At 43.7% G+C, this 109,505-nt stretch overlaps 3 protein-coding genes across 6 annotated transcripts; 1 reads left to right on the forward strand and 2 right to left on the reverse strand.

Annotated features, from left to right (window-relative positions):
* Positions 1–3,977: 3,977 nt before the first annotated feature.
* Positions 3,978–53,394, reverse strand: CASR (calcium sensing receptor). Of its 4 annotated transcripts, none has more exons than XM_080987100.1 (7): positions 53,298–53,394; positions 38,040–38,495; positions 35,758–36,064; positions 26,577–27,458; positions 11,679–11,909; positions 8,231–8,354; positions 3,979–6,719 (listed from the first exon to the last, which is right to left on the reverse strand). In XM_080987100.1, exons 2-7 carry the CDS (start codon positions 38,228–38,230, stop codon positions 5,278–5,280), a joined length of 3,177 nt encoding a protein of 1,058 aa, XP_080843226.1. In that variant the 5' UTR covers positions 38,231–38,495; positions 53,298–53,394; the 3' UTR covers positions 3,979–5,277. The 4 variants fall into 4 exon arrangements, with proteins under 4 accessions (XP_080843229.1, XP_080843228.1, XP_080843226.1 ...); XM_080987101.1 differs by lacking the exon at positions 53,298–53,394 and adding an exon at positions 51,724–51,804; XM_080987103.1 differs by lacking the exon at positions 53,298–53,394 and having other exon boundaries at positions 3,978–6,719; positions 38,040–38,236.
* Positions 53,395–65,298: 11,904 nt separating this feature from the next.
* Positions 65,299–102,366, forward strand: MAN1A2 (mannosidase alpha class 1A member 2). The gene is made up of 13 exons (XM_080987138.1): positions 65,299–65,828; positions 74,241–74,496; positions 76,356–76,452; positions 84,812–84,930; positions 88,905–88,985; positions 90,002–90,096; positions 90,482–90,605; positions 90,926–91,019; positions 93,745–93,860; positions 95,883–96,102; positions 97,622–97,794; positions 98,775–98,890; positions 101,597–102,366. The coding sequence occupies exons 1-13, from the start codon at positions 65,509–65,511 to the stop codon at positions 101,727–101,729; spliced, it is 1,944 nt and encodes a 647-aa protein (XP_080843264.1). The 5' UTR covers positions 65,299–65,508; the 3' UTR covers positions 101,730–102,366.
* LOC308466417 (signal peptide peptidase-like 2B) lies at positions 77,937–81,130 on the reverse strand. The gene is made up of 2 exons (XM_080987164.1): positions 80,974–81,130; positions 77,937–79,707 (listed from the first exon to the last, which is right to left on the reverse strand). Exons 1-2 carry the CDS (start codon positions 80,986–80,988, stop codon positions 78,094–78,096), a joined length of 1,629 nt encoding a protein of 542 aa, XP_080843290.1. The 5' UTR covers positions 80,989–81,130; the 3' UTR covers positions 77,937–78,093.
* Positions 102,367–109,505: the final 7,139 nt, after the last annotated feature.

A 109,505-nucleotide genomic window follows, 5' to 3' on the forward strand; every position in this document is an offset into this window, starting at 1 on the left:
AGTGTCACTATTGATACCCACTCTCCATGTTCAGGAGGACTTTGAAAATGGAGGCTTTGAACTTTTGGAGCAAAGATTATTAGGGGAATTGGGTGGTCATCGTGCCCCCCCCCCAATACTGAATTTTATAAAATAATAGTGTGTGGTAAGGTAAAGGTAAAGGGACCCCTGACCATTAGTTAGGTCCAGTTGTGGCCGACTCTGGGGTTGCGGCGCTCATCTTGCTTTATTGGCCGAGGGAGCCGGCGTACAGCTTCCGGGTCATGTGGCTAGCATGAGTAAGCCGCTTCTGGCGAACCAGAGCAGCGCACGGAAACGCCGTTTACCTTCCCGCTGGAGCGGTACCTATTTATCTACTTGCAGTTTGACGTGCTTTCGAACTGCTAGGTTGGCAGGAGCAGGGACCGAGTAACAGGAGCTCACCCCATCGCGGGGATTCAAACCGCCGACCTGATCGGGAAGTCCTAGGCTCTGTGGTTTAACCCACAGTGCCATCTGCGTCCCTTAATAGTGTGTGGGGAACTGGCTAAAGATGGTTTTTTGTCCCTCTCCCATAACACTGGCACTCAAGAGGCACACAAAGAAGTTGAGTGGCAGCTGAGACAAGGATAGGCAAAATAAAAGTACCGGTACTTCTTACTCAGGGTCATATTGACATAGGGGATTTGCTATCAAGATGGGGTGGTGACCATGCCAGAGATGGCTCTAAAAGGGTATTGGATGCATTCAGGGGAAGACTGATGGGTCTGTGATGTCTGCATGGACCATCATGGTCCAGAGACAAGTCTGTCCCTGAATACCAATTGTTGGGTGGATGTTGCCTTCTTGCACAGCTCATACGCGCTTCATAGAAGCATTTGAGCTGGCAAGTGTTAGGAACAGGATTGCACCTTAGTGGATCTCTGGTCTGCTCTAGCAGGGCTCTTTTCATCTTTTTAATCACTTAATGGTAGTCCAATGGTATGTAAGCTCCATTGGAAAGACAGACCTCCTTCTGAGCAGACATGCATCAGATTGCACTGTAAGGCAACAACTGGTTTTTCAACTTTCTTTTTTATTATTGTTTGAATGGAAAATTATATTGGCCCTAGTCGTGATTTATTAAGACATAACATCGTTAAAATATGCTGGCTAGCTAGTCCTTAATGCCTGTTAAAAAGAAAATCTCACTAGTATGGTAAGGAGTTGTTGTGAAAGTGCAGCGAACAAGGATGCCGAGACAGAAGCTTCTCACGCTTTTGGTTCAATGCTTGTAGAGTGAAGGCAAGTGTAGGACGCAAAAAGAACAAGTATTTTGCCAAAGAAGAGGCCCTTTTTGTTGAACTCAGAGCTCAGCTCTTGTTCGACACACTTCAACCTGAAATGTGGACTAGCAAGGACAGAGGGTGCACCCTTAGGCTACTTCCATGTGTACAAGGCAAACAGCATGTGATATGCCATTAGGAAGACATGCCTTTAATCTGCCTTTTCCACAAAGTAAGGGAGTACATCCCCCATTCGTATATGTGTTAAGCCTTGCATGGGATGAAAGTCATGCAACTCAGCCTATATTCACTGCAGGGTGTCAGAAGCAAAATGATTAAGCTTCATGCTGGGTGCATGATGGAGAGACATGTCGTATGACCACCTCACCATGAGCTGAACTCCGGCTGCACTCATACAACCTACTTCAAAACCACATCAACAGTGTTGAGCTGGCTTTGACCTACTGCTGTCTCCTTTATTGCTACTGTACCAAGGCAGGGTGATTCCACAATCCACACTCTCTGGGGATTAAAGGCAAGGAAGTTGTCTAAGCCATGCAGGGGAGAGTGCTGCGGACTTGCACTTCTCTTGCATCAGAAGAAAGCCATGCTCAGAGTTCAGTACTAGCACTTGTGGGTAGATATCCTGCAAACTCTGGTTGCTGGATCTGAATGCAAATGGTTTTTTTGTTTTTCTTACAAAAGCCAGAAGATTTTTCTGCCCAGCTTGTGTGTGTATGTGTGTGTGTGTGTATATATATGTATACACACACACACACACACACACACACACACACACAGTGGTACCTCAGGATGCGAACGGGATCCGTTCCAGAGCCACGTTCGCATCCCGAACAGAACGCAAGATGCGACAGCGCGTCTGCACGTGCGTGGGTTGAGTTTTGCCACTTCTGCGCATGGCCATGACATCATTTTGACCATCTGCGCATGCACGAGCGGCGAAACCCGGAAGTAATGCGCTCCGTTACTTCCGGGTCGCCGCGGAGCACAACCCAAAAATACTTAACCTGAAGCGTATTTATCCCGAGGTATGACTGTATACAAACAAGTGAAGCAACCTCAGAAATGATAGTCCACTGAGGTTCCTGAAACATAAAGTATAAACTCCTTTCTAGTGTATGTGTAATGGTGCTCACTCTCAGGGCCCTTCTAGCCCAACACTATCCTATCACTAAACCCTTAAAACGCCAGTGAAGAATTATTAGGATTAAATATAAGAGGCCAGGCTCAACGCCATGACTCTTTAACCTCAATATGAGGAGTAAGATCTACGGCTAAAATACAAGAGACTCTTGCTGAGCAGGAAAGTCTACTTTTTTTAAGGATTTTTAACAAAACAAGGGGGAAAGAAAACCTTGGACAATGCTGCCATTACATGTCACATTCTTGAGTATGACTACTTGGTGCTGACATTTTCACAATGCGCTGGGTGTTGTGTTCTCTGGACTCACAAATAGTAGAGCACAAAATATAGATAGGCAGAGCTACGCACTTTCCTTTGTATCACTCAATGGACATTCAACACCTGCCCTTTTATTTCACTTCTTACATATGCTACACTTTCTAAGTTGGTGATGACATGATGCATTTCTAAGTTTTGTGCTCGCTGTGCAGGATTATATGATGTGGTTCAACTGCAAGTACTTGGGGGAGAAGAAGCTGCAAACATTTGGAAAGTATTCAGTCATAGATTCCTTAGTTTTCTCTCTTAGGGGCAGGCCCAATATTACTTATGGATGCATTCTCTACTTACAGGAGTCAGCTGTTAGGTCTTGACTGTCACAACAACCTCTGCTATCTGTAAGATACATTTTGGAACTCCAGCAGTTGCAGAAGTCAGGGTGACAGAGATCATGGCATTTCATTCTACCCTTAGCAAAAGCATTAGCCACACCTACCACTGGCTAGCTGCTTTAATTCTTCCTAAAGAACAAAACAGGGGACATGCCTATTTTGTGCTAGTTTGCCATTATTTAAGGCTCCCATTCATACATTTCCTTGGAGAAGCTTTTTGAAGGACCCTGGACTGTCAGCTGCTTTCTGCAATAGAGCCTAGCTTTCCAGGTATTTAATCTCCAAAATGATCCTCAGTGCCCTGGGGCCTGGTTATTATTCCCTGAACTGTTTGCTATAAATATTGTTTTAACTTGCTAGACACATAACTTGGGAAACCTCAGGTAATTAATGACCGTATGCTTCTGCAGCCATGAAAAGTTCAATGAGGCCTCCTTGGGGATGCGACTCCTCACTTTTCAGAGCCTTTTCTTTTAGACTGTCTCCTTCCTTTCATGCTTAGTTGTTAGCCCAATTATGCCTGCAAATACTCCCCAAAAGAGCCATGGGTTTGACAGAAGTTAACACAGAACAGTACAAATGGCAGAGCAGAGCTGACCAATGAGGCAGTTACGGGTGCACAAGCACCCAAAAAGGATCCTGGACACCTGTTCAAATTAGACTTGAAAGAAGCGTTCTGTTGTAGCCAACTGAAAAGGCTGCTCTGTGTGTGGCTGTGGGGGGGCATCCACAATGATGTACCGTATTTTTCGCTCCATAAGACACATTTTTTTCCTCCTAACAAGTAAGGGAAAATGTCTGTGCATCTTATGGAGTAAATGCCTATGGACGGCGGTTGGATCCTGCTGCAGTCGCGAGCAAAGGATCCATGGCTCCCCTTCCTTCCCTCCTCCGTGGCTCGCTTTGAAGCAGCAAAGCGGGATAGGAGCCGCTTACACGGGTGTAAGTGGCTGCTGTCCCGCTTTGCTGCTTTAAAGCGAGCTGCAGATCAGGGAGGGAGGGACAGGCTCTCCTTCCTTCCCTTCTCCCCAGCTCAGCTCGCTTTAAAGCAGGAAAGCGGGAGAGGAGCCGCTTACACGAGAGGAGGCTGCTGGGGTTCCTATGTTGGGTCCGTCTGGGGGCGTGCTGCCTCCCCGCTCGTCGCTCCTTGAGCACGCACGCTAAAGAAACATACAGCTCCTGTCCCTCTCACTCTGATATACCGGTAGTTTATTAAATAGTTTAGTACAACATTTGATTCAGAATATCCCCCCCCCCCCCCCGTTTTCCTCCTTTAAAAACTAGGTGCGTCTTATGGAGCGAAAAATACGGTATCTGGTTTGCAAATGTGCCCAAGAGGATGGGTGACCCCTGCTGTAATAAAATGCCAGCCATTTGCAGCACAGAAGCCATAACAACAGTAGCCTAAATTAAGTTATGGGCACATGTTACTGAGATCTCTGTAAATTCCCCAGGAGCACAGGCTGCCCTTCCTTTTTGCCTACCAAGTGAGTCAACCCTGGGCACGCATCTCTGGGAGGACAGCAGCTCTGCATAAAGCAGCGATGTTTCTCAGGACGTTATTCCTCTTTTATGAGACATTGGGAACAGCATAAAGCGGCTAATCTTTTGATTGTAAATACAATGAGCGATGTCTTCTTATTTTTAAATACTTTACACGTGGAGGGCAACAGCTGAAATTCATTTAGCATGTTTGCCTAGGGCCTGGAGGATGACGTTCCCCTAAGTCAAACCACATGTCCTGTTTTGTGTAAAGCAGAAAGGTTTTCCTCGTTGCAATATGGCTAAGCAGATTTACATATAAAGAGGGGCTATTACACACCACGAAGAAAAGGGATAATATACATCAATGTAAAAGCAGAGCACGTTACTAGAACTGTTCAGAGATGTTCACTAACCAGCAAGTTGGTGGCCTTGGACCACTAGGGTAGAACGATGATAAACTCCACACAAAAATCTGCTAAAACCCAGTGGGGGGGGGGGGGGTACTAGTCCTTCCAACGGGTTTCTTCTCCTCATATCTTCCACAACCAGCACAGGTGTTCACTAAAATTATCACTAGGCATTTTCTTCCCCCTCCCACCCTCAACAGCCCTTTGGAGGTGAGTTTATCCTGCTGATTCTAACCCTAAGAAGTGGCTGGCTGTGTTGCAGATGTATCCAGTCCTTTCCCCCCGTTTTAGAGAAGAGCGGGGAAAACAGACTCCTTTTTCTTTGATTATGAATGAATGGCGTTCTCTAGGATGGAGTCATTGCCTACAAAATCCCGCAAGTATGCATCTGACAAAGAAGGTTGCTCTTCTTCCGAGTTTTGCACTTCTTGCTTGGCTTCTGCCATTACTGGTTCCTGTGTGTTGGAGTCTTGAATTGAGGGCATCTGGAAGTTGGGCTCGTTGCCTCGTGGTTCGCTGGGTTGCAGAGGAAGCAGGGCCTTGTGGCGCATGAGGCTGTCGTCACTGTTTTGGGCTTCCAGTGAGTTCCTGTGCTTTGCATTCCGGTTGGCTACTGCATTTGTCTGGTGCTCCTCAAAGCTCAGCGAGAAAGTAACAGTCCCACCGCCAAAACTCACCTTTTGCTTGCACCCATGTGGCTGCTGCTGGTCCACTGGACTTGGCAGTGAAAAGGGATTTTCATGGTTGCTTTTACTGCTGATGGACGAGGATGGGGTCGAGGCTGTGGAGCCTCCAAGACTGTTGGACCTCTTGCGGGACACATTGCTGCGCCGCAGTGTAGCCTTGGCAGCCACCTTGAAGGCGTGGGCAGCGGTGCTAGAGCGCACCTCCTCAATGGTGTTGCGCGAGGGCTTGAAGAGGATGATGTAGACCTTGTTGAAGAAGATGCAAGCCAGCTGCCCAAAGCTGGCAGCCAGTATAGCGATCACCTCCACCGCCGAGACAAATTTGCCGTAGGTGCTGGCGTAAGCTGGGATAAAAGAGATCCAAACAATGAAGAAGATCAGCATGCTGAAGGTGATGAATTTGGCCTCGTTGAAGTTCTCGGGCAGCTTGCGGGACTTGAAAGCGAAGAAGAAGCAGATAGCGGCCAGGAGGCATGTGTAGCCGATCAAGAAGCCCAGTGCCATCAAGGAGCCCTCGTTGCAGGTGATGAAGATGATCTCGTCCTCCAGTTCATGATTCCGATAGCTGGAAGGGGGAGCCGTATAGAGCCAGATGACACAGATGACTATCTGCACAAAAGTGCACAGGAAGACCAGGAGGAACTGGAGGTTAAGGCCCCACCACTTGCGATGGAGGCTTGTGGGTATCTTGGCCTCAAAGACCAGGAGGACGCGGTTGGTCTTTACCAGGATGCAGGAGATGCAGAGGACAAAGCTGATGCCAAAGGCCGGCTGCCGTAAGCGGCAGTTCCAGTCCTGGGGCTCCCCGATGAAGAAAAGGGAGCTGGAGAAGCAGCAAAGCAAGGAGAAGAGGAGGAGGTAAGAGAGTTCGCGGTTTGTGGCCTTGACGATGGGTGTGTTGCGAAATCTGGTAAAGACCCCTAGGACAAATGATGTGAGGAAGATGCCTAGTATAGCGAAGAGGGTGAGCGCGATCCCAAACGGCTCTGTCCAAGACAAAAATTCTATTTGCTTGGGAATGCAGAACGTGTGGTTTTCGTTGGACCAGAAGTCTTCATCACACCTCTCACAGGCACTAGCATCTGGAAAAGACAAGACACTCTTGAGAAAGAAAGAAAGAAAGAAAGAAAGAAAGAAAGAAAGAAAGAAAGAAAGAAAAGAAAAATTTCTGAACCTGAACAGCATGTATGTTGCGTATTGTCTTATCCGCTGCCTGAGAGTTGACCAACTCTGGCTCATTTTATTTAATTATTAAAGTGATCTAGGACCCCAGGGCAGGTTACATCAACAAATTACATGAAGCAATGAATAAATATTAAAACACACATGCAATTTTACAAGCTTAAGAACATTAAACATCTGTCAAAATTACAATATAGGGCCTGGCTAAGTCATTGCATTAGGCTGAGGTGACCTGCAAGGTCTCATTCGTCTTTTTTCTTTGTTTGTGTAATGTTGAGAGGTAGATGGGGTCTGGTGCAAGACCCCTAGAACATGAGCCCTTGGGGGGGGCAGGGTTGTAGTTGCCCCTGCAGGCTCTATGCACAGAGGGCCACAACACCTGTATCAGCTAACCTTATCATCATCATGACCATCAGCATCATTTTATTAAATTTGTTAGATACTTTATCTTGCCCAATGCAACCTGAAGTGACTTGTGACCAAACAAGCAACCAATCAAAAATAAACAAAAGCCCACATTAAAACAGGGGGGGGGGGCAATAAAGATTATGACCCAATACATTACAAACATTCCATCCACTTCTAAAAGGCCACAGATATACAGAAAAAGGCCAAAGGGACAGGCAGTAGATGATAAGAGGAAAGCTCATTCTTTTACAAATTATTCCCCTTCCTTAAAAATATGAAGGCAGTTCCAGGCCTAGATGGTACTATAGTGGTAAATCAGCATTTTCATATAAATTTCCTCCATACAGAAAACTAGTGTGCCAGGGATTGTAATTAGGCTTCTCTCTGACACACTAGTTTTCTGTCATGTGCTTCCATCATGATGCCCCAGAATGCAGGCTTGCCACCTTGGAACTAGGCCGGAAATGGTACCTGGCTGAGATACGGACAGTTCCAGGGAGCGCCCAATTTAGCGCAATGTGGGCAGTTTCTCCACACAGGTTGACAAGCAGAGGAGGGGAAGAAGAAGAAGAAGAAGAAGAAGAAGAAGAAGAAGAAGAAGAAGAAGAAGAAGAAGCAGCAGCAGCAGCAGCAGCAGCAGCAGCAGCGGCGGAAGAAGGCTACCTACTGAGAAGATCAATAAAAAAGCCAAATTTTGTCCTCGCTCAGGACATATTAGCAAAGGGTGAAGGCACTGCAAACAAAGTTTCTAAGAGCTGTGATCTACTACTGATTCTACCACTCAAAACAAACACCTTCCTATTTTGTTGCTGTGACAACTGACTTCCCTCAACGAGGCCATGAAATTCTTCCAGAGGTTCTGCGACAACACTGCTACATCCTCAATTTGCCCAAACCTTTTGACTGTGGGCTCCAGTTTCGAAATACGTTTTCCAACTCCATCTTGGGAAATGCCTCCAAGCAGAAAAGAGCAAAGCATCGATTTCTCCGCCTCAGACCATACCTGTCTCATCACTGATCTCCCCGTCAGTGCATTCCACACATTCAAAACAACAAGTAGCTGTCCCCTCGAGAATGCCTTTTCTTCTGCCTGGCGGGCAGTCTTTGCTGCAGTTGGAGAACGGCACCTGGAGGAATTAAAAACAAACCAACCATGAGCAGAAAGAGGCACAGTCATCAGGAAGAGTGTGAAAACCTAGATAAAGTTGCTGTGCTCCAGTTCATTCCAGGGACTGAGGTGAGAAAATGAACTTCACCAAACAGGAACAGGTATGAGGCAAAGCCCTCCTGGTGGAGGCTGCTACTCACAGAGGGTTGATAGCAGGTCTGCCAACTACTAGATGCCACTGTCTGTGGTGGCAGCGCCTCCCCTTTTCCACTGAGGGAGAGGACAGTTGGGGGCTGTACAGCCACTTCTCTTCCACTGCCAACCATTCACCTGAGCAAATTGGCAAGGGAGTAGCAGCGCTGGCCACGAGCAGCAGCAGAAAGGGGAGAGACAGGAGACAGCGAAATTGGTGTCAGAAATAAGAGAGCAAAAAGAAGAAACGCTTGAATGGAGACCCTTTCCTGATTATCTGAGAAAATATTATAGGCAAATGAAATGGAAGGCAGGACTTGAAGCAAAGGAATGAGAATGATAAAGGAATGTAATGTAGGACAGATGTTTTACAGAAATATTACCTTTAGGGCAGTAGATTAATTATCTGAATAGAAACATCATGGGAGGAAGGGTGGGAAGCCAAAATCTTAAGGGAACACTGCATTGAAATTGGATTGAATTTGTTAAACTGTTTGAAAACCAATAAAAATTTATGTTCAGAAAAAAGGAGAATCAGTGGTTGCTGCATTTATTGCCCCTTGCTTCACCAGGCAAGCAAGTAGCTACCGCTCTTTTATTTATATTCTTTTATTCCATTCTATTAAAGCAATTTATGTACTGCTTAACTGCAATCATCTCTAAGCGGTGTGCAAGAAATACAATATAGAATATTGGTTAAGTGGCAAAGGCTTTAAGAAAGGAGTGGCAGCTGCCCATGTCACCAGCTCCGTCCCTCCGTGCAGACGATGTGAGGTCGATGCTGCTGCTTTTGCGGGTGGCAGCTCCAAGGAGGGGGCCCTCCACCCAAGGGGCCCCGTCCTTACCACTAGCTGGAGAGAGGAGGCAGGAGACAGTGTCTGCTGCTGCTTCTCCCGGGACACTGTGGTCCTTGCAGCTGCTTCAAAGGATGGGTTGGTGACAGAAAGATTGTCATAGGGGACTCTAGAGAGGTATAACCATATTGTGGGCTGGGGTGTGGGTAGGGAATGGTGTGCCTGTTCCTCCAAAATGTGAGCCCCAAATTGACTTGAAAAATGATAAAACACAAGGGTGATCTTTGTGCCGCTGAGGGCTTAGAATCTGCATGGTCTGTCAGTATCTAACACGGTAATGGGTTGTTTCTCATTGCCAGCGGCAAGAAATTTCCATGGTGGTGTAGCTCTCAAAGGCGGCATCGTGCTGATATGCACAACAGCTGTTGCCCCAACTTAGCTTTGCGTCAGAGAGCAAACAAGCTCAGAATCCATGCTGTGCATCACCCCAGCAATCCTTGCTGCCTGGCATTGCAGGGAACTGCCACACACGATCTAATGGCAGATTTCTGCACGTATACCAAAGAGCCACAAGGTGGAAGCAGAAATCAAAACTGTGACTTTCGAAACAGTGGTCTGGTGCTGAACGTTGCTTAGCATTTGAACAATTTCATGGAGTGGCCTTTCCCCCCCCAGGAACCACAACAATTTGCCAGCTGTGGTCTCATCCAGACCTGCACTTGTCTTGCGCCCAGAAATCACGAGTCCAAGCAGTTTCCTGCTTGTCCCGCACTTTCTAGGGACAGGTCTGTCCTTGTCCTTATGTCCTTGTCCTCTTCTTCTCCTTCTTCTTCTTCTTCTTCTTCTTCTTCTTCTTCTTCGTCTTCTTCGTCTTCTTCTTCTTCTTCTTCTTCGTCTTCTTCGTCTTCTTCAGCTGCCCTATACCCGCAGGTCTCAGGGCGGTTTGCAGAATAAAATCAAAATATAAAACCACAAAATCCAAAATAAAAATAAAAATAACAACCCAATGACCTGCTTTCTCCTGGAAAACCTGCTCTTTAGCGATCAATCGGAACAAACTTCAATCCACTTGATAGACATTTGCTCCAACTCAGTGGTAAAAATCGGGTTTCGCCTAGGCAAAGCAACAGAGCAAGGGCAAGTCTGGATGAGCCCTATGTATAACAACATAGGAGCAATTTAATTAACTACTAAATAGCAAGGCAACAGCAGCTTGAGGCTGTGTGTAAATCTGTATGCCTTCCTTTGAAAGCATTGCTGGCGCTCAGAGGTGGGAAGGACCCCAAAAAAAGCTCAATGCACTTGTGATTCTAGCACCAGGCACAGGGCTGGGAGATCAATGGAAAGGAGCGGGACAAAAAGGGCTTATAGCAACAGGAGGGATCTCAGGGAGGCAAGTGCAGGGCACACCCATCTCCGTCCTCTAACTCCTCACTGCCGCCCCTCAGCAGCTGCCACCTGAGGCAGATGCCTCGTGTTGTTCTTTAGCAGAAATGTTATAAAGAATTAAGTAAAAATAGACTGCTAATGGGCCAAAGGGGAAAAAATAAGGTTAGATTGTGTTAAGATAAATTATAGGACAAAAACTGGGAAAGATGGAAAGGATTTGCTGAAATAGCTAACTCAACTAGAATACAAAAAAGGGAGGTGTGAGGAGGTTGTTGAAACAAGTAAATGAAAGACAAGATATGAAAATATTGGATGTGTTTTTAATTGTTTCTGTCTTTGTTTTTGTTTTTGTTTTGTTAAGATAAGCAGTGTGGGGTTTTTTGGTTTTTTATGTATTGTATTGTGTTGCTTTGTTTAACTCTTTTTCTTCTTTTTGTAATTATTAAATTTCTAATAAATATTATTATTTTTTTTAAAAAAAAAGATGCCTCATGTTGTTTAATGGCAGTGTTCCCCAATAATCACATACCCCTTTTGAGAATTCAGTCTTACAAGCGCAGTTTTAATAATGCTATTTTATCTTTGGATTGTTTTCTGCAGCTAGAAAGACTATGATAAAGTAAAATAAAGAGTTCTGCCATCTACCTATGGAACCCTCAAGGGTACATATACCACACTTTGGGAAACGCTGCTATACAGCATTCAAAATGGCAACTCCAGCACTATGACTTGGAGGACAGGAACTGATACTACACACATAGGCACACTTCGCCTGCTGCTCACCCACATAAAACCAGGCAGCGGCAACAAAAACGATGCATTTTTCCCCCCTTCTGTGCAGCAGGACCCAAGAAAACAGAACCTTGCCATTGGCTATGGGAAAGAATTTCAGCCCAAAAAGATCTGTGGACCTTGTGGGAAAGGTTGATAAATATTAATGTTAGTTTGGGGTGGCTGGTGTCTCTTACCTCCTTTGAGAAACCACTCCATAGAATCTTGTTCTCATTGATAAACAGCCTCTCTCCTTTCTTGGCATAAACATTATAGTGTCCAACTTCCTCAAAGACAATGGAGCCGTCCTCTGGTGACAGGTGCCAATTGATGATTGAGTAATTCCCTATCAGGCCCCCAGATTCGTCAAAATCCACTTGCTCTCCCATGTTGTTTGTGAAGTTCAAGTGCCGCAGGTGCTTCAGTACCTACGGAGAAGGATACAGATATAGGCTGAATCAGGCCATCACTGATACTGGCATCTTTTGACGGACCAACCCTGCTGTGCCAAAATCAAAAGCCATTAAAATGCCTGAAGTTAGGTAGAAACAGAAATGGCAGCTGGTGCTGCTGAAACGTTTACTTGTCAAATGCTTGGGTTGCTTTATACATCCTTTTGCAAATGGGTGTGAGATGATATTCCTGCATTGCAAAGGGGTTGGACTAAACTGGGGTTTCCCAAACTTGAGTCTCCAGCTGTTTTGGACTACAACTCCCATCATCCCTAGCTAGCAGAACCAGTGGTCATGGATGATGGGAACTGTAGTCAAAAACAGCTGGAGACTCATGTTTTAGAAACTCTTGACTAGATGACCCTTGTGACCCCTTCCAATTCTATGACCCCCCCCCCCCAATTAAAATAAACCTCTTATTTTTGAGAAGGGAGAGGGGGCTATAGATGCTGGGGGAAGACTTATTAGAGACACTTGACTAGCCTCTCTTCAACTGGAAATGGCACCACTGTCAGGGAGTTTTCAGGGACCAGGGATGTTCAGTTCTGCCAGGAAGCATAGGATTTGTAGTTTTCTCTGCCTCCCAATTTTTTTTCTTTTCACTTTAATCTTCTCAGAGGTATTTGGGGTGGGGAAAGGGCTGGTAGTGGAAGGGTGTGAGATAAAAGAATGTGTTTGGTTGAGAGAGTTCAGTTGGTAGCACATGAGACTCTTAATCCCAGAGATGTGAGTCTGAGTCTCAGGTTGGGCAAAAGATTCCTGCATTGCAGAGGGTTGGACTAGATGACTCTTGTAGTCCCTTCCCTTCCAACTCTATGATTCCAAATGCCTTAAAAAAAACACCTCTCAAGTCTTTTCAAGTATTTCCATGGAATGCTTGAAAATGAACGCAAACACATACTTTTTTTTTAAGTGAGCTAAGTTGTGTGCTGTTTTTTTTTAATTAAAAAAACCCAAAATGTGCTTATGCCAGCTTTCAGTTTTAAGAACTTCCAAGATTTCTCACACCATTAAAATGCAGTATCAAGATAAAAACAGTAGCAGAACAGTAAAACCTGAGCAGAACAAAACAAAACAACAGTACTTGTCAAAAACTAGTAGATTAAAACCAGCTTAAAATGGCAAATTGGTGAGCCTGGTTAAATGAAAAAGTCTTTGTCTGGTGTTAAAAGAACGTTGAGAAGAAAAATAGTACACATAGGGTACCACAATTGAAAAAGCACCACAACAAATTTGTTTCAGGTGGTCTGAGGGCTGACTTCACACACACACACACACACACACACACACACTTATAAAAACAAGGACCAGCTGCTCAAAGTGGCTTAAAATGCTACTCTTATCATTCACGTTGAAAATTCAGTTGCAAAAGAGTTATATGATGTGTTGATGTGCTGTCCCAAGTAGAAATATTGTAGTGGCTATTGACATGGGCAAAAAGGGACGACTATCTGTTCCTGCAAACAATGTCCCTGAGAGCCTTCTAGAAACATGGCAGGTGTGGGATGGGGGCAGCCATGATTTTTCCAGTACAAGGTTCCTGGTTGGGGCGGAACACCTTCATGTGCCGTTATTCTCCAGTCACATTTTCAACACAAATGTGACATGACCGGAGTTGCACTTTTTAGCTGCTCCATGTGGTAAAGTTAGTGCCTGTGGTTTTTGTTTTGTTTCAGATCTCAGACCAGCTTGTATTCTTAGTAGTTAAAAATAAGCACGCCATATGTGTGCAGGTTTTGGGTCTGTGTGTGGGTAAATCCGCATGGAAATTGAACAGGACATATGAACACATGTAAAAGGGACACAGTCTGCCTCAGGACTGACCCATCTAACCTTAATGATTACTGTATCCAGACAGACTTGTGCGAAAAGGCAGTCCTTTAGATCGGTTGCTTAATTTCTGTGAAACAGGGTAATATTAGATACAAGGCCTGTAATAACTTAGTCCAAAAAAAGTTAAGAATTTAACAAACAAAAATACCGTTTTCTTAAACGTCATGGTAGCTATTCAGAGAAGAGTTTTCAAAGAGAAAGGTGAAAAACTAACCATACTATAGTGACTTGAAACACAGCGGTGCTGGTTTTCCCTGATGTACTCCAAGCCACAGAGGGGACACGGAAGTCTTCACCCAATGTGCTTTACCTGACTTGCTTCTCTGCACTTGCAACCCTCCACCCCAAATCGTATTCAGTGATCCTGCCATCCACACGTGTGCAGGGGATGCCTCAAATGTCCACCCACTCAGCTTAATTGCGGCTTACATTTTTCAAACTGGATGGAAGCTGGTTTGAGAGAAAAGGCATCAAACAGCAGTATTTCTCAAGAAACTATAGGATATACCGTATTTTTCACTCTATAACACGCACCCGACCATAACACGCACGTAGTTTTTAGAGGAGGAAAATCTGTAGGCATGCCACCCGTAGGCATTCCCTCCATAACACGCACAGACATTTCTCCTTACTTTCTAGGAGGAAAAAAGTGAGTGTTATGGTGCAAAAAATACGGTAGATGGATTGTGGCTAACGTTCATGTGCACTTGAGATCTAAATTGCCCTGCTTCTTAGACGGTCATCCAAAAGCTTTACTTTTCTGGTTTATCACCACAACAGTTATTAACGCTGGGCTTCAGCAAATGATTTAATTAGATAGAGCCTATATGATATTGAGTGTCAGAATAATTTGGCCACAATAAGGAAATTTTGTCCATGGTATGATTATTTTCCACCTAGTCATTTTGATACGTCGGCACCCTATTTGCAAAATTTAACAATTCCAGTACACAGATGTGCTTTCACTTATGCAAGATTACATATACTGCCTTCAGCTGTACTTGGGGGTCGATTTCAAAAAATTCCACTTATGTCCACGTGGAGAAGGCAGTATTGAATCAACAGCTCATGTGCTTCTGGCCTGCACTCTTTATAAAGATTTGAGGTGATTACCCCTCTATTATTGTCCATTCCTGGTTGCTCAACCATTGCTACTGTGCTCTTCACTCTAGCAGATCAAGATAACCAGGTGACAGCAAAAACTGCAAAAAAATTAGCAGGGGCAATTAGAGTAAGATCTATTCTTTGATTATTGATGTAAACCTCCAGTTTTTACCTCTATCTTCAGTACATTGTGTTTTGTTTTATTGCTATGGCTAGTGGCTGATGCAAATAAAGATTCTTCTTCTTTTTCTTCTTCATGTGCACTTGGCTTCAAATAGCAAGGTGGGAACGCACTGGAACCTGAGTAAGGGCTAATGTGTTCACAGCCTGAAACTATAACTAGCATGATGAGCGTTCTAGAAATTGCTGTGGTTTACTGATGAGATTACCATGAAAGTTTTTAAAAAGTGTTTTGTGGAACTGGTCTCTTATGCAGTATATTGGATATGTTCATGTAGGTAAGCGCAGGTAATTTTTATCTGTAAGCCACCTTGAATCCTTGTCAGTGAAAAAGGCAGGGTATAAATAAATAATATAAATATAAATATAAATATAAATATAAATATAAATATAAAAATTAATAATAGGTGCTCAACTTTGTCTCTCAAAGCAGACAGGTGCCAACAAATGTGATGGGACAAGATGACAAGACATTTGCTCGGCCTTTTGGGTATAGCAAACCTAACTATTATCAGCTGTTACAGTTCTAATTCAACTTCTACTTGCACCCAGTGCACACAAAGCAAATAAACTGAAAAAGCAACAGAGATATGGCTCTGAACCCCAAAACCTGATGAAGAGCTGCGTGAGAGCCGAAAACCTTGTGACTTTTTTTAAAAAGGATTCTCTTATTAAAGATACTAGTTTCTATTATTCTATTACCCTCATTCTTGTTTCGCTAGTGCTGCAATGGCATTTGTCTAATATTAACATGTCATGAAAATGGAAGTGCGGCAGGAGCAAGATGGGGAAGGGGGAAATGGCAAATGTTATCAGAATCAGGAGAAGCAGCAAAACCTGGACCATCTGCTCAGTCCACCAGCTCACGCTCAGCTAATGACCAACCTGAAACACACCTGACGCCTTTGTTTCCAAACAAATATTCTCACATCAGTGTAGCTGGAGACAGCTTGACTTGTCCTCTTCTCTGAAAGGCTTCTGGGCATCCTTTGAACTGGGGATGCCAATGACTGAGCCAGGATATTCCATGTGCAAAAATATGTTGCCTCCCACTGAATAGAGCCCTGCTTTCTCTTCCATGTGCAAAACTGTCAGACTGGTTTATGTATTTGAGTGATTTAAGTATTATAATTTGAGTAATGCTATACCAGTGTGGCATAGTGGTTAGAGTGTCAGGCCTGGGAGACCGGGGTTCAAATCCCCACTCAACTGCCTCTCAGCCTAACCTACCTCACAGGGTTGCTGTGAGGATTAGAGGAGACCGTATGCACTGCTTTGAGCTCCTTAAGAGAAAAAGGTATGATATAAATGCAACATATACATATGTATGTATCAAAGGGTGGTATTCAACGCTAGTCCTACTCAGAGCAGACCTATTAAAGTACCGGTAAATATACGTGATTAAGGTTCATTAGTTTCTATGGGTCTACGCTGAGTAGGGCTTAGCTGAATAAATGTGTACCTAATGCAAATAACGAAACTGACATTAGATAGCATCTGTAATGAACATTACACTTTTCCTCAATGTGAAGTGGCAATAAGCCAAAACTAATTTTCCAGTTTACTATTTCTGCATATTTGTCTGCCTTAATGATCTCTGTGAGAGGCCAGCAAATTACCAAAATAATGTCGTTGATCTCCTGAAAGGTGGCACCCTCTCTTCTGCTTTTGGAATCTAAAATCATCAAGAGTTTGAGAAGTTTACACCCCACATAACTAGACCGGACGGGATAGAGAAACCATCTGAAGCCAAATCTGACATTTTGAATTTAGGGTGAAAATTTGTAGCTGTGAGATGACGGATGATGCACCTTGAGACATAAAGTCTCTCTCTGTAAATTTGCTACAGGGTTAGGTGATCTACTGCCAACTCTAGTAAGAGTTATGGTTTGCTTCCTATATCCTCTGCTTATATATCTGTAAGCAAACTATGACTAAGACAACATAATTCTCTTGTGCTTTCCCAACCAAATGAATCTCCAAGGGCACTTCTATTTTTCTAGAAAAAGAGGTGCCAGAACTCACCATGAACACCTCCCTTGTTCTCTTATAATGGCAATGGGTCCCACCTCCTGCGTTGTGGGTGGGAATACTGGACAAGCCACAACACCCGATTGGTAGGTCCCTCGTTGCTGGGTTTAATTTGGCCAATGGGGTGCAGTCTAGATGGATCGAGGGACCTATATATGCCTATGCACATGACCCAGAGCTTCCTCTTTTGGCTCGTGCATCGGAACACCCGCCCACCTCTCCCTATATGTAGGGTATTTTGCAACTGACCTTGCTAAGCCGTTGTGTGTCATCTGTCGTTGGGACAGGGGCACGGCAGGAATTTTCCCCACTTGACTGATTGGCTGGTGCCATTTGGGTTTCGCCTGCCGCATAGCAAATCGTCACAACTTGTAAGATAGGCGGATAGGCACTGGTTCAGGTGATAGGGATGGGAGAACGGTCTCGCCATCCCTATGTGAAGGGTATTCCGTTAAAGGAATCCAGGGACTCAACTTGGTTTGGTCAACCCCTGAGAGGGGGTTGTGCCTGTGCCAGAGTCCAGGGGAGCATCTGGGGAGTGGACATAATCCATTCTTGGGCTTTCCACCTACCTCAGGTGTTCACCCTTGGCTGACCTATGATAGAGCTCTGGGTCAGCGCTACCTGGAAGGGTGCAGGGAGCTAGTCGAACCAGAGCCTATGCAACCACTCATTTTCTGTAATCAATAAAGTTGTGGCCTGAATTCTGCCAAAAAACAAAACTAAAATTTGAGTCAAATGTGTCTTTATTTAGGGGGGAGGTCTCTGGGTCTGAACACGCAAAAGGAAATGTAAGTAATCGCTCCCACACACCAGGGATGCTTCTAGACATGGGTGTTCTTAGTGCACCTATTCATTGCTGTTTTGCTTCAAACAAGAAGTGGTATAGGAGGATTGCTTCCAGATGACTGGAATTCAAATGATATTCGGCAGCTAAGAAAGCAGTCCCTAGCCCAAATATTGGGCAGAGTGATTTGCATCTGAAGCATGGTATGGGGGAAAGGGTTAAATGCACACACACACCAGCTTCAATCCTCACTGTGATCAGCTTGTGGCTGCAACTGGGGTGACACTGATGTAAAGACAATGCTATCTGGAAAGGTTAAAGTGACAGAGTTGACTCCAAGAGAGGAGAGACAGACCACAGAGAACAAAATGGTAAGAGGGATCCATACAGACCATAACCAGCAACATCCCTGCCCTCCGCAAAGTACTGGAACAGCTGCACAATGGGTCATCTTTACCTATGGAGGCTGTGCACTTGTTCCTTTGTGCTTTGTGTCAGAAGATTGAGGGGGAAAGCTCAAGAGCAGGACGTTTTACTCACAATATCATGCAGATGCCTCAGAAACAGTGAGTGAATGAAGTGTGGCTATTCCATAATACTTGACCATTGTGGAAGCAGCTCAGGAATGATATGCTGTGGGAGAGCGCACTGATAGCACCACTGCTGCAAACCAGCACAGAAATCTCTCACGTGGGAAGTTACAGACTTCGACTCATTGTACAGAGGGTGTGGCACGGCTGTGCAAAAAGAGCGTGAACAGCGCACCTTAGCTGTGCACTGAGTGCATCCGCCACTGCTATATTCTTTGCAAAATAACTTTCCATCTTTACTTCTTAAAATACTGTCCTTTATGAACCCAATCACAGTCCTCTAATCCAAGCCCACGCCTGCAATCACTTACAATTCTACGCATGTCTATGCAGATGTAAGTCCCACTGTTTTCACTTAAAAAGGTAAAGGACCCCTGGCAGTTAAGTCCAGTTGCAAACGACTCTGGGGTTGCGGCGCTCATCTCGCTTTACTGGCCGAGGGAGCCGGTGTTTGTCCGCAGACAGTTTTTCTGGGTCATGTTGCCAGCATGACTAAGCTGCTTCTGGCGAAACCAGAGCAGTGCACGGAAACGCTGTTTACCTTCCCGCCGGAGTGGTACCTATTTATCTACTTGCACTTTTGGCATGGTTTTGAACTGCTAGGTTGGCAGGAGCTGGGACAGAGCAACAAGAGCTCACCCCGGCACGGGGATTCAAACCGCTGACCTTCTGATCAGCAAGCCCAAGAGGCTCAGTGGTTTAAACCACAGTGCCACTTGTTCACTTCCAAGTTAAGAGTGCTTATTTCAAAATAAATCCCAGTGAAATGGGTGGGACTTTTTTCTGAGGAAAGAGGGCTAGGATTGTACCTCTATCTCTGTCCTTAGCTGAACCCACCCATTGAGGGCTACCAACCCTCCCCTCTCTTCCTTTTTCATTGAAGAGAGGAAAACCAATGGGGGGGAAGCAATGAAATAGAATGTCCTTCATTATTTAATGTATTAGTAAACAGCACCCTCTTTCCTTCGCATTAACACCCTCATAAACCCTTTCCTCTGTGTGTGATAAATGATAATGACCCTTCCCGCTATCATGGTTTTAAAAGCAGGTGCTAAACAGAGGAGAGGCGAAGAAGAGTTTCTGTTCTTGTCAGTCGGAAGCAGATGCATCAACAGGAGAGCTGAAAGATTAGGTGTCCTTTTCCACAAGCATCATTTCAAACCAGCAGCCCCCAGTCATTTGCCCCATGGTCTTCTTAAAACAAGACCTTTTGTTTCATATTACTAGGCTAATATACTAATTTTACCCCTTTAGCCCTTGCACAGAGTTGCCCTGAATGAACTGGGCTTCTTTTTAAACGCCGCTGAATTGATTCTTTGGCATTTATGTTTCTATCTTTAGTTACAAAACATACATGACAAGTCCTTAACAGTGAATTGTTTTGGCTAATCATTGACAGTCTGTAACCTATAAAAAGCTGCAAAAGTCACACAGTGATGAGGGCAGAGGATGTGGATTTTTAAAAAATGCTTTGGGGGGAAATAAAGCATTCGTTCAAGAGGAAGGCAATGCTGATATATTATTATGAAAAATGCCCCATCCATTGGGAAATGCAAAGCGTGCAGGAAGGAGAATCTATACATTCCACTGGTTGAGACCTAGAGTACACCTTGGTGCAAACATTGCATTTTATTTTTCCTCATAAAAATGAATAATGGGGGGAGAGGGGAATAAAGAGACGTAAATGGGGTACCACTAGAGTGGGGGTACCACTGACTCTCTTGTGGAGGAGGCATGTATGTATGCTAGGGTTGCCATATTTCAGAAAATGTAAATCCAGACAAAAACATTGTTGCCTTTTTTTGGGGGGGGGGTGTCAAAGTTGTTGAGCTTTTTTTCCAGCTAGTTTTAATAAAATCAGCCAAAAAAACAACAACAAAAAACCCACTTACAACATGGGATGCCATACATTTAAATGTTCGCCCGGACACCATTTTCGGAATCAAAATCCCAGCGATGTCCAGGATTTTCTGGATGTACGGCAGCCCTTTGTAGCCTGCAGAATGTTTGAAGATGACTTTGCAGGACAATGACTAGGGCAGTGGTTGGAACAGGAGGGCAGGGGAACAAAGGGTGCTTCTTTGTGGCAGTTCATTGAGGACTCACAAGCTGCTCATTCACGCTTTTTGGGTTTTTTTGCAGAATCCACGCAACGTAACTCCAATCAAATTGCCTTTCACTCTCTCTCTCTCTCTCCCCTGCCCCACATTAATCCAGATTTACCATTTCTGCAGAAAATCTGTCAACTAAAAAGGCCCCACAGAAACAGTAAATCTGGATTAAATGGGAAAATCTGAGGATGGCATCATGTAGATGCTACACAAAACTAGCATGAACGAGCAGCACAAGTCCATAATAAACTGCTATGTGGAAGCACCAATACGTCTGGGTATGTGTGGGTTTCCTGGAGAGCATCATCTCAGTCCTTCTGTTCCAGCCATCCATACCACACAGTTGTCATTCCGCACTGAAAAACCATCTTCAAACATTCTGTAGGTTGCATATATACATGCTATACAGTGGTACCTCGGGTTAAGTGCTTAATTCGTTCGGGAGGTCCGTTCTTAACCTGAAACCTGAAGCACCACTTTAGCTAATGGAGCCTCCTGCTGCTGCTGCTGCCGCCGCCGCCGCACGATTTCTGTTCCCATCCTGAAGCAAAGTTCCTAACCCGAGGTACTATTTCTGGGCTAGCGGAGTCTGTAACCTGAAGCGTATGTAACCTGAAGCGTATGTAACCCAAGGTACCACTGTACCATTAAAGCACACTGATGCAGGGTCCCACTTGGATACAATTCTACGACAATATATGCAATATTAATCCTATTCAGAGTAGACCTGCTCTGTTAAAATTAGTAGACATGACTAACTTGGGTACATAAACTGTACTGGGTCTACTGTGGGGAAGACTAATTGTTGGATACAACCCATAGCATTTTTAAAAAACACATTTATATATAATCTTCCACACTAATCTCAAGATGGTTTACAGCATTAGAAGACGTTCTAGTAAGCTTTATTTTATTTTTTTAATGTACTGTAGTTCATAAGGTGCTAAGAAGGCAAGTCTATGCACATTTATTTGGGAGTACACTCCATTTAGCTCAGTGAGACTTACTGCTGGGCAAACATGTGTGAAGGACATTACTAAGCTATCAGTCATGATAATGGACAAACTGCAGTCCAGCATGCCACCAAAAAACAACCATCAAATAGGCAACTTGACTGAATGATGAATGGCAGCTTCTTTTGTGAATGAATGCTCACTGTGGCTATAGGCAAGCTGCTATTCTCTCAACCTAAGTCTCCCATCTGTGGCATTGTCATAGTCTGGGTCCTGTCCTGACTCAGACACAACAGAGAAACAGCTGTGTTTCATCAACACGCCAGTGAAGCCTCTCTCCAAATTTTCCAGTGACCATTCCCCACGACTTCATGTAGATGTTAAAATTGGGGACCAAATAATACCCTTTGGGACCTCACAGCAAAAATGTCAGGGGGCTGATGCTACTCTCTGAAACTATAGTCATTTATGAATTAACCCATATCTTAAGATCCATATCCTGTTCTGTTATTTCCAGTCAATAAAAAGGTAAAGGGACCCCTGACCATTAGGTCCAGTCGTGCCCGACTCTGGGGTTGCAGCGCTCATCTCGCTTTAGTGGCCGAGGGAGCCGGCGTGCAGCTTCCGGGTCATGTGGCCAGCATGACTAAGCCGCTTCTGGTGAACCAGAGCAGCGCACGAAAACGCCGTTTACCTTCCCACTGAAGTGGTACATATTTATCTACTTGCACTTTGATGTGCTTTCGAACTGCTAGGTTGGCAGGAGCAGGGACCGAGCAACGGGAGCTCACCCCGTCGCGGGGATTCGAACCGCCGACCTTCTGATCGGCAAGTCCTAGGCTCTGTGGTTTAACCCACAGCGCCACCCGCATCCCTATTTCCAGTCAATACATCACCTTAAATTGTGAACTCCTAACTCCCTTTCCATTTCTGTTATGGCGGTTCCTGTCACGGCATTCACGGTGTGCTTTTTCCCAAATCATCTCCTATATTAACAGTATTTCCTATCTTGCTGTCAACCATAATTTCAACCATACACTCCTACTTCCCTCCTTCAAGTACAAAATAGTATATATTGTGCTAGTGACAATAAAACCATGACACATCATGATGTTCAGTGGTGCCATCTTTATCCAATTTTAAGCACCAGGCAAAAGCTTTCCCTTTTCTTCAGCTTTCAGCTCTTAATTTGAAGTGAGGCAGCAACTGTAAGACCTGCCTTTTAATTGTACAGGGGTGTGTGGGTGTGTTTTAGGTTTTTAATTAGTTGCGTTTTTTGTAATTTTGTTTTACTGTTTGTAAAGTCGCTTTGAGATGCTTTTTTGAGGAAAGCAACTGATAAATAATAATAATAATAATAATAATAATAAAACTGATCACACATGCAAACCACGCGCTCTACAACTAATCTATCAGATCCACCTACTGTTTTCCTAAGACTGAAAACAATATGGACTTTGAATTATTTTATATCTATATAAAAAAATCCCTGGTAAAGTCCATCTATTGATTAATGGAAAGGCAAATGTCACTACGTGAAGCGCACCAGTGTTTTACAGAGATTAATCTGCTGAAATAAGTGTTTCGTTGACGCTCAGGAGTTTCCCATTAGATGAACCCAGTGACACAGAGTCAAACTACCAGCCTCCCTCTGCAAATATTTTATGGATGACTTGCTAAGTCATCTGCTACAACTCCTCACAATTTAAACAACACCAGGACAAAACAGCCAGTTCCCAGCAACAAGAGTGCCACTTGCTTTCTGAACACGGCCATCTACTCTGGTACAAGCGCAGAGGGAGAACTTCAGGGTGATATGGGGATAGCTACAAACACTGGACTTGCTGCACACATCTTGCTAGGTAAAGGGACCCCTGACCATTAGGTCCAGTGGTGACCGACTCTGGGGTTGCGGCGCTCATCTCGATTTATTGGCTGAGGGAGCCGGCGTTCAGCTTCCGGGTCATGTGGCCAGCATGACTAAGCCGCTTCTGGCGAACCAGAGCAGCGCACGGAAACGCCGTTCACCTTCCCGCCGGAGCGGTACCTATTTATCTACTTGCACTTTGACATGCTTTCGAACTGCTAGGTTGGCAGAAGCAGGGACCGAGCAATGGGAGCTCACCCCATCACGGGGATTCAAACTGCCAACCTTCTGATTGGCAAGTCCTAGGCTCTGTGCTTTAACCCACAGCGCCACCCGCATCCCATGTGAAAAAAGTCCTCTCCTTTATAGTACAATGTACTCTGGGGGTTACCAACCCAGTGCTCATGAATACCCTCATTAGCAACCCCAGGAAGGAGAGACCCAGACCCTACGCATTCATCACCAATCCCACAGCAGTGAGAGACTTCAGGGATTCCGTTTCCTTTGAATGAAAGTCTCTGGAGACTGTGGTGTCTTGTGACATATGGTTTTATTGACACATCTATACAAGCTGAGCATAAGATGGGGTGTTAATGCTGTCGGCCCCTCCAACAGATCTTGTTCCACCGTGAGTTTCAGAACAGGGAGCAAGTCAAGCCTCTGTGTCTTCCCAGCTTTAGATAAGACTAGTAAAAAACTGGGCTCTGGTCTGTTATTATCCAGCACCTTGTATGACATGGCCTTAAGCCAGGAGAGGTTGGGGGGACGCCTGCACTCTACTTCTGAAAGCAGTCACTGCTCACGACCTCAATATATTAAGGACCCCCTCTCCCCATATGAACCGACCCGAACCCAGGGCTTGTCATCTGAGGCCTTTCTCTGTGTCCCTGGTCCCTGAGAGGTTTAGAGGTTGACAACATGAAAACGGGGCCTTTTGGTGGTGGCTCCCTGGTTGCAGAATGCTCTCCCCAGAGAGGCTTGCCTGGTGCCATCTTTAGGTGCCAGGTGAAAACACTCCTCTTTATCCAGACCTTTGGCCATTAAACAATATATGGCTTTTTAAAAGCGGGGCGGGGAACTGTTATTATTATTTCTTTTTCTGTGATTGTTTTATTTATTAATTATTATTATTGTGCTATGTAAATGATGCTTTTAATGTTGTGCTGTGCCTTGGAATCTTCAGATAAAAGGCGGTATAAAATTTGAATATGAGTAAGAAAGGAATCACAAGCTGCTTAATAGCCAACAGGCCAACTCTTTAGTCATGTAAATAAGATGCTTAACAGCCTTGAAAACAGCCATTAACTTACCGTATTTTTTGCTCTATAAGACTCACTTTTTCCCTCCTAAAAAGTAAGGGGAAATGTGTGTGCGTCTTATGGGGCGAATGCAGGCTGTGCAGCTATCCCAGAAGCCAGAACAGCAAGAGGGATCGCTGCTTTCACTGCACAGCGATCCCTCTTGCTGTTCTGGCTTCTGAGATTCAGAATATATTTTTTCTTCTTTTCCTCCTCCAAAAACTAGGTGCGTCTTATGGTCTGGTGCGTCTTATAGAGCAAAAAATATGGTAACTAAGAGACTGGTTTGACCACTTCAGCAGTTCCTTCTACTACAGGATCCCACCCTACAGATATAATACCACAGGCCTGGAGGGGACCAAACCGGCATCCAAACCAACCCCCTCAATCCTATAATAACACAATGCCTCTAAAATTCAGGTGCAGCTCACCCTATCAAGGGGGTGGGATGCAGTACTCATTATGATGCACAGACATAAAAACCTTCCCTTAGAGACAGCAGAGAGGAAGAACAAAAATGAAAGTGTATGTGTCCCACACACATGGGGAATTTTAAAAGAAATATACAGTGGTACCTTGGTTTACAACCATAATCTGTTCTGGAGGTCCGTTTGTAAACCAAAACAGACTGTAACCCAAGGCGTGCTTTCGCCAATGGGGCCTCCCCAAAAAATTTGTTCGTAATCCAAAAAAAGGTTGCAAACCGGGACATGCACTTCCGGGTTTGACATGTTTGTAATTCAAAACGTATGCAAACCAAGACGTATGCAAACCAAGGTACCACTGTATATGATTCTTGAGCTCATCTGATATCTACAAGCCCTAGAGCACCCCCACATTCAAATTGCTGAGCTACCACCCCACCTCCTTTTTCAGTGGGTGGGAGAGAGCAGAAGAGATGGAGGCATGGCAGAATGAATAATCCACATGGCAACGCTGGAGAGGCAGCGCTCATCTGCCACACTATACCAGATCTTCTTCTTGGGTGAATCCTTCCTGCGAAGGTTTAGCCCTAACGTGCTGAACCAGAGATTTAGGGAGCTTCTGAGACACTGAAGAAACAGAGAGAAGAGAAGAGAAGGAATAGGAAAGCTTTTTGAAGGACATAAAAAGGAGCAGTGCATGAAACCTGAAAGAGTAAGTGGAGAAGAATAACAGAATGAAGAAGTTGGGTGGGTGAAAGTGGATGGATGGATGGATCACTAAACAAACCAATGTAGCAGAGAGGGAGAAAGATAGTAGAACTGACTCAAAATGTGAGCTAGAGCAAGCATCTTCAGCCTTTCCAGACCCAGGACCCACTTTTAACCCAAACATGCATTTTGGGACCCATTTCTTTATCTTTTACCAAATATTTGCATGGTGGTGGTGCTCCTGTTGCAACCTACCTTGGTTCAAGCTGTGACTCAACAGCTGAAGACCAGTGAGCTAAACGATTTGGCTCCCTGCCATGTCCTCCTCTGCCCTAACCCCTGAAGAGAGTCTCCTCTTCCTGCATGCCGATATATTCCATGATGGCTCCTATGTGTCCTCTGACAACAAAAACAGGGGAGGGTATTGCCAAGCATAGCCTATTAGTGTTTCTCAAACTTGGGTGTCCAGCTGTTATTTGACTACAACTCCAATCATCCCTAGCTAGCAGAACCAGTGCCACGGATGATGGGGGTTGTAGCCCAACAACCTGGAGACCCAGGTTTGAGATACACTGGCTTATTGGTAGGGTCTGTGAAACCAGAGGGGAATGTATCACCCAACACGCCACACCTCCCATGGTTAGGCTCTTGCTAAAAGCACTGAAGAAGACCTCTAACAATGCATATATGGTGTTCAATTTTGTGTCTTGTAAACACAGCGTACAGCAATTCTGTAACTGCGGCGAAAAAATTTACCTGCCATGCTTCCACTTTCTTGATGTCAGCACATGACCCATTGGTGAACAGTCCTTTCCCAGGGGTGCAAGTGTATATATCCTGCAAAGCATGGGCAATGGAGTATACGGCCAAGTATACATTGTAAGATATCCGCAGGTGAGTATAATCCATGTAGGGAGTCTCCACACTGGTGATATTTTCGTGCCCAGTACAGGGGGCGCGGAAGGCACTTGTGCCATTCCCAACTCCAGTGCCTTCTTCACGGCTCTTCTGGAAAGAAGCAGAACCTGGATAATTTTTGTTGCCATCTGCCAGGTAGCAGTTAAAAGTCTCCTCCCAAAACTCTTTGATAAATCCATTGTTCACAGATTTCCTCGGATTCACCTTCCGCAGAAAGTTGCGGAAGCCAGGGATCTGCCCTGCCTTCAGAGCAAATCCGATGGTGCCACCCATGACATGGAAGAACTCTGGCATAGCTATCAGCGAACTGCTGGCCCAGGCTTCACTGGCCAGCCAAATCCTGCCAGTGATGTTACGCGTGACAATCTCTTTGATCAGCGGTTCCAGATCTGGCCCACTTGAGAAAACGACTATCACCTTCGCTGTGGAATTCTCAATGACTTTCACCACCTGCTGGATCTGGTCCTCAGGCAAGTACTGTGCGATGAGCTCACTGAAGTCAATGCAGATGTTTCTCTCCTCGGTCTCTTCCCTGAACTTTTCGATTCCTGGCCGTCCGTAATTGTCATCTGCCGCAATGGTGCCCACCCAGTTCCAGCGGAAGTATTCGACAATGTCTGCCATGGCGGTGGCCTGGTGTTCGTCGTTGGGTATGGTACGCAGGAAAGATTTGTACTCATTCCTGTTGCTCAGCAGACGGCTGGATGAAGCATAGCTAACCTGCGAGAGGGGACAGCGAAAAAGCAGTTAAGCAAGCCGAGTAAAAGCAGCAAGTCAGCAAAGGTTTCCTTTGCTCTTGTCATCTTGGAATTCTTATGGTGTATGAGGAAAGCGATGTCCCAAACACAAACATTTAAAACGTTCTGAAGGTGTTATAGCCTGTCTTTCCACCTGGTTACCTCAAACTTTGTCTCATGCTCCATCTACTAAGGTGCAAAATACCCAGAATTACATAGACAAAAAGGTTGGGCGTAACTATTTATTCCCCCCAACGTATGCTTGAAATTGAATTCTCAGTGGGAAGCTGGAATTAGAGTTTATAGGCAGCTGAGACTGTATAATTAAGAAGTCTGACAATAAGATGGAAAAATGGACAGAAATGAATCACATAGAATCCTTCTCCTTTCCTCATGGGGGAAAAAGTTACACTTTGCCTCCTCTCCTCCTTTACTCTTGACAGAAACGAAAGGGAGGAAACCAAGGACTGATCAGGATACCACCCTGAGATCTCCAGTTTTAGGGTGGTCTATAAATTCATTAAATAAATAAAATAAAATAATCTAGGCTACTAGGCAGGTCCTCACCATATGTTTGAAGTGCATCCAACAGAAATTTAAAGCTCATGCTTTCCCCCAGATAATCATGGGAACTGTAGTTTTCCCCCAGACTCACAACCCCCAATACCCTCAACAAACTACAGTTCCCAGGATTCTCTTTGGGAAAGTCATGTGCTGTAAATTGTGCATTGCATAGGCTCTAAATGTATTATCAATGTAGTTGCACATGCAGAGGTGCTGCAATGGACAGAAATGAATGTGGTCACTGGTTATAGGTGGAAGAGAGCATAAAAATTGGGGTGCGCAACGACTTTGAAGTGGAGCACATACAACCAGCAGATGTGAAGTTGACAGGGGCAGGTTTTAATTAGGGTGCTAAACAAGATTGTGTAGCACACAGGGACCACAAATGGGTCATTTCTGAGTGTAGTTTAATTCTTAATTCCTGTTCTCAGAGAACTCCAGGAATTGCAGCTCTGTGAGGGGAATAGGAGTCTCCTAGCAACTCTCAGCACCCTTAACAAACTGCATTTCCCAGAATTCTTTGACGTAAGCCATGACTATTTAAAGTGGTATGATACTGCTTTAAATGAATGGTGCAGATGGGGCCTAGTTCTGTACTCTATCTCATCCTACTCTGATTAACCCCTCTTCCCTCACTCAGTCTGGCTCCCCTCCCCTCATTAACCCCGTTCATATGTTAATTGTGTGAAAGTTGTCCTACATAATTACACCCAGGACTATAAAGGGAATTAAAGGTGCACAAAAGCAGGACAACAAAAGGGAAAGGGGGAAAAAACCCTGAAGAAATTATTTGTGCGTGTCTTCACTGTGAAAATGCAAAGCACACCATGCCTGAATTGACTTTTTGCATGGAGTCCAAAGACAAATAGTAATGACAGGAAACAACATTCTAGGGTGGCCTTAAAAGTAAAGGTAAAGGCACCCCTGACCATTAGGTCCAGTCATGACCGACTCTGGGGTTGCGGCGCTCATCTCGCTTTATTGGCCGAAGGAGCCGGCGTACAGCTTCCAGGTCATGTGGCCAGCATGACTAAGCCACTTCTGGCGAACCAGAGCAGCATACGGAAATGTCGTTTACCTTCCCGCTGGAGTGGTACCTATTTATCTACTTGCACTTTGACGTGCTTTCAAACTGCTAGGTTGGCAGGAGCAGGGACCGAGCAACGGGAGCTCACCCCGTTGCGGGGATTCGAAAGGGTGGATGTCGTCGTGGGGATTCGTCACGGGGATGTCAGTACGGGTGGCCTTACTGACAGTCAAATACAGTGGTACCTCGGGTTAAGTACTTAATTTGTTCCGGAGGTCCGTACTTAACCTGAAGTTGTTCTTAACCTGAAGCACCACTTTAGCTAATGGGGCCTCCTGCTGCTGCCGTGCCACTGGAGCACAATTTCTGTTCTCATCCTGAAGCAAAGTTCTTAACCTGAAGCACTATTTCTGGGTTAGCGGAGTCTGTAACCTGAAGCGTATGTAACCTGAGGTGCCACTGTAGTAACAAATTACCATGTCCAGGCGGCATCTACCTGAGAGTTTTAAATAACACAGATATTAAACTGCTGATCTTCTGATGTCTCATATCATTGGCATTTATGTGTGAAACTCACTCAGCTCCCTCAACACACACTTTAGAAATATGGCTATAGTTCTCAATAACTGCAACAACAATGAATCCACAAACAAAATGTAGTAATCTGACCATTCTGGGTTTGAATTTATAGCATCCTATTATTATGGCTTGGAAGCAAGAATACACCCTTGGATTTATTTATTTTTTCTGATAGAATACACTGAGAAGAAGCTATCAGCAAACAGCAATTTTCTTTCTTTCAAAATATAGACACTTACGTTAGAATTTTGGGAAAAAATCTGAAAACTGGGAAATACAAGCTAGCTGTTCCTTAAAAGACAACTCCAGCCATGAGGTTCTAAAATGCAAGAGCACACCTTGCTAATGCAGCTGAACAGCTCATCAACTGGTTAATGTAGGATGCCTTACCATTTGATGCAGCTACCAGTCTTTTGCATGGGACGCAGGTAGTGCTGTGGTCTAAACCACTGAGCCTTGCCGATCAGAAGGTTGGCGGTTCGAATCCCCGCAATGGGGTGAGCTCCCGTTGCTCGGTCCCTGCTCCTGCCAACCTAGCAGTTCAAAAGCACGTCAAAGTGCAAGTAGATAAATAGGTGGGAAGGCATTTCTGTGCGCTGCTCTGGTTTGCCAGAAGTGGCTTAGTCATGCTGGCCACATGACCCGGAAGCTGTCTGCGGACAAACACCGGCTCCCTCAGCCTATAGAGCGAGATGAGCGCGCAACCACAGAGTCGTTCGCGACTGGACTGAACGGTCAGGGGTCTCTTTACCTTTACCAGCCTTTAGCACACATTAGAATTCACAGGGTGGGGGCAACGACTCCCTCCCGCTTTTTAATCAATATTGAGAATCACTTCTTGAGTCCACTGTCTGTACTGATCTGTTCATGAAACTTGCCTTCAACTTCTGGAACTGGGAACAAATGCTGCTGGTTCCCCTTTGGTGACTTAAACAATCTACTTGACCTAAAACCTGCTTGACACTGCCTCTCAAAGAACGAGAGATGCAAGTGTTCCTAGAAATCCAGTGCTGAAAGTTTCCTTCAAGACTTTCTCCAAAGGGCTGACATTTGGAGTACTAAACAACTTGCAACCCTCAAAATGGGGGGCGTGAGGGGGAAGAGAAAGAGAGAGAATGACCTTCCACACATGCCTTCTCTGTCTCGTTTGGTAGAAGTCATGCATGCTTTCTCAGAAAGGCAAACGAAGCAATATTCCCTCCCTGTGCAATCTGCTGGATGGCAAGCAGTATTCATTTGCTGCTTGGTCAGTCTAAATGCTTCCGTCTGCGGAACCTTATCCAACTGCTTCTCATCTGGGAGTGACATACGCTTCCATGAAAAAAGATGAGATATGCTTCCATAAAAACAACTGGTATCTTCCCATAATGGCTTGATAATTGGCAATTTGGAAAGCCAAAGCTGATGGAGAATAAACTTTCCTCCTAATCATGTCCAGTTCTCTGCCCTCCTTATCTATGCGAGCCAAGTAAATTATATGCCCTTCACGGCCTCCACTGCTAATGAGTTAGCTGGGGGATGAGTAAATAGAAAAGAACCCTATGCTGGGTCTTATACATATATTATTTTTAATCTTTCTCCTAGCAGCAGAAGCTGGCACTAGTATCTCCCACAGACAGGAAGCCACATCCAAGAGATCCAGCATTACAAACAAAGACAAAGCTGGAAGACCCATAAATTCCAAATTGAGCTTCTAAATACGGATCAAATGCTTTCAGTAAATGGGGAGGCATTCCTGATTGCAGGGGTTTCCCATCACGTGGAAGCTCACACTTAGGTTTCCTTCTTGCATATATCCCTGCATATTGCACACATATACCGGTGGGACAGGACCAGTGGGACAGAGTCCTTTTGTGAATGCACAAAAGAGGGCTTTGGGGTGCTGGTGTTCAAAGCAACCCTCTGATTCCAAATGAGACGTAGTTTCCACTGCTAAAGCATGTTCTCCTTCATGGAGAGCACGTGTTGCGGTGGGGGCGGGCTAATTGACCGTTGGCCACTGATGCGATTGGGGCTTCCCTTGTTGTTGGGAAGAAGTTAATGTTGCCATTTGTTGACTGACAGCCAGAAATGCTAAAACTCCTTGCACGAGGCTAGGGCTTCCTCTTTTCGCCCGTGCATCGGATTGCCTGTCCCCCCCCTTCCTAGAATTAGGGTTGTTCGCTTTGACCTTGCTATGCCTGTCATGGGGTCGTCTGCTCTTGGGGCAGGGGCCCGGTAGGAATTTTGTCCATCTGTCCAGCTGATTGGCTGGGGCCATTTGGTTTTTGCCTACTACGTAGCAAATCGTCACAACTTGTAAGGTTGCGGTTAGGCATTGGTTTATGGTTTGGTTGGTTGAGGGGCATGGATTGGCTGTGCCTGCCCCTCTAATGCTGCTGCTGCAAGGGATTCCGTTAAAGGAATCGGGGGCTAACTATTGCTTGTCCACTCTGTCAAGGGGGCTCGGGCCATAGCAATGAGCTCCTGGTTGCATTTGGGGAGGGCTGAGGGCAGGTTCCCTGCTCCGACGCTACCCCCAAGGATATTCCCCTATTCTGACTTTCGCATTGTGCGGAATGTCAGTCTGTCCCCCATGGTGGGGGCAGATAGTCGCAACCAATGCCTAAGCAACCACTCACAAATTTGTATTTTAATAAAGTTGTGGCCAAAATTATGCCAAAAACCTTAAACAAAATTTCTGTGTGATGTGTGAGTTATTGGGGTGGCCCTGGGGACCTCGACACGCAACTTCAACATCACAGACTCTCTATACTTCTAAATTACTAAACACCTGAATGCTATGTCTGCTCTGAACACTGTGTCTCGTCTTTGGAACAGAGAAACCTTGCAATAGTAATCCACGCTCTCATAACCTTCAGGCTTGATTACTGCAACAGGGTCTATGCGGGGCTGTCCTTGAACCAACTACGTTCATTTTATGCTACAATAAATTATAGCATATGTGACACTAGGACTGTAAACATTTTATAAACAGACCAATTAACTTTAAAGCTTTATATTTTTCTACTCCAGTGGAGCACCCAAGAGATTTGCAGCATACTGAAGAAAACACACAGAAAAAATATCATGAACCCGAATGAGACTAAAATGCAAGAGAAAGGTGAAGGCAGGGAATCAGGCAGAGGCTTGCCTAAGGACAAACAAAATTCTTCAAATAGGCCGGGGGCGGGAGATAAAAACTGCACGGCATGGAATGCTACAGCTTATGAGAGAAGACCTTGTTCCTTTTTTCTACCAACTGTGCCCAGATGGTGGGAGGATATATACAGAAGATACTCCTGCTGATCACAGTGGATGGAGCAGAATACGTGGTGGGAGATAATCCTCATATTTGTTGGTTGCCTCATACTGAAACTTCCATATAACGAAGCCGATTAAAACAAGCAAATACAAGCTATTAACAGATGCACCAGCTAATCACAACACCCCAGCTGCAACCCCAGCACAATATATATCTATATATATATGTATATGTGTTTATATATACAGTATATGTTTGTGTATGTACGTGTATGTGTGTGTGTATTAATATGTATATATGTATATATGCTTTAAGTAAGGGACGTGGGTGGCGCTGTGGGTTAAACCACAGAGCCTAGGACTTGCCGATCAGAAGGTCGGCGGTTCGAATCCCCATGACGCAGTGAGCTCCCGTTGCTTGGTCCCAGCTCCTGCCAACCTAGCAGTTCGAAAGCACGTCAAAGTGCAAGTAGATAAATAGGTACCGCTCTGGCAGGAAGGTAAACGGCGTTTCCGTGCACTGCTCTGGTTCGCCAGAAGCGGCTTAGTCCTGCTGGTCACATGACCCAGAAGCTGTCTGCGGACAAACGCCGACTTCCTCGGCCTATAGAGTGAGATGAGTGCACAACCCCAGAGTCGGCCACGACTGGACCTAATGGTCAGGGATCCCTTTACCTTTATATATGCTTTAAAGGAGGTGACTCAGCACAGCCCTGCTTTGCTGCGGTGGGGGTGGGATTGCTCTGGCAGTGTCGGTGGCAAGGGCTGGGCTGGCGGCCCCCCGCCCAGGGCATGTCTGCCCACCCCAAGCGCCGGCAGTTGACGCTACGCCACTGCTTTAAAGATGATGACCAGCCTCTTGAATTAGGCCCATAAATGAAACAAGCAGCCAGTGAGATTGGTATAAAGGAATTGGAAAGCTCGTTACAATTCTGATAGCTGCAGTTTGAACCAGATGTCCAAATACTCTTCGAAGGCAGCCCCCCTCAGAGTGCTTCACAGTAATCCAGTTTCTGAAGCCACGTGCAACCATGACTAGGAACAGACACTAGTTGGCACACCAGTTTAAGATACTTCTGGTCACCACTACCATCTGAAAGCAAATCTATACCATAGATTTAAAGCACATGGCTTTGCACAAAGAATCCTAGGAACTGTAGCTCACCCCTCAGAGCACTACAGTTTCCAGCACCCTTAACAAACTACAGCTCCCAGAATTCTCTGGGGGAATTCATGTCCTTTAAACGTCTGGTGTACACCCAGCCTGACATTATATAAGCAACCTCAGACCCCCCCAATCTACAAACCTGATTTTTTAAATGTAGAGTGCTACCTAACCCAAAACAAACTATCCCTATCACTAGGCCTGCACTTCCACTGACCAAAGCATTTTCTGCGTTCTCTGGATTAGTTTCTCCTTTTTTACATATAATTCTATTTATAGTTTTCATTTATATACATTACAATAATGATTCAACCATAATTTTAACATTTCTGACTTCGACTCCCTTCCCCCTTTCTGCAATTCTTTACATTTATTTTCGACCTTTCCTGCATACTCCAAATTATCTTAACTTATTCCTTTATTTATCTATTCTCATATATATTTTTGAAACTGCAAGTTTTTACAATAATCCTGCCAATATCTTGATCCGTTTACAGTTTGTTTGTAAATACTCAATAGACTATTTCCATTCCTTTCTAAAAAGTTTGTTATCTTGATTTCTTATTCTTCTGGTAAGTTTTGCCATTTCTGCATACTCTCTTAGTTTCTGTAACCATTCTTCTCTCGTCCTCTTCCTTTCATTTTGGGCAAATAACATTCTTGCAGCTGTGGTCGCATACATAAATAAATTTCTATACTGTTTAGGTAGTTCTGATCCCATAATTCCCAAGTGGTACCTCAGGTTAAGAACAGTTTCAGGTTAAGAACAGACCTCCGGAACGAATTAAGTTCTTAACCCGAGGTACCACTGTACAGTGGTACCTCTGGTTACGTACTTAATTTGTTCTAGAGGTCTGTTCTTAACCTGAAACTGTTCTTAACCTGAAGCACCACTTTAGCTAATGGGGCCTCCCGCTACCGCTGCGCCGCCATTGCGCAATTTCTGTTCTCATCCTGAAACAAAGTTCTTAACCCGAGGTACGATTTCTGGGTTAGCGGAGTCTGTAACCTGAAGCGTCTGTAACCTGAGGTACCACTGTATATATTCTGCCAATTATCCAGTCTCTCCAGTGCCAGATTAAATCCTTTTAGATGGAATTTTAGTCAGAATTGATTCTTCATTTCCCTTGTGTTTTAGACTTCCTTTTAATTTGTGACTCCTTTAGGGACGCACACACATACACATGCACACACACACACAGAGAGAGAGAGAGAGAGAGAGAGAGAGAGAGAGAGAGACTATATATATATTGTGCAAATTGTTTCCCTGGTTTGTTATACACCACCCTGGAAACTTCTGATGAAGGGTGGTTAAGAAATATCTTAAGTGAATAGATAAGATTGCTTCCCTGTCTTAAGATGGAAAGGAGAGGTACAACTTCTTGTCATCAGCATACTGTTGACAGCAGAATTCAGCCAATAGCCTCCAGCAGCTTCAAGTAGATGCTAACCAGCATGAAAAGACAGAACTCTGCAGAACCCAATTACAAATGGCCAACATGGAGACAGGACTTAGGTAGCCGACAAATTACGTTCAAGTTTTATTCTGCCAGTCTTTTGTGTACTTTAGTCTTGCTGGCTGTGATTTGTTTTATCTGCTTTTAGTTTGGATTTTGAATGCTCTTTGGTGTTAATGAGCTGAAAAGCCCCCATGCTACACACACACATTCCACATTCGGGAAAAGAGTAGCATATATTCAGTACCTGAGGTATGTAAAAGAGACCCAGAAGATTGGCCACGGCAGTAGAGATCCCAGAACCAGTTGCTCCCACCACTGCGATTGTGGAGGGAATGTGCTCTGAGCAATTGCAGAACTCATCCAGATTCAGAGAGTCTATCTTGTTTTGGGCCACAAAACTCAGCGTGGCTTCCAGGGCTTTGGAGACCGTGTTGCAGGTATCAAATATGCTGTATCCAAGAGTCATGTTGGGAAGAAGCGTTGGGCTGTTATTAATTTCCTCAATGGCAAAGATCATGGCCTGAAGCCAACGGAAACCACGAAAATTATACCTACGAAAAAGAGGGGGGAAATTAAAATAATGACAACTGGCTTGAAGGCGGGGAAAAGAGTGAAGAACAAGTGTCTGAGTAAACTAAGGAGCATGGCCAAAGTCTATCTTTCCATCAAAGAAGTAAACTCAAAACTGCAGAACAACTGGCCATTTCATACATGCTGAAACCGACCAAGATTAATTCTGATAGTGACAGGCGATATGTGTAACGTTGTTGATTCTTCTGGACCTCTCAATTTTTTAAAAATACCTATTGACCAAGGTATCCTTCTGGAACTGCTTCTTAGGCAGACATCCCCAAACTCGGCCCTCCAGCTGTTTTGGGACTACAATTCCCATCATCCTTGACCACTGGTCCTGTTAGCTAGGGATGATGGGAGTTGTAGTCCCGAAACAGCTGGAGGGCCGAGTTTGGGGATGCCTGTTCTTAGGGATAGCACATGCCGGGGGAGGGCAGGCACTGCACTGCCATGGTTCTAGTCATTTGGGGGAAGTAGGTTCCAAAAGGTAGGCTGGAAAACTATTATTATTCCCATTAGGAGTTATCCTAGCCACCTGGACCCCTAGTCAATCCGAACAATTATTTGCATTTAGAACTTTTGTGATGGTTCTAAAACCAATCGGCTTCAAGCACTCCAATTGCTGACCTCCACGAGTCACTAACAGAATGCAGGGCAATAGCACCCACATCTGTGGAGAGCTCTCGGAGTCAGGCCAGTAATAGCAAGGTAGTTTTAACCTCCTCCACCCTCCCTCAGTGCTCCCAATGCACTTTGCTCCAATTTTGCCTACTGTGGGAGCAAAGGAGGAGGTGGTTATGTATTTGTCTGATACGTTTGCATGCCCTGAAATGAAGTTTCACAGCTGATCTGTAGTTTCTTTGCCCACCACTGTGCTATATCAGTGCTGGGTAAAGAACATAGCTGTCAACTTACAGATTTGAAAATAAGGGACCAGCAGCCTCAAAAATAAGGGATCAGCAGCCAAAATAAGGGATTTTCCGAGCACAGGTATGTTCAACTTCTGAGCCCCTCCGAGCCAAAGGCAGAAAGCCCAGCCAGCAGCCAAACGAAGCCTCAAGGAAAACCACTGTCACCTCTCCGCTGGGAAGCGCTGAGCAAAGGCGAGTCCCCAGGCAACGCAGCCGATTTGATCAGCACAAGGCATGCAAGCTCCACCCCCCCAGTCGTTCTTAGACTCCTTATTGGGTAAGCAGCACAGCCAAGCAACACAGTTGGAGCCTCCCTCCTCCCTGGCCGGCAGGGAGGGAGGGAGAGGAGCTGCTTCCTTTGAAACCCGGGAAATTTAAGGGACATCATCAATAAGGGACAGCAGCAGGACACAGTGCTGGGATAAGGGACTGTCCCGCCAAATAAGGGACGCTTGACAGCTATGGTAAAGAAACTTTCACCTACACATTTGCAGGGACAAGAATTGCAACAGAGTTTGGGAGCCTGCTCTAGCTACTGAAATGTACATTCACTTTTTTCCCTAAGAGCTACAGATCAACTGTAAAACTTCATTTCAGGGCATGCAAACTTACCAGACACCGTTCTGGTTGTTCACAAAGCCTGGTAGGGATGGGAAGCAGGGAAATAATAATTCTATTTATAGTCTTATGTCCCCCATGCCTCTTTCGTAGGCTGCAATCTTTCCTTTTTTTCACATCAGTCTTGCTGGAGTCTTGCTGGAGAGCCTCAGCAGAAGCCAACACCCTAATCGTAGCCACTGGCTACCAAGTTGTTATTTTTATGGAGGCTCCCTCTAAGGGTCGATTCCAACAGTTCCTGGGCAGAAACTAAAAAGCATTCATTTATTAAATGTATATTAGGATTGCAGCCTTGGAAAGCTGGGCCACTTAAATAACAACAGAACAAGGCTTTACTACTTAGCAATACAGCACTTAGTTTGAACTTGGTGGGTAGCAGGCTTTGGGAGTGAGTGACTGTTAACACATTTTCGCTTGGGCTCACCTTATGCATTCAACGGATTCTGGTCTAGATTTCAGATCCTGGTGTTTAGCAGCCACTCCAAAATGAATGGGGAACAGCCCCCCAAGAATAATGTCTCCTTTCTTCTGTGCCCTTTGATTCGGTCCATAGGCATAGGCAGAGGTATTCCAAGTAAACGCAAAGAGAAGCAAACAGAAACTATAAAAAGTCATCGTTCCTCCTTTTCACGAGGGACAGAGGTTGCAAACTTCAAAATGGCTACACAAGAGGAGCAGGCCTAATAACCTTCAACAAGCCTTTTCACTTCTGAACACTGCGCACTGCGGATCTGGTGGGGATGCTTGGTGTACGGTAAGCCACAGGACAGCAGCCATAATTCCACCATCTCCTCAGTGGTCTTCTCCATCGCAATTGACCCAATCCAGCAGTTTCTTGCTTCCTCGTCGCTTGTTAGACGGAGCCCATCTTCAAGACTCCCTAAAAAGAAAATGGAGATGTAAAGAAGTTATCTCAGGGGCACTCTGAGCTGTCCATAGACTGTGCCTCTTCCCCAACACCATCGCCTTAAAAATAAGGGATGCACTATGCCAGGGCTTCCCAAATTGTGGTCCATGACCCACCAGTGGTTTGTGAGCATCAGTTGGGTGGTCTGTGGCATGTCAGCACTCAACATTCATATTGATTTTTACTGTATTTTTTCTTGCTTCGTTTACTTCTGTTGCATTTTATTGTATTGCAGTTTGAATTCAATACAGCGGTATCTCGGGTTACAAACACCTTGGGTTACAGACTCTGCTAACCCAGAAGTAGTACCTTGGGTTAAGAACTTTACCTCAGGATGAGAACATAAATCGTGCGGCGGCGCAGCAGCAGCGGGAGGCCCCATTAGCTAAAGTGGTACCTCAGGTTAAGAACAGTTTCAGGTGAAGAACGGACCTCCGGAACCAATTAAGTTCGTAACCTGAGGTACCACTGAATAAGACAAGAAGCAATGAAAACACAGTTAAAAATCACAGAGCACCGAGCACAGCATATTGCAACTTCTATAACAGGCAGAAAGATCAGCAAGTGATCTGTCAAGACCACCAGCAATTTTAAAGGGGTCCATGAGGGAGAAAAGGTTTGGGATTGGAAACCACTGCACTACGCAGCTTACAGATTCATTCAGTTTCCTTTCTCCTGAGTCTTTTGATAATATACAGTACATGGTTTTAAAGTTTGTTTCCATAAGTTGCTTTGGGGTGGGGGAAAGCAACTCATCAGTAACAATCACAGGGCCCCTTACGCCTGTCAACAGAATCACCCCCGAAGTCAGGTTACAAATCATGATGTCCACAGCTCACATCTCTGATCTCAAAGTCCTTCATTATTTTGCTGTTAAACATATTTGTAGGCTACCTACAGTGCAAAACACCTCAGGCAGCCCACATGTTAAAAGGGAAAAGGAGCAAATAAAAATGAATTTTTAAAAATCGAAAAGAGCAAGGCAAGACAAATAAACAGAATTCAACAGAACAACACAGCCACTAACACCTGCACACAACCCTATTGCAAAGCCTGGACAAAGAGGAGGGTCTCTGCCTGACGCAGAAAAGATGCAACATTTGGGGACAGGCTAGGAGGGGCATTTCGCATAAGTGGTGCCACAACCACCATAGCACTCTCCCCAGTCAGCCCTTGTCAAGTTTGGGAGAGTGGGGACGTTGATAGGAGCAGGGCGTTGTAGATAAATGTAGTGTTTGGACAGGTTTGTGTGATAAAAGGTGGCTTTTTCGGGTTCAGGGCTTTAAAACTTAGCCACCAGCTCCTTGAATAATTTATACATGACCCTTCAACCCTTGTTGTGTTTGGCCTCAAAATATCTCTATGATGTTGGTCATTGCTACTATGATTGTGGAACCGAGGTAGGGAGAAAGTGCCTTGCCAATGCCATGCAACCAGTTCGTGACAAACCCAAGTCCAGTCATGGCACATCACGTTTCCGAGCACAATTCAAAGTGTTGGTGCTGACCTTTAAAGCCCTAAACGGCCTCGGTCCAGTATATCTGAAGGAGCGTCTCCACCCCCATCATTCTACCTGGACACGGAGGTCCAGCGCCAAGGGCCTTCTGGCGGTTTCCTCACTGCGAGAAGCCAAGTTACAGGGAACCAGGCAGAGGGCCTTCTCTGTAGTGGCGCCCTCCCTGTGGAACGCCCTCCCACCAGATGTCAAAGAGAACAACAACTACCAGACTTTCAGAAGACATCTGAAGGCAGCCCTGTTTAGGGAAGCTTTTAATGTTTGATGTATTACAGTATTTTAATGTTTTTTTGGAAGCCGCCCAGAGTGGCTGGGGAAGCCCAGCCAGATGGGTGGGGTATAAATAATAAATTATCATCATCATCATCATCATCATCATCATCACCACATTCTCTGCCATTCCAACCCTAGCAAAATTATATACATCAATAAAAAGCATCAAACCATTGGGGAGAGGAAGAACCGCCTCTATCACCTGCACTTTCTTTCTCAGCTATCAAATCTCCTAATAACCTGCATTTTCCTTACAACAGGATTAATTGAGGGTGTGATGGACACAGTTAGATTCAATAGTTGTCTACTGAACTCAACTGCAAGCTGCCTTGAGAGCAGGCTGATCACATGACCACTTTCCATAAAATAGATGGTGGAGGCCTAGGGATGTTGCCCCTCCACTTCCTCAGAGGACATGGTTCCCAGACCCCTCACCACCCTGGCAACACCCTCCTAGGGACACACACTTCTAAAGTGTGGTCTGAAGACCAAGAAACCACCACCTTACTGAAGTTGAGCAGGTCAAGGTATGGTTGGTGCCTGGATAGATGATGGTCTGGGAACCACATGTCAGCTGCCTTGGGTCCCAAGGTGAGAGAAAGGCAGAATATAAACTAATTCCTGTGCACTTCCTCCTCAAGTAAGAATGTGGCCAATGGCCCATATAGTCCAGCATACTGTTCTCACGGGACGCGGGTGGCGCTGTGGGTTAAACCAAAGAGCCTAGGGCTTGCCAATCAGAAGGTCAGTGATTCGAATCCCCGCGACGGGGTGAGCTCCCGTTGCTCGGTCCCAGCTCCTGCCAGCCTAGCAGTTCGAAAGCACGTCAGAGTGCAAGTAGATAAATAGGTACCGCTCCGGCAGGAAGGTAAATGGTGTTTCTGTGCGCTGCTCTGGTTTGTGCGCTGCTCTGGACAGCTGTTTGGCCACTGTGAGAACAGTAAAAGGTAAAGGGACCCCTGACCATTAGGTCCAGTCGTGGCCGACTCTGGGGTTGCGCCACTCATCTCGCTTTATTGGCCGAGGGAGCCGGCGTACAGCTTCCGGGTCACATGGCCAGCATGACTAAGCCGCTTCTGGCGAACCAGAGCAGCGCACGGAAACGCCATTTACCTTCCCGCCGGAGTGGTACCTATTTATCTATTTGCACTTTGACGTGCTTTCGAACTGCTAGGTTGGCAGGAGCAGGGACCGAACAACGGGAGCTCACCCCATCATGGGATTCGAACCGCTGACCTTCTTATCGGCAAGTCCTAGGCTCTGTGGTTTAACCCACAGCGCCACCCGCGTCCCTTTATGTAAACTAACAAGTTCCAAATCCTGCAACCTTTCTTTAATAGGTCACCCGCTTGATCGTTTTGGTTGCCCTTTTCTGAACCTTTCTCAACTTTGCAATATCCTTCTTGAGGTGACCAGAACTGTATACAGTACTCCAAATGCATTCACAGAATCATAGGATTGTAGAGTTGGAAGGGACCATGAGGGTCATCTAGTCCAACCCCCTATAATACAGGAATCTTTCACCCAATATGGGTCTTGAACCCACAGCCTTGAGATGAAGAGTCTCATGCTCTACCAACTGAGCTATCTGTTCACACCATAGATTTGTATAATGGCATTATGATATTGGCAGTTACATTTTTCAATTCATTTCCCAAGGATCCCTAGTATGGAATCTGCCTTCTTCATGGCCAATGCACACTGGGTTGGCCTCTTCATTAAGCTATCTACTATGACCAGCGCTGGAAATTCGCCAGGCACATTGTGCACCTTGCAATTGGCCACTTGCAACCAAGGGAAGAAGCTCAGGTGCCAGGATGGTGCCTGATGTCTCCACCAACTGGTGGTGCATGCCAGCAGATCCTTGGATCTTGACTGTTTTCACACACTAGCAACACATCCTCTAGAATTCTAGTCATTATATTCTATCCGCACAGAATGAATTTCAGGAACCAAAAAGCTGTACTGAAAAATACAACTTTCAAGCCATCCGGCCCCAAAATGGCAACTAGGCATTCCGTTTTCACAACTGCAAACCTGGTTTAAGGAGCCATTTGGTGCCTAGCTTAAAAAGCAGAGACATCCCCATGCCAACAAAGGTCTGTATAGTTAAAGCCATGGTTTTCCCAGTAGTGATGTATGGAAGTGAGAGCTGGACCATCAAGAAGGCTGATCGCCGAAGAATGGATGCTTTGGAATTCTGGTGCTGGAGGAGACTCTTGAGAGTCCCATGGACTGCAAGAAGATCAAACCTCTCCATTCTGAAGGAAATCAGCCCTGAGTGCTCACTGGAAGGACAGATCCTGAAGCTGAGGCTCCAAGACTTTGGCCACCTCATGAGAAGAGAAGACTCCCTGGAAAAGACCCTGATGTTGGGAAAGATGGAGGGCACAAGGAGAAGGGGACGACAGAGGACGAGATGGTTGGACATGTTCTCGAAGCTACCAGCATGAGTTTGACCAAACTGTGGGAGGCAGTGGAAGACAGGAGTGCCTGGCGTGCTCTGGTCCAGGGGGTCACGAAGAGGCGGACACGACTAAACAACAACAAATTATACGTCCGAGTTTCAAACACTGACTATGACCCTAAGTTCTTACTCCTGGTCTGTCACTGCAAGTTCAGACCCCATGAGCATATATGTGAAATTGAATATATGTGAAATTCTGTAGCCAGACAGTCCTACAAAGAAAGGACTAAGAATGTTGTTGAATAGGTGGGGCAGGTCAAAGGATCCTAGACTCACATGCCCCGCCCCCCAGCAGACAAATCCACAAGAGCTCTGAGTAGCAGAGCATAGGTCTGAAAGCAGAAACGGTACAGCATAGAAACTTTAATTCTTCTAATTGCAGCCCGTACCAATAATTTGTTAATACCCGACTCTACCTGGGATCCTAACTAATGGACACTAATGAGGGCAGCCCTGCTTAAGCGCACAATGTCCCTTAAAATAATTTTTGGAAGTGTATTTTTTTTTATCAAAAACCGAAATATATTGGTTACACTTTCTCTCTGTGAAGGTGATCTTTCTGCACAGGCTGGAATGCGCAAACACCTCGGGTCACCCTTCAGTGAGCATCAGCCAGCTCACCTCCCTGCCAAGTCCACGGCAACACACGTTCCATCTCCGGGACGACGGTGTGACTTTTGGAGGCTCTATGCCTCATTTAGCCCTGGTAATGGCCTAATTGGGTTGGAAAAATGCAGGGGCAGGAGTGCGATTAAAAAACCAGCTTTGTGGTGCCTATTTCAGCCGTTGGAAAGGAAGGGAAGGAAGCAAAGAAGAACAAGCTTCGACAAAAGGCTTTCTACTCTCAGCACTTAATAGTAGATCTTTGCTTTTAATGAAGGCCGATGCTACCTGTAACACCGGGCATTATCCCTGAAAGTATGAAGAGGGTCAGTAGAAAACACGCACATCCTCTCTGTAAAGGTCTGGGCATGATTCACTCTCTACAGTTCCGTAAAAACACAAACACAAAAAACCTACTCCACCCCCTTTCGAACCCAAAGGCTTTGCCTTCAGCTCACTGAGTAGACTGTAGTTATTGCAGAGTTAATAGATGATTTTACTTGGCAGGAATGAAAGTGACACAGGGAAATTGGAGTGACGAACCCTGCCATTCATTCAAAACACATCAGTTCGGGCAGTTCCACTATGCACTTTTTACACGAATCCATTAGAATATGTGATCCTTGATAACATTTCGCTGGTTAACTGCACAAATAGTGCCTATCCCTGCTATAATTTTTCCCATATTTCACAAATGCTTTAAAACATCACATTTTCTCAGTGCTCCAAGGCTTCTAAAATTACTGCTAAAAGGAAGTTTTCGTTTTTTAAAAAAGCACAAACAGATATCCTAACGTACACATTGGAACATGCAAGGGTTACAAAGGACGAGGGTTGACATCTTAAAAACATAACATTTCAGGGTTTATTTCTGAGTAAGCATCCACAAGTGTGCTGTTTGGTCCGATTATTTGGAAGTAGCAATAAAACAAAACAAAACAAAACAAAACAAATAAGAGTTGTGTATGCTTTCTTCCCATGCCTAGTTTGGCAGTTGCTACTTTAGACCAACAATAAAGCTCTAGTATGTAACATTTCTAAACTTACATTAGACAACATTTTAAGCCACTTTAGCCTCAGCCCCCAACTCATCCAGGTATAGGATTGCACCATAAATATTCCAGCAGGGGGAGAGATGGGAATGAAGGCCCACTCCATCAGACAGACTGACAGACCAGTTGCCTTTTGACTCCTCCCCAAGCTGAGCTGTTTCCATTCAAGCTGGTGTTTAAGGAACTATGTAACTTTAAGTAAAGGTAAAGGGACTCCTGACCGTTAGGTCCAGTTGTGGCCGACTCTGGGGTTGCAGCACTCATCTCGCTTTATTGGCCGAGGGAGCCGACATACAGCTTCTGGGTCATGTGGCCAGCATGACTAAGCCGCTTCTGGCGAACCAGAGCAGCGCATGGAAATGCCGTTTACCTTCCCGCCAGAGCGGTACCTATTTATCTACTTGCACTTTGACGTGCTTTTGAACTGCTAGGTGGGCAGGAGCTGAGACCGGGCAACGGGAGCTCACCCCGTCGCAGGGATTCGAACCACCGACCTTCTGATCGGCAAGTCCTAGGCTCTTGGTTTAACCCACAGCGCCACCCGTGTCTGTAACTTTAAGTACTGGTGCCTAAATTTGCTTGTTTTGATTTTCATTCCCCATTCCTTTTTCTCTCACCGCCCCCCCCCCCGTCCATTATATTGTAAGTGTGGAAGGGCTGCCTTTTGTTGCAGTTGTTGCTTTTATTGTTGTTGTTGCTGCTGCACTGAGAGACTTTTGGGCTGAAAACCAGGGTGATAGACGGATAAATGCGTTAAGGATAATGTTGCACAATCAGTATTTTCAAAACCACTGCTGGCATTTCTCAATTAAATGAACCACCATATATTAATTCTACTATTAATCTAGGATTCTAGGGAGGCATTTACATAATTTATTAGTGTTACATTTTGGAAACAGCTAAGCTTAAGGAAGCGTGAACAAACTGGTTTTTGCAAGGTTATCAAAACTGTTACCAGCTATGAAAATGTTTGTAGGGGAGAAAGTGACTTAAAAGACATAGTAATTTCAGTACAGAGATCAATAATACAGAATGAATAAGTTACAGATAGGTAGCCGTGTTGGTCTGCCATAGTCAAAATAAAAAAAATCCTTCCAGTAGCACCTTTAAGACCAACTAAGTTAGTTCTTGGTATGAGCTTTCGTGTGTATCTGAAGAAGTGTGCTTGCACACGAAAGCTCATACCAAGAACTAACTTAGTTGGTCTTAAAGGTGCTACTGGAAGGATTTTTTTTATTTTGACAGAATGAATAAGGAATTGAACCCAGTGTGTTTTGACTATACACAATTTTGGCTTTAGGGATGATCCCCAGAACGTAACAACTGTGTAAATTGCAGGCTTACTATACAAATTCTATGATTCTATGTATGGTATGGAACTTTAAAAATATTCTATGACACAGATGCCTTCCCCCCCCCCCAAAAAAAAAGGTAAAAAGTTTTTTAAAAATTACTGAAAATAGTAGGATTAAAGTAGATAACAGGTGCTCAATGTAATAATAATGAGCAACTGATGTATACCACTCTGATATTTAATGAGAAGGGGGTATAAATACTTTTATTTGTAAATTAATTAAATTGTGTCAAAATTAATTATTTCTCTTTATTGTACTCATAAAGCTTTACTTAATAAGTTTTGGCATTAAGTTAAAATATTTTTGCACACCATCAACATGCAGTTCATCTTAGTAACTAGCTCTCCATTTGGCTTCTTCTGTAAGTTCCAATATAGCATTTGTTTTAAAATATAGATTCCTGCCCATATCTATTCCCCTGTGTGTTTTTTTAAACTTAATTTCACTACAGCAAGTTTTTCCCCTTATGTCAGCACTCTGAGAGTTGCACCTGTGTTTGTGGTCATGAGACCCAGATGAGTTCAAATGCTAACACTGTTATACTGTGGGAGATACTGCAGTGGAGCAGAACAAGCCCAGGTTGATTTTTGGATAATAGGCTTAAGGCTGCACTGTCAGCAAACAGAAAATCCTGCTTTGACTCAAAAGCTAAGTGAAATAAAGACAGAATGCACTGGAATACAATTAGGGCACAGAAATGAGCCTACTTTTCATATGGTTTGAAAATTACCAACAAGTACCGTATTTTTTGCTCTATAAGACGCACCAGACCATAAGATGCACCTAGTTTTTGGAGGAGGAAAACAAGAAAAAAAATATTCTGAATCTCAGAAGCCAGAACAGCAAGAGGGATCGCTGTGCAGTGAAATCAGCAATCCCTCCTGCTGTTCTGGCTTCTGGGATAGCTGTGCAGCCTGCATTCGCTCCATAAGACGCACACACATTTCCCCTTACTTTTTAGGAGGGAAAAAGTGAGTCTTATAGAGCAAAAAATATGATAGTTACTAGAGGTAAAGGAATTGGTGGTGAGGAAGAAAAGGTTTCCCTTTTCTGTCTGTTGCCCCCACTGCTGCCCCTCTGAGTCAGATAGCTTATTGCAAGTGTTGTTGCTTTATTCTCAACAGTTCTTAGTGCCACATTCTGTATTATACATTTGAAGCACAGTTAAAGCACGTGACTTCCCACAAAGAATCCTGTAATTTCCACCTGACAGACCTACCATTCCCAGAATCCTATACAAGCTATAGTTCCCAGAATTCTTTGTCAGGTGTTTTAACTGTGCATTTGTTGTGCTTCAAATGTAAGGTGTGAATCTGCCCATTGAGCTTGTCCTGCAGAAGGAAGCCAGGACAGCAAGGGGTCTAGGAACAAAGTCTTATGAGGAACGGCTGGAAGAGGAAAGGTAAAGGTAAAGGGACCCCTGACCGTTAGGTCCAGTCACAGACGACGCTGGGGTTGCGGCGCTCATCTCGCTTTACAGTGGTACCTTGGGATGCAAACGGGATCCGTTCACATCCTGAAGCGAACATAACAAGCGATGGCACGTCTGTGTGTGCGCAGGTCGCGTTTTGCCGATTCAGAACATGCGCATGACGTCATTTTGAGCGTCTGCACATGCGCAAGCAGCGAAACCCAGAAGTAACGCACTCTGTTACTTCCGGGTTGCCGCGGAGCGCAACTCGAACGCACTCAACCCAAAGCACATTCAACCTGAGGTATGACTGTACTGGCCGAGGGAGCTGGTGTACAGCTTCCGGGTCATGTGGCCAGCATGACTAAGCCACTTCTGGCGAACCAGAGCAGCGCACGGAAATGCCGTTTACCTTCCTGCTGGAGCGGTACCTATTTATCTACTTGCACTTTGACTTGCTTTCGAACTGCTAGGTTGGCAGGAGCAGGGACCGAGCAATGGGAGCTCACCCTGTTGTGGGGATTTGAACCGCCGACCTTCTGATCGGCAAGCCCTAGTATGTTTAATTTGGGAAGCTGGAGATTTAAGGGGAGGCATGATAGCAGTCTTCAAATATCTGAAGGGCTCCATCATGCGGAAGATGAAGCAGACCTGCCTCAGAGATTAGAAGGAGAACAATGTGTAGGAGTTGTAGGAGGAATAGATGAGGCTAAAGATTAGGAGACATTTCCTAACAGGAAAATCTGTTCACCAAGCTGCCTCAGGAGGTAGGTGGGCTCTCCTTCACTGGAGTTATTTAAGCCAAGGCTCAATGACCATCTGTTAGGGATGATGCAGCTGTGGATCCTGCACTGCGCTGAGCAGAGGGGTGGGCCATAATACCTCCAGGGTCCCTTCTAACTTTCTGGCTGTATTAGCTACAAAATGTGTCCACAGGAAATCCAGCAGGGGAGAATTCTGGCTGTTGTGTGCCTTCTTAAAGGTAAAGGTAAAGGGACCCCTGACCATTAGGTCCAGTCGTGGCCGACTCTGGGGTTGCGGCGCTCATCTCGCTTTATTGGCCGAGGGAACCGGAGCACAGTTTCTGGGTCATGTGGCCAGCATGACTAAGCCGCTTCTGGCAAACCAGAGCAGCGCACGGAAACGCCGTTTACCTTCCCACCGGAGCGGTACCTATTTATCTACTTGCACTTTGACGTGGTTTCGAACAGCTAGGTTGGCAGGAGCTGGGACTGAACAACGGGAGCTCACCCCGTCGCGGGGATTCGAATCGCCAACCTTCTGATCAGCAAGCCCTAGGCTCTGTGGTTTAACCCACAGTGCCACCAGTGTCCCTGTCTGCCTTCTTACCATCTCCTAAAAGACTTTTTTTTTTTTAATCAACAAACACATAACTTCTTGTCCCTCTCTCACACATATGTGAAATATTGAATTTAGAGGAAATGAAGCATTATTTGGATTTGGAAAGTACCAAAACCAGATTGCTCTAAACCAGATTGCTTCTAATACAGATTAATAGTTGTCTTCCTTTCCTGTCACTGTCAGCTGACCCCTTAATTATTTAATTATTTGATTAATTATCACCTTGCCTCATGGGTACCTGCTTCTGAACTTTCTTTATATATGACTGCCAGCAGTGCACACAGTATTCTGGAATCTCTTCCCACATCAAGCACCCTGTGTTACCGCAGTCCAAAATGACTTTTGTCAGGATGTAGCAGATGGTAATCTACTGTACGTATAAGCTTTTGGCCATCCTCATGTGATGCTTAAACTATTGTAAGGGCTGATGAAGATCTCTTGTCTATATGTCAGAAATCCTTTGCATGATTAGTAGTCACACTTGCCTAGCCCATTTGGAGAAAAACATATATTGACACAAATAGTTGGTTTATTTCTACTTATCCATTCTATCTGCTCATTCATTCTTCCCATGAAATTATTTCTTTAACTGCTTTAGCAGACCTACACAAATTCATCCATCAACTAAACTGGAACAAGTACCTCTGGGCTTTTGAGGAAGCAGGACACCAGGTTGCACACAGGTTCTCTCCACCAAACTGTCTATGAATTGCAGGGATGCCCAGATCTCAATTCACTAAGGATTACTCATCTGCTCCACTTAAATGAATAGGAATGTCATGTTCTTAAGCAGATCCCCTTTATTCAGCGCAGCTCATGCACAATAATTTCCAGGTGGATTGTGCTCACTAAATCCTCTCATTGTTTTTAAAATGACCAAAGCCATATTTTGCATATGTGAAGTTAAAATTTCAGTGCTGGAACACCTGATTACACCAATTGTGCCATTATAACCTTTGTTCCAAATTTAATTTCCCTGTTAAATACAATGTTTAAATCATTCTGATCTCAACACAAATAATAATAATAATAATAATAATATACCACCCTTCAAAGATCACAAGGCGGTTTACAGTATAAAAACACAACACTTCACATGACAACAAGTAATAACCCCAAATGATCTGCAATATAGATAAGGAAGAACAAGTCTTGTTGAAGAACCAGCAGCATGGCTTCCTCAACAGTAAGTCTTGTCTAGCAAATATTTTAGAGGTGGGTGGGGCTTTTTTAGAGTGTCAATGAACATATGAATGGAATGATCCAGAAGACACTTTATCCTTTGGCTTTCATAAAGCTTTTGACCAAGTCCCTCCCCAAAGGCTCCTGTGTAAGCTTAGTTATCATGAGAAGAGACCCCCTTATGGATTAGTAACTGGTAAAAGAACAGGAAGCAACAAATAGGAATAGATGGTAAGTTCTCTCAGTGGATGAATGTAAGAAGTGGGTTCACCCAAGGATGGGTTTTGGGACCTGTGCTTTTTAATTTCTTTGTAACTGATCTAGAATTAACGATGAGCTGCAAGGTGGCAGGGTTTGCTGGTGACTTCTCTTGCCCTCTTCCTGGCTCTGACTCTGCATCGGCTTCTGACCCCTCTGATCCTTATTTGATGTTCTGGATGGAATGTGACCTCTACGTACCTTGGATTACATATTCATTTCTGACCTACTTGAATGGACAGCCCACTTCCTAACACGTAGAACCTGACATCATAGAGTCTATCCCTACTGTGGCCCAGCAATGACTTCCGCTGGCCATGGGCCAAGCTAGTCAGGGGTGAGATCTCAAAGGAAGAATCCTTTTTAAATAAAAAATCCTGCAGAGGGTGAGACCACTTGTTCCCCAAAACTGCTTTGCAAAGCAGGTGTGGATGGTGAAGAGGGGCACATATGTTTGTGTGCACTTCAGAAAAAAACAATAATGTGGATGCCTCTATGCAGGGCCGGAAGGGGAGAGAAGGACACATGGACAGTAAGAGCACCTTGCATAAAATGAGAGGGGGAAAGAATCTGATTTGCGAGGAAATATTTTGTTTAAGGAGAGATTTATGCCTCTGTTGGGTGCACTTCTTGAGGCAATTTAGAAGGAACATTGTCTCACTACATACTTTGCGGGGCTGGATACCTATGATATTATCTCCCATTTAGTTATTTAAACATATTTACAAGCTAGCTAACGGACGTGGGTGGCGCTGTGGGCTAAACCACAGAGCCTAGGACTTGCCGATCAGAAGGTCGGCGATTCGAATCCCCGCGACGGGGTGAGCTCCCGTTGCTCGGTCCCTGCTCCTGCCAACCTAGCAGTTCGAAAGCATGTCAAAGTGCAAGTAGATAAATAGGTACCACTCCGGCGGGAAGGTAAACGGCGTTTCCGTGAGCTGCTCTGGTTCGCCAGAAGTGGCTTAGTCATGCTGGCCACATGAACCGGAAGCTGTACACCGCCTCCCTCGGCCAATAAAGCAAGATGAGCACCGCAACCCCAGAGTTGGTCATGACTGGACCTAATGGTCAATGGTCCCTTTACCTTTACCTTACAAGCTAGCTAAATCAACAACCCCATAAAAATCACTAGCCCCAAAGAATATTTACTGGCTTACCTCGGCCACACAGGCTTAATTGTGACTTAAGAGCAACTGCTGAGAAATTGACACATGTCATTTGCTCAGCCAAGGGGAGTTGTGGTGGGTAATTTAGATTTGCTACACTGTGTAGCATCACTTCATAGTCCTGCTTTTCCTTTATGTAGGGTCAGTGATTCTCAAACTTGGGTTCCCAGCTGTTATTGGACTACATCTCCCATCATCCCCGACCACTGGTCCTGCTAGCTAGGGATGATGGGAGCTGTAGTTCAACAGCAGCTGGGGACCCAAGTTTCTTCAATTGTGTGGGTGGGGGGGTGTCTCTAAATTACTGACAATCTTGGCCATCAGACTGAAAAAGGTAGCTACCCATCTGTGCTCTGCAGGCATGAACTGTGCAGAAGTGAAGCTGGGCAAATATCAATGCAAAAGTTAAGACTGTTGCTAGGCATTACTATGTAAGCCTCTGCTTAGTGACTTGTGCCTCTCTGTTCTTCTTTTTTAATGTTATGTTCATTATACAACAAAAAACCCAAAGAACCCACTTCTCTGCCTGAGTGTCTGAAAAACAATTCTTGCTCACTACAGGAAACCAAGTTCAATGGGACTTTCCCCCGCATGCGCACGTGATTGTAGCTGCGGAGCCCAATTCACAAAGAATTGCTCCCAAGCATGCTCCCTTGAAACGAACTCTGTCCTGAGCAGATCTTTTTTATTTCAATGCAGCTCCTGCAGGAGACCTTCCCACTGCATTGCGCCCACAAAACCCTCTAATTTGGTTTAAAACAAAAAAACGGCAGCAACCCGGAGCCTGAAATGTATTTCACATGCTCTCGCCAGAACACTTGATTTCACAAGTTGTGCCAATCTCATCTTTGCTGCAACCTCGCTGAAAACCGGCCCCGAGTTAATCATTCTAATCCACAGTTACCTTTTCTCACTTTGATCCACACGTGATTTACAGGACACAAAACACAACCAGGGAGGACAGCAAGGACCCACGTCACAGCTGTTAGGTCGGCAGCCCAATCCTCAACACGCTTGCAGTAAGAGCTGCTCAACAGTGGAACGGACTTCCTTGGAAGGTGATGGACTCTCCTTCCCTGCAGGTTTTGTAAGCAGAGGCTGAATCATAGAATTGGAAGGGGGCACGGGAGTCATCTAGTCCAACCCGCTGCAATGCAGGAATCGTTTGCCCAACATGGGGCTGGAACTCAAGTCTCATGCTTTACCAACTGAGTTGGGTGGCCATCTGTCATGTACAGTGGTACCTCAGGTTACATACGCTTCAGGTTACAGACTCCGCTAACCCAGAAATAGTACCCCGGGTTAAGAACTTTGCTTCAGGATGACAACAGAAATCGTGCGGTGGCAGGGAAGCAGGAAGAGGCCCCATTAGCTAAAGTGGTGCTTCAGGTTAAGAACAGTTTCAGGTTAAGAACGGACCTCCAGAACGAATTAAGTTCTTAACCTGAGGTACCACTGTATTACCGAGATTCCTGCATTGCAGTGGGTTGGACTAGATGACCCTCGCGGGTCCCTTTCCAACCCTACGATTCTATGATTCTGTGACCCATCGATTTTTAGGAACCTGAGGTTGCCACTGCTGGACCCAGAGGGCCTTGCTTCCCAGGGTGGGGCTGTCCTATGAATATGAAGGGGCCATAGGAACCAACTCCATAAAATATTTGAGGGGGGGCTGGGCCATTCAAACAGTGTCATGTGATCAATTATGCGAGGAGGGGCTTACTCCACCCCCCAATATTTTATTCAGTTTGGCACCCTTGGAAGGGGCCGCGCAACGAAATCCTAAGCTTGTTGACTCGGCAGCCAGACCCGCTTCGTTTCGACGCGGTTTGCTCTGAAGGAAACGCGCTACAGGCTCGCAACCCAAGTTCCCACTCTGGACCCTCATTTCTAAACTGAGACGTGTTCAGACAACGAGGGTTTTTTTGTTAAATAAATAAAAAAGCACACAAACCCGAAAGGCTCCTTCACGAGCGCAGCGCACAGCTGCCTCAAAACCGGGCGCAAACATGCCCACTTGCTGGGTCGGTCGGTGTGTGTGGTAAGAAGAAGCCCCCCAAATGCCCCCCTCCCAAGACACCCCCAGGTAAAAGCAGAGCCCCCCCCCCAAAGAAAGCGGCACACTCTCACCCTCGCTCCGTCCCTCGCGCGCCTGCCAGGACCAGAATTTCTCACGGGGAAGAAGAAGAAGACGCAGCAGCCGCGCGCTCCGGAGTGCGCAGCAGCGCCCGCAGGGAAACTTTTCCGCCGCTTCTCGAGCAGCAGCCGCAGCGACGACGCGCAACTCGGCCGTCCGTCCGTCCGTCCGTCTACTCGCCCCGCGAAGACGCGCAGGTCCAGCCCACCGGCAGCGCCGCGCGCCGCGCACCCAGGGCGAGCCCACCTGCCGGCCAGCCGCTTCCCCGCAGCCAAAGGCGCCCGGCCTCCTCCATGGCGAGCCCGCTATGACCTTGCCAGGTAGACGGGGCAGCCGCCGGGCTTCCCACAGCTGCAGTCCGTCCGTCCCGTCCGTCCGCCTCCGGAGAGAGAGAGGGGGCGTGAGGGGGCGACGGAGGGCTGCGCTGGAGAAACCCCGTCGGGGAAGCGCCAAGTCGGCGGAGTAGGGCGCGGAGGAGGCGGCGGCGGCGCTGCAGTGGCGTCCAGGGCGCGCCGAGGGCTCTGGCGCTCCACCCTCGAGGGGGCGGAAGGCGGCCCGGGGTCGGCGAGGGAAGAGCGGGCGGAGTGGGGTTGGTTGGCGGGGCCTCGTCTTGGTAGCAGAAGTCCTGCTCTCAATACCCCCCGATATGCCTTGCCGTATAGTTTTCCCAGTAGTGATGTACGGAAGTGAGAGCTGGACCATAAAGAAGGCTGATCGCCGAAGAATTGATGCTTTTGAATCATGGTGCTGGAGGAGACTCTTGATCAAACCTCTCCATTCTGAAGGATATCAGCCCTGAGTGCTCACTGGAAGGACAGATCGTGAAGCTGAGGCTCCAAGACTTTGGCCACCTCATGAGAAGTGAAGACTCCCTGGAAAAGACCCTGATGTTGGGAAAGATGGAGGGCACAATGAGAAGAGGACGACATGGCTGGACAGTGTTCTCGAAGCTACCAGCATGAGTTTGACCAAACTGCGGGAGGCAGTGGAAGACAGGAGTGCCTGGCGTGCTCTGGTCCAGGGGGTCACGAAGACTCGGACACGACTAAATGAATAAACAAAAACAATGCCTTGCACACGCCAGGTCATTCATGGATCTCTTCGCATGTAGTGGGCGCCATTTCTGAAACCAGGAAAAAAATAAGCCACACTGCAAGGTATCCAAGGGGCTGTCCCAGGGGTCAGCAACCTTTTTCAGCCCTGGGCCAGTCCACCGTCCCTCAGACCATGCGGGGGAGCCAGACTATATTTTGAAAAATAAGAATGAACAAATTCCTATGCCCCACAAATAACCCAGAGAAGCATTTTAAGTAAAAGCACACATTCTACTCATGTAAAAACACCCTGATTCCCGGATCATCAGTGGGCCGGATTGAGAAGGCGATGGGGCCCCATCTGGCCCACGGGCCTTAGGTTGCCTACCCCTGGGCTGGCCTCTCCGTATTATTCCAAATTCGAGGAGCTTCTGTGCGTTCAGAACTTTCCGAAATATATCCTCTACCTTCATATATCCTAGGTAATGAGCAGTAGGAGAGCCATTTCCTTAAAGGCAACTGGAGGCCCCTGGCAGCCTTTCTGGACCTTGGGTCCCAGGATAATTCGTAGGGTTGGGAGGGACCTGAGGGTCATCTAGTCCAACCCCCTGCAATGCGGGAATCTCAGGTCGATCATCTCAGACAGGTAGAATCATAGAATCATAACATCTTGGAGTTAGAAGGCACCATTAGGGTCATCTAGCCTAACCCAAGTCAGGAATCTTTTGCCCAATGTAGGGCTCGAACCATTGGAGGACCTTGGGGTCTTAAATTCAGCACCTTTTGCCTTCCATTCAAAATCTACTTAAGGATTCAGGGCACAGGTCCACAGAACAAAAACTGCATATAAATTGCATATGCTAATTTCTATCTACAGGTGCCTCTGGGGAAATAAGGTGGTGGATGGTGCACTCCCCTAAATCCACCTGTGCTCAAACCCATGACCCTGAGATTAAGACCCCTTGTACTCTACCAGCTGAACTGTTGTTGGACTGCAACTCCCACCATCCCTAACCACTAGCCCTGCTAGCTAGGGATGCTGAGAGTTGTTGTTGTGCAACAAAAGCTGGGGACCCAAGGTCAAGAAGGGCGGTCTGAGGCCTGTGGCACTTTAAATGCTAACAGATTTATCATGGTATACAGTTCCGCAGCATATTGGGGAGAGCCAGCGTGGTGCCCTCCAGGTGATGCTAGACTCTCAACGTTCAAGAGCCCCAGCCAGCATCACCAGTGGCCAGGGATGATGAGGATCTTATTCCAACATCATGTGAAGGGCACCACATGGGTTACCCCTCAGTTAGGTCCACCACTGCATGAATGAAGTGTGTGCATGCAGTCAATTAAAACGATGTTTTATACATAACACAGTTGCAGAGAAGTTGGTTGAGAGTTTAAGGTGCCACAGCACCGTCATTTTTGCTGCAACAGATGGGCATGAGTACTCCTCTGAAAACTCTTGCCGCTATCCCAGTTTTGCTATGTTAATCAGCACCCAGTGTGGGACAGGAAAGCACTGTCTCTGTCCAAGGCTTTATGTACAGAACACAACTTCTTGATGAATTCTGATTCAGCTGTTTCACACCAAATTGAGCCTTTGAAATCATTTCCCAATTTTCACATCAGCCACGGAGTATCCTGGGAGACTGAAATCTTCCCCCACTAGTTTCTTGATCTTACCATTTCTGATGGCAGAGTTACTATGTCATTACATTATTTTGCATACACCTAGATCAGTTTGTCCTATATAGAAAGCAGGAGTGCAATGCCAGGAAGTGAAAGCATTTTGCCAAATTTGAAGGATAAGCAAGTGAGGGAGCACGTGGGCCACATCTGGCTTGTGGAAGATTTTCACCCAGCCTTTGAGCTGTCCCCTTTTCCCCAATCCATGACACTCCTAGACTGTTAGTATCATGACAGCCATACTGTCATAAGGAAGGGGGTTCAAAAATCTACACCTAAGCCTTCATTGGAATAATGCAAGATTCAGCTCCCATGACTTAATCTTAGGTATATTTTCTGATATTTTCTTGAGCAAAAAATTTAGTGCAATCAGATCTAAATTGACAGTTTATTTTGCCCTGCACAGCCGTGTTACCAAGACTGAGCTTGAGAACAGCCCTTTCTTTAAAACCATCTGAGAAGAAACATCTTACAATTCAGGGGCAGTATTAAGGGGTGGCCCAGGGGGCCTGAGCCCATTGTTGTTTGTTGCAGATACTGGATCCCTTCCCACTTAAAGGTAAAGGCCCCTGACAGTTAAGTCCAGTCGTGGATGACTCTGGGGTTGTGGCGCTCATCTCACTTTAGTGGCCGAGGGAGCCGACATTTGTCCGCAGACAGTTTTTCCGGGACATGTGGCCAGCATGACTAAGCTACTTCTGGTGAAACCAGAGCAGCGCACAGAAACGCTGTTTACCTTCCCGCCGAAGCGGTACCTATTTATCTACTTGCACTTTGGCGTGCTTTCGAACTGCTAGGTTGGCAGGAGCTGGGACCGAGCAACAGGAGCTCACCCCATCGCGGGGATTCGAACCGCCGACCTTCCAATCAGCAAGCCCTAGGCTCAGTGGTTTAGACCACAGTGCCGCCCTTTAATTTTATAGGAGAAGGAAAGCTCTGATCCTAAACCTCCGCAGCCTTAACAGTTATACTAATCCGTTAGAAAGGCTTCGGGAGTAAACCCTGAGGAACAGTCCCCTACCCGCTGCCTTGCAGGACACCTTCAAGAAAAGGCAAGGCTAAGGAGTAAACCTTGCACAAATCCAGAGAGGAGTTCCTCAGGCAGTTGGATGTTGCCCTGTATGCCTCCTTCCTGCAACTGCTGCAGTCAAGTTGGTGCCAAACGTATTGCTCTGATTTCCTTTGGACCACATCAGTGAGGCCAAGGTGGGGGTGGGGGAGTCTTGTTGTCTGGGCAGCTCAGGACCTCCATGGCTTGCACCCCGGAGAGAGCTGGGCACACTGCAAAGTGTAGCCATTCACATCTCATTTTCCCAGAGGCACCTACACATATAAATGAGTATATGCGGATTGTATGCAAATATGGCTCTCTGCCCGGAATCCTTTATGTACTGTGCAACACTCCTGCCTTAAATAAAATCTAGTAAGTTATCTCAGTCGGGAAAACTAAACATAGGAATGAACAGAAACACTGAAATCAGGGATATTAACTGTGCTCTTAACCTGTAAGTCAACATCTCCCTCTGCTGACTTTTGGACGCCTTCAACCATTTTTTAACATTTTTAACCCTAAGCCCACAATGCTTTTCTTTAATTCTGGACGACTTGTATTGCAAAGCATCACAGTTACAATCTGCCATAAAAAATAGAATCATAGAACTGTAGAATTGGAAGGGACCCCAAAGGCCATCTATTCCAACCCTCTGCCATGACAAGAAAACTTATCTCTTTGAACATAGCGGGACTTAATTCCAAGTAAACAGGCATTGGGTTGTACTGTAAACTTTCTAATTCTGCAGCAGCAGTTCCAATCATAGTCTAGTGCTCACAAATGCATTCTAATAGTGAAGCAGATACAAACTTATTATGACAGTGAGTTTTTAACGAACTGTGTTTGTTGACCTGGAAACACCATTGTCTTATGTTTTGAGCTTTGAAGTACAATGGCAACTGAGTTCCTGCTGGCATTAGGAGTGGGTAGATGCAGATTGTGAGGTTACAAATTTCCTGTTCCTAGACTATATGGAGAAGTTTCTCAGGAGAAGGACATACTCCCTTTCTACTCTCCAGAATGCCCAATCCCCTGGCTTCTATATAGAAATAAAGTGCTCTGATTTGTGGCTGAAGCTAGCCATCAACTTGAGCCCTAGCACTATATAGTTCGGTGGAGGAAATTTTTCGGACAGGAAGATGTGCGTGTGTGTGTGTGTGTGTGTGTGTGTGTGTGTATTCCTTCCTTGTTTCTGAAACATTAGCCTTGCCAACAAACAATGCTACTACATGGTACATGGCTCTTTTCTGGGATGGTTGGAGATCTGAACCAGAGTAATCTTTTTAGGTCATTGGAATACACTGGACAACTTTATTGCAGGTCTGAAATCAAATTTGGATGGTCCAGTCATTACTGATTTCACAACAAAACTTGCCTACCCCCAAATGAGGGAGTTGTTTCTTGTGCCCCAGGGAGTATAAGTACATTAAGTTCGACATTAAAAGCCATGAAATACTGAGGGTTGTGCTTGTGGGGAGGGCAAAAAGAGGAGGAGGTGACTAGCCAGCATGAAGCCTTAGTAGCATATAATAACCTAGAAGAGGGGGCCAGAGGCAGAGGGGGTTATGTGTCATTATATTAAAAAGAATCGGGGGGAAGGGGGAAATACTTCCCTTTCCCAAACTTCAGAAACTTCCCTCATCCGTCTGTTTCAAGAGACAATGGAGTGTGCCTCAGGGGTTGAACTAAAGTCACTGTGTTAGCAGCACCGAAGTGACTTCACTCAGGTACAAGCCTGGGCAGTGTGTCTGGAGGTCCTGGGCTGCCCAGAGGACAAGACCCCCCCCCCTCCCAAGCCTTGTTGTTGTTGTTTAGTCATTTAGTCGTGTCTGACTCTTCGTGACCCCCTGGACTAGAGCACGCCAGGCACTCCTGTCTTCCACTGCCTCCCTCATGCTGGTAGCTTCGAGAACACTGTCCAGCCATCTCGTCCTCTGTCGTCCCCTTCTCCTTGTGCCCTCCATCTTTCCCAACATCAGGGTCTTTTCCAAGGAGCCTTCTCTTCTCATGAGCTGGCCAAAGTCTTGGAGCCTCAGCTTCAGGATGTGTCCTTCCAGTGAGCACTCAGGGCTGATTTCCTTCAGAATGGAGAGGTTTGATCTTCTTGCAGTCCATGGGACTCTCAAGAGTCTCCTATCTGCCCTATCTGCCCTTGATGAGCCCTGTCTGCCCCTCACTCCCCTCCAGAGCACGTGCAGAAATCTCCTTCTTGACCATTGGAACCACTATTGGTCTCTTCCACTGAATCTGCCAGAGTCTGTCTTCTCATACAGGGGTAGTCTCTAACTCACTGAGGTTTTGAGACTCATCTGCTACCCTTACCTGGTTTAGCTGACCAGTCGAAGCTGTTCCAGGGGTGGGGTCACTGTGACATGCTGACAGCTTCTAGGAGCCACAGGTGAGAGTTGAGTGCAGGGTCGGGACCAAAGGTGGACAAACTACCTCATGACGTGTCCCCCACCAAAGTTACTACCCTCCCCTAACACCCCACTATACACCTCCTCCAATACACAGCAACAAAGTGATACATTTGTGGGTTGCACACACGGGTTGCAATTCGGCGCTTCTGCGCATGCGCAAAGCATGATTTAGTGCTTCTGCGCATGCGTGACCGCCAAAACCCGTAAGTAACCCGTTCCGGTACTTCTGGGTTTCGGCGGGTCCAAAAAAACGCAACCTGAAGCGTCTGTATCCAGAGGTATGACTGTAGTCCGCTTTCACTTTAGCCTCTTGGAAGGAAAAAAAAGTATATGGAAACGGGAAGTTCATATAATGTATCATTCTGAACCTCTGGTTTTGAGTTACTTTTCAGAGCACAGAGATGGGCGGAGAGAGAAGAACCCCATTATCCACATAGGTAATTTCTTGGTTTACATGTGAAAAGCCATTTTAAAATTCCCCCTGGTTTAGAAGTGAGAGCTCCATGAATGGAGAAATGCTAGATTTTACTGTACCAGTATGTTCCTCCACATAGGGACGCAGGTGGCGCTGTGGGTTAAACCACAGAGCCTAGGACTTGCCGATCAGAAGGTCGGCGGTTCGAATCCCCGCGACTGGGTGAGCTCCCGTTGCTCGGTCCCTGCTCCTGCCAACCTAGCAGTTCCAAAGCACGTCAAAGTGCAAGTAGATAAATAGGTACGCTCTGGCGGGGAGGTAAACGGCATTTTCATGCGCTGCTCTGGTTCACCAGAAGCGGCTTAGTCATGCTGGCCACATGACCCGGAAGCTGGATGCCGGCTCCCTCGGCCAGTAAAGCGAGATGAGCGCCGCAACCCCAGAGTCGGTCACGACTGATCTAATGGTCAGGGGTCCCTTTACCTTTACCTATGTTCCTCCACATTGACTCCCCCACCCAACGAACAAGGAAAAAGGGGCATTCCTGACTTTTCTAGCTCAGGAAATGTGGAGGGGGTGTTTTTCAAATATTTTAAAAAATAGACTTAGTATTGTCGATCAGAGTGGGGTCTGAATTGGGGTTTGCATTTATTACCCCAAACCCCTCAAACAAAACACTCCTAACACTCAGTTGAATGGAGAAGCCTTGTGCTTCGTTGACTTGCATGCAACCATGTTACAGCACTGTAAAATGCAAAAACAAAAAACTCAAAGAGAAGGAACTTCTGTTTTTCCTGGTACAGTACATTGAACTGCTGGAAAGATAGGCTGCTATCAAGTCACACATTCACTAAAATCCTGACTTTCTCCCTTGATTTCCATAGACTGCAGTTGGGGGAAAAAAATTGTATTGAAACCAGAAATCATCCCTACTTCTCAGTCTGTAATGACAAATCTATGGTGTATGTTATGTACTGAGTTGAATAGGATCCAAACTGCAGCAGTCTGATTGGTCCTAGAACAATAGGATCCAAATTGCAGCAGTCTGATTGGTCCTAGAACAAGAGGATTCAGAATGCAGCAGTCTGATTGGTCCTAGAACAATGCAGCAGTATGATTGGTTGGCAGGAACCACCCAATTATGCTCCAGATATAAGTGAATCCACAACCTGATTGGCTTACAGTAGAATTCCAGAATTAGCCAATCATGTGCAGCCCATTGTGTAAATAATGTATATAAGCAGATATTTGAGGGGACTTTCATTCATTCCTCCTCACCACTATGAGCTGAATAAAGCGCATGAAATCACTTTGTGACTCTGAGTATATTTCAGTGTAGACAACAGGAAGTGCAGGTGTCTGGAAACCATAGACTTGAGAATATGTGTAGAGGAAATCACTAAACATGCAGCTAAGAGTCAAAAGACTGCTCTTTCAGGAATTTATCCCTCCCAGCCTGTGCTATGGTGATATTATTTGTTAATGTAGTCACTGAAAAATCCTTTTTTAAGAAACTATCAATACTTGAATTATTTCCTGCACTGTTTATCTGTGCTGTTGTATATTTAATAATATGTAGCTGACAGTTCTAAACTGGCAATTAACTGGTTGTCTATCAGTATCTACCTCACCAGATACTGTGGAGAAGATAATAGAGGTCAGCTGTGATAACACACACAGAAAACCTATAGTGAGACGGTAAAACACTGGAATACATAGCCATTATCTCAGCCACAGGTGCCTCTCCCCAATGCAATATGTGGACAGTGTGTGCGTGTGTGTGTGTTTGCTCGTTTGTTAAGCTGAAATCTAAAACACTAAAACAAAACTCTCAGAAACTAAGACGCGAGTAACAAATAAGCCAAGGAAGCAATTTCTTTTTTTTTCAAATTTTTTTTATTGGTTTTCACAATATTATAAACAAACACATAAGACAAACAAACATAAATCATAGCCTTATTGAAAATTACACTTATTAACTTTGTTAAGTGACTTCCCCGCTTCCCCTTGGTTGAATTTCATTGCATATCCTTTTAACGGTTTCCCAAATCACAGTTCTTATAAAATTTAACTTAAACATTAACATCCTTAAATCTTCACTTTATGAAATTAAACATATTAATTCATCACTTAACATAAATAAAATCCTAAGCCAATTAAGTATCTGCAAGCTGTTTTCAGTTAATTTAACTTAACATATTTAACTAAATAATCATTAAATTTAATCCACTCTTCCTGATAATCCTCCTCCTTCTGGTTGCGGACTCTTCCGGTTAGGTCGGCTAGCTCCGAAAAATCCATCATCTTCACCTGCCATTCTTCTATGCAAGGAAGCAATTTCTTTGCTGCTATGCTTTGTTTAGAGCTAGACAGAATCACATATAGAATCATAGAATTGTAGAGTTGGAAGGGACCACCAGGGTCATTAGTCCAACTCCCTGCCACGCATGAACCTCAGCCAGAGCATCCATGGCAGGTGGCCATCCAACCTCTGCTCAGAAACCTGCAAGGAAGGACAGGGCACCACTTCCCATGGGAGCTCGTTTCACTGCTGAATAGCTCTTACTATCAGAAAGTTCTTCCTGATGTTTAGTTGGCATCTCCTTTCTAGCAACTTAAATCTACTGGTTTGGGTCCTGTCCTCCAGAGCAAGAGAAAACAAGCTTGCTTCATCTTCCATTTGACACCCTTTAGATCAGGGGTAGGCAACCTAAGGCCCGGGGGCCGGATCTGGCCCAATCGCCTTCTCAATCTGGCCCACAGACAGTCCGGGAATCAGCATGTTTTTACATGAGTAGAATGTGTCCTTTTATTTGAAATGCATCTCTGGGTTATTTGTGGGGCATAGGAATTCATTCATTCCCCTCCCCTCCTGCCAAAATACCATATTTTTTGCTCTATAAGACTCACTTTTTCCCTCCTAAAAAGTAAGGGGAAATGTGTGTGCGTCTTATGGAGCGAATGCAGGCTGCGCAGCTACCCCAGAAGCCAGAACAGCAAGAGGGATCGCTGCTTTCACTGCACAGCGATCCCTCTTGTTGTTCTGGCTTCTGAGATTCAGAATATATTTTTTATTGTTTTCCTCTTCCAAAAACTAGGTGCGTCTTATGCTCTGATGCATCTTATAGAGCGAAAAATACGGTAGTCTGGCCCACCACATGGTCTGAGGGACAGTAGACCAGCCCACGGCTGAAAAAGGTTGCTGACCCCTGATTTAGATATTTGAAGATAGCTATCATATATCCTCTCAGCCTCCTCTTTTCCAGGCTAAACATAACTGATTTGATTGTTCCTCATAAAGTTTGGCATCCAAACCCTTTATCATCTTGGTTGCCCTCCTCTGCCCACATTTCAGCTTGCCAATATCCATCTTAAAGTTTGGCGCCCAGAACTGGACACATTATTCCAGGTGTGGTCTGACCAAGGCTTTTACTTCCCTTGATCTTGACATTAAGCTTCTGTTGATGCTGGCTAGAATAACTTTAGCTTTTAAAATTAAATTGATATACTGCCCTTCATTCAAAGATCCCAGGGCAGCCATGGGGCTTATCTAGGAGTTGGCAAGGCTGGCCCTTGCCAAGGGCCCAGGCCCGGGGGTGGGGTGGGGGGAGCAAAAATTACTCCTCTCCACTGGTTCAGAGTAGTTGGAAGCCTGCCCACCCACACAGCCATGTGCTCTCCTTGCACCTAAACAGCTTTTTGCCAAGGGTGCAAGGGAACCTAGGTACACCTTTGCTTGCAACATAAAGACACACAAAACCACAAAATATTTAAATATGTAAAAACACATAAACACATAACAAACAAAGACAATGACCCACCCCCAAAAGTCCACAGACCGTGCAATTGTATTAAATCCCAATCACTGATAGCTTAGTTGATACAGCATGAGAGACTTAATCTCAGGGTAGTGGGTTCAGGCCTCAGGTCGGGTGAAAGATTCCTGCATTTCAGGGGGTTTGACTAGATGACCCTCGTGGTCCCTTCCAACTCCTTGTTGTTGTTGTTTAGTCGTTTAGTCGTGTCCGACTCTTCGTGACCCCCTGGACCAGAGCACGCCAGGCACTTCTGTCTTCCACTGCCTCCCGCAGTTTCCTCAAACTCATGCTGGTAGCTTTGAGAACACTGTCCCACCATCTCGTCCTCTGTCGTCCCCTTCTCCTTGCGCCCTCCATCTTTCCCAACATCAGGATCTTTTCCAGGGAGTCTTCTCTTCTCATGAGGCGGCCAAAGTCTTGGAGCCTCAGCTTCAGGATCTGTCCTTCCAGTGAGCACTCAGGGCTGATTTCCTTCAGAATGGAGAGGTTTGATCTTCTTGCAGTCCATGGGACTCTCAAGAGTCTCCTCCAGAACCAGAATTCAAAAGCATCCATTCTTCGGCAATCAGCCTTCTTTATGGTCCAGCTCTCACTTCCATACATCACGACTGGGAAAACCAGAGCTTGAACTATACGGACCTTTGTCGGCAAGGTGATGTCTCTGCTTTTTAAGATGCTGTCTAGGTTTGTCACTGCTTTTCTCCCAAGAAGCAGGCATCTTTTAATTTCGGGGCTGCTGTCACCATCTGCAGTGATCATGGAGCCCCAGAAAGTAAAATCTCTACGACTCTATAATTCTATCTGTTATGGATGATCTAGTTCAGATTCCTGCCTTGCAGGGGGTTGGACTAGATGACCCTCGGATGGTCCCTTCCAGTTCTTAAGATTCTATGGGCTGCGGCCGTTTCTTCGAGAGCGCTTTGAAGAATACAGTGCTACCTCGGGTTTCACAGGCTTCAGGTTACAGACTCCGCTAACCCAGAAATAGTGCTTCAGGTTAAGAACTTTGCTTCAGGATGAGAACAGAAATCACGCGGCAGCAGCAGGAGGCCCCATTAGCTAAAGTGGTGCTTCAGGTTAAGAACAGTTTCAGGTTAAGACCGGACCTCCGGAACGAATTACTTAACCCGAGGTATAAAAGAGACCCGGAATAACTTCCGTTGCCGCTGCCAGCCCGTCTCTAACCTTAACCGGCTCTATGAAACAGGAAACGAGAGGGAAGCGGAGGGCGTCCTCTTCCGCTCCGGGAGAGCCGCGCATGCGCGCGAGGGGGGCCTGCTTCTCTGCCTCAGGATTCCGGAGTCGGTTCCTGCCTTGAGAGACGTTTGTCGGAGGGAAGGAGAGGAGGAGAAGCGGAGGAGGAGGAGGGGGGCGAGGAGCCAGTGGCGCCACACGGCCGGCCCCTCCGAGGCTCCTGAGGGAAGGGAGGCCGGTTCTGAGGGGAAGGCGGGCGGGCGGGCGGCGCTGAGGAGGCCCGGCATGTGGTGAACCCCCTCAGGCTTCGCGCTCCGGACCTCGACGCCGCCTCGGGATGAGCGCGGCCGCTCCGCCTCAGGCCGCCGGGGCGCGGGGGCCTCCCTGCCGGGAGGGAGCCGCTGCCGGGACGGCTTCCCTGCGCGGAGCGGCGCGCCGGCCCTCCTGAGGGAGGAGGCGGAGGAGGAGGAGGAGGAGGCCTGCTAGCTGCTCCGCCGACCGGAGATTTCACCGCCGTCACCCGCCGCCGCCGCCTCGTCTCGCCTGGCCTCGCTTGGCCCTCTTGGCCGCCGCCGCCGCCGCCGCCTTCGCGATGACGACCCCGGCGCTGCTGCCGCTCTCGGGCCGCCGCATCCCCCCCCGCAACCTGGGCCCGTCGTCGTCGTCGTCGTTCCCGCACCACAGGGCCACCTTGAGGCTCTCGGAGAAGTTCATCCTCCTGCTGATCCTCAGTGCCTTCATCACGCTCTGCTTCGGGGCCTTCTTCTTCCTGCCGGACTCCTCCAAGCACAAGCGCTTCGACCTGGGCTTGGAGGACGTGCTCATCCCCCACGTGGACGCCGGCGAGGGGGGCAAGAACGCCGGGGGAGGGTACCTGATCCACGGGCAGGGCCGCGACCAGCACAGGCACAGGTAGGCTTGCTGGGCAGGGGCAGGTGGGCCCGGCCCTCATGCCAATGCTGATGCTATTATTATTATTATTATTATTATTATTATTATTATTGGTGGAATGGGGTTGGGTAGTCCACGGGTCTCAACCTCAGTGATTTCGGAGCTTCCCTTGCATGCAAAGCCAAGCTCTGGTGGATTGCGCAGACAATACCAGTACAGTGGTACCTCGGGTTACATATGCTTCAGGTTACATACACTTCAGGTTGCAGACTCCGCTAACCCAGAAATATTACCTCGGGTTAAGGACTTTGCTTCAGGATGAGAACAGAAATCGTGCTCCAGCGGCGCAGCAGCAGCGGGAGGCCCCATTAGCTAAAGTGGTACCTCAGGTTAAGAACAGTTTCAGGTTAAGAACGGACGTCCGGAACAAATTAAGTACTTAACCCGAGGTACCACTGTAGTGGGTCCAGTGGTCAAGGTGGTTTCAGCATAGTGGACTATATAGAGAGTCATGAGGGCAGATGGGGCTTGTCCACCTGGGAAGGTATCCCATCAAGGAGAAGGAAGACACTGATCCTAAACGGCTGTTGCCTTGTGGGATATTTTTTGGGAGAAGAAAAGGCTATGGAGTAAGCCCTTCACAAATCCAGAGTGGCAACCCTAAGACTGTTGGGTGGCACTTTGTATGCCTTCTTCCAGCAACTCCTGCAGCCAAGCTGGTGCCAAGCGTATTGCTCTGCTTTCCTTTGGACCACATCAGTGAGGCTGAGAGGGAGGTCTTGTCCTCTGGACAGCTCAGGACCTCCATACACACCGCCTAGGCTTGCAGCCTGGGGAGGGCATGTCAGTGCTAATGCAGCAATTTGACTTCAGCCTTGGAGGTGCACTCCATTGTGTCTTTAAAACAGACAGATGCTGACAACAAGAGGGGGAGTGTTGTATACAGGAATAGGTTTCAGCCCTGGCTTAATGTGGTGTGTGGCTTTGGTGAAGAATCACTGTGTGCTGTCAGGTTACGTTCATATCACAGGTGTCCAGAAAGAGGAGTTGTCAAGACCTGATTCGCCAGTGCACCTTACTTCCTGTATTTAAATCCTGCCTTTCCTTCAAGGAGCTCAAGGTGGTATGCATATTTCTCCTCCCACTACCCATTTAATCCCCGCAACAACCCTGTGAGGAGTGTTAGGCTGAGAGGCAGTGACTGGCCCAGGGTCACCCAGTGAGAGCTTCATGACCAAGCGGGGGATTCGAACCCTGGTCCGTCAGTACTCTTAACTGCTGCTTCACATGGGCTCTTGTTTGCTTTTTCTCTCCCCGTCCCTGCTAGCAGTGGCTGTCCCCATGGAAAGCAAGCCTGGATTTTAGGCAAATGAAAGCCAGTTGTGTATGTGTCTCCTGCCATTTTGAGGTGGGGCAGTGGGAAGTTAAATGGTCTTTCCTTTGGGGGCAAGTCTTTGGTGCTGTTAGGAGTGGAATGAGTGAATACTTTAGATCAGAGGCTGGGAACCTATTTCAGCTGCATTCACTTCTTGGCAACCTGCAGGGGACCACATGCCAGTGGTGGGTAAGACCAGAGGCAAAAGTGGGCTATTTTCTGCATGCACTTGTATACCCTTCTCTGTCCTCCTCTAGGGAACCAAAAGGCATTATCAGAATACAAGGACACATTCCAGCTAGGCAAAAACACTCAAAGAGGGTACAAAGACAGGTCAGTGAGGGGTGTGGCCTAGGGAATGTTCTGGGGGGGCCTCTTATGGACGCTGGGTTCCTCACCATTGTTTTAGGTGGGGCTGGTGACTGATCTACCGCCTACCCTTATTAGATGTAGGCACAGCAGGAACTTCCACAGACTGAAAAACATTGTTACATCTTTATTGCGTCTGATAACCTGAAGAGCTATGTAACAACTTGGGAGAAAAGAGTATATATAAGTCCTCACAGCAGGAACCTGTGCCACAAACCCTGGCATTATATAAACCTTTAGAATATCCTCCCTATGCACTGATACCCAGCTATGAGTAGAGTTGGTGTGTCATTTTATACAATGCCCTTAGCAAATGGAACAGGATAAAAGAGGGGCAGCACCAGAAGAACAAAGGGCAGTACAAAGAGTCTGCACTGGGAGAAAAAAAAAAGAATTACACTAGGAGTTCAGTAATAAAATTACTATTTTTGAACCTTATTTTATGGCTTTATGGGGCAAGCCTAATGATGTCTATTCAGAAGTAAGTCTAGGTGAATTTGAGTATGGAATACAAGAAGCAAAGGTATCTAATGAAATCATTTTACTACTGAAGAATAACATTAAGGTAGTAGCAAACATAGTTAGAAAAACTACTGGCAGGATCTTCAGTTATTTTAAATAATTTTACCCCACTTTTACTTTGCTGCAGCTTACAGCGAAAAATAAAAACCAAATTCATCAACATTATAACTTAACACAATGAACCTAACGACACTGAACCTAATGTTCAGACCTCACCTGGAGTACTGTGTCCAGTTCTGGGCACCACAGTTCAAGAAGGACACTGACAAACTGGAACGTGTCCAGAGGAGGGCAACCAAAATGGTCAAAGGCCTGGAAACGATGCCTTATGAGGAACGGCTAAGGGAGCTGGGCATGTTTAGCCTGGAGAAGAGGAGGTTAAGGGGTGATATGATAGCCATGTTCAAATATATAAAAGGATGTCACATAGAGGAGGGAGAAAGGTTGTTTTCTGCTGCTCCAGAGAAGCGGACACGGAGCAATGGATCCAAACTACAAGAAAGAAGATTCCACCTAAACATTAGGAAGAACTTCCTGACAGTAAGAGCTGTTTGACAGTGGAATTTGCTGCCAAGGAGTGTGGTGGAGTCTCCTTCTTTGGAGGTCTTTAAGCAGAGGCTTGACAACCATATGTCAGGAGTGCTCTGATGGTGTTTCCTGCTTGGCAGGGGGTTGGACTCGATGGCCCTTGTGGTCTCTTCCAACTCTATGATTCTATGACACACACATCAGCTGAACTCACTCAATTCCTAGTCTTCAAAGGCCAGAACAGACAGATGGATCCTGTGATGTGGTACAGTTTTCTGTGTAGAATAAAATGTTGGGAAATGATATTTGCTCTTTTCAGAAAACCATTGAGGTTATAGCCATAGAATTTTGTATGTTGTATTTTACATTTTGCTATTTCCTTGGTTGCATTTTTTAAAGAAAACACACTGGATTGATTTGAACTTGACACATATTGGTTTGTGTCTCATGCTGTTCTTTCATTCTTTCCTTCTTCATGCACCACAACTGAATAATTCCTGGGTTCATTCCTGCTCCTGAACTTGGAAATTGGGGTTATCAAACAGGGCTTGGTAGCCAAGTTTTTGTTTTTATTAGCCAGCTATGAAGCATATACTACTGTCAACAAATATACTAACTGATGAAATTACATAACACTCTATGTAGCTTGAAAACATTTTTTTTGTTTGAACCTATTGACAGGTTTTTCTCTCCCTTTCAAAAATTTAAGACTTATCTCCTCCATCACAAATATATATATATATATATACACACACTATTTGAACTTGTACAAAACAATATTTATATAACTATTTCTGATAGGACTATAAAATATAGAGGCAACATGGCATTTTGCCAATAAGATGCTTATTTTGATTTTCTAAGAAATTTTATAACAAAAATGAAGGAAGAATTATCAGAGAGTTGGGGCATCTTAAAGATTAAAGTTGTTTGCGACATGAGTTTTCATAGGATAACACCTGCTTCTCAGTTTTTCCCAAGCTGGATCACTCACATTCTCTGCCCATAGGATATTGAAAAGCTACAGTGGGCTTGGTTAGTTTTAAACCAGAATTAAATAAGCTTTAGGCTCCAAGTCCCATCAGTCCCAGACAACATGGCCAGTGGTGAGGAATGATGGGAGTTGTAGTCGATAACAGCATCAGGAGAGCCATAGGTTAGCCAACCCTGATTTAGGGTCAATTTCTTTCCTCTTTCAACTGCATAAAAATAGATAATAATGCTATCACAAGCAGATACCACTTTTCTCTTAATGCCAGGTGAGAAAATCCAAAATTTGACAAACTCTGTACTCTCAGGGTTTGTTAATATGATTTATTTGTACTATTTTCAACCCACTCTAATACTCTGGTAAGTTATGTATAATTGTAGTCTATGTCCCACTGAACTCCGTGGTGCTTGATTCTGAACCTATGCAAAAGCAATCTGTAAAAAAAGTTAAATATTTTTTTAAACCAAGGCTTATCTTCAGCCAGTTCAAATGCAATCTTTAGTTCTGAGCAAGAAAAATAATTTTACAAAGAAGTATCTAAATGGCTAGTCTGAAGTAGCAACCCTATCTAAGAAGAAAAGAGTAGTATCAAGTTTCTGCTTGCTTCTTTTCCTTACTCTTACTCTTTTTTATTTTTAGTATTTATCCCCTTGCAGTTCATTCAAGTAAAAACTCTGACTGCAAAAATGTTACCATCTGAAAGAAAAAATCAAGCTCCATCTTCCAGCCCCCCAGCATTGTTTTTAAAATGGAATCCCTACTTGCTTTGATTAATTAACATAGGTAAAATGCACAATAGTAAAACCAAAATGCTTTCCTGAACCTAGTTACAGGCAGCAATCATTTTGCACATGTCTGATTGACACACAACCACTCACACGTACTCTTTCGGCCCGGAAGGGGGCGGGGGCAGAATGGGCTTATGCACGACTGCTGACACCCACAATGAGTTGCCTGCATTATCTTGCAATTACCTCATACACTCGCCAAAACAGGAAGCATGTAGCTATAACTACCCAGGTGAGTGGATTTGTCAAAGCCTTTTACCACCTTTACAACAAACCAGGAACTGAAATAATTGGAAGTTGGTGTTTCCCAGTTTCAGGCATGTTGGGAAACTGGTTAATTGATTTACTTAGGCAGTCTTTGGTTGTGCATGGAGAAGGAGTGGGAAAGGGTTCAGCAAGAGTAGGGTGTCTGGGTGCAAGGTTTGCATTTATTTTAGCTTAATAAATGTGAGATACTATATTGTGGCTGAACTGGGGTGTTCACAACTTCTGCAATTTATTGTGGAGTAAGTACCCCACTACTAGACTCTTCTCATGAGCTAGCATTCATAAATGGGCAAGGAAGAGTATTGACCTGCACTCTTATTTAAAGAGGAGTGCATATTTCCACCTGGGATTGTTTTTGTTGTTTTTGTTTGTTTGTTTGTTTGTTTTTTTGCTTTACCCTCTGAATGAAAGCAGGATTAAAGTATTCAACATTCAGAACTTCTAAAGTTCTTCTTTATTAATGTCCTATTGTAATGCTTCAGATCAGTCTAGCAGAAAATTCCATGACACAGTTGAAACAATAGAAGATAGTATGTTAATATGAATTAAAGTGGTACCGCTGGAAGTTTATAAAAATATAGTTGTCAAGGATTGGAGTTGTAGCATGACTTGAAACCAGTCAATGGACAGAGGGAAACCAGTTCAGAATTCTTCCCTCAACTCCTTTTCTAGCCACTGTCTTTCCAGGTTCTGCACAGACATTCGGGTTGAACAACCAGGGACCCCTTTTGCTCTAGGAATGCAGACTTAACCTTGTCACATTAAAAATGGGAGTAGTTTGGCAGTAACAATAGTTTAAACCAATTACCCCTTCAGTGCCATTGTTAGAATGTCTTAGACCAGAGATGTCCAACTCCCAATAGACTGTGATCTACTCACAGTGTAAAAAAACTGGCAGTGATCTACCCATTGTTGTTGGATGGATCAAAGTTGTTGAGCTTTTTGGGGGGGAGACAAGGTGGTTGAGCTTTTTTTTAGGGAGCAAATGAATGAATGGAACTGATCAGCTTTTCTCAACCTGTGGGTCCCCAGATGTTGTTGAACTACAACTCTCATCACCCCTAGCTAGCAAGGCCAGAGCTCAGGGATGATGGGAGTTGTAGTCCAACAACATCTGGGGACTCACAGGTTGAGAACCGCTGAATGGAACTGAATGAGCATTGCAACATACACAGAACATAATTGAAAGTTGATTATATAAAACACAATTGAGGGTCCTGAATCTCTAGTCCGGTAGTGAAACTTAATCTGATGGCCCACCATTTTGCTAGGAAGCAAAAGTTGCTGAGCTTTTTTAGGAAAGGCAAAGTTCTTGAGCTTTCTTGGGGAAGCCAAAGTTGTAGAGCTTTTTTTGGGGTGGGGGGAGTAGATCACTAAGGGGCCAGAGATCTACCAGGAACACCCCACGATCTACCTGTTGGATGTGCCTGCCTTAGACTTAGGAAGTGGGCAGAAACTATTTCCCTCCCCCTTTCTTAGACCTTCTAACAATGGTGCTGCACTAGGAGGAAAAACGACAATTTCCCAAATAGAGGCTTTGTTTCTCCTTTCCTGGAACTGGAGGAGACCCTCCTACACTCTTGCAACTGTAGACAGCAACACAGTTGTCCTCTCCCCCCCCCCCCAGACATGCTGGGGTAGAGGGAGATTCTTCTACTGCAGCGCTGCCCTACAGAGTAGAAATGCTACTGACTGAGCATGTCTGTCTGCTCCTGAGCCTGCCCCTCTGCTGTGTGCGCATGTGTATTTGTATGCGTATACACATAAGTGCAGGTTCCTGTGTGCCCCCCCCCCCGCTGTGCTGTGTGTATGTGCATGTGAATTGGACTCTGGCTAGCATGTGACCCCTGAAAGGCTTGTCAAATCCTAAATGCGGCCTTCAAGCCCCAAAGGATTACACACACACCCTTTCAGCCTACTGTGTTGAATTATAGTATTGTTGTGATTCTCAAAAAGTGGGTTAAACTCACAGTAGGTTTCTGGTTTGCAGTGGGAGTTAGGCATGGTGTTATCCAAGTCTCAAGGGCATGGAGTTTAATGTCACAGGTGTTGCTATTCCTTCAAAGTTTAATGCCTATTGCTATTCGTTGCAAATGGGGTGTTAACTGCTAATCTACTGTTGAGAAGACTTATTTGTCATTGTTGAAATGAAGAGAAGTGACGGAATCTTAAATGATTTTGACTTTTTTCGCACTTAAATAACTAGTAATATAATGTTAATATGTCAAGAGTGATATTTTCGTTTTCACAGCACATGTTTTGTGACCTTTTCAATAGGATTGAGTAGTTCTAAAGCTTGTGGGATAAGCAGGAAGCAGAGATCCATCATGCCAAGCTTCTGATGAGTTTTAAATCCTTTTTAAATCAGGTTTATCAGGGGACTCTTGGGCTGCAATCCTAAACATGGTTACTTAGCAGTAAGTCCCATTGAACATAGTGGGGCTTACTTCTGAGTAGACACACATAGAATTGTGCAGTTCTCTGAAATGCCTGTGCCAGTTTTCCGATCACAGATGTGGGTCTTCCTTATCTTGTGATTGCTGTTGCATTACCCTATTTGTGCCAAAAACTTGTTGTGTAACTACTTTCTGCAGTAATAAGGTGAAAACTGTAAATTGCTGGTGATATTTGTTTATTATTGCTGCAGCTTTCTAAATTAGATGCACATGGATTTCCTTCTTTGAATGTAGAGTTGAGGGCATGAAGTAGATTTGCATCCAGATGCAGATATGCCTACCCACATTGTGTTTCTGTCAATAGTAGGCATATATATCTGGCCAAGTCTTAATTGGGGCCTGAGAGTTTTGCTGCAGAATCCTTTCAACAAGGTTGGAAACCTCTTTTCAAAAAGCATACCTTTAATAATTTGGTTTGCAACAAAAGTAAATAGAAAGACTTCATACGCAGCGTTCTTGGGATAATGTCGATTGCTGCGCTAGTTGCTTTGCCATTTAGGGCCTCCTCATTTGCTCTATTCAAATTAGGGGTTGGCTGGGAGCACATTTGCAAACCAGAGAAACAGTTGTGGGCACAGCAACACACACAGCACACTCAAGCACACAACGCCACCTATTTTGTTGACAAAAATAGTATGCTTAACTTCAGTGGGGGAGAGGACCCTGTAGACTGCAAGCATGTGTGTGCCTACGGGAACCATGTTAGCGACCCATGCTCTAAACCTTATCAGAGCTTCAGTTTTCTTTGGGGCTTGTTGATACATGCATGGTGTGTGAATGCACTTTAACAGATAAAGGCTGTAGATAGCACTTTCATGTAGCCTCACATCAGTAACAGTGTTTTTCAATGAAATCTGTTCATTCGGCTGCAAGTGACGGCAAATGAAATGAAATTCTTGCATATGTGAAAAGTCCCATTTAATCATTAGAATTTCTGAAATGCTCTAATGTCAACCATTTCTTACAACATATAGTGGTCTTCTAATACTAATAGATGTATCATTTGTATATATTTGGCAGAACATCTTCGGTTACAGTTGAAATAAGAAATAGATGATGGTTGTATAACAGATTAGCTCTAACGGTTGGCCCTAAGCTCTAAAAACAGAGCTTAATGACTATTATTTGTTTATTTAGAGAAGAAGAGGAACGCTTGAGAAATAAAATTCGTGCAGATCATGAAAAAGCTTTGGAGGAAGCAAAAGAGAAACTACAGAAGTCACGGGATGAGATCCAGGCTGAAATTCAAACTGAGAAGAACAAAATAGTAAAGGGTTTGAAGAACAAAAGCAGTAAGCCCTTGCCACAGGTCCCGGTACCAAATCTTGTAGGGATAAACAGTGGAGATCCAGTGGATCCAGACATCCGAGAAAAAAGGGACAAAATTAAAGAGGTAATGGCTTGCGTCATCTTATCATTACCTAGCTGTACTTCGTGATGCTAGGATTATTTCTGTGAATAGAAACCATACTGTTTGTGATAGTCATAGAAGTTAATTTCATGTGGGAATTGGCTTAATATATTCTGCTTCATAATCTGGGCTTATTTTCTGGGCTGCTTTGGGAGGAAGTTCATCACTGACCCCTATAGAACATTTTCTGCCTCTGGAGGAGGCTAATAAGAAACTCATGAGATAGAATCTGGAACAGGACCTCATGAGGAAATCTTAAGTGTCATGATGAGGTGGCGGTTGCTTTTTGGAGGCATAAGTACGTAAGACAATTATTATACGTAGATCTTTTGTGTCTTTTTCTTTTATTGTAATCTGACATTTTCCTCTAATCTGTTGTCCTGGAGCTCCCTTTCTGGGGTAGAGTGAATATTACTGACAATATTTTTTAAATGTTGCATTAAAATGTGTTAAGCTATGCTAATGAAATTTCTACCTTAAATTTCCTCTTTGACAGAGGAAACATATATTAATGCCCACAATGCTTTCAACAGCTTGCTGTTTTTCCCCAGTCATACTTTTTCTTCTGTGCATTTGCTCCTATACCACCATAGTCATGAAATTCAACAGAGGTCTCTAGGCTTTCTGGGTCTGTGAACCAATTTGGATGTTTTTAAAGTGTCGTGTACATGACCATAAAATGGCTGTAGTGGGTAGGGGATTGCTGCTGTGGGGGTATGGCTAATCACAAAACATTGGGAGTGTCCCATGTGTGTCTGCCTATGTGAAAACACAGACTCAAGACACATACACACCACTCAACTGTTTCTCCCCATTTGAGTCAATGGAGCAGTTCCTCCATTGACTTGCGAAAATGGCAGAGAGGGGAAGCCTTCAGGAATACAGTGTTCTGCCTTATGCAAATCAATGGAGACACTGCTGCTTTGACTCACAGAGGCAGCAGGAAGCATTGAGAGGCAGGTGGCTGGCTGGCTGGTGATTAGGGATACCAGGCATACAATTTCATTTTGTGAGTATGTTGCTTTGTTCAAATTTGAGTCAGAGTCAGAGAGAAAATGCTATGCTACTCTGAGAAATAATGAGAGGCAAATTAGGAATATGTGTTTTGAAAAAAAGGTAATAAAAGAAAGACGTTGGAACCATATTTAGAAATGCATTTCAACAGTGATTCTCATGAATGTGTTGGCCTTTGCAAGTTGATTAGCTTCTTCTACTTAACCTGTTTGATTTATTGGCAGGGGATGCAGGGTTGCAATAGATTGGCAGTTCAAATCTACATGATGGGGTGAGCTCCCATTACTTTGTCTCATCTCCTGCCAACCTAGCAGTTTGAAAGCATACCAGCATGAGTAGGTAAATAGGTTTCACTGCGGTGGGAAGGTAAACGGCGTTTCCGTGCACTCTGGCTTCTGTCAGTGTTCCATTGCGCCAAAAGTAGTTTAGTCATGTTGGTCACATGACCCGGAAAAGCTGTCTGCGGACAAACGCCGGCTCCCTCAGTCAGATGAGCGCTACACCCCATAGTCAAATTCATCTGGACTTAATTGTCCAGGGGTCCTTTATATTTTGAAACCTTTACCTTTTGATTTATTGGATTAGCTTCCTCTTACATTAATCACTGCTAGTCTTCCATCGCTTTACAGAAGCAGTTACTTACTTTGACAGCACAGAATATTTTGCAAGAATTGAATCTGAAACATTTACAGATATATTTCAGTTGAAATTACAGTTGTACTCTGTTGCTTACCTTTGTTTATATATAGAGAGAATCTGTGTCTGAAACAAATATTTTAGTTGAATGGTTAATTTGTGTTAATTTTTATTTGTTTTCCATTCCTTAGATGATGAAACATGCCTGGGATAATTACCGGCAATATGGATGGGGACATAATGAACTGAAACCCATTGCTAGGAAAGGACATTCCACCAACATATTTGGTAAGTTGTCGTTCTAAAAAACTCATTTTGAAAATTCCACATAAAATACATTGCTTATCCTGTTGTGTCATTGGAATTTGAAAAAGTTAACGAAAGAGAACTGTTAACCCACTTAAGAGATTGCATGTGTAATCCTGTAGATAACCACCCAAGAATAGCAATTACAATTAAGTGCAATCCTGTTTTATTCTTGAATTTTATTGTGCAAATGCATCAGTGCATGTCTGACTTCTTATGATAATGAATGTTCTAAATTTTCTGCTAGTCATTGCAAACACAAAATTTGTACAACAGGTTTTTTTTGTATAACACAGACTTTTGTCGTTCTGATAGTTGGCTCTTTGAATTAACATTCTGCAAACAAATCTGTTTCATGGTTACATTTGATGAAATGCACTCAGATTTTTGTGTGGCAAGCTGCTGTGTGTGCATGTGCTATGCCACCATATATATTTATGTATGAAGTCCTGCTGGGGCATTTGTGTGTATGAGAGAGAGGGAAGAGCTGGCATGATGACTTCACTTGATCTTCAGTCTTTGCCCTTGCTTACTTCATCTAGAGACGTGTTCTGCACAACTTTTGAGATCTCTTCCATGTTGCCTGGATTTGCAGCTTGATAGCAATGGTAGACTACATAGGCTTCTTAAACTATTGGACAAACTCTGAAGATAATAAAAACAGGGATACTATGGGGATGATAATAAAAAGCCTGTTGTACAGGGTTGACATGTAGAATATATATATAAAGCTCTTTAAATGCCTTAAGTTGTGGTGCATATGCTAAGATTTCTGCAGTCACAATGCAGTTAAAAATTGTACCTCTCTGTTCCCACTATGCCTGCAAGAGGAGAGGACTTAAGTCACTCAGTGAGGTTCTTTTTCAAAAACAGGGACATACTAGGACCAAAAATCCTATAGTTTAAGAGAAAAGTTAAGATGTTTACTTACCTTATTCATCAAAAAACCAGAAATAATAAATAACTCAAGCTCTGTCCCATATAAGCAACAAGTACAGCCTACAGTTTGGCATTCTACAGTGGTACCTCGGGTTAAGAACTTAATTCGTTCTGGAGGTACGTTCTTAACCTGAAACTGTTCTTAACCTGAAGCACCACTTTAGCTAATGGGGCCTCCCGCTGCCGCTGCACTGCCACTGCGCGATTTCTGTTCTCATCCTGAAGCAAAGTTCTTAACCCGGGGTACTATTTCTGGGTTAGCGGAGTTTGTAACCTGAAGCGTCTGTAACCTGAAGTGTCTGTAACCCGAGGTACCACTGTACTCGCTTACAAAAGTCTCCATATACCTGTGTTTTTCCTTGAGCTTTCACCCTCGATCCTCTTCCTCTGTAAGTTGGGAGAATGCTATGGGGGCAATGACTAGATAGGTGCACATCCTGGGTTCTGTTTCTTGGTCACGTTAGGGCCTGACAGGGTTAAGAGGGATAGATGAGAACAGTGCATTTTAATTTATTGAATTTCACAGCAAGAGTGACAGAGTAGCTTTATTTCCAAATGTGGTTTAATGGACCTGTATTTCTTCAACCTGAAGTGCCCTGTTTGTCTCACAAAATGTTCCAGTGGCATATATATGTGAGGTGTTTTCCCCTCCCTTTTCCTCACAGAATGTGGTCTCTGTGCTTCTCAAGCCTCTTTGTTTTCGTAGCCCTCATGTGGAGCATCTTCTTCTCTCTGACTTAGAATGCAGTTAGTCATCTCATCTCTTAGTGTGTCCAGGTCAGATAACTCTTCTGTGGATATGCTGGAACTAGTCATATCTTCCTTGAGGAATGTGATGTTGGAGATTTGTTTTCCTTCTTGTTGACAGAGTTGTCCCTCTAAATGTTTTAATGTATCTGGGTGCTTGATGTCTTTTTGTGAAGAAGGTTTAGACAGGTCTTCTGCAGAGACAACACCTGTCCAAAAAAGGATGAACTCTTTGCGAGAAGCAGCAACAGCCATAGTAGTAGTGAGTATACAGGGCACCAGGTATAGGAGAGTTGACTGACTTGTCTGTAAGAATGTTGCTACAACAAAGGTCACCATAAGACCATAGCTATAAGCTAGAGTAGAAGCTAGAAAATAGATCCCCGAGGAGTTGACTTGAGCATCAAATCTGTGGCAGTAGGCTACCAGGAAACCAGGAAGTATAATATCTCCAAGGCCTATGGCAGTAAAAGAACTGTCATCAAAAATGGATGTTGAGGGTAATATTGGTACTTTCAACAGAAAGGGGATCTCTTCAGAGTCTGGTGTCCCATAAGCTGTCACATCCGTGATGCTTTTTCCAGCTTTGGTTAGGAAAGGAGTGACGAACAGACAGAGTACGTCATAAAACAAATGAGCGAACAGAAACAAGCTACAGTTCTTTAAGGTGGGCATGTGAACTGTTCTCAGAATGTAAATGCCAATAGAGATTCCTAGAACATCTTGCAAAACCCAGCCCCACTCATTCTCATTTCTGAAGATGACCCAAAGTGCACTGATGGCTATACACAGGACAGTTAGAAGCAATGTTCTGATCTCTAGACCTTTGTGAAAAAATGGGAGATGGATTACACGTTTTCCAAATGGAAGCTTGCTTACAAATGGAGCTAAGCAACCATGTAGACTGAAAGATGCGTATAGACAGAAAATGCCAATCATTGCATGTACCAGGTAATCATAGAAATAGTACAGAGCAAGTAGCATGAAGGTGGCCATTACTGTGCAAGTACATGTGAAGTAGGCATTGGTGTCAATTGTTATCTCACCAAAATCATCGTCTTCCGTTTGGAATCGGCTTTCAATATATTGTTGCTTTCTTCTCTCTGTTCTGCCTGCCCAGTAGCTTCCCATGGTGACTATGAACATTGACATCAGATAAATGACCCCAGTTTTGTGTAGCAAGTCCCTGATCAAGTTCTTAAACAATAAATAGAGAATGTCCACATCTTGGAGAAGAATTCCTGATATTGTGACCTCCTCACAGTGACCCCAGTTATATCTGGATCTCCGGTTTTTCACGAGATAGGGAGCATCTCCACCAAGAGTCAGCAGCCCCTGGGTTTGGTTAATTTGATGGAGTCGGGCACTCTCAAAGAGATTGCAGTTGCCCTCCCTTACAGATGCAATTCGTGTGCTGAATCCACCACCATCATTGTCTTCCTCCCCAAAGAACGAAGGTGGGCAACACATGGCTGAGTAACTGATGTTCTGAGTTCCGAGCGCAGGGTGAAGCCAGCGATTTTTGTTACCCTCTTGACGTGATTTCATCCACTGTGAAGGGAAAAGGAAGCAGTAATCTCCTCCTTTCTCTGGGCTGATACGGATGACCCCAGGGTTCTGAGCAAGCACAGGTGGAATAAGGAGCAGGAACAAGCTGGCTAGAAACAGAAACATCCTTCTTGGCAGTTTCCCTTAATCTTTACTAGGAACTGTAACCGCAGGCTGCTTCTTTCTCTTCTTGTAAAAGAGATTTTGTCCCTTTCCCCCCTTTAATTCAAAGCTTAGGCCCCTGGGACCCAAGCTCTGCTTGCTACATGGTAAGCTGTTCCTGACAGCCTTACCCCCACATCATGGATATAACCCCAACCTTGTTTGTTACATAATAAGCCCAGCTTCCTATCCATGGAGACAAACCCCACCCCTGTCTGCTGCATTGCATCTTCTCTAATAAGTATTTGTTTCTTGCTTTTGCACAAGTTTATCAGTAGGGCTGTTTGTCACAAATTGAGCCTAATTTTCTCTTCAACCATAGATAAGGATCCAGAATTACAAACTGGAAATCAAATTTTATTACTGCTTTTATGATTTAATAGCTTAAACTGGTGACTGTCAGAAGAAGGTGTGATGTGAACATTTTAGTTCATAAAGATGACTGTCCTCTAAAAATTTGAAGTATAGGAGATAGTCATTACAGGCTGCATAGCTACACAATAGGAATCAAGAGAAACTAGGGACTCTTTATGTTAGCAAAGGTGGACATTAATTTTAGGTTGTGTGCTAGGTAAAAAGTCAATGCTGTAGAAGCCCAATTGGGTAGAATCATAGAATTGTAGAGTTGGAAGGGATCCCAAGGGTCATCTAGTCCAACTCCCTGCAATGTGGGAATCTTTTGCCCAAGGTGAGGCTCAAACTCACAAACATGAGATTAAGCGTCCCATGCTCTACTGGTGGAAAGAATCTTCCCCACTTCAAGGATGTAAGATCCTCTAGCTCTAATTTAGGATCTCACAGCTGAATGGCTATATTTTCTAATTCAGACAAAAAGTAGAGGTAGCCATGTTGGCCCATAATAAAAATTCCTAAATCTGTACTAGGGCAGTAGTTTTATTAGGCTAAATAGAATAACATAAAATAGCGTGCAAGCTTTTGGGTTCACCAGAACTCTTCATCAGACTAGATGGTAAATGGAACATCTGGTCACAATCTTCTACCTAGTACACCATCTAAAATTAAATTTAGTCTTCTAATATAAACACTGCCTAGTTTTACTGTTTTCTGCCTACCAAGGTGCCTGTATATTTCACTTAAGGAACAGACCTGGTTCACGAGCATCTTTTGAGGCTCTAGAGATGGGGGTCAGCCCTTGTTTTTCTTCTTGTTAACAGTACGCCTTGGTGCTACCTGCATAGCACCTAAAGAGCCTCCTTTGATTGTATACTGCCTCTCTAGCATTGCCCCCCCCCCCCACTGTCAACAATTCACTACTCAGTTGCCTGTGGTGATTAAGAATTGTCCCCTGGCAACCACTCAAGACTCCATTCTCCTATGAAGCCTACCCCTCTAAGATTAGATTGGAAATAGGCAGTCCCACATGCCATGCAGTCTCCAGAATTTTAACTCAAGAGTCTCTCACTTCTGAAATGGGAAAAGGAATGGACCAGAATACTGCCCGTGAAATAATACATAGCCTTACTCTAAGGAGGGCTGCAATTCTGTAATCTGTACATTAGCCTTTCATTGCCTGCCTTCGTATTTTGTTAAATATTTTTTTCCTCTTTGTCCTATTTCTACTGGTTTTTGTCAGTCAGTTTTTTCTACCTGGAATGGCCCCACCACACCCCAGTAACCTAAGGGGGGCAGGCTGTTAAATTACATTTGTATCCATGTTGTAATGACAAAGTTAAATCACCAAGCTGTAATCACTACATCAGCAGGGGCTACACATTATGGCTGGGGAAGGCAGCTAAGCATTAATTTTGACTACACAGCTGTGTAGTCCTACCATGCTATTGAAACAGTATTATATGCATTTGTCAACACAATTACTGTTAAGTTACCGTTAAGTTCACTTAGCTCAGTGGTGCTTACTTCTGAATAGAGATGTGCAGCACTGCACTTTCACTCTACATGCAGGTTGATGAAAACCTGGAAGCTATTGTTTACTTTAAACTTGTGATTCCCACCCCCAGCTTTTTACATTTTCTCCCTTCTTCCAGTTTTTTGGGACACCTACCACCCTTATGTACATGGTAAATAAGCTCAAACAACATTTATGTTGCTTTTTTTTTACTACAAACATTTAAATGAAGGAAAATATGGGTTTGTCCAGTAAGATGCCCATTTTAATTTTCTGCCTTAAGAAATTTTACTAACAGTTGAATGAAGAATGACCAGTTTTTTTTTGTTCGTTTTTTGTCTGTGGCACCTTGAAAGCTAAACCTTTTGGTAGCATGATCACAACTTACTTGACTTGGAGCAGTAGCCATGGAGTGCAAAGGGAAGGGCTGAATTTTGGCACTGAATTTAGGAGGCTGCTGCTGCTAAGGCAAGGTTATGAGTGAACTTTAGCACTGGAACTTTTTAGTGCTGGCTGGCTTAGTGATAAGACTGGATATTATATACTGCTAGGGTTACCATGAAGTTTTGGCTTGGGGTTGTAGAAGGGATTGTCACTTTCTACTCATCTGCCACTTGCTGAATTTCCCCTTGCAGATTTGCTTAGTATCAGGTGGCACTTCAGTCAGTCAGAAAAATAGAACCAGCTCTGCTTGACCAATCAGAAAAAAGTTAAATATTCCTACCGGCTTCAAGAGAAACAGATGCATCCATGAAGAAGACTTGCTATGCAATGATGGGTGCCAGAAGGAGCAGAAAGTGGGGATAGAGAGGTTTCTGGGAGGTGGGGCAAGGGAATGAGAGAGAAAGTGTGGGTGCCTTGGTTCTGTGAGCTTGCTGTTACCCATGAATAGCTGCCTGTCCTTACAGGCAGGAGAACTTTCCCAGGGAATTTCCCCTTCTACCTGCCAAGTGATTCTTCTGGTATCAGCCTGAGCACAGGAATTTCTTTGGCGACTCAAAGGAACAGAGATTCAAGTTCAAAGCTTTACTTACACAACAGAACACTCTAAAATACACCATGCACGAGGAATAATTCCTATAAAACATTTATATAGCAATAAACAAATGAACACAGCAGATTAACATTTTTTTTTTAAAGAAAAAAGCACTGAGTATATCATTCAGTCTAGTTTGTTGACATACAGTTACATTGGGTGATTTTGTTGACACTGATGCTGCTGCAGGTCCAAGCGAACATTCCCATGGGCCCAAACAGTATTTTTGGTGGTTCCTCTCCCTTTGGGGAGGGCATTAAGTTCAGCCCTAGTCATGCCATATTTGTTTCAAACTGGTTCTACTACATTGGCCTAAAATAGCTGTTCATTCAACTTTACTATTGTTTACGCTCGACCATACTCCATATATATTGCTATGAGCAGGTCGTCTTGTAGTTTATTGTGAGTTAACATTCTTAGGGAAAATCCCTTTAATTCCCATTTAACTTCCCTTGTTTTTGTAATGTCAGATGAACAAGCCATTCAGTAGGGCATAGTATACACAACAAACAATGCCAAACATCTGAAGTAGCTCCTTTCAGGTTGATCTGCCTAGCTGTTAAAATCAGCACAAAAGGTGACCCAGCCTAGGGCCATTCAGTGAAAGATAGACTATTAGCACAAATAATCAATAAATAAAAGCATAAAATTAAAATAGTAGACCTCTGAAATGTTACTCCTGGGGGGAATGTGTCTCTTTGTTTGGGGGGGGGGGGTTCCCCACCCTAGAGAGATTGGCTCAGCTTCCGTGTCTTGAATTTGAGATAATAGTAAAATTTAAAAGCTGCTGATATTTTTAGATTTCTTTTATTTATTAAGGGCAACTATCACATTCAGTTAGCAGATTAGAGGGCGTCTAGTTGTCCGGAGTGCCAAATCTCCATAAGGTTCCCCCATCCCACCCTGCCGCTTTGCAAAAGCTTCAATGTCAGGAGCATGTACATATTTTGTGTGTGAGAGTGAGATAGAAATCTTATGCAGTCTGGTACATATTTTCTGTACCTGTTTGTTCCCTAATTCCAGTAAGAAGTGGAGAATTCATTGGCAGGCACCTGATTCTGTTGTTTTAGTTTTATATATATATATATATGTGTGTGTGTGTGTGTGTGTGTGTGTTATTTCATTAAAAAATATCAAGGTGGTTTACAACAAAAAATACATAAAAAACCAGTTTGGAAATGAAACAAAGCCACCTAAAAATAACGTAGCGGTTTCAACATGTATACTACGCAGAAGTATATCTGTTTGCAAATTGAAAAGCCAAAAGTATTGCAACAAGGATCTGTGAGTTTTCGGAGGAAATCTGTCAGCGAAGTCTATGGTTGAGAACAGTTGTTACATGGAACGTTAGGGTGTCATTTTTTATAAGGAAAGAAAAAAGGATGGGTGGATGGATGGAGAGGGAATTGACCTTCTCAGGCCCCTAACAGCAGCTCATAGTGCCTTCAGCACTGTTCTCTAACCCAGTGCCCTCCAAATGCTATGCAGTACAACTCCCATAATCTCTGACCATTGTCCATACCAACTGGGACTGACGTGAGTGGTAGTCCAAAAAAATCTGGAGTGCACCAGTTTGGGGAAGGCTGACCTAGAGGTAGGATTAGACTGGGGTAACACATTTGTTCAAGGATGTTTCAAGAAAATGGAAATTGAAAGAGGTACTCTTCCATTCTTCAGCCTGCTCCTTGACACATTTCCCACCTTTTAGCAAAGGAGAGGCAGATGCAAATGTGATACAGAAATAACATTGAAGGAATAATGTTCTTAAAGGCGTGACAATTCACTCTTCTTCTTCTTTTTGTTGAAGTTGTTTTTCCCACATGTCCCACATGTTTTTTTAAATCTTTATTCATGCATTCAACAAATCTTTATATACTGCTTGATTGTAACTAGAACCTCTAACAATTTGTTTGATTCATACTTGGAGAAATTGATTTATTTATAAAGGATAGTTCCAGGTCACAAATAAATAATGGCTACACTGAAGGGGAAGATCATAAGTAAAACATTTAGTTATAATGGAAATTCTGGGTTTTCTGTAGGAAATTCACAGCTGGGTGCCACTATAGTAGATGCATTGGATACCCTCTACATTATGGGCCTTCATGATGAATTCAAAGAAGGGCAGGAGTGGATTGACAATCACCTTGATTTCAGTGTGGTAAGTTGAACTTTGTGTATGTTGTCCGATTTCTTCCTATCTGGAGAAACATAGAATCATATAACTGTAGAGTTGGAAGGGCAGGAAACTTCTTAGCTTGATCAAACTTCAAATACTATTCTTCTTTCTAAAATGAAGCCTGAAAAAGAGCTGATTAGTGTCTTTTGATGACTCACAAACACTGTGTGTAAATTTAAAAACAAAATGGAAGGACCTTTCAACCTTTCCTCACAGGACTTGGTCTCCAGGCTTATCTAAGACATGTTGCTTTAATTAGCTGTCCCCCTTCCCTCAAGGGGGAAAAGGAAATTCTGGATGTAATGGTGGATTTCTGTTCTTCACATGGTAGAAGCCCACCTCCTGCTTTTCTTGTCTTTCTACATCCTTGGTGCCATACTTTCTTCACTGCAGCCTGTGGGAGACAGAGAAGTTTTTCTTCTTCCATGTTAGGTTTCTTGGTCCCAAGCTTTTCCTAACAAAACAAAACTGAATTCTCTTGCTTTGATGCTTCTAGTTCTTTTGACTAATAGCAGAGTAGCTTTTTCAGTTCCACACGATGTCAGGAGCATGAGGGGGAAAGGTCATTCTTCCTCTCTTTTAATAACAGAGAATGTGTTTTCCTGGTCCCAGAGGAGGAGCTTTCTCCCAGCCTAGCTGCCCTCCTTTCTTTTAGGAAAAGAAATCCAGTGTCTTCAAAGGAAATTTGGGACCTACAACACTAGCAATCACATTTCTATGAAAGAGAGAACACAGCAGGATGCTGGTTTGATGTTCAGCCCCCAAAAGAGACATGAGTAGCTTTTGTGGATGTAACCTCAGAGCCTCTCAAAAATTATAGAGAATTATTGGAGAACAGATGAGGTGCCTGTGGACTGGAGGTGGGCAAATTTTGTCCCTATCTTCTAAAGGGGGAAAAAGAGAAGACCTAGGTAACTACTGATGAGTTTGACATCAATACCAGTAAAGGTCCTGGAGCAGATAATTAAACAGTCGTTTTGTGAGCACCTAGAAAAGGATGCCGTGATGACTAAGATGCAGCATGGGTTTCTCAGAAACAAGTCATGCCAGATGAATCACCTATTGTTTTTGGATGCAGGTACAAGCTTGGTAGATCAGGGGAATTATGGAAAGGTAGTGTATCTTGATTTCAGTAAGACTTTTAACAAAGTCCCCCATAACATTCTGGTAAAATGTGGACTGGACAAGGTAACTGTTAGGTGGATTTGTAGCTGGTTGACTGCCCAAACCCATAGAGCGCTCACTAACAATTCCTCACTATCCTAGAAAAAAGTGACAAGTGAGGTGGCACAGGGGTCTGTCCTGCGTCCAATGTTGTTCAGCATCTTTATGGATCAAGGGAATGCTCATCTAATTTGCAGATGACACCAAAATGAGAGGGAATAGGCAATGCTGGTCAAGACTGAGTTGGGATTCAAGATGACCTTAACAGATTGGGAAACATTGCCCACACTCATAAAATGAATTTCAGCAGGACGAAGGTGTAGCTGTAGACTTAGGCAGGAAGAACTAGCTGCACAAATATAAGACTGGAGTACAGTGTCCAGTTCTGGGCACCACAATTTAAGAAGGATATTGACAAGCTGGAATGTGCGCAGAGGGAAGGTGACCAATGTGATAAAAAGACTGAAAACCAAGCCTTATAAGGAACGGTTGAGGAATATGGGTATGTTTGGCCTGGTAAAGAGCATTGTCAACATGGAAGATGGAGCAAGCCAGTGTGGTGTAGTGGTTAAGAGCGGTAGTCTCGCAATCTGGTGAACCGGGTTCGCGTCTCCGCTCCTCCACATGCAGCTGCTGGGTGACCTTGGGCCAGTCACACTTCTTTGATGTCTCTCAGCCCCACTCACCTCACAGAGTGTTTGTTGTGGGGGAGGAAGGGAAAGGAGAATGTTAGCTGCTTTGAGACTCCTGAAGGGGAGTGAAAGGCGGGATATCAAATCCAAACTCTTCCTCTTCCTCCTCCAGAGACTAGAGCCCGAACTAATGGATTTAAGTTACAAGAAAGGAGATTCTGACTGAGCATCAGAAATAACTTTCTGACAGTAAAAGCTGTTCAATAGTGCAACAGATTCCCACGAGAGGTGGTGGATTCTCTTTACTTGGAGGCTTTTAAGCAAATGTTGGGTGGCCATCTGTCATGTATAGATTCCTGCATGGCAATGGGTTGGACTAGAATGATGACCCTCAGGGTCCTTTCCAACTCTGCAGTTCTGTGTTTCTATAAAAGCTCATCAATCAGAAACTGAATGACCAGCTAGTTAGTTCCTTTATTTTTTTGATCTCTTGATTAAGAGACTGTGATTTTGAATACTTGGGGCATGGAAAACAAAGTGAGAAAGGATTTTGCTCACATCAGCTCTCTTGCATCTTGGCGGTTAAACTTTCCACAGAAAGTCAGATGTTATATCTTATGAAGAAGATTATATCCCTTGTATGCTAATGGAAGATTTCAGTTAGCCATTGCTTTCAGGTTGTGAAATGTTTCTAAAATGCAATTTGTTGTTTTTCCCTATAATAGATAGTTGGATCTCTTGAAAGCTTTCCTGAATGGAGCTTTATGTACCACAGTTATGAATCCAACAAATTGTACTGATATGACTATAAGAGTTTTATCTCTTATGTAAAAAGGTCATTTTTCACCAAAATAAAAACACACGATGGCAGCAGTTCATGACTCCTGTTAGCTTCCTCTTAACAATACACCACTGTTCCTGCAACTTGCACACATCTCTTTTGCCACCTTGCTATTCTCACAAGAGGGTGTGGGAGCCGAATTGTACAGAAAGTTAAAATCAATTCATAATAAAGTATGGACGTTTAATGTATATGTGAAACAACACATTCGCACACATTCTTGGTGTGAAAGGGCTCCTTAGCCAGAAAAATATACTGTTAATTTGCATAGGAAGTAACACTAACTCCAAAACCTGTTCTGTTAAATGAGTTTATATCTCCAAAGAAACATTTACAGGAATTCATTATTTATTTATTTTAAAAAAATACTGATTTTCCAAATTTATAACAAATGTAACAAACAAGAAAAACATTACAATATAGAGAAAACAAACAAACAAACAAACAAACAAATATCCTAACTGTTATAATCCCACTTTTGTTACCATTGTTGGATGACTTCCTCAGATCCCCCTAGCTGAGTTTCCATGTAACTCATTGTAGCAGTTTTCCAGTACTATTTTCATATAAAATTTACTTGTTCAATTAACATCTTTATTTCTTTTCATATTGACTTCTATCCATGTTATACAACTTCACATATTTAAATCCTAGGCCAATCTGTTACTCACAAGTAGTTCTATTTAAGTTATCTTAACATATTTAACTAAATAATCCTTAAATTTCTTCCATTCCTCTTGGTACTCCTCCTCCTTCTGGTCACGGACTTCCGGTCAGGTTGGCTAACTCCAAAAAGTCCATCATCTTCATCTGCCATTCCTCCACTGTTGGTACTTCATGTAATTTCCAATTTTTGGCTAGCAAAACTCTAGCTGCAGTTGTGGCATACAAAAACAATCTGACATATTTTTTGGGCAGTTCCAAACCTATTATTCCAAGTAGAAAGGTTTCTGGTTTCTTAATAAATGTATATTTCAACATTTTTTTCCAATTCATTATAAATATTTTCCCAGAAGTCTTTCACCTTGAGACACATACACCACATATGGTAAAAGGCACCTTATTTTTCTTTACATTTCCAACATAAATTGTCACTCTTTGCTAGTTTTACAGGGGTTAAGTACCATCTATACATCATTTTCATAACGTTTTCCTTTAACAGGAATTCATTATTTAAAGCAAGAGGTGCCACCCTAGGAACCTTCAGAAAGAAGGATAGGATACATAGTTAATAAAAAAATAAATTCACTGTAATAATTTGTGATAAATCTACATACTCTATACTAATATCTAGCTTATATCTCTTTTTCTGTCTCAAGAATTCAGAGGTATCTGTCTTTGAAGTCAACATCCGCTTCATTGGTGGCTTGCTTGCAGCCTATTACCTTTCAGGTCAGGAGGTAAGTGAATTATACTATAATCATGGAAATATGTGCAACTTTTACATAGTTTTCTTAAAAGGGAACAAAGGCTTGTTTTCTTGCTGCTTCAAAGGCCTCACTAATAGGTAAGTAACCACAAACTCATAGCTGTAATCAGGAGTGATATGAATTTCAAAATTCAGTACAAATGCAGAAAATTCAAAATGCTGGGCATTGGCCACAGAATCTGTTTTCATTTTATTAAAAAGAGACATTAAAATGAAATATCTGGAGCCAAAAGAGATGGGGGGGTTGCTTTAGTACTGTGGAAACTCATTTCTCCCCAGCAAACTAATAAAATATGTGTGAGGTAATTTAAGTTGTATATTCAGTTTGCAGAATTTGGCACAAAATTTGCCAATAATTATACAGGAATGAGCATTTGTCACCCTGTCTGAAATCAGTTGTCAAAATTTGAGGTCTTAGTTTATGGTTTGCAGCAAGGTTTTAACTGCAGCCTGTGAAACAGATCATGAAAGATCTGTATTGGGTACCATTCTGTATCTGGAGGATCACTTGCTGCCATATGAACTTGCCCATATCTCATTAAGATCTTATCTTGAGAGGTGCTCTGGATGCTCCCAACCTCAGAGATCCCAGATGCGTTACATGGAGCAGGGCCTTTTCTGTGGTGGCACTCAGATTATGGAGAACTTGTTAGGGAACCTGCAATGCTGTCTTTTAGGTGTTAGCTAAAACTTTTTTAAAAAAATTGCCCTAGCCTTTCCCAATATTTAATTTTTGTATATAATTTGTTATCATTTGTATTCATGTTTTTACTAACTATTGAATATGTTTTGTTGTGGTGGTTTTAATTGTTTGTTATGAGCCATTTGGAGCCAATATCAGAATTAGAATGGGATAGAAAAGAGTTAAAATAACCCAACCTGCACTTTTCTATTCTTACTTGCATAAGGACTTACTTCTAAGATGATATGTATAAGATTACACAGAAAAAAATGGAGAAGTGCTCAACTTTCTTTCTTGTGTTACAGGTTTTTAAGTTAAAAGCGGTCCAACTTGCAGGAAAACTTATTCCTGCCTTCAATACACCCACAGGGATTCCTTGGGCAATGGTGAATTTGAAAAGGTACGAGATTTGAGGCAAGAGGAAGACTGGAAATCAGGAATAGCAAAAACCTATGTTTGGCCACTGATAGCAGGATGTCTCAATGCCCGCTAAGGGATTTTTCTGCACAATTAAATACCTGTATGTGGTGTCTTTGGAGTCTGATGTTAACTGTGGTATCATGTTGAGTAGTTGTCAAGTTTGGGGGTGATCCTTTCACTGTTGGTTCTTGAATTGTTTCAAGGACACTTTTTTCCTTTGGCTTGTGCTTATCTTCCCCAGTACTCTGTTGCTGATTGGTCTTTGCTTTAACAGAAATAGATAAATTGCTAAATCTCTTCCTATATAGAACAATAGCAGTACCAAATATTTGTATACATTTACCCTTTAATCTTTCTCTTGCCAGTGGTGTAGGTCGCAACTGGGGCTGGGCGTCTGCTGGCAGCAGTATCCTATCTGAGTTTGGCACCCTTCACATGGAATTTGTACACCTGAGCTACTTGACTGGCAACCCTGTCTACTATGATAAGGTTAGTTTTGTGCTCTTTCTGGTGGAATAAGAAGTTTGTCGATATTTATTGACAGTGACTATAAATAATGTCCTTGTTTTTATTATGTATTCTGTGTTTTTATATTGTGCTTTTATGTTGTGAACTGCCCTGAGACCTGCAGGTACTAATTTTAATAATCATAATAATATGGAAATAATGCATATATTAAAAGCATAAACTGCTTAGTTCTTCAAAATTTGTTAGGGCACCAATTTAAACTTGTTTAATTGATGGAAGAGGATTTGATTTACATTCTATATTGAGACTAAGCTGTGATTATGATTTTTTTTTTCATTTAGGTCATGCATATTCGTAAGCTACTTCAAAAAATGGACCGCCCTAATGGGCTTTATCCAAACTACTTGAATCCAAGGACTGGGCGCTGGGGGCAGCGTGAGTACTTCCTCCACATTTATGTCAAATTCGATTATAACTATCTATCCATGCACACATATAAGCGCACATTCACACATAGGCACATTCTTAGACCCGTTTCAGACATCACAGCCCAGACCATGGTTTAGCGTTTGGGAACAAGTTTCATACTCACATGGTCCATCCTCCTCTTTCATGTTCTGGTTTCTTGTATCATGTCCTGGCTAATAGTAATAATAGTTCTGCCTCCTTCATTGCACAATTGCATCAAGCTTTGATTTGGGGAGTTTGACTTCAGTAACTTCCAGGATGATTTATCTATGCTGCACAATGCAAGCTTCATTTATTAGTTTATGTAGTTCACAGCTGCTTCAAAGTATCATATCCCAGCAGCAAGTCCATTAACTAAGTTTTAGTAGTTCTTAGTTTTCCAAAGGAATTTCTAAAACACCCATGGAAGTAGAAGGCAAGGAGTCTACAGCCTTGCTGCATCCTCTGAAATTTTCTTTAACTTTGGCTTGATACCATACAGTGGCTTGAACATCTGATGTGGTGCTGCAAACAATGTCCTTACAAGTGAGTCTAAACCAGGGGTCAGCAAACTTTTTCAGCAGGGAGCCGGTCCACTGTCCCTCAGACCTTGTGGGGGGCCGGACTATATTTTTTTTTGGGGGGGGGGGAGAATGAAGAAGAATGAATTCCTATGCCCCATACATAACCCAGAGATGCATTTTAAATAAAAGGAAACATTCTACTCATGTAAAAACACGCTGATTCCTGGATCGTCAGATTTAGAAGGTGATTGGACTGGATCCAGCCCCCGGGCCTTAGTTTGCCTACCCATGGTCTAAACAATTGCCAAGATGGGAGGACCCCCCCCCCAAAAAAAATAACCTCAGCCTTTCCTGACAAGCTGTGCTGAGCACTGTGATATTTTATGCACCTGCCATGCCTCTGGGTAAGTCAGCCTGCTGTTTAACCATTTGTGAGACTGCATAGAAATCACAAAGAGGAAAAACTGGTTTACTTACTTCTTTCCAGAGGGGCAGCTGGATTACAACAAAGGGTCTTGTGACGCCTTTAATGTATGGTATCATGGCATATGCTTTTGTGGGCTTGAGTTCATTTGTTTATACGTGTGAAGTGTTTTTCTCGATTTCATACCTGCAGCTGAAGATTGCAGGTTGCTTACCTGTGACTACAGTTCTTTGGTCATCTGTGCAGTCACATAGCCTACCTCCACCTGCACTCCGGATGCTGCTGTTCTCCTGCTCTTGTTCTGCACTTCCTTATATAGATGCTGCAGTGGTCCGAAAGCAACTGAGCAGGAAAGTGCGAGCCAGGCTCCTAGAGCATGTGCTCTGAGGATGGGAGTGGGTTTCCTGCCAGAATGTCTGTTGAACTCTAGAAAATTCTGAACATAGGTCAGTGCAAGGATAGAACCCATATGTGTGGCTGCACAGATAACCACCTGAAAAAACCAGTCACTGGTAAGCAACTTTTCTTTTGCCATGAGGTACATGCAGGGTTTTGGTTTTTTAGCAGAAACTCAGGGTAACTGAGTTCCCTTACTCTTTTTAAATTAAATACTTATTTTTTTGTCTGGGGGAGCTGGAACAGATAAACACCCAATGCCTGAGCCAAAAATCCACCTATATTTGTAATCAATAAAGTTGTGGCCATTTCTAACACAGATCATTGTCGGCTTGATTTTATTAATCACATATTACATTTAGCCACTTCCCCAGGGGAGTGGGGCTGTGGTGGCACTGCGACTGGGTCCGCAATAAATTATGTGGTGAGTTCTCTCACCGTTTTTTCCAGAAAAAAAGCACTGGGTACACGTTCTGCATGTGGGGGTAGTTACTTTCTTCAAATCTGTCAGTCTGGTGGCTTAGTTCACTTTAAAAAGTCTTAAGGTTTTAAAAGATTTCCTTGATGGCAAAAGTTGGCTTGAAAAGAGACCAGCTTTATTCTGCTGTCCCCAGCACACAAACCTCTGAAGAGATCAGAAAAGATTAGTTATCTTAACTTACTCAAGAGAGAACATTAAGCAGTAACATGATCACAGTCCTGGAGAGCTTTCAGGCCAGATATTGTGGCCAAGTAGATAAGCTAAGAGCCAGTTTGCATATACACTGAGTCAGATTATTGATCCACTTGTCCAATACTGTGTTTTCTGACAGGAATCCAAGGTCTAAGGCAGCTTCCCTGCCTGCCCCACTCAACCTTACTGCGTAAATTGAATGGGAACAGTCAACTAATATAATTTTAATATGGAATGAAATGAAAAGCCCACTTTGCTGTTCCGTGATTGGCACGTTATGTGACATGCTTCTCAAGTTTCCCAATATGTAGTCGTGTGTTCGATCATGGGTCTGGGATTAGGCATTTAAGTTCTTGTGTCAAAAATTCAAAACGTTGCAAAGCTAATCAGTGATGGGAAAAGGAATTCATTTTCCATGTCAGTGGTGTAAGATGAATTGTGATGCAAAATAAGTTATTTTTAGTATACCAAATTCTTAAACCACAGATTGATGGAGACGATTTTTAAAACAGTTGCTTTTCCAGACTTAAGGGTTATTTCCAGCTAGGTTTTACAAAATCAGTCATGTGCATTCATTTCACTGAATCTACTTTGAGTATGAGTAATATTGGATATAACTCTATGGAGTTTGCCCTGGCAAATCTAGGTAGTCCTTCGCACACCAAATTTTACCCTCTTTCTCCTTCTTTGTTGCAGATCACACTTCCATGGGTGGATTGGGAGACAGTTTCTACGAGTACTTGCTGAAAGCATGGTTGATGTCAGATAAGATGGACATGGAGGCAAGGAAAATGTATGATGATGCTATTGAGGTGATTATAGTGCATTGATTTCCCCCACTTCCCCACATACACAATGAGAATGTCAATTTTAAAAATGTTTCTCCCCTTAAAATGCAAATGATTATTTTGTTTCTAACTCTTTTTAGGGCAGCTAGGTATACAATATGTACAGATATACCATCTTGATTCAGTTCTGAAGCTGGAGTTATAAAACTGTGGCACTCCCCATTTTGACAGTTTGCTAGCTGCATATTGTGGACTAACAGGCTTTTGATAACCCTAACCCACCGCACCACTCGAACCTGTTTTTGCAGACTCAGGCAGGCAACAAAAGCAGGTTTATTAAGCACTTGGCTGTAGCCAGAATTCTGCATTTGGTAGACCAGAAGTTGTGCAGACCTGCAGTAAGCACCATATTTACACAACTGTGTAAATGCTGTGAAAACTTAAGAACTGGATTGTGATTCCTCACCCTGAATTGTTTCAGCAGTATTGTAACTGAAAAAATACTGGTTGACGTTCTGGATCAGACTTCCCGGACTTGTCCTCCACATGTTGCATGTGAGCAAAATATTGCAGTTCTTTAGTTTCCTACCATCACTGCAGTGTCAGAGTAGCTGTTGAACTGGAAATCTCTGAAAAGTGTCATTTGCAAATATTCGCATTAAAAGTTGACAGAAGGAAACGCGAGCCTTTACTGAGCACTGCTTCCTTCTACTATGACTAATTAAAAACAACAACCCCACTACTGGCAGAATCTGCCCCCACCTTTACATTGTAAGTAAAACACAGACCTGCTTCCAGAACTTCAACATCCACATGGAAATGCCCTCCCAGCTTAAGAGTTTTATGAATTTTGTGAGCAGGGAACTGTTCTTGAGCCAAGACTTTCAACCAACCACTTGCTCAAATAGGTTACCTTTTCTTAGTGAAGTTCCTGATTCTGGTACCCTACCTTTAATTCTAAGTAGGTTTCATGAATATGCTTGCTTTTAAAAGAGAGAATACCACCCACTGGTCTATGTTGCTTTTTGTGTACGTAAAAATCAGTGGTCTTGTAAATAGCAATGGAAAGTTCTCTCTCTCTCTCTCTCTCTCTCTCTCTCTCTCTCTCGGCGTATGGATTTGCACTCTTCCCAGTAAATGTCCAATAATCCTTATTTGTTGAATTTCCCTTGAAGTAAGAAGCCAGGAAAGTTTTTAAGGAGAGGTCGAACCGTCATCTGTCATGTATGATCTAGTTGAGATTCCCCTTTAACGCTACAGTTCTGTGATTCTATTATTCTAAGCTGGAGTTTGTCTTACAGCAGCTTGTACGCTACTCCAAATCCCATGTAATGTGCAAGGGACTCATGTCAGTATTTGTGATGGTGTTTCCGTGTGCTGCTCTGGTTTCGCCAGAAGTGGCTTAGTCATGCTGGCCACACGACCCAGAAAAACTGTCTGCGAACAAATGTCGGCTCCCTCGGCCAGTAAAGCGAGATGAGCGCTGCAACCCCAGAGTCGTTCGCAACTGGACTTAACTGTCAGGGGTCCTTTACCTTTACCTTTTATTTACATGCACCCCTCTGAAAAACAAACCCACACCCCCAGTGTAATAGCACTGTCTCTGGAGAAGAGGGGAGGAGAATAAAAGTGTGACTCGCTAAGCTATGCCTCTGCTCTTCTCCTCACCCCCACCTCTAGTTTTGTGGGAAATGATTATGCAGGATAAATGCTTAACTCCCATCATGCACGACAGAGCAGGAACTAGGTAACTTTTTTCTACTCTCTCTCTCTCTCTCTCTCTCTCTCTCTCTCTCCCCCTTAACAAAGAGGTAAGTAGCTACTTAACTCCTGTCCTGTTGAGGATTCCCATCCTGTAAGTTTATCATTGTTATTCATTGGTACCCAACTATGTGGTTCTTTGGGTGTTTTGCAGGAGAGAAAAGACTTGCTTGGATACACACGTGTGTGTGTGTTAAAATTAATGCAAAGCATAAAGGATGCACTTGGAATAGTGAATATTTTGAATATTTGAAATAACTAAAGCTTTTCTGTTTCTTCTTATAGGCCATAGAGAAGCATCTTATCAGAAAGTCCAATGGAGGCCTAACTTTTATTGGAGAGTGGAAAAATGGGCACCTTGAGAGAAAAATGGGCCATCTCACATGTTTTGCTGGAGGATTGTTTGCTCTTGGAGCAGATGGTTCCCGAGATGATAAGGCTGGACACTACCTGCAGCTTGGAGCAGAAATTGCACATACGTGTCATGAATCATATGACAGGACAAGTAGGTATCCTTTCCTGTCTTAAGTTCTGGGTGGCTTTTTTCCTTAATACTTGCTAATGGTAATGTGGCTGAATTTGGAGCAATTTTGAAAGTACTGTACATGAAAATGGGGAGAAAATATACTGTGTAAGAGATTATTATTTTTAGCTCATGCCCTTTGAGTTTGAATGGTGAATGTTCATTTAATGACGTGTGCATTTAAACTTTGTTTTGCCAAGAGAGAAAGCTGCATAAAAGCACTATCCGTTCTTAGTAGTCATGAATTGTGTGAAAAGCTAGAAAAGGAGGTTATTAAATTGCACAATAAAATCTGGTAACAGTGCAAACCAGTAGGAGTATTCTTACTGTTAGTTTCAAACAATTTAACTGGATGAGGAACATAAAACTATATGCCACACATCTTTGTAAGTTGAGAAATTATCTATATTTGAGTTCATTTTAACTGTATTTTTATTGAAGCTAGTAGCAAAACCTAGATTATCCAAAATTGTGTTTTGCATTTACCATGCCTAGGAAAAAATGAAGCCTGCATCTCCTGGAGTCCAACACTTGTTATGACTTGCTCATAATTACAGTACATAACACTCTGCCATTTATCCTCAGAAATAAAATATATTTTTGCCATAGTTATCTCTATGAGCAGCCTTTAATAACTTGATCTACTTAGTAGATTTCATGATTCAGTTTAAGAGCTATAAATGTCAGTTTCATAATTTTGCAGTAACCTCAAATTTCCTTTTTACACCAGGTTTAAAACAAGCTTCTTGAGTAGTGAATTCTGTATTCTTAGTAAAGGAATCATATAGTTATTCAATGTATTCAGTATTAATTCTACAACTGTGTGCACATTCATTATTCTTTCAGTAGGTTTTAGAGTGTTCTCACACTACAAAAGGCCTGGACAAATTTCTAAGAACTGTTCCAAGTGCTAATAAGCAAAGTACCTGTGAGCGTTAAAAACAAACATAATGTATGTTATTAGCATATTTGATATAGAATTTCCATAAAAAGTTATTATTTTTCATTCTTTTTGTTAAGTTTTCTTACTTGCTAAACACATACAATAAAGTAATCAAAATAATAAAATGACAACAACAACAACAAACACCAAAAACCCCCCAGGAAACATACATACAACCATAAATCCATAAGTTCTTACACATGGACTTATGTCACCATATTCTTTATTCCCAATTCCTTTTCTTCTCTGACAGACTTCCATCTTCCTCAAAGCGGGTCTGTTTTATCTATTTGTTAAACTGCTTCTTTTATCATTTCATCATTTCTGCTGTTTTCCACATACTATACTTATAATCCATATTATGGTTGGTGGAAATAAATCAAAGCAAATCCAGGTTTTGACTTGGGGGCACTTTTTTTAAAGTAATCTCTACAAATTTCTCATTCCTTTTGGAACTTTTGGTTGGGCTGTCTCCTAATTTTCTCTGTCATTTTTGCCAGTTTCCACAAATAATTAAACCATTAAATGTTTCTCCCCCTCCGCCTCTTTCCTCTGCAGCATTAAAACTGGGCCCTGAAGCTTTCAAATTTGATGGTGGCGTGGAGGCAGTAGCAGTACGGCAAAATGAAAAATACTACATTTTAAGACCAGAGGTGATAGAGACGTATTGGTATATGTGGCGATTCACACATGATCCGAAATACAGGCAGTGGGGCTGGGAGGCAGCACAGGTAACAACAGAAAGCTTTTCTGTGTGGAAGTCAAAATGTTTACTGGCAGCCTCTCACTGATGAAGTGTGAGGAATATTGTGTTGCTGCATAGTTGTTTGTTTCACAAGCGGAGACATAAATGCACATATAGGAGAAATGACAAATAGCAGTAAATAGAAACATATATCCAAGCATATAGAAGAACAACCTTTGTTGAAGCAGAACCAGCGTGGCTTCCGTAAGGGCAAGTCCTGTCTCATGAACCCATTGGAGTTCTTTGAGAGTGTCAACAACCATATGGCTGTTTTATTGGCTGGTTTTTTTGTAAATGCTAAACAATGAAGACAGAAGGCAGCACATGAGACCAGTATTTGTTTCTCTTTTGTCTCCCTCTGTACCCGCCCCCACCAAAGCCCCTAGAAAATTGGGTTGGGCTCTCCTGAACAGTGTGGGTTGCAGTGGGAAGAGACAACAGAAGCACCTTGCATGAGACATCTTCACGTTGCATGCTTTATGCAACAAAGCTTTGAGTAGTATTGTGGGGCAATCAAATGTAGTAGCATAAATGAAGTACTAGTGAAATAATTAAGAGGAGCAAGAGTCGTCTCATAACTTGCAGTGAATATTTCTGCTTACCTTATTATGTTGTTGCTGATTTTAAAAACAGTCCTCTACAAAAAAAAATTAACAGGAGTTTGGGAATTCCATATTTTTAATGTCCTGCAAGAACAGATTAAATGCAAGAACAGATTAATGGACATTTTGACTATAATATTTCACATATTGTTTTCCCGCATACAACTCCCTCAGCTACCAAATTGTTCTCTTTTTTGTCTTAACTGTGAATACCCAGTGTTAGGTCTTGTTTGTCCCTTGCTGTCTTCATCACTATATGGTTAGGTAGGATTCCACTGTTTCGCAACGGAATGTGTTAACTAGATGCAGCAGTGAAAAAGTGTCTAGTAGAACACTCATTCTGTTTCCCCCACGCCCCATATAGGCCATTGACAAGTACTGCCGAGTGAGTGGTGGATTTTCTGGGGTCAAGGATGTCTACTCTTCAGCTCCTACATATGATGATGTGCAGCAAAGCTTCTTCCTTGCTGAAACACTAAAGTAAGCAGATTTTTCTTCTGGAAAATTTTCTTGGAATTGTGGTGGTCCTAAGAGGCTACTCAGCGCTTATAGAATTGTTGCCTATTTCATTATTGTTTTCTTAGGTAAATTGCATTTTTTTTGTAAATCACACTGGAATCTATTTTGATGAATGGCAATATAAATGTTTTAAATCAATGTAACAAATTGGAGTCAACAAATGAGCTGTTGTTGGGATGAATGGCAGAGGTACACCCACCAGAATGTAAGATGTAAGCACAAAGACCACCACAGTGTACCTAAACATGTAATAGAAAGGGTATCAAAATACATAATAAGTATTAGTGACAAGACAAATGTGGTGTTTCTGTGATCCTGAAGGTTTGCAATATTGACCTTGTTACTAATTATCATTTACACTATTATATAGTGTATATTATATAGTTTCTGAGTCCCTATTTTAAGAGGTTGTCTTCTGTAGCACACGTTTACATCCTGTTTACTGGTAGATATTTTAGTGTCAGGCTATAGGTGTGTTTTACCAGGAATTTGTTTTTGTTTTCTATTGACTGGATTTAAACATCACACTAAAGGTTGGCTTGGCTCAGACAAACCATAATTAACGTCAACCACAGCTGATTAATGCTTGGTTGGGTCAGAATAACAAACCATGGTTAATCAAGCACGGAAGTAAAAGCTTCCAAACTTTGTATTCGCATCATGTTGCTACATCATGATTTAGCATGGTGTTTGTTTTCTTTTCTACTACAATGCAAAAATAAATTACAAATGCTATTTACCCTGCCAATGGTTACCCAAGGGGAAATGGTGTTTAGTCAAGGCAGTATTTTTGAGATTGTTATGTATTTTACATAAATGTCAAGGCCTTATGGATTTTTTCGCATATGCAGAGAGGGAGTAGTTATGAAATATAGTGGTAGACTTTTTTTTAAAAAAAAAGGTTGTGGGGACGATTCCCATTGGCAATAAATGAGGCTCTTGTGTACTGTACTGCACTTAATTACTCACCAAGACACCTTATGTTTTTCCATATTCTGGAAGGCTGAATGAAAGCCAGATACACACAGTGTCAGTTTTACTATTTGGAGAGACTATCTCTTCTCCAGCCTGTTTCAAACTACTTTTTCTGCCTTTTATGAACAAATGTGTTGAGGGGTGTGTGTGTGTGACAAAATGGGTCTTTGTCCGCCTAGTTTCAGCCCTTCCCTGCCCACTTACCCTGGAGAAAGCCTCATTGATTTCACAGCAATGTACTTCTGAGTAGACATGGTTAGGATTGCACTGTAAATTTAAAGATTACAGAGTTCCTTGGCACATTAATTGGATTATAAACAAACAAACCTGCAGAACTACATTATTGAATAACGTGTTTACCCCAGTGTTGTTAACTTCAGAGATTAGGAAATAATCATGACTTGAAAGCCATTATTCTGAGTGAAGAGTTCTGAGAAATATTTTAGTCTACAGCTAATGTGTCCCTGGCTTGAATACTCAGATCATTTTGGCATTCTGAGCTGGGTCTTAACGATTTGTTCTTTGAATCTTCTAAATAAATACTTTCTGGGTGGAAGCATATATTATCAGATAACGTCTCTTAGAGGTCTGAAAATAAAAGGACTCAGTTTATGGGTGTGCATTGGAGACTTACAGGCCAACATCACACTTTTCACTAAGGCTAATGAGCACCAGGCTGACATTTCACTACAGCCAAATGGAATTTGTTCATGTTATGTTCATAATACTTCAGTCTTGAAAATGCAGTGAAAATCCAGTTATTTCAAAGAGAACACTTCTGGCAATCATGGCAGTGTTATTAATTTTGGTGGATAAAATCTAAATCATAAGGTTGAGATTATTATTTTTAAAAGTATTTGAACAAGAACTAGATAATTAATCCATTAAAAACATTTTGATCCATTATAAAATGCACAGTTAATTGAGCAGAAGAGTTAAAATAACCATCATAATTTTTTTAAAGCAAGTACCGTATTTTTCGCCCTATAGGACGCACTTTTTCCCCTCCAAAAATGAAGGGGAAATCTGTGTGCGTCCTATGGGGCGAATGCAGGCTTTCGCTCTCCAGGCTTTAGGAAGCTATCAGCAAGCCTGGGGAGCCCGCGGGAGTTCCCGCAGGGCTCCCTAGGCTGCGGATAGCAGCCTGCTGCCTGGAGCGCGGGGAGCGCTGAAGCAGAGCGCCCCGCGCTTCGGGCAGACATCCGCTGCCTAGGGAGCCCTGCGGGAGTTCCTGCTGCCCGGAGTGCGGGGCGCGCTGAAGCCACGGCTGGGGGGGGGGGATAAAAAAAATTTTCTCCCCCCCCCCCAAAATAGGTGGGTCCTATGGGCCAGTGCGTCCTATAGGATGAAAAATACAGTACTTATTTTAAAAAAGGTGGATGGTGAGAAGCATTCCGTCCTATATGAGATACGGGGGACTGTTTCTTTTATGATAGCACCCACTCTGATTACATTCCTGCTTCATTTAAAGCAATAATGTTTTCTCTTTCAGAACAGTTGTTGCAGATCGTATGCAAATTATAGAATTTATAGAATTTCAGTTGATTAAGTGATCTGCTACAACTTCTTTAATGGGTGATATTTTAACCGGAAAGTTCATAATTTTTCTGAGGTTATCTAGGTTAGACCAGACATATGGTGACAAACATTCTGTTGCTCATTCCAACTTGTTTTCTCTCTTTACCTTGACAGGTATTTGTATCTGCTGTTCTCCAATGATGATCTCCTACCTTTGGATCACTGGGTTTTTAACACAGAAGCTCACCCCTTGCCTGTTTTACATCTAGCCAACACAACACTTTCAGGAAATCATGCATATCGATAGAAACTATTCCAGGACAAGGACAAAATACTTCGTTTTAGCTGTGTTTTGTTTACATGGACCACTTCAGACTTAAGGCTTGAGAGAAGACTGGCATTGTTTAATTAATGAATAACTTTGAATGAAGAGAGGATCAAAACTGCACTCTTAAGCATGTACATAAATTTAAAAATTCCATTTTATACATGACCAAAACTATCAAGTGCAGTGTGTGTCAGCGAAAAGACCTTGTATATTTGCAACTGAGAAGGTGGAGCATGGTGTTTTTAACAATTCAAAGCCTATCGGAACATGTTTCCTGCCCTGTGACAGGAGTGAAGTGGAACGGCTACTACTGACCTTCGTAGTGAGCGATCTCCTGCCCAGATGATGTGGATTCCTGATATTATGTCATTTGGTTTTTCTTTCGATGATGGCATGACTGAAACAATGACAGGCAACAAAAGTGCACTAATAGCACCTAGAGCTGAAATTCCTCTACTCCTGTTTAGAATTTTCTACTTTTCATCAGTCTGTCCAGACTGGCAGCCATTCCCAGTGCCTCTCAGACCCTTGCCTATTTTTATTATTGTTATTAATAATATTGATCAACCATTTGTTCTTGTAGTATTGTTCATCAGTAAATGAGATATGAAACGGATCAGCAACTTCTCTCGGTTTTCCTTTTAGGATTTGGAAAGCTCCATTCACTGCAGCGTCGCTTCTTACACTATGACAAAACCGCCCAATGCATCTGCCACTTGGTCAAGATTCCCTTCAATTAAGTTGCAATAACTCAACATTTGTCTATGAAGCCGGGAGTTTCATTAAACTCTCACTTTTTTTATTTGTATATTATTCAGAAATGGAAGAACTGTTCTGTAAGAGATGTTTTTACACGTCCTCTGAGTCAGACTTTTACCTGGGTATAATGGTGCTTGGTTTTTGGATCTTTTGGTACGGCGGAAGTGTGAGGATGAGTTTGTCAGCCTTCACTTACACAATAGAAATCCTACCACTTGATTTCTAAGTAACTGGAAACATAACACTTACTGGTGGGTACATGATAGTGGACAGCAGATCAACAGAAATGTTTGTGTGAGTTTTACTTTGCAATGCTTCCTTGTCACTACTAAATGCAATTGATAACAATTTGGGTTAGAAATGGCTCCTTTCCTGTCAGGTCCCCCAGCCCAGTTCAGTTAAAAGAGAATCATTCAGTATTTGGGGGGGGGGCGGGGGTTAGTTGGATATTTAAATATTTTGTATGAATATTTTTCATGTACATTGGAATCTGATTTCCTGGTGAATGCAGATTGCAAGCATTTATTTTTGTTGGTATGCATCCCTTTTAAAGAGTGCTGAATTCCAAAAACGTTGACCAAGTTATCCCATTGGGACCTTACTGTGCCTCAAGGACAGCCGATCTGTAACTCAGCACACCATTTTAACTAGGTAACTGGTAACAAACCTAAGATCCACTTGTGGTGGAAGATAAGTTAAATATTTAACATATTGCGATCCCTAGGATGGAGATCACTCTACCCACTTTGCACTGTTACAGTACAGCTGGGCTTCTGGCCAGGATCATGCTCCATTCTAATGTGAAACCCAATATATGTGCTTGTCTCTAGCCCACATAATTGCAGAGGTAAATCTAAAACTTCATGGTATATTTACAGTAGAGAAAGGTGGAATTCTAGACCTTGGGAGGTTGAGTTATTCCTTGCTTAGCACAACTACTGGACAGCCCCATGGTCTCCACTCCCATGTTGCCACCCCCACAAATCTGTTTTTTACATTTCTGCATCCTAATGTTTTCTTTATGCTCACTTTTTCTTTCCCAGGCCCCCAATAAACTCAAAATTCTAAATTCTGCATGAAAAAGACAACATATGCAAATCAAAATCATGTGCTGTTTTTGAACTGTAGCCTGGCAATAGAATTTGGAATATTTTGATGCAAAGCTCTGTAGAAGTTGTGTCTAGCATAACGTTGGAAATTGCTCTCCATATGCTGCTTATACTGTTTTTATTGAGCCTAAGTCTTGGAACATTGACAATGTTCTCATCGAAATCAGTGGCAAAACTCTGTATGATGCATGGATATCCAAAGTGATTGTTTTGTTGAAAAGTAAAAATTGAGGGGGCTAGAATGGTTTTCAGCCTAAGTAGAGTGGAATTGGGCTTTGTATTAGGCTGAATAGTTTTCAGCCATTTTCTGTACATGGAAACGGTGCATACTCAGGCTGGTACTACATTACTGCTACATTTGTCTTCCCTAAAACATTGATGTGCAGCAGATAGTAATCTTCATTTTAGAGCAGAACTGCACAAACAATACAGTGTCATTGTTGGGAAGACTTGGATGGATTAGCTGATTTTGTTTGTTGAATAGCACCAGTGTACTGGCAGTCTTATCATCCCTCCATGCTTATTTTAAAAGTTTTTCAGACCACTCTGCATGCAGTTTCTTCCAGTTTTGAGTTTGCTTCTCTACCCCACCCCCTTACTGGTTTCCAGTGTGCATGAGTATATTGATTAAAATGGGCCTGAGCATCTGGATCTACTGGATAGATCTCTGAGATATTTGTAATAGATCTGCAACAGTTTCTGGCCTCTGTTTTCTGAAAAAAACAAAAGCAGCAACAAGTAGCTTTCTCATTTCACTTTTCTAAATTAGGCTGTTGAAGCTAGGGAAGCTTGGGGAAAATTAAGAGTAGTTTTTTTTATGTGAAAGGCCTGTGGGCTCTGTTCTACTGCTGCAAACAAATTCCTGATCCATGCATGTACTCAGAGACTTCCTGTTTTAAGTGTATATATATCCCCCCCCACACACATTTTGCATGGGACTTCAGAGAAGAAGACACAAACTGAACGTTGTGACAAGTTAAACCAGCTGACGTGGAATATAGGGCAGAGCCAACCCGTTAAATAGTGGACATTAGCAACCCACAGAGCTCCCTAGATCTGATGCCCCTGTCCACTTGCTGTCTCCAAGCAAGTGAGCAGTGACAGGAAAAAGGAGCAGGTGAGCAGCCTCAACCTGCCACTCTCTCTGGGCAAGTGCTGTAGGATGAGCCTAGAGCAGGCATCCCCAGCCTGCAGCCCTCCAGATGTTTTGGCCTACAACTCCCATGATCCCTAGCTAACAGGACCAGTGGTCAGGGATGATGGGGATTGTAGTCCAAAACATCTGGAGGGCCGAAGGTTGGGGATGCCTGGCCTAGAGGGACAGGTCAAGCTAGTCACCAGTAGTGGTAAGGAAGAGAGTAGGCTACTTGGAGTGGTGAGAGGACCTATTACAGGCCTCTTACTCAAACCCTGACCCTAAGCATCAAGCTGTATCCGTTAAGCCCTAATAATGTGGGTTATGTTCTAACTACATATTGGGGGGACAGGAAGAGGAAAAATGCTTGCCCTCTGAAAAAATAGAAATACTTCCCCCCCGCTCCCAAGATAGAGGGTTGGGTCTGAGGATCACCCATGGAGAGCTCTTTTCATGACACAGGTTAATCCAATGCTACAATACACGCAATCACCAAAAATAGAAATTGGAAGTTCAGCATAAATAAGTACTCCAATAATTCATAGTCACTCAAGTTAATTGTGACTTGTGCGGCTATTCGCTGAAAACCAAAAGCTGAATGAAATTACTATAATTGCTTTCCAAGCATCATTGAAACTAATTACCTAATTAGTCTTTAATGACTTAAGGCAAGTACTTCTGTTCCATTTTAAAAGAGTGGTTTAAAATTAGATTTTCCACTTGTTATAATCGCTAGTAATTTGAGCTTTACTTCTGCACACTGCTTTTGCATCAGGAGGACTGAAGGGGGGGGGAGCATTGTGTCTCTCTAAAAGTTCTTTTATATTCTTCAGAACATACAACACCCTACCCAGAAATAAAATACTTCTCCCAATTCTAGAGAGAGAGGTCAGGGACAGAATTATATAGAGCCAGAAATAGAAAGTCTGAATTCATGCCTGCTGATTTGCTTTCCTATCTATCACTATGCCTTGAGTTATAAAAGTGCTGCTTGCATTTGTTGCTTTGGTAAGTCTGCTACATGGGGTGAACTCACTGCCATGAAATATGTCAAATTTTAAATCCTGAGCCACTTCAGAAAATTTCGCTAATCAGATGCAATGCCATTTCCCTCTTGTTTGGCCATGCAACAAATTGAATATATTTGCTTCATTATTGAGTTTATCACAGTATTTGGTTTTGGGAGTTCTAATGCCATCCCTGCTCTCCCTTCTCAAGCTTTATGCGGTACAGAGACAACAACTCTATTATAGTTTGTGTACCTTCTTGACAGCCATGAAATGTGGCTGTTCAAGCCTGGCTTCAGTGGACTCTAGATTTTCTTTTTCAGGAATTAAGATAATCCGAGGAATGAATTCATACGCTGCTACATGTGAAGTGTCACTTGTTAATGTTAAAAATGTGAAAGACATCACAGATTGACAGGCCATAATGAACGGCTCATAATCACAGCAATTGTTTAAACTATGTGTTGAACCCATTAAAATCTAGCTGCAACAATGGTACATGAATGCACTGAGTTCTTGTTTTAAAGAAGAAAAAGGATACAAGTAACAACTAAAAACAAATACATTAGAATTAGTAGGTTTTAAAAAACATTTTGTTGCTCCTGTTCTACTTTGCTTCAGACATGTTAGATTTACTTATTTACAAGTCCTACATTCTAACAACACACGGTTCTGGTTTATCCAGTATTTTTGCAACATGCTCACTTGTCTCCTCTAAACAAAATTTTAATAATGGACAACACCCATTTTCTCTGTACTAGGTTATTTATGTACATGCCTGGCAACTGATGTGTGACCTCACTCCATAATTTTTATGTGGAATGCAAAAGCTCTCTGTGGTCACATGTGCAAGTCAACCCTTGCTATTGTAGACATAAAAATGCTGAACACGCAAATATTCAGTTCTATACATGTTTACTCATGAGTAAGTCTCCGATTGCAGTGAGGACTCTATTCCATTGAACTCAAAGGGGCTTACTTCTGAGTAGACATGCCTATGATTCTGCCTGTGCCTATGAGTAGACATACCTTTGTCTGCTGTATAGTATTTTCCCCCTGCTAGACCAAGAACATGTGTGATTTAGACTCAAATATTTTAAATTACGTATTTTAACGTGGAGTACTAAAGCTCCATTTTCTGAATGAATAGGAACAGTACTCTCCATCAAGGAAAAATCCTCTAATTGACTTCAGCTGTTTCCCCCCCTAAAATGAATATATTCTCTTAAAGATCCTGGGTTCTTTTAAACAACAACAAAAATCTCTTTGATTGTCCACTCTAGATGTTTATACATTTACATATATACTTCTTATATTTTTCTTCCTTGAAAATACTTGGCTAGTTGAAATAATTCATCCCCCCACCACCGAAGGCAACTTTCCTATATGTTTAAAAGCCATAAATATCTAGGGCAGAATCCTTCTAAGAGAACCAGAGCCAATCAGCAGGGATTTTTTTTTTTTTAAGCACTGCATTTGAGCTATTTATATAATCTCTATATGCATACACTTTTGGATTGCTTGTATAGTTCAGTTACTTTTTACACCGTTAAAAGGAGGAGATAACAAAGAACAATTCAGTTAGTGTAGGAATTGGGAACCTGTGACCTGCCAGATGTTAAGACTGCAACTTCCATCTTCCCTGCCCCTTAACTATGCTGGCTCAGCGTGAGAGTTTAGTCAGACAACATCAGGAGAGCTACTAATTCCTTATCCCTGGGCTTCATGTATCAGGTTGGTGACCATTTTTGGCTTTTGGACTGCCATTAATACACACAAAGGGGGCTTGGCTCATTCATTATTGTGATGTCAATCTGTAGTGGTGCAGTTGTTGATAACCACAGGTCTAGGGGCACCTCTGCTTGATTTAGTCCATCTACCATGAAACACTTATTCATAGTGGATGTTGGCTGTCATCCTGCCTCTTATTTCACTTTCCTAAAGTTTATATTTTTCTTCTGAAATATTAAAAAGGGCAAGAGTCAGCCTTGTGAACTGGGGAGCTTCTGGCTGTCTCTGAGCTGGCATCCTGCATATGTAATTTTTAAAAGTTTAAAAAGAATATTGTATATAAAAAATAAAGAATGTCTTTAAAAGAAAGTGTTTGCTGTGAACGTATCTTTGTTTGCTTGGGAGTAAAAGAACTGTAGACAGCAGGTGGGACTGGCTTCATTCACCTAATGAAGTTACTGTTATTTTGCATCGTGTTATAAGCTTCTCAGGGACGCGGGTGGCGCTGTGGGTAAAACCTCAGTGCCTAGGACTTGCTGATCGTATGGTCGGCGGTTCGAATCCCTGCGGCGGGGTGAGCTCCCATCGTTCGGTCCCAGCTCCTGCCCACCTAGCAGTTCGAAAGCACCCCTAAGTGCAAGTAGATAAATAGGCACCGCTTTCTAGCGGGAAGGTAAACGGCGTTTCCGTGTGCTGCGCTGGTGCTGGCTCGCCAGAACAGCTTCGTCACGCTGGCCACGTGACCCGGAAGTGTCCTCGTCCGGCGCCGGCTCCCGGCCTCTTAAGCGAGATGAGCGCGCAACCCTAGAGTTGGACACGACTGGCCCATACGGGCAGGGGTACCTTTACCTTTATAAGCTTCTCAAGATGTGTGAAACTCATGTGGGTGTTATCTATAGGGTGCTTTCTTAGTAAAAGTTCCCTTGAATCAGTTGTATCCGCCTGGATTGCCTTTCATTGTTGCAGAGGAGGGAGAGCTGCAATTGTACTAATGAGACTTGGCACCTGCTAAGGAGGTAGTTGGACAGCAAGGGACTTAGAGATGTGCTAAAGGCGGAAGATGAGATTGCAAAGAAGCTGAATGAATTATTTGCATCTGTTTTCACTGTGGGGAAATGGGCAGATCCCTGTGCCTGAACTAACTTTCTCAGGAAGGGAGTCTGGAAATTAAAAATTAACAAATTAACCAGGTCCAAATGACACCCACTCAATAATTTTTACCTCAAATGTGAAACTGCTGATCTTCTAACAAAGAAATGCGAAATATATAAACTTATTGTGCTGCAGGACTGGAAACTGGCCAATGTAACACCAATTTTTAAAAGGGGTCCAGGGAGTATCGAGGAACTTACAGATCAGTTAGCCTAATGTCTGTTTCAGGAAAACTGGCGGAAAGGCATTATTAAGATAGAATTACCATAGCTAGAATAACAATGCTTGCTGAAGCATAAGCAGCCTTTGGAGACAAATTGTGCCTTTTGGAAAGCATCCATTAAAAATAAGAATAACATGGATTTGTAAAATCCTTGATTTCCCCATAAGGTGACACTTTAGACACAGCCAGTTAATAGATTTTTAATCATCATCATGACACCTACATGGGTCACCCAGTAACACGGCTCACTAGTTGGCTCAGAAGCACAACATAGTAAAATACAGTATTAAAGCTCCATAAACATGGCAAAACCTACGGACATAAAAATGCACTAACTCTTTATGGTTGGCAAAAAAAAGAGATGGTGGCGATGCCTCAAACAGTGCTGAAGAAATTATGTATGGAGGAAAAAAGGGAGTAAAAAAAAATCTTTTTAAAAAAGGATACATTTCAAAGGAAGCTACAAACAAGCAGCAGCCCAAATTAGCCAGTTCAAGACAAGCTTTCATTACCACCAAGAGATTGCTTTGGGAGGGAAACTACTATGGTCGTTCAGAGTGCAGTTCCACTTCCCTCCTTTCAACAACCTTTTAGTGTTTTGCCATCTTTTCTGGTACCTGGACAGAAAAGATGTGGAGA

Source organism: Podarcis pityusensis (assembly GCF_964106645.2).
Source record: "Podarcis pityusensis genome assembly, chromosome: 17".
Classification (NCBI taxonomy): Eukaryota; Metazoa; Chordata; class Lepidosauria; order Squamata; family Lacertidae; genus Podarcis; species Podarcis pityusensis.

Excerpts from the sequence above, each read along its gene's own strand:
- CASR (XM_080987103.1), bottom strand. The coding sequence starts at position 38,230 with ATGACTTTTTATAGTTTCTGTTTGCTTCTCTTTGCGTTTACTTGGAAT. Across the intron at positions 11,910-26,576 it reads AGAAAGTGGAAGCATGGCAG|GTACTGAAGCACCTGCGGCA; the intron begins GTAAATTTTTTC and ends CCTTCTCCGTAG. Across the intron at positions 6,720-8,230 it reads GGAGATCAGTGATGAGACAG|ATGCTAGTGCCTGTGAGAGG; the intron begins GTATGGTCTGAG and ends TGTCTTTTCCAG.
- MAN1A2 (XM_080987138.1), top strand. The coding sequence starts at position 65,509 with ATGACGACCCCGGCGCTGCTGCCGCTCTCGGGCCGCCGCATCCCCCCC. Across the intron at positions 88,986-90,001 it reads ATTACCTTTCAGGTCAGGAG|GTTTTTAAGTTAAAAGCGGT; the intron begins GTAAGTGAATTA and ends CTTGTGTTACAG. Across the intron at positions 90,097-90,481 it reads GCAATGGTGAATTTGAAAAG|TGGTGTAGGTCGCAACTGGG; the intron begins GTACGAGATTTG and ends TTCTCTTGCCAG.